The 144,179-nt window shown below is 33.8% G+C and overlaps 1 long non-coding RNA gene across 2 annotated transcripts; it reads right to left on the minus strand.

Annotated features, from left to right (window-relative positions):
* Nucleotides 1–1,600: 1,600 nt before the first annotated feature.
* LOC144367162 (uncharacterized) lies at nucleotides 1,601–81,215 on the minus strand. Of its 2 annotated transcripts, none has more exons than XR_013426460.1 (4): nucleotides 81,012–81,215; nucleotides 46,579–46,734; nucleotides 13,951–14,393; nucleotides 1,601–9,352 (listed from the first exon to the last, which is right to left on the minus strand). It is a non-coding gene; the product is annotated as an uncharacterized LOC144367162 (long non-coding RNA). The 2 variants fall into 2 exon arrangements; XR_013426461.1 differs by lacking the exons at nucleotides 1,601–9,352; nucleotides 13,951–14,393 and adding exons at nucleotides 35,559–40,285; nucleotides 44,290–44,336.
* Nucleotides 81,216–144,179: the final 62,964 nt, after the last annotated feature.

Genomic DNA, 144,179 nt, shown 5'->3' on the forward strand with positions numbered 1-144,179 from the left:
TTTTCCCTGCTTGAGATGCTTTTCATCTCTTTCCTTTACCCTTGATCCTGTGCTTCCAACTTTTTCACCAGTCATCTTTCATATCTGTGAGAAGAAAATTTCTCCACCACAGCAGCACTTCCTGGGAAATCTCAATACTAAATTTCATCACCACTAGTTCTAACTAGTGCATCTCATAAAAGACCATGAACTCTGAATGACCTCGGTACGTCACACCTTAACTGGAACTAATTGATGACTCTTTAATAATCAATAAACTATGTTTTATTTATTTTTTTTAAATGCAACCCTCTATAATCCTTGGACTCATTCATCTGACTCAGAAAGTTAGTATTTGGTCCTTAGCACCTTAATAAGAGCAATCCTTTCTAGGGTCGAAAAGTCTATAACTTTTTCCTATGAGTGAATGACTTAGTGAAATCCTTCACTGGTGTGTGCTCCTTGCTTTCCAAATTAATAGACTCAGCAATGATTTTTTTCTTTCATTTTTTTTAAGTTATGGTAATTTTGTTTTTATTATTATTCTCTAACCCTTTACTTTAGAACCCTCTAATTATATAACTGATTGATATCTTCCTTTGCTGCTAGACTTCAAGTTCCCAGGAGGTAATGACTATGTATGTCCTTACTATGGTATATCCCCCAGCACTTAACCAAATGCAAGTAAATTAAATGAGTTTCTAGCACATACTTGCTGAATGAATTAGTAAATTACTTCATTTTATGGCCTCAGACTCAAAAACAAGAGAGTATGTGTTATAAACTTTATTTCTTTGTTTTCCAAAATTGGTTTTTAGATTTTTTGGGGCAACGTCTCTCCTTTTTTTCCCCTTAATAAATAAAAATCCATCTTAATTGCTATATTAGTTCGTGTTTACCATTTGCAAAAGCCATTTAATGATTTGGAGAAAGGTGATCTTCTCACTCCTTCCTTCTGACATTATAATCACGTGCTTGGCCAACTGTGCAACACTGGTGTGTGCAGAAATTCCTTTCTGAAAAGCACAGGTGATCATGTTACACCCTGAAGCCTGAGATCTGATTACTCTTACTCTAGTAGCCTGAAAAGTTACAAATGTCGTTAGTAGTCGTCGTTACTCTGTTTAGCTTCTTAAAAAAGGAGTGCAACCATCTCTTATGGCTGTAAATTCTATAATTTGAACATGCATTTTCACGAGGCTGCATATTCTTTGACAGATTCTATGTATTATTGTTCTAAAAATGACTCTCAGTAATGAAAACAGAACCCGAGCCTAAGAATTCTAGTGGAAATCCAAGTGTTGGAATTAAGTGTGTGTGTGAATGTCGGCATGCCCAAATCTGCCTTCTTCACCCCACCCACTACTCCTTTCTTTTTTGCTGTGTTCAAGCAATTTAATTCTGCATCTAATTTTAATCTGTAAACCATATCCCTTCTTGCAATTGTAGAGCATGTGTTAGCACTTAACCAGCAGGAGGGGGGTTGCCTAAGGTAAGAGGATTGATAGCACAGACCCGGCATCTTAAAAATGGCTTTGTGTGATTTGGCGCCACTAGCTAAGGCTTTATGTTCACAGGTCCAGGCTGTCTGTCCAGGGCTTAGAGAGACTCAGGAACTGAGCACAGTGAAACCTTTTATTCTTATTACTTGGTGTTGATGTTTCAGGAAAATTTGCATGGCAAGGGGCTGGATAAGAAACTCTGAACATATTCACAGTCTGCCTTCTTAGGGAGCAAGCAGGAAGAATGAGTAAATTTGTCCAAAACGGGCAGGAGAGTGACTTGAAAAATGTGATTAAGATCTATTGAAATTAGATTGTGTCACCACTGGATAAAGTAAGAAAGGATTTGTAGAAACACAAGTTTGACGATACATAAATATCATCTCTTCTTACTAAGTCTTAACTTATAGTCATAGAAATCTTTAACATTCTTGTAAAGTGAAATCATTACAAATTAAATTATTTCCAAAACGTTTCCATAATATTTTTACATGCATCACTTTTTCAGGCTTAATTATCTTTCATGTTTAATATAACAATGCAACCCATAAATGTTGATAAATAAATACTGTATAACATGAATTCTAAGATGCGTCTTTTTCACATGTTAACATTTCTGAAACAGAGATGTGTTTTACAATGAATGACGTTTGAAAATTAGAATGTGCAGCCTTCCTGCTTTCTGTCCCTTCCTTCTTTCTGTCTTTCCTTTTTTTCCTTCCTTTCCCTCCCTCCTTTCCTTTCAATTCTTCCTCACACACAGATGGTTTATTTTACCATTAGTAGTTTCTTATATTTGAAGAAATATGGTGACTAAACTCACATATTATAAAAATATAAATAAATGCTAGGACTCCACAGTCTAAAAATACATGCAACTATTGTAAGTGTAGTTTTCTGAGAAATCCACAATTCACAACATCTGGCCTAAAGCATGGGATTATATAAGGTAGTCACTTTAGATGCTGCTTACTGAACAGATATGTTCAGTATCTGAATTACTCATTCAACTAATATTTATTAAGCTCCTACAATATGTTTAACATTGTTCTTGGTTCTCATTTTAGAAAAGCAAAAGAAACAAAACAAAACAACCACAAAAAGAAATGAGTAAAGTCTCTGACTTGGAGATTATTTTCACTTATAAAAAGAAAAATCAGTCTAAGTCACCTGATTCTAGTGTCATCTTTCCAAACATGGAGCCTGTGAATACAAACCTTATTATTCAGTCATGCCTTCACATTTAACTTAAATCCCAGAGAAAGAAAATTCAGACTGAGCTACTGTTTTAAAAGGAATATATTATAGCTTATTTTTTTTAGAAAAGTTATTCACTAGAAGCTAGGGTCTCAAAATTTGAATATGAACCGCACAGTACAGCTGAAACCACCTTTGTACCAGTTCTGTGACATTGCGCATATTATTACTATCTTGTCCCATTAAACAAATAAATCTTTCTCGAGTGGTTCTTGTGAGGACTAAAAAAGACAATGAACCTGGATTATTGTGTATTTAACAAAGTAAATTAGAATTCCATTTAACTTTCTTTTTCAAATTAACCAAAAGTTAAGCATAACTGGTATTATGATTTTTTTTTTGTAAACAAAGACCTGCATCCTTTTAGGACAGTAAATAAGTGCATTTTATCAATTTAAAACAAAATAAAATAAAATAAAGCACAGGGAAATAGGTGCAAATTAAAAAAAAATTAGAGAGGTAAAATTAGTCAGAAATTAAAGAAAGTTCTTAAGAAGTTTACAAATGACTGATCTTGAAGAAAATGCCAAATAGGCATGAGAGAATCTCCTCTGTCTGAACAAAATGAAGAATGATTATTCATTAAATATCCCATCTATAACAATACTTTCTTTGCATATTTGAATACATTTCAATTTTCCATATACCTTCCTTATATCTTGGTGTTATTGACTTGAGTACCTGAAGCCCAATATTACTTAAGAGCACATTCTGGTATGTGAGTTGTGCCCTAATTCTTCCTTCACATCTTTCATTCAAAAGCTGAGAAAGCTTATAACTGATAAAAGTAATGCGTTATAAAAAATCAAGGGAAACATTCAAAATCAAATGAGCAATAATAAAATTTTTAATGTTTTCTTATCCCACGAATTCAAGTTTATATATATGAAAATTACATTATTAAAAGAAATTTTTAAAAGAAATTTTATCGTATTTTATATAAAGCATGTAGACTCTTTTTTAAAAATATAAGTGATCAGTAAATAACAGACTTAACATTTCAAAGTAGCTTCCTTACATTTACTTTAAGTTTTCGGATTTTAATTTATCATCATATTTAGAATTAAGATGACATTACATAAAACACTTTTGTAGAACTCTCACAGTGTAGTTTGTATGTATGTGTTTATGTGTGTGTGTTTAAATCAGAATAAAGACTTATAACAATTAATATTTTAAATACCGTTGTCAATGCTAGTGAGTTTTGGAATTCCAACAGGCTGTAGGTCTTTTATTTCAGTAAACAAAAGAATTTGAAATTTAATAATGAGGATTTTTTTAAAAAAGACAATCTTTTAATGGCTTTCAATTACATAAAAGGATAAAGGCAACAAATTTTTATATTAGAAATATAGAAGATAAAATAAATATGAGAAGAAAAATGACCAAACGTTAAGTGGTAAACAGGATGCTAAAGTGATCACATGAAATATTTCATTTATCCTGAAAGCAATACTATTAGGTATGGACTATTATACCAGTTACACAGTTGAAAAAAATAGAGTCTTAAGAAAGTGAATTAATTTCCTCATGATTGCTACTCTACTGAACTTGGATTTAAACCTCACTGTGAGTTTTGAAAAATTTTTATTTAATTACAAGCAGACTCTTTTTTCATTAAAACAAATCTAAATCTTTGACTTATTAATTCCTGTTAAATGATATGTCATTATTCACTGCCTCATTCCCCATATTTGGACAGGTAGCTTGCTTCCATTATTAAATTTTTAAAATAATGTACATTGTTGGTGAAGCTGCAAATTAGTACAACCACTTAAGAAAGCAGAATAGAGATTCCTCAGTTAAAAAATAGAATCACCAGATGACTCAGATATTTCATTCTTTGGTATTTATCCTAAAGAACTAAAATCAGCATACTTAGAGTGATACATACAAACAAATGTTTGTAGCAGCCCAATTCATCATAGCCAAGTTATAGAACCAGCTTAGGTGTCTGTCAAAAGATGAATGAAAGAAAACATGGTATATGTACACAATGGAGTTTTACTCAGCCACAAAGAAGAATGAAATTATGTTATTTATTGATGAATAAATGGAACTAGAAAACATGAATAATAAGTGAAATAAGTCAAACTCAGAAAGCCAAGGGTTGAATGTTTTTTCTCATATGTGGAAACTATATACAGAGAAGAAACAAGGGAACAGAAAAGGGACAGGGTCTTATGAAAATGTAAGGGAGACCAATAGAGCAGAGGAAGGAGATTGAGAGGGAGAAAGGACGGGATGGAATAGGGAGGTATGGGGGAATGAAATCTACCAAATTTTGCTATCGCCATATACAGATGTATCACAATGAATCCTGTGTGTGTGTGTGTGTGTGTGTGTGTGTGTGAAAAATTATAGTACATATAGATCATAGCACATATGTAATTATATGTATAATTATAGCACACTAATTAAAGATAATAATAGTGATGGAAGATTAACAGCATAAGGCAAGTGGATTGGGGAGGAAGGAAGGGAATAAAAGGAAGGTAGAAGGAAATGAGATTGATGAAGTTATGTTATATACATTTACAAATATGGGACAATAAATACTACTTCTTATATATAATTATAATGCACCAATAAAAATAATTAAAATGCTGCTTTGAATATCTTCAAACATATGTACATACATGCATTGAAAAAAATCACACTTTCTAAATTTAAAATATAATATAAAGCTATTATAATAAGAACATCATGTTACTGGCATTAAAAATAGACACATCAACCAATGGAACAGAACAGAAAGTTGAGAAACAAACTCAAGTATTTCTGGTTGATTGATTTTTCAGGCAAGTTCCCAAGAACACACAATGGCAAAGGGCAATCACTTCAGTAAATCATGCTGAGAAAATTGATACTCACACAGAATACAATTGGATCCTTATCTCACAGCATAGAAAAAAATCAACTCGAAATGGATAAAAGGCTTAGGTGTGAAACTATAAAACTATCAGAGGAAGCATAAGGGAAAGTTCTGCAACATTGGTCTGGGCAGAGATTTCTTGCCTAGAACTTGAAAAGCACAAACAACAAAAATAGAAATAAAAAATATGGAATTGCATCAAATGAACAATCTGCACTGCAAAAAAAATGAGTTAAGAGACAACCTAGGGTTTGAGAGAAAATATTTGTAAGCCAGACATCTGCTAATGGGTTAATATCCAAAAATTTATAAGAACTCAATCAGTGCATAAATTTATAAACAACACACACACACAAAAAAACCCTTGGGAAGGTGAAGAATGCATATCAGCCACAGCTAACCAAGTAGGGCTTTTTTTCCAAGACATTAAATGTCCTATAGACATCCAAAATGACATCAAGAAGCAGAGCAAAGAGAGCTGAGAAAATGAGCTTCAGATCTGAAATTTTTTGAATGAAATCTGTTTCACTCATCACTTAGGAGTTGCAACACATTTAATGCCTGCCTGTTAATTGCTGTTTTTTCCTGATCTTCTAGGTCTGATACTGACAGGGAAAGAAAGTGAGATGTTCATCTACCCGAGATCCTCATGGCATTATACTTGTGGAACACATCTATTATCTCCTGAAGGATTCAGCATTTTTTAGTTCAAATTCCTAAAAAGGAAAATATGAAAGTCTCAGCCACACCCATGGATAGGTCCCCTTAGGACAGTATTCCTGGTGCGATATGCCACAGCAGGGAAGGTAAGCCACATGTTCAAAACTGAAGACAAATGAAGCTGAGAAGTGAGTATAAGTAGAAGACAATCACACCTAGTTTAGTATGAAAACATTTGTGTCAGCCACACTAGAGGCTCTATCATTTGCTTTATCAGCCCGACGAAAGAAACTTACATCATATTGTTTTAAATCTGGACTCTTGGTTGAGTGAAATAGAAAAAGTTTATGTCATATACACATCACCCATTCACATTTATTCTGTGACTCTGTTGACTTTCATTGTTCGCTTATTTCTTGAGTTGTTAATGTTTTTCTTGTTGCTTTTTATATTAAAGTTTTTTTACATATTCATTATACAAATTGTTGGTCTTACCTATTGCTCATATTCTTTCCAGTTGTCTATTTGCCTTCTCATTTTAGTTACTTTTGATACATTCAAGTTTGGTGTTTAATGTAGTTGAATCCTCCCACTATTCTCTTTTTGCTTTAATTGTCTTAATATTGAAAAAAAATCTTTACAATTTCAAGGTAAATAAATATACCAATTACACCTATTTTAAATATTTTAAAAAATTGCTTGCAATTGATTAATGTCCTGAAATAAATCTTGAGAGATTATGTGATATTCTTTATGTGAAGTCTGATATTTATTTGGCAATACATAAATTTCTTTTTTCTCACTTGGCTAATATTCATAACACTTTTTCTACCAGAATAATCCATCTATTAAACATACTAAGATATTTTATTCAGGTTGCATTATAGTTTCGCAACATGATTAGATTTTTAAAAATATCCCTCTTAAAATAATGTGGGGAAAATAACGAACAGATTGCTTATAGTAGATACAAAGTTGATTAAGGGACTATTAGGACAGTTCACATAAGAGTTCATTAAGGATAACTCACAGAAAAGTCTGATATTTATTTGGCAATACAGAACCCACTGGTGATTCAGTTCATTAAAAAAAAAAAGTAGGTACAAGGGGTAGAAAGGAATCATAGAAGCAACCAAATTATAGATAGTTGAGGTGAAAGGGTACAGGCTGCCACATACAATTTTTAAACCTTTTAAAGAGAAGAAATAAGTAGTGGGAGACTGAAGCAAGTCCAGAGAAGTTTTTTTCCTTAAATGTCTTTAGTTTTCTTCTGAGAAGAGACAAAATTGAACCTTGCTGCATGTTACATGGAAAGAGCCATATGGTGAGAAGAGGGGCATATCACAGAGTAAGCCATGTCATGAGCCAGACGGGAAGAAGTGAGTCAACAAGGGGACAGAAGTGTATGCGTTGGTTGGCTATCGCTGAAGAAGTGGAGGGAGCAATCAGATGGAAAGGCTTCTCAATCAAAAAGAGAGGTCAGTGCATCAGTTGAAATCAGAATGTTGGAGGGGAGCTGTGAGAAAGGAGGTCCACACTTGAGCTACCTACTAGGTAAGTACCAGGACAGAGATGAGGGACCAAGCCATTTGAAGGCCCATGAATATGTCCTAACATTCTTCTTTATGATTGTGTGATGTTTTCCCCCCAGCAACAATGAAGCTTTTGGATAGTTGCTTTGGGGATAAGAGAATGAGAAAATAGAAGGAAGCAATAGGCAGAGTGTGGCAGTTTAGACAGTGGATGAGCTAAAATATCTTAGGGTTCTGATGAAAGCTAGAGCAGGGTTCCAGGAATGGGCTTCTGTTAGGGGAGCTGAAGAGACCAATGTGAGATTGCAAAGGTCAAGGAGCAGGAAGGCTCGTGTATTGGAGAGATCTTTTTTAAATAAACATTGAAGTCAGCTCGGTGCTCCAGACACTCTAGAAGCATTGAGTACTGTAACTATAATCATTATGAATGGTGAACTTAAAACCACTAGGATCAAACATAATACCAAATGCTCTATTTAAAAATAAGGACCCAAACTAGTTAAACAAACAAACAACTAAACAAAACAATGACATACACAGTCTTACCCATGAAAAGTCAGATGAGTGTGACTTCACTGTTGGCCATGGTTGTAGGTTTAACAATGCCGGTTAGGTGTTTGGAAAAAGAAACACAAGGAAATGGGTAAGATTTTATGTTGGAGTTTTGAAATTTAGTCAGGGAAATGAAGCGACTCTATGATGATCATGTGTTCTGAGAGTCACTAAGTTATTTTATACATTTTTTCCCTTCCTTAACAAATACCAGGGTGAGAGGAATTATTTGAGTGAGTCCTCACCCAGAGAAACAGAACATGCAGTTACTTTGTGTTCCTATCCCAATCGGGCCAGGAAATTTAACAGAAGATGTAGAGAATGGGTGCTTTTAAATGTTATAAATGACAGAGGTGCCAGTGGCATGGATCCTGGGGTGCTTCTTGGTTTCTTCCTCTCACCCCATTGTAACAGAAGAAGGTGTGTTAACCCAGATGATGATGTTACTGATCCTGTGGACAAAATGGTTTACCTTTTATAAAAATGTACTCTATTTATAACACACGGAAGTACAGAGAAGCATCACGCTGGTTTGAACTAGTGCCTTTCTCACTGAAATCTGATCACACGGATATAGATTGAATACATCGACCTGAACTCTCAAACAGACCCAAAAGGTGATGGTGAAGAGTGATACCAACACATTCAGGACATCTTTCAAAGGTGGAATGTTGTTGATTGTGACAGTAAAAAGCGGGGCCACAGTTGCATTCATTGTTCAGTGAGCTTGTCCACACAGCTCAACCCACCGACAGCAATGAATGTTGATTGTGACCTTTTGTAAAATAATCTCTGCACGGGGAAGAGAAAGTTCTGGAGTGTCCTGCTTTGGTTTTCTGTCTTCAGCAAATTCTGGGAGCCACGGAGCAGTTGATGGTTAGCCATAGGGTACAATCAACGGTCGATGGTTTTGATTTTAATTCCAAACTCACCGACAGCGTTGAATGTTCACTGAAGCAACCTCTAAGCTCAGAATTCTGCTGACTTTACAGTATCTGTAAGTAAGGAAAGAGGAGGGAGACAGAAAATACAAAGTACCTTTAGTCACACGTTGTATGCATTTTAAGCCTTTTCAAAGAAATAAGGAGGAAGAGACGCAGGGTGATTCTTCCAACCAACACTTTGGCCAGCCTCCACATCACATGTGTGAAAGAAAGGGATTTTGTTTCTTCAAGCTAAAAAAAAAAATGCTGATCTTGGTTTAGTTCCAGAGAGAGAATTATCCCACAGTTACAAAGAGAATTTCTTATTCAAAGTAATTTGAAATATCAAATTGAAACAATATCTTAAAATTTAAATAATGCTATGCTTGAAGAATATATTATGCATATAGAGTATTCAAAAATTAAAAAGAATTCTCTTAGATTTCCTCAAATTAAACTACTGTCAATTACCTTTTTACACATATATGTCTAATGTATGTGATCATAAAATTTGGTTTTAAAATTAGAATATATTCCAAAGCATTCTTAAACTGAACAAATTACAAATGAAGAAATCAGCTCAACACATTTTTCCGTTTATGACACAAAAAATTCATTACTACAGTAAATACAATCTATGCATGCTATGAAGCTATGAATTCCCAACTGTTTTGGATATGAAACTCCTAAAATCTTTTTATGGGTGGATATGTCAGAGATTCTTTTTATAACCTCTTTTCTATGATTGCTTTGTGAATAATGCTTATTTTAAAGCATTTATTATCAACTCTGTTAAATGTATTTATATAATCACGTTGAATAATTTTTGATTATTAATTAAAACAAAAGTTCTCTTACATATATTGAAACCAACCTAGAAAGTCACTATTTGACACACTTTAACTGACATCCAATATGATTATAATTATCTGTGGGTGAGACAACCCACGGTAATTTAGAATACTACTTTGAAGATTTTCAAATCAATGGAATAGTTCCTGAAATATTAGTGAACTATGTATTTCAAATTTTTACATATTCTGACATTTCCTTCACTTACAATACCATATTTTAAAGGCAGTAATTGTTTAATATCTTTGAAAAACAATTTTTACATGGAAATATTCTCTAACATGTTTTGGTGAAATGAGGGCTAGTGATCTACTAAAAGCATGTATTGAGGCAACAAATAGTAATAGAATAAAAAGTGGTGATTAATCTGAATTTTGCAATGTGTAATTCTTTTGAAATAATCACTTTTTTCCTACAGAATACAACTAGTTAAAAAATGCTTTATCAATAGGTATTTCTTGTGCTGGTGTGGAAAGAACATTATCATGGGACTAAGGGCTCATTTGTTTGCATTATCAACTCCACCTGAAGGCATATCACTCCTATTTCTCTGCCTGCACATTGTGGCGTTAGTGTCAGGTCAATATACAACCATTTTTCAATCATGCCTATTCATCTCTCACTACATCTGCTAACATTTGTATAACAGGGATGCTGTGATACAAGACTTCAAACCCTGTATTTTGCCTGAATGCAAAATATGCATTTGACCTACTAATGAGCAAAGCTCCAGGGTTGCTACAATTAATTACAATGCATATCCATGTTATTATTTGTTTTGTAAAACATTCCCCCAGTAATTTTTGCAAAATATCATTAACTTATGCCTCAAATTTTCAAATTATTAAAATAAAACTCTTGAATAAAATTATTGTAAAATTCTTAAAAGTCATAAATGATTCATTTCCAATAGTAAGAGATTGCATTATATATCTTGTCATTTGCACATAGAATAGTGATAGTAAACAGAGTAATTAATTCTTTCTAGTTTCCGTGGATTAAACTGAATGTGTTTCACATACACATAGTTTGTTGAAGAAAAAAAATCTTCTAACAGTTAAATTCTCCATAAGAGTAAATAATTTTTTTTTGTATTCTTGCTGCATTTACTCTAAAGTCAGAGAATATACTTCAGGGTTCTATATACTAAATTATTTTTGAATCATCAGAAAAATTGCTGATTCTATTTTCTGCTTATTCAAGTGGGCTTTTAATCACTATCTTATATTTCCTAATCCTCTCTCTTCTACATCTTTATTTTCACGATCTGGGTCTTTGACTACAAATAATTTATCTTTTAATTATTTAGGTTTCACAGTTTATGTTTTCTATTAGAAAGTATGCAGCGTTACCTTTTTTAACATCATATTCATAATTCCAGAATTCTAAATTAGTTGTAGCAATCTCCAGTCTTATATTTTTTCACCAAATGAAAAGAGCCACAAGAAATAGGTCTTTTATGGGTGAGTATCCCCTTATGCCCCTCTTCCTGATTTTGCGAGGGTTGCGTGGGCAGGATAAGACTGATTTGCATCAAGGTCAGATTTATTTTAGATTTTTGTTTCTCATCCCTGGGCTTGTGGAAACATTAAGTATTTTGGTTTTGCTTAAGGTTAGTAGGTCATAAATAAACCAAAGCAATTTCTTTGCTTTGAGCAAGAGGGTCACAGAATACATGAAATACCACTTTTAAACAAAGCAAACTTTAACATGAATTGACAGAAGAACATGAAGAAGTAGTGCCACGTGCCTCAGTAAAAGGCCATAGGGATTTGGGATGCTGAAGTTGTCTGTTTTAGAAATAGATTATATATCTTGCTTGATGACCTGTATTTAATTTAAGTGACTGCCGCTGCCAGTCCTTCCAGAGGGCAAGTGTGTGAAATAGAGCATTCCAGTGTCAGGCTCCAGCCCGTTCCTCTGCCTGATGCCTTGACCTAAATTGGGCATGTGGGCATTGATCTGGACAAATGAGAGGAGAGGAGATTTTCTACAGTCGCATTTTATCCTTAATTCTAGTTCATTGAAAAATTGGGGGGCGGGGGGGGGGCAGCACCTACCTATGAGTAAATTTTAGTTTAATCAGTTTGATTTTTCTGTTAGGAAAGTGAATCTTTCCAAAATGAAAGACATGAAAATGTCACATTTAAAAGTACATTTTTTTTTTGCTGTTTCCTCCTTCTTCAAAACATTAACACTATCTCTGAAACTCATCATATATGAAATTCCAGCTTAACCAGTGATTTAGGGGTTCCTAGGCCTCTTGCTCAGGCCCATCTCCATTTTCTTAGAAGAATTACTCTTTTGATCAGGATCAGATATCTCTGGGAATGTTTGAGGATTTGCACTTTTACCTTTTCAATAATGCAGTTCCAGTTCCCAATACAGAAATGCTCATTCTGAATAGTTATAATTATTGGGGTTTCTCGTTTCTTCAATAGAAGCAGCAGAAACATCAGAGGTCAAAACTGACTAAATGCAACAGAGAGCCAAATTGAGAACTTGGATATGGTTTTTCACTGAGCAAAAAGGAAAATCAGGGCGTGTCATGCCAAAGCTTGGCTCAGAGTGGACATCTTTTACTACTGAAATGCTGGCTTCCAGAGAGGACTATAATTTTTTTTTTCTAATAGCTTTGTAATTACTGATAGTCCTTCCTCCTGTTGACAGCTAAAGGTCTGAAAGTTTTCTGGTTTCCTTTTCCAGAAAACTGTGGAAATGAATTTACATTACTCACTCCATAAAATGGCTTATGAATTTGCTCTGGAGAAAGGAAGAATTTCCAGCATGACCTTTGTATTATTTGGCATAATTGCCAGGTATTTAAAAAAATTAATTTATATTAAATATCTATATTAACTGGATTTATATGTAAGAAATCCACATTATTTTCTTATTACAGAATAGATATAACTTAAAAGTCTTTGTGATTACTTAAAAACCATAAAAGCTCAAATATTTAAGTTTAATAGAAAAGGTTAAAACATGAACCACCCTAACTCCAACATAAGCATCGCTTTTAATAAGAGCATAGAAATATTGACTTTTTGCTATAATAACTATTTATTATAATAAGCTGGATTAACACTTTTCAATAGTGAACGTCTACACACAAACTATATATATACGCATACACACACATATATACATATATATGTATAAATTTTTTTCTGAGCCTGTGAATGTAGCAATCTAAAAGGCACACTTTTTTAAAACATTTTTTAGTTGTCAATGACATTTATTTTATTGATTGATTAATGGTACTAAGAATTGAACCCCTGGTACCTCCACATATGCTAGGCAAGCGTTCTGCCACTGACCCACAGTCCCAGCCCCTAAAAGGTACACTTTACTGGGCAGCTTAATATAATCACCAAACAAAGCAATAGAATTGCAGCAATGAGTCTGGGATCTGCCACTCACCAGTTTGGTTATATAACTTATGTAAGCTTTAGTTTCCTGGATAAAATCTGCGTCATAAAATAATTATCAGATGTAACAGTTCAAGTTCTGAATAACCCTTTGTTAATGGACATTCTGTAATACATAATGATACTCCTTATTATTGGGACAGAGATTAAATCCAGGTCTACCAAGAATCTAATGCATTCTTCCCTTCAAAAAGAGCTGCTGTCCCAGTTCTAAAACTTACACACACACACACACACACACACACACACACACACACACACACACAAAATCACATAAGGCTTTTTTCTAAGTAGCCTCAAAATATATGATTTTTTTTAAACCAATGGCACAATAACATTCCCAGTAAGATGCAACCGTGTGTTAGTCTTGCTGCTTGACTTTCTTACCTGGTAGGTGGTGGTGACTGACAGGCAAGGAGAGCTCTTCTAAGACAGGGAGTTCTGAAGAGGATTGATGTCTACTTAAAAGTTACAATTAATCTAAAACTCCTCTAAAGTTAGGAGCCCTTGATTAACCTAAAGCATCTCTGTTATTCTTCAACATTCACACAGAGGATGAGGACTAGAGAGAATTCAGGATGACTGCTCTTCTTCACCTTTCAAAGCAGGTTCTTGTCCTTGAGCATATGTCCTAAACTATTTTAAATCAAATCAGGATGCCATCGGATCTACAGAGGATAAGACAACTGTTTAAATATTGCTGTATTTTTAGACATTTATCAAGTTTCCACTTTAAAAAAGATATTTCAAGGTTTGATCTAGGAAAACTGTTTCAGTGCCTTTCTTTTCTTTCATTCTTTTTTTTTTTCCTCTGAAGTTTAGACATCTTCCTGAAGCAAAAAGGAAGAAAGGAAGGAAGGGAGAGAAAGGAAAGAAAGAAGAAAACATTACATCACTACATTTTTACAAAGCACATAAGCTTATATTGGGCTATCAAAAGAAGCTATTTCTTTTTGGGTATTCGATCATTTAGAGAGCCAATTAAGAAACAAACGAATCTTTTTTCATACAAAAACTCTCTCTTTTATAGAGGAAAGCACATGGTAGTGTGAAGTTCAGAGCAAGCTGAGTAGAATTAATGATTATAATAGCAATGGATTCTTTTTCATAATGAAGATCAATTTTGTCGATAGTATAACACTATGCTTTCTACAAACTCTTGCCAATGTCAGCATGAGCAGCATTTATTTTTAGCAAAGAAATGGAGTGTCCTTGATCCAAGACTTTGTACTAATGGTTGATTACTCCCTCAATCTACAAAGGATAGACATGTTAACTTATAAGTGATTTTTCAAATTACTTTCCCGTAAATACTTCCATATTAGTAATAGAGTCTGTCTCCTGTTATAATTAAAATGCAAATTAATCTCTTGAAAATTATTAGCAATATATGTATTAGAGAAAATAAGTTTTTTTAGGGGAAAATACACTGCATCTTTGTAAAGAGGAAGATACCTTGCTTCTCTAAATTGTTAAAAATTACCAAAAAAAGGTCACCTGAAACACATAATCAGAGAAGCACACACTAAGATTTTAAATTTTTTAAATGAAACAATGTGTTATTATTTTATTATTGTACCATGTTACATTATAGGAAAAGTGTTTATAATTATATTTTTAGAGTATTGAAAACATCTTTCAAGTTTTCTATGCTTCATTCAGAATTCAGTCTATAACTTAGGGTCTCCCAAGCTTTTAACAGCATTCTCCACTAACTATGCTATTAGAATACCTTTCTATTTTTAGAAGATATTGTGGATGTATTTCTAAATTCATAAATTATACAAGCATCTGTTCCTTCAATCAACAGGACACCAAATGTTTTTTGCATCAATCCATGTGGAACGATGTATATAATACTATTTTATTCCCCATGAGATTTTAATAAGTACTGAGTTTATAGTCAAAAAAATGTTTAAATGATTAAGACGGTGGAAGAGGGGTAAATAAAATAGTAAACAAAAATGTATTTCAAAGCAAACTCTGTGGGAATTATAAAAAACTAAAACACGAGTAGCTTTTAAACCTTTCTAGGTTTCTTATTCTCCATAGCAATATTTAAATCAACTAGCAGAACCTGACAGATTTTTAAGCACAAAATTGTAACTCTATTAAATAATTAGTTCTTATGTCTTTAACTTTATGTAAAATGCAATATTTGGAGAATATGAAAAAAAAGTTTCTTCACATTGAGTTCTGATACCTATTATATGCATGACAGTTTATTTCATCAAAAATGCCTTTATAAGAATTTATTCTTTAAAATTGATTAATCTAAATAGACATGGGTATGCAAGCTCTTCTAAACCTTCCTTAATGTGACCAGCAGGTGACTGTGTTCTCTCCACAGGTGACTTGTGGGCTGAGAAAGGATTTCAGCCAAAAGTCAAGACTCCATTACAGTTGAGTATTATATTTCTCAATAAATCCTGTGAAAGTGAAATACCTTAGCTCAAGTTATTCATTAAATATATGTCATTATGACATGTTTGGATTAATTGTTAAAAGATTTATGCTTTGATTTTAGAATCCGATAAATGACCTCTTCTGCTACTTAGACGATAATTTTCTAGATCCTGTTCCATTTTGATTTCCCTTAGCCAAAGAGAATAATTCTAGAGGATGTGGTTATGTCCCCCCATTCTACATTTTAAATGAACAAACAGAAAATAAAATGGTGTTAATTTACAGTATTTAGTTAAGTTAGTTAACTGTATTTAGTTAATAATTCACATTATTTTTTATTTTAAAACATATTAATTGAACAGTTTATTCTTTGAGCAATAGGATCATGTGATGGCTTGATTTACTGGAATGGTAGTTGAAAAAAATAACTTTATTCAGGCATTATTCTGTTTTACTCAAATGAGATTATTCTTTATTAAATGCATAACAAAATCCAGATATTTTAGCAATTTAAAACTACTCATTATATTCTTTACAACCTTTTCTCCCCCAAAGAAGTTACTTGAAAATTAGTATATGCCTCCATGGTGGGGAAGGGGGGAGGAGGTGGGGGGGGGGGAGAGAGAGAGAGAGAGAGAGAGAGAGAGAGAGAGAGAGAGAGAGAGAGAGAGAGAGAAAGTTTCTTCATTATACAAAAGGTTCCCTCAAGCAATTTTTCAAATCTTCACTCTCGGGTTATTTTCTCTTTATGTTTACATATCTGCAGAAAATTGAAAATTGAATGACTTAAATTTTCAAAAAGTACCTATGGTAAATGAAGAGATGAAAATAAGCAATCTTTGATATGATTAGTAAAAGTAGAAATCTAGGATTTGACCTAGTGATCTTCATGAATCTTATCACTTCTCTTATCACTTATCACTCTCATCACTTCTCATCCTGCTGGGAGACATCTACTTCCCACCGAAGGCATGATATAAACGCACTATTCTTTTCAGAATTACTCCTTTTTGACTTAATTTACAAGGAACCTCTCTTTGGTATTAATCCTAAATGGTTATTGGAGATCGATGCAGAGAACAACTGACAGAATGATTCATTTGTAGAACTGTTTCAACAATTTATTTACCATCAATACTTTAGTAGCTTTAGAGCTTACTTTAAAAAAAAACAGAGTATTAACTAGATAATTTTGGATCAAAATCAATTTAGGTGTTTTTTTAATATCCCCTCTGCAACTCCAATTAAATACGCTACTCTTCCCAGTTTCCTGTCTTAAAACTAGTTTTTAGTGCTGCCTGGAAACTGTTAAACAGCTGCAGCATTCCAGCCGTGAAGTTTTTAGCCATGAGTGAATTACACAAATGCAAAGACAGTAAAATTGCTTCTGGAAAAACGTCTACAGACACATAGATTTTTGAAAAATGAACCAAATTATCAAAAATGTCAGACATTAACAATATAAATATACACAGGTATGTAATATTTTATAGAATGAATGATGTTTACTATTAAAATAAACAAATGAACATATTATACAGCCATAAAATGAAGACAAAAATACTTTATTCTTAAAAAATCTAATTACATACTCAAATTGGCATAGAGACTCAAAAACACTGAATAATTTTGGGCAAGTTGTCAAATAGTGACAGAATGCTATGTTCACTCCCCCACTGAATGCCCTTTTTATCATTCTATGTACATGTTAACATGTATTTTTAATACTTTTTTTTACTTTGTAGTTATTGACTAAGAATTTTTTAATTAGCACAAGAAGACAATATAGGTACTTTGAGACTTAAAGAACATTTGATAGTTTCAGCTGACCTTTAAAATGAGGGGAATAAGACCACATAACAGATCAAAGACACCAATAGGATATTGAAATCCAGTTTCGATGATATGTGTTTTTCTCTGAAAAATATTTCTAAAAAGTGAAAAATAGTTACAGACCAAGAATTTTATCAAAGTTTCTCTTGCTTGGTCTATCTTTCTCACTAGATGGTGGGATCCTGGGATCAGAGTTTCCTTAGTCATCTATGGAACTTTAGAACATGTTTCCTAGAATACAGCAGGTGTTTAATGTGTGCTTGTTGCCTCTTCCTTGATTCCCTAACACATATCATTATCAGGATGCTCATCTGGATATGGCCTATTTTCCCATTTGCTCCCATTTACCTGACAATATTGAATTATATAACCTCCATGTTGGGTTCCCACATATCTGGGTAAACTGGATTCAAAAGTCAAAGTCCCAAAACCTAGTCACTCACAAAGGTTGAGTCATGGAAAAGGTTTAAACAGATTTAATGCTCACTAGAGATCTAAGCCACTTTCAGAGCTGCTGTTACATAACAAAGCATAGAACGAAAGAATTTTCTTGTCTTTAGAAAAGTGCTTCATTAAATTAAGAATTTTGCTCTTCTCTGCAAATGGACCATATATTTCCTTCTGATGGCATGAACAAAGTTATCACATTTTAAAACCTATATTTTAAAATGTTTATTGCTCTTAGGATGGTTTTTGATACTCTACATGTTTCTTCCAATAACATTTTAATTTTTGAAAACATCTATATTATTTCTGTTGATCAAGAAGGTTGGGCCACTAATGGAAAGAAAGTATCTTAATTGGGGGGCCCATACACAATATCATTAACTGTTTCTCAACTTTTATTTAGTGAAAGGCAAAATAGAAGAGGGCAAAAAAGGCACAGAAGTATTCTGGTTGGCCAAAGTCCTCCTTGCTGGTGAGTTTCATCTCACCCAGGTATCCAGATATTTTAACCACATCCTCCCACCCTTGCGCCCCGCCCCACACTGTGGTAAGTTCTGGTTAAAAAAAAAAATATTTTTTTTTCTTATCTCAGTACATTTTTACTATTTTCCATAGCTGCACCCTCAGGATAGACATCCAGCTAATGTTCTTCTGTTTACTGAAAAGACCTTTCACAGTATTTCGTTTTGCACAGATGAATGCTAGAGATTTCTTTTGAGCCTTGTGGACCAATCCGATCCACTATTTTACACACCAAACTTTACAACATCAGGGTCTTTTTCAGCTATTCTTGAAAACCAGATCCTTTTCAAAGGATGAGAAGTTGTCTTCTTTGAGGATCTTTAGAGTGTGGGGTTAAAAATGTTTTGATCTTTGGCAGATTCCCTGACTTAATGGTGCCATCTTCCAACACATTTAACTCTGAGGGCCAGTGGTGTCCAGATGTATGCACAGGGATGTGTTTATCCAAAAGTCAGTCACATGATCATAGATATTGATCATTACAAAAAATTCTCCACAAATGGAAAATCTGTTTCCCAGCCAAATTAAAGAAACCTGAAGTTTTCTTTACTAAATGGTTATGATGCTGCCAATTGTAATGTTCTTAAGGGAAAATGTTCTAGCATTCATATTTTTTTTATTATTATTATTATTATTATTATTATTATCATTATTATTTTAAAATAGTTCGAGCTAGAAGATATTTTCCCCAAAAGATGCTAGTAGAAAGACTATTTAAACTAATATAAAATAATTTATTTTAGAATCCTCATTATCCATCACTTCTGTTTATATTAAATTTAGTTTCTGTCAATGTCTAAAATGTTGATAAGAATTTCTTTGTTGTGAAATTTTTATCTTTCAGTGCCACTGGCTGGTTTTCTCTTTGAGACACCTTTTTACGTGGTAATGTGTGGTCATCATGTTTTCCCTAAATTGCACTTTTTAATGTTATATTGAATTTCTGTTTATTGATCAAAAGTTCTGAGCAGTAAGGTAACAAACTGAATTATATACTTTGCTTTAAAAGGCTAAGAATGCCCCCAAATAGTTTCAAACATATTGACTGATTTAAACAATTCCAATTAGTTTCTCCCTATACCATGTAGTTAACTACAGGGAAGGCATATTTTACATAATGAGATTTACACAGAAATTCTGTCATCCTGGAGAGAAAGCTATAAAAATATATTATGCTTCAGTCTACTTTTAGTTTCTATTTTATGGCAGAAAAAAAGATAATTTTGGCAATAACATTTCAAAAATCCTCTCTTTTTTATTTTTTAGAGTAACAAAAGTTGTTTACTAAAAATGGAAATTTTTAAACTAAATACTCCTTTATAGCTCTTTTCAAATTCTTCATTCTACATTCTGCCTAGTTTTCTTAAGATCGTGTGAGTGATACAAAAATGTGGTACATAATACGGACTTTTTAAAAATATTTATTTTTTTAGTTGTAGTTGGGCACAATATCTTTATTTTATTTATTTATTTTTATGTGGTACTGAGGATCGAACCCAGGGCTTCGCACATGCTAGGAAAGTGCTCTACCTCTGAGCCACAACCCCAACCCTATAATACAGATTTGAAAGCACCACAAAAGCATATCATTCTATGGACCAACACTACAAGATGGTACTTCTAATTACCAAACTTAGTTTTATGAAATATTTTCAAGCTCACAAAATTTATCATAATTTTCTCATGCAATACTGAAAACATTTGGGGGGGGGGCATTCCAAAGAAATGTTATCATTTCTCTGAGATCAGCAAATTAATACCAAAAAACTAAACATGTCCATTGGAGAGAAAAGATATCAACAAGTAAGCCGTCATTTCTATTATAGGAAATAGCTTGAGGCATATGGCAGAAGTAATGGAAAGGAGCAGAATTTTCCTCTGCCTCTAAATATAACTTTTGACTTTAGTTAAAGATAACATTATATTGAAAGTATGAATCTTGTAAGCCTCTACAGTTACTAAAATATCCTATTGGAACAGACGGTAAAATTTTAAAATTAAATATACATCCATTATTACAAATTTGGAATACTTTGGGAGAAATAAGGGAATTAAAGTATACACAACATACTGGGAAATTCAAAACAGATGTCTGCTAAAATTCAGTATATTTACATGCTTGTAAATAGCATATGTTTCCAAAACATGACATTTGTTCTTTAGGACAGTTGTGTATGTCTGTGAGATGATGGGATGGGACAAGGAGAACATGTTTTATTTAAAGTTTCACATTTGATGAAACTACATAAGACTGAGCTTTTATAATTATTCCAAATGTGACAGAATGTTTCTATTTCAAGAAGAAATGAGAAAATAAAGATTAATTATTTGCTTTAGAACTAACTTAATTTCATGCATTCATACAGGTACTGTATAAAATATTTGCTCAGTCCTCACTTTTTGGTTGTTAGATTTTTTTAAAGGATTTTAGAGACTTATATAGAGGAATTTTCAGCAGGGATGAAGTTGAACTTAGAGGCTGCACCAATAGTCTTACTTACATCCTTACAAGTTTGCTTTAGGATTCCCGGCAGAGGCTGGGCAGGTAGTTGTCACAAAAATCTTGGAAATTTACGGGAAATCTTCAGTAATCTGAATCTTAAATTTCCATACAGGGTCAATCTATCTTTTTAATATTTTTAATTTCAGAAGGAAACATGAAAAATCAAATATTTTTAGTGTGAAATTTAGGAATTTCATATAAATACTCCAAATACAAATAAGTAAAATTTTTTATATCATCCTAATCTCCACATAAGGCTGCCCTTCCTTAACCCAACACACATCCATCCATCCATCCATCTATCTATCTATCTATCTATCTATCTATCTATCTATCTATCTTTTTTTAGTAAAATGGAACAAGAAAGAAAGGAAGACATTAAGAGAGGAAGGAAGGATGGGAGGGAGGGAAAAATAAGAGAGAAGGTTTTGAAGAGGGTATGGTGTCCTTGTGATAGGTGAGCATGGTTACAGGAGCCAGAATTAAGTGTAAGCATCAAGAGATTTGAGGCTGAAGACAAGACTGATTTGGGACCATCTAAGCACTCACCTTTCCTGAGATTCAATTCCTGCATTTGTTGACAGAATGTTATTTCTAATGCATTAAGGTGCAGTTATTGAGTGGACTCCTTCTTTTGTTCCCTAATATTCACAGTGGCCCTTTGAAATTCTATGCCTTGGCTGAATTAGAATCAACTTGCATTATTCTATTCCTATCTAATTTTATATTTGGATAATTGGATAACACATATATATCCCATGAGTGCACATGTTACATTTATAGTCAAGTATACACTATTCAATCATAAGTCTATTTTAAGAAAAGGGGAAACAAAACAAACTTTTCAAACTGCTTTAGTTTGTTTTCCTTTGTGAAACTGAAAATTATACAAGTTTGTGGTTTAATTTCATAGAATGTAAATATGAGAAGTAGATGCCTAATAAAGTCTGTATTATATTTGGATAGATACTACTCGGAATATAGATTATTAGCTGAACATGAATATTAATTTGGATTATTTCCCCTTTAGTTAAAACCACAAATATACACATTCTCTGATGAAAGGAAATATTAAGAAGTAACTCTGAAATTAATAATTATCCCCCCAAGTAATGGTTAAAAGTAATTCAAGCTAGTTCTATTTATTTTACTTGAAAGAATATGTTTTCTAAAATTATATGTTCTATCCAAATAGATCATTTTTTTCCAGTTATTTGGATTTTTGCCATCAAGTCTAATTGAGTCACTTTATTTCATAAAACAGGAAATGGAGACAGAAGATGTAAGTGACTTGCTTAACACCCTGTAAAACTACAAGAGCAGAATCAAAGAACAGTTCATGACCATTTCAGAGAGCCAGTTGCCTGGGGTTCCTGGATCAGTGTCAATGTCTCTTCTACCTTTCAAGTCTACCATTATTGCTTCAGCTCTTACCCTTCTTCGTGATTCATATTCTTAGTTTATTTTTATTGTATTTCAGTTCAGAGATAAGACCTAGAGTTTCCTAATGCTTCATCATAACAATGCACATTAATTTGCCTTTTCTAATCTCTTCATTTTTTACTAAATAAATATGTCTAAGAATCTAAAAGTTTGCAGTTGCTTCGAATCAGCATTATGACTTTGTTGCCACATGGAAAGCCAAATCTCCACCCAGCCCTTCTCTGTCATCTCCCAGAGAGCCACAGGCAAATGCATTTGATCTCAAAATGTCACAAAATATAAATGTCCATTCATTTTTTTTTAAGAGCAAAGATGCTTAATGGGTTTCTTTTTTCATTATTTTTTTTTCTCTGGGACAAAGAGTTGAATGCTTTGTACTTCATGAAAAATAAAAGGCTTCATATCTTAAGTCCCTGCATATTTATATTTTCCCATTCTTCCGCCTCCTCCTCCTCTTCCTTATCTTTCTCCTTCTTCTCAGTTACCTTATTTTTCAATATTTTAAATGCTGGAATATAAGTCAAGACTTGAATATAGAAGTAAGTTTTACCTGGAGATATATAATAACCCTTAAGATTATATTTTTCTCAATATATCTTTCCATTGTTGAATCGATACCCTCCGCTGGACCATATAAGAGATATTTAACATATTGTAAGAGATATTTACCAGCATTTATGATTAATGTAGATCTTTAGGTAATGTTCTATTATACTAGTTTGCATTTGGTTATTTTACAGCTTTCCTTCTTGCCTCCTATAACCCAAACCGTATACATCAGCATATAATTGGACTTTTAAAAAAAATAACACTATTCTGTCTATAGAACAATGGAAAGTGGGAAGTGTGAAATACATACAAAATAAATTTTCTCATTCTTTGCCTCACCATGCAGAGCTCATTTCAGAAGTCAGAATCTCTATAAAGTCTCTGTGCTTTGTCAGACATCAGACCCAGCCTGAGTGCCCATCCTATCTGTGGGAATCTGGCTCTGTTCTCACCACCACAGGCACCAGGAGAATCTTTGAAAAGAACAAGTAGTGGCTTTTCCATATGATGCCTTGATTAGGTCATGTAGGGATTTCCAAGACATAAATGAATTTCTGGGTGACAAGTGTATCCTTGTTTTAAATATACAAGGAATTAGAAAAGGTCAGATAGAATACATATTTTTCTTTTTTTTTTTTTTCATTTTAAGTGAAGAAAAGAGATCAGGCTAAGAATCACTTTCCATTTCTTTGAAACAAGAGGACAGCCATGTTTCATTGTGGTAGCAATGTGTATGAGGGCCACTGCCCACCCTCTCTGCTGCCTTTAATTAGTGAGAAGGCCTGCATTGGCAATGCTCATCCACAGAGTCCCTGTGCTGCAGGCTCATCTGCCTCAGTGATAAAGTGCAGAATCAGGGCTCCTGGGCACAACCCCCTGCACAGTGCTGGAGTTTGAGAAAGCAGATGCTGGAGAGGCCAGTTGTGGGGGGAGTTTTTATTTGTTTTCCCCTTTGGGGGATCTTCCAGGAGCCTCTTAGCTCTACCAGTGCTCAGGTGACAGGTCTTCGAGGATATGGCCCAAGACCAAGGCAAGTCATCTGCCTCAGGCTGTGCACTGTCCCTGCCCAGCATTTCTCTCAAGGAGGACTCAAACCATAAATCAGACAGAAAGTCTGTCCCACAGGACTCAGGGGGTAGAGCTGAGAGCACGAAGGAGCCATTGTCTGCAGCACTTGGCTGTTTGTTGAGTGTGTGATTACAAGCTGGAAAAAATGCAGCTCTTGCAGAGGCTCAGTGTTTGAATTATACAACAGCGATTAATTAGGGCAGCCCAAATTCAAAGTAGTGAAATAATGAACAAGTTTTTAGAATGAATGGAATTAATTTATAATGTATAGTAGGCAGTCTGCCCAATTGCTGTGCCCTTCGGAAAAGTGAAATAATTAAAAGCCTACATATTCTACTCAATCCATGCAATTTTTTTTTCAACTAATTTCTAGAACTTTCTTTTTGGAACTAAATATAGCGCATGCCTTTTAACTTGACAAATAAGATCTGCTCAGTGTATTAAAGTCTCACTGTTACACAAAAAGATGGAATGAAGTAATGAAGTAGAAGCATGCCTTTCATTTTAAAAACCTTCAAAGTCTCACATTTTGAATCTTTTCACAAAGCAGTTTCCTCCATTCTCTGCTAAGAGTTAGAAGAGGACACAGTGGTGTTACATTGAAACTACTGTCACCTTTACACTGGGTTGCTAAGTGACTTGAAAATTTTGTCTTGAGACATGCCATTATATTTATCGAAAACTTAGAAATGGTGCTGAATGTACAAAATAATTAACAGAAAAATCTTAATCAATAAGGCATATAGTAGAGCATAAGATAATTTTCCCATTTACTCTTTGCATTAGGAGGAATATAAAAATATACAAAATTTTGATTGAGGTTACCAATGATAATGGATTATTTCTACCCAAAGAGGACATTTTAAAGAGATGAAATTACCTGACTCATAATGTTCCCCTGTATTTGTGAGATCAAACAGTACCTTAAAATAAACATTTCTGTAGCAGGAAACTATTATTTTTTGATTGACAGATTTTTAAAATATAATTCAACTATGTACCATAAGAAGATAAATGCAGAAGAAGTCAGAACACAGATTAGGGCTCAAATATTTCAGGTTTTATGAGTGTGATACTGCATATGAAGTGCTATTTTCAAAAATTAGACTAGAACTTTTCTTTTACTAATTCTTTCTATACTTTCTTTAGCAAAAATTTTTCTATGGCCCTTTCAATGTTAAATTTCCTTCTCTGTGCATGCATCTGGTTATTAGGGTTGTTGCTATTCATCAAAGAGTTATGAAAGAAAACTTCACTAAATGTACATCACTAAATGTGAGTCCATACATGGTATAAAATTAATAACTTACATTGAATACCTTGCACAATCCCATAGTCTGCAAACTTCTCCACACCTCAATTTGGTAAGCTGTCTTCCTATCAAATCCAAAATCCTCACCCGAACTTACTGAATGGCCTAAATTATTTCTTTCATTTAATCTCCTTACTTTGCTTCAGTCACAAGGACTTCCTTCCCATTAACAGAGCTTGCCAAATATGAGTTAGCCTCGGGAACTTTGTACTTGCTGTTTACTTTGTCTAGAATGCTTGACTATTAGCTAGATAAGTTTTCTTCACTTCATTTTTGTCTATAGTCAAGGGTCTTAACTTTACAAGAGACCTTCCCTTACTCTTATGTATAAAATAGTACCCCAGTTGTTCTTCATATGTACTGCTTTATTTTTTATGAATTTCAAATATCACTATGGATATTATAGTCAACAAATAATATGGTCATTGAGTACATAGGTCACACATACCTGATACAGGCCAGGCACTGTTTTATGATCTTGGGATACAGTCGAGAACAAAAGAGAGTAATGCATCTTCCTTCATGCAGTTTACATTTTAGTGAGAAAGATAAAACATAAAAGATAAGGTATGTTAGACTTTCACAAGGACTAAAGGTTCACAAATTGGAGCAGGAAAGGCAATATGAAGTGCACAGAGGGTGGGGTTGAAATAGCTGGTGAAGCTGACATTTTAATAAGAATTTGAAGGATGGGAGGGAGTTAACCCTTTAGACTCTAGGAAGAAAATTCCAGGAAGAAGAGAGAGCTCACACCAAGAGTTAGGCAGGACAGGGCTGGTATCCTTAGTTTTTCTGCTGATTATCTGTGCCCTAGAACAGAACCTCATTAGAGCATGGATATTTATTTGTGTGATTCCCATAATCCAGGACAGAAATCTCTGCATAAATATGAGCAAAGGTATTAAATAAGAAACATGCACAGCAGTCACAGCACACAACTTGTTCAAAATAACCGGGTTGTTAGTGGTGGACCCAGAATTTGAACCCCCTACAATGTAACACCACAGTCTCTTCTAGCCAAAATCTTCAGCTGTGTAGGAGCTCCCAGCTCTCTTTGGAAGTAGGAACACATGGTGTATAGAAATAATAGCTGAACTGGGAATCCAATGATTATTTAAAAAAAACAAAAACAAACAGAGGGGTGGGGATAGGAACTATTCTGGATTACCTAATTTTATCCTGAATTTTAAATATGGGCTCAGAAAGGTCAACATATTTCCAATGGTTAAATACAGAATTCTCTGAGTCAAAGGTGGATGGACCACTATAGTATAAGATTGGCAACAGATGAATGGTTAGTCTTGGCCCGATTGTTTAGGATTCTATGACTTTGGGCAGTATCTTTTTCTCTGTGCCTCTATTTCTTTAGCTGCAAAATAAAACTGTTGAGATGGAGGATCTCTAGATTTTTTTTTAATGTTTTGGGAACGTTCACATAGATGACTGCTGCAAATATTTCTCAAAATATTAACTCCCTGAAAATTACTCTGGAAAATTGAACAATTCTTATTTTTGAACAAATTTGAACAATCTCAAAACAATTTTTACCCACTAAAGAGATGAATACAAATTATCTATGAAGAGAAACAGACAGAGGCATCCCAAGGCAGTCCAAGAAGAGTGGGTTATTAAAAAAAGGCAACTGGGCTTAGGGATTCATGTGTTAGGGAATAGTGATTACATATCAGAGAGACACTACTGGATAACACAGTGAATAGAGAGGAGAGGAGGATGTTTGAAGTTGCTGTTTTGGAGGATCAAAATACAAAGTGTTTGCAATGCAAGGTAAAGAGTTTAGACCCTACTCTACATGTATTTCTTATGGTCAGCGATATATCTACAGGACAAACTACAGTCAACATTAATCAGTTTCTTATTCTAAGATGCTTTCTTTGACATGAATGTTTACAATGTATGGTGGAGAAGAAACAGACCTGGTTTTAAAAAAGTTATTGTAATAAATTACAGAGATGTAAAAATAACATTGGAAGACCTTCCTTCCTGCCTTCTACTTTGATCCTGTACAGGGACATTGTACACGGCAAAGCATATGGTCCCTGCTCTCACGTGGCTTATCACAGAGTGGAAGATGGCATTAAACACCCACAGAAACTGACTCTCAAAACTACCTGACAGTGGATATGGTATAAGAGTTAAAAGAACAATTCCTAAAATGGTTTATTTTAGAATTTTCAGGAAGCCAGATGGTCATGAGCACGCCGGTTGCAGAAAAGAATTGTAGGGGTTCTTTAAGTGGTTGGTTCAGTGGTCAAGACATTAAGGAACAATAAAAGCTGTTTATAGAGATATCCCACGTACACACTTACTTTCCCCTCCTACTCCCCCTCTTCTTCCTGTTTCCCATTCTTATTTATGCTTTGCAGCAACCTCCTGCGTGCAAATCCCCAAATCTTCTTTTAGAGACGTGATTCACTGGCCATGGCACACTATTGCATTTCTGGTTGACTGACACGTGGGATAACCCAAGTGTGATCTTCATTTCTAACTAAAGATTGTTTTCCCCCACCGAGATTTTGTATATGATTCACACGGTCAATAGCACATTGATACATATACAATATGGATCACACAAAAAAATTAACATATGGTTTCTAGTAATTATATGTAAAATGCAGTAAAAATTTAGTAAAAATTCTTTTCTGAACATATCTGTGAAACAGAAAAAAAAGTATAATGCAGATGCAAAAAAAAGTACAGCTATGTTTGGATTTTGTGTCAGAAAATTGCAGCTAGTTTCAAAGTCAACATTTTATGTTTATTCATACTAAATCAATAAATGTAGTAAAGTTGAAATCTAATTTAATTAAGTCAAACCAAGTTACCACCATAAAGTGACCCAATTCTAGAAATAACCATGATGCTATCAATATACTGTAGTCAAAAATGAAATTTATTGTATATTATGATTATTTCTAAAGACTTAAGAAATTATTGCACTGATGGTTTTTTATGTATACTACACATGCACATGTATATCATGCATCTATAGTTTCAGAACACATATTTATATATATTTTAAATAATATCATTGCCTAAGGCTAAGCAGTGAATTTTTTAGAAGTGAACTGATAGGTCAATTATAAGCTTCATTTTTTCCTTCCCAAGGGGCCTTCATATTTCATGAGCAATGACAACCATGGAATCTCTCATTATTGCCTTACAGTGTTTTTTCCTTTCTCTTTTCCTTTCTAATTGACTACATACATATTTTCTTTCAAACTAAAGTCTACTTTTATTTGTAATCTACCCTTGGGTTATATTATTCAAAAAATAATGTATGAAATATATCTTACAAAAAATTAAATTGCTTGTTTTTAACCCTCTATGTCTCACTTTTTGTGTACCTATGTACAGTAAATATTTGAAAGTTAGAAGGGTATTACTATAAAAGAAGGGCCATTTCACGAATGTTAAAACAATTTGATTAGAGAAATGTTTCCTGATGGTCAGAATGTAGATCTTCCAAAACATATGATTCTATCAGAGGTCAATGGCAGACTTTTCAGCAAAGTTAATGTCTGAGAAATAACTAGTTCTACTTAGTAAAAGTAAAAACTATGCAATTAATTGATCCATCATAAGAGAAACAAATATTTTCATTAAAATGAGAAAAAAGTAAAAACAGCCATCCTCTTTTGGAAATGAAACTGGTATACTAATATTTTACATAGTTTGTATTTTTTAAATTAATGTTCATATCCAAACTATGGACACAGATGTTTTTAGTTTAACTCTATTTTGCTTGCATCTGAAAATACTTTAACACTATTATCAACTACCTTTTACCAACAATATAGCTTGTCCGTTATTTGAGCCTTAAGTAACCATTAAGCTCTGTTCTGTTCTATTCTAATGAAATCAAAATGTGGATGAAATGAAATCAATTGCATAAAAACAAAGCTAATTCATGTTCCAGGAGGCAGGGACTCTGTGAGCCTTCTTGATGGTTTGTTTTAACACAGGTATTCCTGCAGGGGGCAGTATATCGATCTCTCTAGGTGGAACTGAAACTAGCAGTTGCAGGGGTGAAAACACTCTTGTAATAAAGAGGATGCAATATCTATTTTCTTAGTAGAACTCTAGGAAGGTATAGCCCTGGATTTTTTAAAAAAGATCTTTGTACATATTTCGTGAATTATGTATTACATGAATTATTAATTATTACTTAAATTATTTAGAATTTACAGTGCCTTTCCCCTCTTCTCTTTGGAAGGAGATCACAATGAAAGGAATAAGGATATTTTGATGAAGCGACTACGGGTAGAAATTTTTAGATCCTATAAAGAGAAAGGCACATTCATTACATTAGTGATTGTTCATTTGCATATGAGGGTGTGAAAATGATAGTCCAGTTCTTTGACATGAAACTGGATTAATCCAAAGGATAATGAGTAGTTACCTTTGGGGGATTTCTCTCTGTGTGTTAATGCACAAATGACATTTCTATTCACTAAAATTCAAAAGCAGTTAAATTAAAAACAGTTCTGTGATAATTACTGAACTTTCACATGGATAGATAACCAGCACTTTGGAAGATACCAAAGCATGCTATTATGTAGAGCTACTCACAAAGATGATCTTAGGTGGCAACCTCTGCGGGATCCAGATTTAAAACCTCTGTACAGTTCTTACCATATCAGATCCAGACTAGTAGGAATTTTACCTAAGATTTAAAATTTTTTTTAATACTGCAAAAGCATTAATGTTATGACTATGCTTAAGGAAATTTCTTTCAATAATTCTTAAAAGCAATGATATTAAGTTCCAGATATTAAAGAACTATTCTCAAATTCAACAAATCTAAATTGTGAGGCTTATTCTCTTGATAAGAGACGTATGGTACAAGGCAAATTATATGCTTGTTCTAATCTTTTTAATATTCATTTAATGTGCCTAGCTTTGACTTAAGCATCTGAGAAAAATATGGCATATTAGCTTTTCCAAAACCAATGAGAGTCATAAGTTGCATAAGTTATAGGGAAAAGTATAAACAAAGACCTCAATGTTTGTTATACAACTTATCCACTATGGAAAATAAATAATTTAACCTTTCAGAGATTCACTCCTCAAGGAGAAAACAAGCAGGTAACAGCCCTTCAGTCTACTTCATGGTGTTTAGGTAAGGATCAGGTTAGCTGAGGAAGGTCAGAAACTAATGATTAAATGGGTTTGATACCAGGAAGACCTGAGTTTGAACTTTGACTTTGCTGCTTTTTAACTGAAGGATTTTATAACACTTAACCTCTGAAAATCTCAATCTACTCTCTTATAAAATGGGAAAGAAAGAGTTGACCCAGGCTTCCTGACCAACTGTGTACATCTTTAGCTGTAGACTTGTCTATCAAGGAAATATCACATTGTGAGTACTCACAATTACTAACAAAGTAGAATACATCATTTTTCAGATAACTAAGTCATGCATATGTAAGCCATTATTAATGAAGAATAATTGTAAAAGGCAAAAGATTTATACTCTCTGAAGAGAAACCAGAGTATGATGGAGAATAATTGTATCTTCAAAACAAGCTCTTCAAATTAGCAGCTTCATACCAATAGTTAAAGATCTTAATTTTATATTATTGAAGCTAAAGTCAAACAACATGGATACTATATCAATATTAAATTTCACTCATTGAAGAAATAAATACATTCAAGTAACAGAAGAATGTTGTAAAAGAAATATATATATATATATATATATATATATATATATTTGAACACATATATATGAACACACACATATGTGGAGAGAGAGTACATTTTCTCCATCCTTCTTTCTACCAATCTAATAAATGTATTCTTAGGGTTTAACCCCTGAGGTGGCACATGCCCAGTGGAAGTGGGACTAAGAAAGTTATTTGTACACTCATGTTCTTAGCCACATCACTCATAATAGCCTAAGAGTAGACCCAACCCCTGGCTCTCCGTTCATGGAGGGATGAATGGATAAACATAATGTGGTATATACATGCAACTCATTTTCATTTGGTTTTAAAAAAGAAAGGTATTCAGCTACAACATGAATGGAACTGGAAGATATTTTTCTACTTAAAAGAAACCATTTGCAAAAAGAAATACTGTATGATACCACCTATATAAGATAACTAGAGGAGTGGAATTTGTAGATACACAGGAAGTAGGATGGTGGAGGTGTTGAGGCAGGGGAATGGGAGGCGCTGCGCATCCAGTGGGTGTAGAGTTTCAGTTTCGGATTATGAGAAAGTTCTAGAGTGGACAGTGGTGACAGTTGCACAATAATACTTAATGCCTATGAATTGTACATTTTAAATGGTTGAAAGGCTAAATTTTATATTATGTATATTTTACCATGATAAAAATCTTTAATAATTTTCTGTAAATTTCTCTGCTTCTTTAGACTTAGGATTATGATCATATTCTTCATTTGTGTGTGTGTGTGTGTGTGTGTGTGTGTGTGTTCCTATTTGGTATTTCCAAAAATAAATTGAAAGGGATGTGAGACAGCCACTTTGAAATTGACCACTTTTGATTTGGCTTAATCTTTTGATTTTAATTTCTACTATTAGGTATAAATATATTTTAATGAATATTAAGATAACCAAACTAATATCAGCCTTTGCTTTCTCTTCTTGATAATGGGTTTAGATAAAATGATCAACTGGTTTAACAAGGCAAGGTCTTTTATAAAACAATTCAAGGAGCTACCAATAAATAGAATTGATACTTATGCACAAGTAGAACTTGTTTAAATACTGAAAGGACTAAAACCATTTTAGGCCTTATACTCTTCTTAATATCCATTTACAAGAGTTTTTAAGTTTTACTTTTCACCTATTTCCCTACTCTATCCACAAACCTTACATATCAGAAATCTTAATCTGGCATATACCTTAGAGGATTTCTTGCCCTCCTGTAGCAAGAGACACATTTAAGAGTAGTTACACTACAACTCAAAGAAGAGGATGAATAAACAAAAGAGAATATTTACAAACACTATTTAGCAGTAAAAAAAACAAAAACTCAAAACAAACAATACTATCATACATATGAAAAGACAATCCCCAAACTCAGGAAGATAGCAGAGCCATGGCAAAGATCTCTGTAGGTGATGTAGGTACATTTCAAGGAGCATCATTCCTATCAAGCCTGGCTGTAAGGGTAGACATCATTTTAAATTTGTACATTGCACACTCTGCACAACTATATATGAAAGGTTTGAAAATAGTAATTTCTGAAGAAGAGAGTACAGAAGTTGCTTGATCAAATATAGTCTGCTGCTCTAGTTCTCAAATTGGTTAGTAGATTTACAAGTGTTCATTATATTGCATACATTTATTTGCATTTATCAAATAATAGACTCCCTGATGTAATTTCTAGAATACATCTTAGGATGGTGGGACAGAAGAAAGTGAAGATCTAACATCTAGTGTTTTCCATATGTGTAAAAATTTTCCTCCTACTCTATTTTTGCCCCTGAAAATGACTATTATCCCTTTCCCTTTACTTTCAATAAAAGGAAAATATATGTTTTAGTTAAAATATTGCATTGCATGGATTTATTTAGCTGCCTCATATTCTGACAATAAAATACTTGTCATGATAATTTGTCAAATGTCAACTAAATGCAGAGACATCCAAATCCTAATTCAATGAGAAAGTGATACGTCAAATTTTCCCTGCTTTCAATTAATATCTTCTGTGTTCCTCACCTGGCTCCCCAGGTAAGTCAATCATGTCAACAGACCTGTGACATTTTCAGGTTGAGAACAAGGCTTTACTCCTCAAGCCTGCTATGTGCTCAAAGTCCCCTTAATTCTATTCTGCATTAGTATAGAGATGTGATTTTTCTAAACAAAGATAATAAGACTAAAGTTGGTTAAAACAGTTTGGAAATTTGAGAATCAATTTATTTGCAATGTTTGGCTTTTGCCAAAAACAGAAACATATATTATGGTATAAATTCAGTTAAAGCTTGTCTAAGATAGTATTACCTTAATTAAAAAAAAATTCCATAGGTATGTTAAAAATCACTGATCTTCAAAAAACATACTGCACCTGAATCTCAAAATGAATTTGTGATTTTAAAAAGTTGATTATTTTAAAGAATTATTCAAATTGACTTTTGAAAATGCACAAAATCCATGTTATATATTGAAGCATGGGAGCAAAATTATTTACCAGTTACTAATTTAACATATGCTCCTGGAAAGAAAATGAATTTTGCACTTTAAATATCTATAGCTACTTATCAATATACATAATATTGGACAACATGAAGGTCTGAATGATTATGTATTCCTGCTTTTATCAGTCTTTGATAAGAAAAAGCTCATTGTTTTGTAAAAAATGTAACTTTCTTATATATGCAGGAATACTCTGAGTGAAATGTTAATTTGCAGAGTTTTTATTGTTGTCTCTTTAATAAACATTATGTTAAAAGTACATATTCAAATTAAAACTTGTTTCTCTGCTGACATTTGAAATATACCATCTGCATTGTGTGCTATACCAGAATGCAGAAGGCAGTTCCTTCACTTTATATATAATAGTCATCCTATTATAAACTGGTTTAACATTAAAAAAAACTGTTTTGAGGAAAAAAAATTTACCTATGATTCTCTGATGGACACACATTCTTGATTTTAATGTAATGTGTGTCTATAATACACTATGTGCCATGTGAGACATAAAATAGAAAATCTTTAAAAGCAAACAAAAATTTGGAGTCAATGCACAGCAGAAAAAAAGGAAGGAAAAAAATCTATAAATCATTTATGTTAAAATAATATAAATCAGTGGCCCTTTTGTCCATCTTGATTAGGTCAACTCATAAACCTAGTATAAAAGACAATTTGCTCATTTTTTTCCCTAGCAAAAGAGAAAAATGAGGGCCAATATAGTATAGAAGAGTTTTTAAATGAGCCATACTGACAGATTGTAATACGGTGCCCCATCAGATGACGTGGTGTTTTGACTGCATGGCTACAGAGGGCTATAATTTAAATGCCATTAAAGACACATAGGCTCTAGCATGGAGACAGGAACACTGAAATCTTTTGGTCTGTAGTCACAATGCAGATAAAATTGTTCCTTTGATCTTGTGACGATGAGTTCTGTTGTCCAGAAGGGAAACATCTTTGTGCTTCTGTCTTAAACTAAGACAGATTTCGTTTTCCATCTAAGTCATTGTGTTAACACCACATAAAAAGTAAAGCATGTTTTATCAAGAAGAGCTGAGCTTTCTGCCTTTGTTATTTTAGGTTACATCACGATTATGCAGTGCTCACAACAATGTGCCCAGAATACTTGCATCTGGGTTTAAAGTGAGTGGACTCAAATGTCCTGATATTGGCAGCTCAATGCATTTGAATGTTAGGAATTAAGAACATTGAATTTTTTTTCTTCTCTCCTTTATTTTTCTTTTGAAACAATAATCAGATATTTTGCTCATAAGACTAAGCAAAACTTTAATGTTTGACCTCTGTGAGGAAACTCCATAGCTAATAATCTATAATAGAATATGTGCTACATTTGCATAAATCACAACAATAGCTCTCCAGATCAAGTCTCTACTGAAAAACCTGTAAAATTTTAACAAAAATTTTGGCTTTAAATTGTAATTTAAAATGTACACACTATTTTGTTTTTCAGTACTGAGGATGAATCTCAGTCTATCCTGCATTGTCAAGGGGGTGGTACAATATTAGACATTTTGATAATAGATTAATTAGATTGCATTTCTTTGGAAAATCAGACAAGAGGAAGAAAGAATTATTTGCTCATAGTCTTTAATAGAGTTATAGATAAAGAGCCTTTATGTCAAAAACATTATTTTTAGATGGCAGTATGTTGATAATAGTTTCCAGAATCTATTCTATTTTAGGTCTTATTCATTTGTATGGTGATTATCTTTCATATTAAAAAATAAAATGAGCAATATTCTATTTAAAAAGTAGATACTGAGTCAGGAATATTTTTTGCCAAGATTTAGCCAATTATTAAAAATACATCTATCTATTCTATTATTATATATAAGAATGATTTCCAGCTTCTTTTCCAGGTGAAAATCTTGAGATAATTGAAGGAATGTGTTTAATGATCAAAAGTAACATTTTCATTCTGTTGAAATTTATATTTTCTGGTGGGGATATCTTGGTAATAAACTTTGCTAAGTCAGGTTTGAATAGCTTCAGGTCACAATATCTCCTGCATAAATCATCTGTTCTTCTCCCCTACTCTTTGCCTTGATACATTTTATAATATCATGGTATAACAAAATTCTAAAAGTCAACTTTCTAATCAAGATGTCTTTGGAAAGTTAAAAGTGATTTGATTTAAAAAGTGTGAGAGAACAAAGGAAAGAGAAGCTTCATGAATACTTTCTGACACAACTTATGCTCAAAGGAAAACAATTCAAATTCACTGGGCATTTCTGCAAAACACTCATCAACAAGCAAACAAAATCTTATCTAGAGCCTGTAATTGAATTCTTCATTATTCTTGCTTTTTTCTAAATATTGAAAATGGTTTGTATTCAACAGAAACAGAGGCTTCTTTTGCTCTCTGTCCCAAAGTGGGGCAAATGGAGATGATTCTGTTGACAAGTCTTTGCCTACTGTTTATTGTTATCCAGCTGTCGCCTATGATAAGATGCTGGAGTACAGAGTCCCAGGCGTGATATTTTCCCCAGCGCTCAGTGCACAGGCCCAACAATGGAAGCTCTGACTGCAAAAGGGTGTGTCCCTGACACTTTTGTGTGAGTGGATTGCTTAGTAGTGAAGAGGACATCGCTGTCATTGCAAAACAACAATGCCAAAACGACCATCATATAAAGGGAATCCTACTTTACTGATTCTGAAAATAATTTATCTGTCTATGAATGCTCGGGAACAACCCAATATTGATACAGAATTTGCTCTTACTCATTGTGTGCTGATGAAAAGTGAATTACAGTTAAGATTAGAAAGGCAACAGTATTTAAAAAAAAAAAGCCAGTATGAAGGGCAACAAAAACAATCCCAGAGAATATATTGTATATTTTGTATCTGATTTTGAAAAGGCTTTTAAAAATTCTTATCAACATCTTTCTGGAACCCATGATTGTTAATGGTTACCAGTATCAGACCCAGGCAGATTGCCTAGCAAGATTTTCTAGAGCAGTGAAAGTAAACAAACCAAGTACTATATAAACACATATTTATTTTATGGTTATTTAAACTGTCAATATAAAATGAAGGAAAAAAAATGTCAGGAGAATACATCTTCTGGGTATTATAGGAACAGTTGGCTAAAACTGAATGTTTAAACATACACAAAATCAGGATCATAAAATGTATTATAAATACAATATGAAAACAATTTTACTGAGAAAAGGATATTGGAGATTATAGCCACTAAATAAAAAGTATAATCTTTTTTTAATCATTTCAACTTGACTGCTAAATTATGAGAAGAAGAGATTGAGATTTAATCACCATGAATGTAAAATTTTCAGAGAAATAAATAAATAATACATTAAACAGCAAATTGTGACAAATAAAAATAAGCAAAGGAGAATATGGGAAAATTTTGAAGGAAATGTAGGAAAGTGTGAAAAAGATAAATAAAAGATAAAATTTGTAAATTAAATCAAATCAAATCATATATGATTTTATTTATGCCCAGCAGTGCTATGAATCAGAACAACCCTCAATCTGTTCAGGAACAAAACAATTTAGTTTCTAGAAGATCACTGACAATCACGTTGATTAATAAAGTGATTGTAGATTATTACTAAAATCCATTCATTCTTAATTTTATGAACAAAAAACACTAATGCTCTTAAAATCAAGATGATGATTATTTATAGCTCATTTCAAAGATTAATTAACAGCAAATGTATCCAGCAATCATTCTTTTTGGTTATTTTTAAAGAATGCAAACAATTTAAGTAAAGAATTTTTAAATTTTATCAGACCCAAAACACAAAACAAATTCAGACATGTAGTGAAGCCAAAATACACGTGGGTTTGCCCAACACTTAAGAATTCTAAATGTCTTTTGGAGGTCTCTGGATTTCTAGCAAATTTATAAGTATCTTAAAATTTCTCTGTTATTAACTGAGCACAGATACAGAGCTCTACGATCCTCCTTGCTAACTTAAGTAAATTCATTCTCTTCTGGCAATTTGTATTGGAGCTTGCCTCCTATCTTGATCATTTGAAAAATAACAGCAAAGTGAAGTCCTCAATTAAAACATTCAGTATACTCTCAATAGGGGCAGAATGAGGTTTAATTCTCTAACTTGTATCATATTTAAAACAGATGAATTTGGAATATGATCCTAATGTAGTTTTGTCATTCAGAGAAAGATAACATCCATCACCTGTAAATAGTTTAGATTGATGTGTGATAAATTGCTTGTAGTTCGAAACCATGGATGGTACCAGATAACGTAGTGCTCTCTAATATCCGAACTTTTTGAGCTGCCAGAGAATGTCCAAACAATCAGGGCTCTTTGGAATGTGTCTTTAACTTCCTGCTATGGGGCAGGAGCCACAGCTGCCACATTAGCAGTGGGTTCCCAGATGTCAAGGCTGTAAGGATAGTGAGGTAATTGCAGGAAGGAAGGGATACAATTTTGTTATCACAGATTACCCTGCCCATTGAATACAGCCCATAAAGCACTCATGTCAGCACTTTGGCTGTGCACAGTGTGAACAGGAGGTCTTCGCGCTACAGTATGCAAGTTTGTACATTTGCTTTTGTGGCAAATAACAGGCCAGATTTATTAAAATGTGTAGGAAATAAGGAGAGTAAGTATTCTCCAAACTATCTTGTGGACTTAGGAGACATCTGTAAGTATGAAGAGGCGTTGGCAAAAGTTTGTTTTGCAAGATCAAGAACTCAACAATAAAGTTTAATTTTAAGTGTTCTAATACAACAACTGACCAGTGCATTAAGAGAATAGAAAATGTTTGGACATGGATAAATCAATGAGCAGCTTGTGTTTGGACACTAGTGACTGTACAGAGGAGACAGTCTGATGAATTTCCGGTACACAACCAAGAATGATTTCTTTCCCAACTTGCCTTGTTATATGGTGAAAAGACGACAAGTTATTAAAAAAAAATTCAGTAAGATGTCATTCAGAAGCTAGAATCAAGGAGTCATATTTCTTTATGGGAATTTTAAAGAGCACATTATTTTAGCATTTTTCACTATCAAAAGCAATATGTATTGTTCAGAGATTATTGACATTAATTCAATTTGACAATTTCATCTCTCCTGTTTAAAGACCTGTATTGTTATTTTACTAAGTGTAGATATTAGCTTAATATTTAGTGCAACTTAGTAGAATCATCATTGCTTTGGTTTCACCTAAAGCAAGGCAGATTAACTGAGCACACATAGGGAACTCAATGATCCTTCTTGCTAATTTGCAGATTTGAGGATGGCATGCATTATGATTCAACTCTGGATTGTTCTGCCCCTGTAGAGAGGCACTTCACATCTTCCTCCAATCCACCAGCCTGTCCCACTAAACATTAACCTTTTCCTGGCTTTTGTGGGCAGCACCTAATATTATTGTCTCTCACTGAGTTAATAACAGTCAACTAAATAGGTGCAATTGATATGTGCAATTTTTACCCCATATCTCCTTCATTCTGTGTAATTTTTGAATTAGGATTAGAACTTGACACCTGTTTTGTTAAGCCTGGCCTGTAACATCTGACTCAGGAGCATCTGACTGCACAATTCCATAGCACCACACATTTCATTGTCCAAATCAAGGCCACATCCTGAAGTTGTACAGCCCCCAGGACTATTGGTAATGGCCCTGCCTGTCTTTAAAAATGTTTTCATTTATGAGTCCTGGTTAATTTATTCAATATACTAGAGGTCCTATCATTTAGTGATATCTTAATTTTAGTAAGATTTTGACAAAATTGAAATAAAGATTTTTAATAAGTAGGGCCTTGCTGTTCTATTTAAGATATAGAATATATAAAGACAACAGCTATTGGATACTTTGGAGGAAGTGAACACTGAGAAGAGACTAGTTCATTCTTTTGGGGTAGTGAAATGAGCATAATTGAGAAAAATATGTCCAAATTATTGATAAAAAGTTGTTCTGTTAGTTTAGGAAAGCAAACTTTTACTGTGTTGTGGGCAATAATTTTTTCAACTAATTCAAATCTCTGTCAGAAGTTTATCAGTTTTGTTTTTCTTTTAATGTTTCCTGTCTTTCAAAGGCATGTGAAATATTCCTCATTGAAAACAACCCCTCTTGGGACTAGGGATGTAGCTCAGTGGTAAAGTGTTTTCCCATCAAGTGTGAAACCTTGGGTTCCATCCCCAGTACCATTAAAAAAACATTTAAAGTTTAAAATTTTAAAAAGTAAAGTAGAGCAACCTTTCTCAGAAGTCATTCGTCCTCATGGTAAACCTGATTTAGTCTAATACAAGTGAATAAACTGAATTCATATATTTGTTTATTTATTTCATCTGCATGGTCTGTGCCATTTATAACAGAGAAAATCAAATTAAGAAGCTACACATGAACTTTAAGTTCCATAAAAGTGGCTCTCTGTGGTCTGGATCACCTGAGAATGTGTGAGAAATGCAGAATCCCAGGGCTTCATCTTCTGAATTAGATTCTGTGGGCACAAAACCCAACATCTGTATTTTACCAAATCATCCTAGTAGTCAGGATACAACTCAAATTTGTGAAACTGACCTAAAAGATCTATGGTAACTAAACATTGCTTCAGTAACAAAATTGAAAGAAATAGTTTTAGAGCACCTTGTTAAATTAAATTGCAATTTTTTCTCAATGTGAGCTTATTCACTACAAAATAAAAACTGTTTTATTACATTTCAGATACACTAACAACACAAGTTCTCAAAGCTCCTCTACTTTTATTGTATGTAATGCTATTTATTACCAGGAAAAGATTCATGGTAATTGAAAATGCAATATATAGAAACAAAGCATCATTATCCTAAGCTCTTCATAAAGAAAGACAAATTAAACCATAAACGTAATACTATTTTATGATATAGTTACTACAGGTTGGAGATACAAAATGTCCTAAGTTTTAATTCCATAAATTCATACAACAGATTCGTGGTGGTATGTTTAGTGATATCAGAATTAATGCTTGAGCCCATATCTATCCTTAGTGTGCACACTGGGTCTATAAAAGACAAAGCTATTATCTCCCATTCATAGATCCAGAGAACTTATTAAGATTTCAAATCTTAGAAATATAATAAAGAAGAAATTGGAGTACATGTGAATTTTAGTGTCCCCATGCCATCTAGTAAAGGACTTTAAAGTAGGTAAATCTGAGGAGCTTTAGAAAAATCAGTTTAGTTATATGATGTGCTTAATGGGAAAGACACACACACACTCATTAGACAGTTATTAATATTCTGAAACAAAATATTGATTAATTGATAAAATACTTAAGTTTTCCAGGGTGCTCTTCTGTTGAAGTCAACTCAAGCTAAAACATCCTGGCTTAACAATTTTCACAATTTTTGCAAGAACAATGGATCAAGACTATCTGTTTTTCATATGGTCTAATGTTTTAAGATTCTGTACTTCCTAGCTATTTCTCTTTTAGTCATTTATCTCAGAGGTTTCCATAGGATTATCATTATCACACATTCACACACACACACACACACACACACACACACACACACACACACTTACACTCAAAACAGAGGCATGACAATTAATAGTTTCTCTAACATCTCCCTGTAAGCTAAAAAAAAAAAAAATAGTTGATAGTTCATAGTTTGACTACATGATTAACAGTCCATCTCAATCATCTCAAAGCTTCACTTCAGATTTTTTCTTTTACTCTCAATATTTCACATTCCTTCCCAGGAAAACTGTGCTTTAATAAATACAAAAAGCCAACTTTTATGGAAAATCACAATGAGGATCACTTTTCTGCTAAAACAAGTTCCATGTAGAATCATTCTAATGAACTATTATTTTGTTTTCTGCTGTAAAAATATTTTCTCTGAAGATGCATTACTGTATTTAACTATAATATACATGAATTTTTTTCATGTCCAGTTAAAGGTAAACATTTTGCATCAATATACCCTACCAGGCTTACATTCCAAATGTTTAAATGAGGCACAAAAGTATAATTCTACATTTGAGATCCCTTAAAATTATGTTATCCAGCAAACAATTCAAATTGTGAATGCACCACTGAAATTCCAGTTTTATACATCTTATGACTTTTATATCCTGAAGAAATGTTTCCATTATAGAGCTGTTCGTAACTTAGCATGTAAAAGTTCTGTGTATATAGTTTCTATTAATGTGAATACACAGAACCAACATAACTCTTTTTACATATAAATAAAAGAAAAAAATGCCTAGACAAGGTGGTTGTCAGTCATGGGAAGCTTGTGTTCTCTCAAAGGCATTTGGGAACATCTGGATATTGCCATGAAGGAGAGTGGCTCCTGGCATCTAGTGAGTCGAGTCCAAGGATGGTGGTAAACATCCTCCATTGTACAGGACATCTCCCCACACCAAAGAATTTTCTAGTCCAAAATATCAACAGTGCCACTTTCGAAAAACTTTAGAGAAGAAAAAAAGACTCTCTGGTCAATATAAATTGTCCTTAGTTATGTCATTTCCTTTTTATTCACTTGGAAAATGAAAACTTTCCAGCATAGACGTCTAACCCTGAAATATGAATAAAATTCCTTTTCCTTACACTCAAATTCTCCACTTCAACTCGAATTCCCAAGCCCCAGAACGCTTTCCTTTTCAATGTTGAAAACTATTGCTAATGATTATAGCCAGCATTGAATTCCCATTTATAATCTATCATTTCTGTCCTGATGTTGTGAGTTATGTGGTACATTGCCTGTGAATGTCCAAATTTGTCAACTGACTTCTTTTTCTGAAAAGCAAGTAAGTCCTTCCATGTTGTTTACTTTAAATAAGATGACATCTTACAGAGAGCAGTCGCTTCTTTCTCTGTATAATCATTGCTTTTAATATGACTTATTTATATTTCATCTCTAAAGCATAGTCTACTTTCTAACTAAATATATTTTGATCATAAAATTATCTTTCAATATGCCCTTTAAAATTGTAATAGCTCTGAAGTAGTTTCTCATGTTTACGATATAACTTTCTTTTTTCCAATTTTTTTTGTTGTTGTTGTTTTCTTTTATCTAAAGGCTATTTCTAGTTTTTTTTTTTTTTTGGTTAAAGATGCCTTATAAACTTTAGTGTAATTTTGTTACATAAAGTTAACAATAGGTAAATGTTGCTCTACATTTGTAATTCATTTTAAAATTTTTAAATAAATAGCAGACAGAGAATGATGCTTTTTTTTACTCTTATAATCAGATTTGAATTTTCCTTGAGTTGTATCTTTCAGAGATATCTGTAGAATTCAGAACAGGCAGGTGATACACAGCTACACTTCTTGTCCCTAAGATTTTCAGAATGGTGATTTGGTGTGAAGCAATTTTCAATGCAATGTTTGATCATGGACATCTTTATTAAGAATATAAATACCACATGCCTACAAATTCTGATATAAGTCATGGATCTTTTCATACAGCATTAAGACAACAAACATCAAACCCAATTGTTACAAATTAGTCTACTTAAGTAGAAAAGGAAAGAAAATTAAAGAAAATTGTCTTCATTTGTGATTTCCTTGAACAGTTCAGGCTAAAGGGAATGCAACTTTCTATAAGCTCAAATTCATTACTGTAATATTTTATATGTCTAATATTAGACATTTTGATATTATTTAAATTATTACAGTCTTGGAGATGAGGCAGATGTTGGAGAACGCTGAGTTTAGGGACCCTAAAGCACAGATTAAAAACTACAAGCCGATGCAAAATCCTGGTTTAATTATTGTTTTTCAAAATTATAGTATTTCTATTTCAATTACATGCAACCTTGATATTTTGGAACAAATTCCCTGAATCAGGAGTGAAAACTGAGAAGCACTTAAAGATTACTACTTCATAAACATGTTCATCTTTAACTGAAGAGATGATGGATTTTTAAACATGTACGTCAAAACATACTTAGAACTAAGAAGTTATGATTTCTTAAATACATCTTAAGTCACACTGTTAAGTACAGAACCGTGTGGAAAACTTTTTAGTGCTAAGACATTCTTGTCTAATTTGCAGAAATGCTGCTTTCCAGTAATAGCACCACACACATTTTTGTGTGATGTTTCAAATATTAATCTAAGAGAATATTTGTTTTTTAATTGTTTGATTTTCATAGAAAACTAGAAAGTTTATTTGGGATGTAGTTAAATTTTTGAAAGTTTTGATTAACATTAATATTGATCAGTATTTTATACAGCATTAAAAACATTGTCTATCATATCATCAGGAGAAAACCATATTTTCTATAAGATACCGCTAATTGCTTCTAAATATAGATCCAGCTGTTTTGTTTATTTTATTTACAATACATATCCTCCCCATTCCCACTTCTGTCAATTCTTATGAAAATGCATAAATGAGAAAATGAGACTTTTTCCCTATATATATATATATATATATATATATATTTTTTTTTTTTAAGAGTTCAATACTAAAAATGGGGGAAACACATTGTGAAGTTTTGACAATAGCTTACCTTCTTTTCTTCTGGGTAATCTCTTTATTCTGGTTAAACACACAGAACTATGATAAATAATCAGAATATAAAAAAATAAATGAAGATAAGTACTGATACAAAATATGATACTCATTTATGTGCAGAATTTGGGTGTATTTCATACATCTACAAGTGTCAGAACACATATTAACAAATGAAGTAGGTTTTTCTATATGAATAACATCCTCAGGAAATTTAATACATATTCTTATTCATATTGAATGTTATACTACACTGTATGTGTGTTTTGATGATTGGGTTTCTCCTCAAACATTTTTCAGAAATATTTTCCAAGAAAATATTGTCTTTCTCTAAATATATGCAAAACTATAATTAAGTCCATAGCATTTGTAAACAAGCTGAGTGACTTAGAATAGATTATTTTCTGGACTTCATTCTCTTCATCCAAAATACGAGATCTGCATTATATAATTTGTATGCTTCCTATTGGATCTATAATTCTGTTAATTCCAATGAACATATAAGAACAAGGCTAATATAGTGAGTATGCAAGCTAGAGAAGACATTTATAATTTATCATTTTGTTTAACAGTGACATTGTGTTACTATTAAATTTAGGCTAGAAATGATTCCATCTACAAATGTGGTTGCCTGACACCTCTATGTGCACACATCCTCTTTAAAATCATTCCTGGTCAGTGGATTTTTCTAAAATCCTCAAGCATAGCATGTTCAAAGTAAATAAGCCCCCACTGGATTGAGGAGGTCCTTTGAAACACAGTGTCACAGTGTTCCCTTTTAAAACACGTTCTTTGTTTTCTAGAGTCATCCAACATGGAAGAATAGGCAGGAGCCAAGCCACTACTATTTTGCACATGTACGCATGCTCCTTTGTTTAAAGGAAATGAAAGAAAAGTAAAACATGGAACTGTTAAAGACAGGGCTAATCATCGAATAGAAAGAGGGACCCACAGAGAAGGGAGGGATAAAAATTAACTGGGAATGGGATCCAGTGAGGAATCGCGAACAGAGAGAGACATCTTCAGAGCCCGAGGTCTGATTTCCTGCTAGACTCAGAAGGGTCCCCTTTTAGATGCTCAGCTCAAGTGGCCATCTCTTTAATTGGCTGACTCCAACAGCTGATTCAGTTACCACCACAGAAATAGAAATTACAGCTTTCAACCCTTCATTTTATCCTTCTTACCTATAATCCTGTAGTTCCAGTCTGTCTGACCACTTGTCAAAGGTTTTGTTTTGTTTTGGTTTGGTTTGGTTTTTTCTCTTTTTTGTGTGTGTGTCTTTTTAAAAATTTTCTTTAAATGAGTGTAGCTTCAGGGGGACAGTCCCTTAAGCATGCTTTACACAGAAAACAGTAGACAGCCCTGGAAATGCTTGAGGAAAAAAAAAAGTCCTTTGGGAACATGAAATGGCACACAGGGCACACAGTAACGATTCTCATAATTGAGATTGTCATGTGTCTTATTAAAAGCTATCATTTACCTGAAGGTCTTTCTTGGAAAAAAAAATGCTAAGATGCTTTACAGATTTTACATAAGAATGTTTTTCAAAGCCTTAGTGATCTATTTTCATATGTATGTTGTTTGGTGAGGTCCTTCAAAGGGCTTCAAGGTTTACTTTTATATTTAAAAAAGAGTGAAGATGAAAGCTATTATTTGAATACAGCAGTGCATTCAGTGGCACCAAGATGCTTATTATAACTGCCCTGATGAGACAGTCGAAGCGTCTCATGGATGCCATTCCCCTCTAATGTGTGTTTAGGTGCCCTGGCTGCTGGTTTGCCTAAGTGATGTGGCACACATTTGATGAAAGGAGAGTGAACAGCAACAATTATAAAAGACATCTGCTAATGAGAGGAGGAAAAGGAAGAGAGAGAGAAGGAGAGAGAGAGAGAGAGAGAGAGAGAGAGAGAGAGAGAGAGAGAGAGAGAAGGGGGAAGAGAGAGGGGGGGAGAGAGAGAGAGAAAGAGAAGGGGGGAAAGAGAGAGAGAGAGAGAGAGAGAGAGGGAGGGGGGGAGAGAGAGAGAGAGAGAAGGGGGGAAAGAGAGAGAGAGAGAGAGGGAGAGGGAGGGGGGAGAGAGAGAGAGAGAGAGAGAGAGAGAGAGAGAGAGAGAGAGAGAGAGAAGGGGGGAAAGAGAGAGAGAGAGAGAGAGAGAGAGAGGGGGAGAGGGAGAGGGAGAGGGAGAGGGAAAGGGAGGAGAGAGAAGGGGAGAGGCTGGAGAAGAAAGGAAGAAATTCTCTAACATGGAAAGAACAAAGCATTTCCATTGAGCTCAGAGAAATGACATACCTTAATCACATTCTAATTTTAGGGTACAACTAACGAAGCTCTCTACTCTCCTTTGGAGACATTCACGTTTCTTCAGTCTCTGTGGAACTGTCATGGGAGATGTAGATCAAACTGCCTTCGGTTCTGTTCTTAAATTTGTTGGTCATTTTAAGATGCCTATGCAAAAGAACAACAAAAGGATTATGTATCACTCAGCCCAAGTTAAGCAAATTAGTTAAAATCGAGTTTTATCCTTTTGTAAGGATGTTTTCCAATCTAACAATCCATAAGAATCAGCCAACATTTAGCATCCTAAATCTTTCTTTTTATATAGGGCTATTGATTTGGCCACAGAAATCATTGTTTGTGTGTGTGTGTGTTTTATTCCATAAATGAACCACATGAAATAACAACTAGAGATCCCTGAAAAAATAAGTCAATAATTTTGGATACCTAAAGCATGCTAATTAAGTAAAAGGATTAATTTTACTTTTGCTTTGAAAGCATTTCCCATAGGTAAATAAAATAAAATAAAATACTAAATGATATTAGCTCAATTATTAACAAAATCTATATTTTATTCTCAAACATCTTAAATATATTAGTCTTGTTTTTATCATCTAATTAAAAGAAACTAACTTATCTATTACTATTATGTTATCTTTATATCATTCTTCATAATAATAATTGAATTTTTAAATATTGAAATAAGGAAATATTGACTAGGATTAAGCAATGTATTTTTTTCTCCTTTCAATCAGGCAAAATGAAGGCAAGCTAATGTGTTGCTTTTCTTTTCAACGTTGAATTAGAGAATCCTGATATATTGTAAAAAGGAAAAAAAAAGAAGAAGACCATAAGAAACATTGTTTAGAATGCATAGTTGGTGGTTTTCTTCAGCTAGTTATTATATATTCTGTCTTCAGGAATGTATTTCTATTCTTTCATTTAAAAAGACTGTCCATATTTTCTTGACTATATTTCACAGTGCAGCATGGTTTCTTCCCAGGAAATTCTGTGATTACTGGCACCTGGAGCGAGGCTCCCAAGTCTGCTGAGGAGGCACAACTAAAGAGGCGTGAATGACCCTGAAACTGCAAAGAAGCCACTGGACAACTTCACATCTTCCTGGGCAAGACTCCTCTTTGGAGGCTGAGGCAGAGGGCGTGGCAATGTGGGCTCAACAGTAGAGAAGCTGTGTTCTGGCTGAGTTCCTTGTCACTCTTGTTCACTCTCTAGCTATTCTGTGCACATCCCCTTAGTCGTCAAATGGCTAACGGGAAGAAGAGTTTAATACGTATAAGTAAATACGTCAGCTATTCTTTAAGAAATTTTTAATCACAGAGTATCAGATTTAATGTTACAGAATGTTCAAACATCCTGAAAAATCAACAAATACACCAAGCAACTGGTCCGTTTGGTGGTGACAACATAGCTTTGGACTGATTTATGTTACTGAATTCAACAGGGACTTCTTATCCATATTAATGAGAGGGAACTGCTTTGCATATTCAACTTTAATGTTTGAAAGGCAGCAAAAATTTACACCCTTTCTTCTCACTCTACAGTGAGCATTTTGGAGTTAATGCTGATTTTAGAGATTGATCCCCAAACAATTTCTTACAACTGGCAAAATTCTTTGTGTTACACATAAAGAAACTGAGGATCAGAGACTCACTAAGACTCCAGCAGAGCCGAACAGCATTAAAAACGTAGGCTGCCAAACCACCAAACTGGTATTGTTCTCTTTTGATAAGCAAATGAATAAATGCTTGGAGCATTTTAATACCAATTTCATTAGTTAATATTATATTAAATTAATTAATATTACAATTTTAATATCAATTTCATTAGTTAATATTATAAATATTTCATTTAATTGCTCTATAGCATCCTCCTTAGACTGGAAATGATAGCTAGAATATATTCTGACATGAGCATCATGGGAATAAAGCATTAGTTTATTGGTCATAATAATCCTTAGTATCTTCCAAGATATCTCTTATTGATTCTGGAGTAATTTGTCACCTCTGTCTCTGTCTCTCTCTTTTCCTCTCTAATGTTCATGTTGGCTAAAGATATTTAAGGATCTCAGGAACTTGGAAGAGGGGAGGAAAGTAAAAAAAAAAAAAAAGTGTTCTTGATTTCTTAAAAAAACTTTGTTACAAACTTTGTTTTTTTAATTAAAATGTCCCTGGTGTAATTTCTTGGTCTATTAACCCTGACAGCTACCATCAATTATATTTTAACCTGTTAATGACTTTCTAAAAGATAAAGCCAAGTTTTGTGCAAGGATCAAGCCCATCTATTAGAGCACAAAGCTCTCCAGTGGGTCGGTGGGCATGCAGGCAGCCAAGGCTGACCTTCCTCAGTAGCTGATCTTTCTTTGTCTCCCAGTCCTAGCCTCTGCACCTACCCACTGCCTGGTACCGGTGGGCGGCCAACCAGACGGCCCTGACTGCTAGATGCCAGAAGAAGGGACTGTGGCAGCCAAGGCCCTGGGCACACAAGCTGAAACTTGCATGCTTGGCAAGTCTCAGATGCCAAGGTTTGCATGTCTAATAAACCACTCTCTGCCTCTCCAGTAATGATACCCTGGGGCAGCTGGGAGGGGATTCTTTTTATAGGAAACATACTCATAAGGATTTAATATTATCTTTCTGAACCCTTTGATTCAATAGGTTAAAAAAAAAAAAAAAACAGAAACAACTTTCTTTCTTATTTTCTAGACCCCATGATGTGAGCCAGTGTTAATGCTTTATGTAACAGTAGTATGTAATCAGCTTCCCTCTACTGAGCTCAAGATTCTTTTTCCTTTTCAACCACGTGCTTTCAAATAAAATAAAATAAAATAAAATATCTTGCCACTGAATGTCTTTTTTTACAGACTGAAAAGACTTTTAGGTTAAACAACATTTGTTAGGCTTTGATGCAATCAAATGTAATTTCAATCTTCTTGAAATATTCAGCCCTGCCTCTCTGAAATTGCACATATGTGTCAGCTTTCAATTTTTCTCACTAGTGTTCTACACATGAAATCTATTTTCACTGAGAAAATGGAATCTTTGTGTCTTTGTCTCTAGGCGCGCGGCTTTCAGGCGTGTTCTGGCAGGGGCTCTGACTGTCGAGGCACTGGGGGAGGGGCCTGGTAGTCATTTGTCAGCTTTCTTGCATCTGTAATTTCTGGCTACTCTGCACTATTAGAGGGTCTAAGAAAGAGGGTAAGGAAGGTGGTGGGGGGAGCTTGTCATTGATGAAAGCCAAACCGGGAATAACTGCCCCATGTTAATGACCAAAGAGAGAAGGGAGAGTCTGAAAAACTTTTATTGTGCTTTAATGAAAAAGATTTTTTTTTTTTTTTGAAATGGCTGATTTACAAAACTGCACATGGTAACATTCTCAGATCTCGGTTTAGAAAGCCCCTGTCCATATTGTGTTATGGATTTCATTGCTTTTAGCTTGGCAAGGGCTCATTGAAACTATTTTAATTTTCCACCAGTGGCTTCTGGTTATTTCTGCTCTTATTTCCTTGTAACAAAACTGACAGCCCAATTAAACATCTGCATTTTAAAATCTGGATTTCCCCCATAACTGTTTTGCTTTTCTCCTTAAACTTCCAGATGTTTTGACTTCTTTATGATTTTAATGCATGCAAGTATATTTGCTCCTATTTCAAAGACATAGAGAAAGCAAGCTAGATGAACTGACCAGATGTTTCTATAAGAAAGGCTCTGTAAAACACCAATAATCAGGTCAGCATTTTTGTCTTTCTATGGATAGATTTAAATTAGAATGCACCTTATTGTCTTTTAGTACTTAATAGAGTTGATCTTTGCAACTTATTTCTGTGGGCTATTAGAGGTCAGAATTCACACTGTGATCTGTTCATTAATCGCAGCAGATGAACAAAGTATCCAACTTTGTTATCTCAGTGTCTAGAAACCAGGAGAGAAACTGCTGTGATTTGGTTTTTATATTTATGCCTTTCTCTTTTTTTTTTTTCTGTGAGAGATAAGAAGTTGTAAGCTATGTAAAGAAACAATGTATGTTCACTCAGTTTCCTGCTTTGTACAAACATTAAAGGAATCATCAATATCTTGCCTTGAAGTGTCTAGCCAAGAGTTGAAAGAGTCTCTCGTATATTTCAAGAAAACCTGTTTCCCATAATTAATAACAGGAAGCTGGGTAAACAGACTTATGCTGACAAATGAAATCGAAACAGTGACATATATACAGAAACATGGAAAAGAAACAATGAAGCATTGTACAGTTGTGCCATCAGAGTTATTTCGAATGTACTTATGCAGGAGGTACTCACATAAAACTCCAGAATAAAAGATTAGTAATTTTATATTCTCTGTCCATTTAAACACATACTTACAGAGAGCAATAATTTTTCCCACCCTTCATTCGTATTTACAAGTGATATCAGGCTACTTATATATGTGAAATCATTGTTTGCTAGAATATTGATTTTCAAACAAGCAAAAATGAAGAAAGAGAATACTTTTTAAATATATTATGAAAATTTTTAAAATCCATTTTCCAGGCACACTTTGGGAAAAGTGAACACCTAGCAGGAAAATTTTGATGTAAGAGTTTTTGTGTTTTGTTGTTGCTTTTTGGAGGTGAGTGTGTATTTGTGAGTTCTGAGGGAAACAGAATGAGGCAGTCATTAATTAGACACATCACTGGGCAAATGGACCCACAGGTTTAATCTGTGGATGAAGATTCCCCTGGATCTAATATATCTTCATCTTCTAACGTATCAAGTATAGAGTGTCCATCTCAGTACTGACCTCAAAAGCAGCAGAATGAGGTGATATGTAGTATCTCTGTATTTTAGAAAGACTGGGCTCAATCTAACTTTTTGAATTTTTAAAAATAGAATCAGTGCTCAGTTTACAGTTAATGTTAAGCAATGAACTGTTTGACCTTTTTTAAAAAAATTTACATGTTAAAGGTGATTAGCCAAGAAGTGTTAAGTGTAAAATTAAGCTTTTACATATTTTTATTTCTGGTTGGTTAGGATGAGTAAGAGAATGAATTGAATGATGAAAAAATTAAGGAAAAACTTTTGTTTTATGATGTGTTGCACTGTAAATTAAGGAATGCTTTTTGACTATACTAACACTATAAAAACAAACTTAAATGAGTTATATAGCTGGAATTATGCACTTATTTTGGTAGGTTCTCAGTAAATCATACCTTAACACTAGAAGATGAGAATTGAAAGTGACCTATGTGACCATGTGCAATATATATCCACATAACTGACATATGAATTGAAAACCAAATTTATTTATTTGTTTATGTATTCATTCATTCATTCATTCATTATTAACCAAATCTTCAGTGGCTACAAATTTAAGACAGGGAGGTTATAGTCAGAATTTACTGGGCCCAATTACAAATAAATAGCAATTATTTAATATTTTATGTATAGATGAATGAAAAGAAGTTACTGTGACACACATTATATTCCATACCTTGCATTTATTGTGGAAATTGAATGCAACCAGATGAATATTTTGAATTTAAGTGAACAGTTGAATTGGAAAAACTATCAGAGTGGAGCTTTGTTAATTGCAAATAAAAGTAAATAATTTGCTGAACTGTAAAAACTTTAAAAAAAAAGCAAAAATTTAAATCTAAAGTACACTTTATTTGGATTTTTAAAGTCTAGAATCAGCAATATATGCTGTATTGATTATTATCAGTACAGCAGTTATTATGAGAAATATTTTAAGCATGTTAATGAATTCTAAATTACAAGAAATTTCAACATAATTGTTTTCTCTTAGATTTCCACTAAAAGAAAAGTAAAAGTCACCAGATTTGTCATTAGATTTATGTGATTTCTCAAGTTGATGCTTTGAAAACATGGAATATTTTTCCTAAAATTATAGGTAAAATTCTTCTTGGAAAACTCTTAAGTATAAGCTATAAACTTTTAACTGTTAACTATAAATTTAATGGGAAAACAGATCACTGAGAAAAGAAGCATTTTCATAGGAAGAAGTAGTATATTGTAAACTTTCTTCAAGATATTTAAAGTTGTCTTTGGAGATGATTTGTCATAAAGATTTTATAGGTGATATGAGTTGCATTGTCCAGTAGAATAAACGCAGAGCCACCAAGGTCAGATAGGTTAGGGTCATAGAATCATCCAGTGCCTGGCAGAAAAGAACACTTTCCCTTCCTATGGCTCCATCAAAGCACAATGTGCTAGTCTTTAGATGAAACCAATAGGGGGAAATTTGGTGTATTTATTAAGAAAACAACAATGAATTCTGTGCATAATTGCCACAGAGTCAATAAGTCATCTTGCTTTTCTAAGAAAGAACTACAATTTCATTTCCTGAAAATGAGATCTGAAAGCAAAAATATTGTAGAGATAAGAATTTCAGTAGTATTATACATGGCAATGGACTTGGACCAATATTTAGGTCAAAAGGGACTGGGGGCATAGCTCAGTAATAAGGTATTTGATTAGCATGCATGAGGCCCTGGATTCAACCCTTTTATTTGTACCACAATAAAAGAAAAAGAAAGAATAAAAGAAGAATTTGTGTTCAAATCAAATAATTATATAGACATAAATCCAAATAAATAGAATTTTCAAATTAGACTGATATAAATATTCTCATACTAATGTCCTTTGGTGTCAGTTGTCTGTATATAGTCGTTTGTGAATATCACTCTTTGCTCAACCTTTGAGTATATGTTTAATGGTTTCTCTGTCACACTGTCCTCTAATTTCTTTTACTTTTTAGTAACCTGATTTAGGAAAAACTGAAAATCTGTTTCCTGGCTTCTGTCTTTCCTATTTATTTATTTAGGTCTGTCGTTTGTAAATTTTCTCCAACAGCTAGCCTAAAGAGACAAAATACATGAATATGAATGCAACCTTACAAAGCTATTTCTTGACTCCTGGTGAAACCTGCCTTCTAATACTTTAGCAGCCCCTGTACTCTGTCTGGTTCCTACTGAACTTCCAATACAAGCTCAGAGATTTCTGTCAGGACTGTCAAGACATATATGGGACAAACCCTATTAACAAGGGTTTATAGGAGGAGCCTGAAAACCATCAGAGTATTGATACAGTTCTCCCATAGAGAATTTAGCTGTTTCAACCCCCACGCCCCACCTCTGATTTTTCTTAAGATTCCTTGCTATCCTCAAACAAAATGGTAAGTCTGTTGCACAGTTTCCAAAACAAGAACATTCTTTCTAGCTCCATCCAGGTTCCTGGAGATCTTTTTGTCTTGCATTTCATGTGTGCTTTCTTTAGCATATCCCAATGTATTTCCTGTCATTGTCATCTCTCTAAACACTGCAACCTGTAATACACACTGAGCCCACAGGAGGAAAACATGTTATTTTGATAATAATGTGCTAGCAGCAGAAATTATTAAGATTGAAGAGTAGTTATTAAAGTCTATTCAAACGTGAAAAGATGATGGTTGTGATGGACCTACATTGAAGTAACAATTAAATTTCTATTTGTAGCATAAACATAGGTCAGGAGTGGACATGTATAATGTCTCTAAATATCTAGGGAGGCTTATTCTTCTGTAACAAACAACAGAACATACCCAATATATAAGAATCATTTTATTTTGCCTAACAATCAGAGATAAATAAATAGTGAACTGTTACTGCCCTGCAATTAGCAATCTTCTTTCTTCTATCTCCTTTCCCACCACTTACAAAGAGAAATCAAATATGCTTTGCTAGAGGGAAAATTATGTTCATAAATTCTAATTTTAGAAAGTAAAAGCAGAACATTTGTCTTGGTGGTTTAACAAGTATACATGATATATCCCATCCATGATATATGCAGAAACTGAGTCCTGTTTTACGAAATTGGTGGGATAGTCAAGAATAAAAATGTTTTAAAGTATGTTACATTTTTATTTAAATGAAAAACTTGAATGATGTAGCTTGAGAAAAATTCCTGACTTTTAAAGAACCTATGGATTTACTCACAGATTGCTTAGAAAACTCCACATATGCATCATGAATTTTGTTAAATTTTACTTGCTGCCATATGAACGATTTATGGAAACATTGAATATGGAACATAAATTCTCTATGGAATAAAACTAGAGCAATGTACATGTAACTTTGGGAATGGATGCAGCTCAATTCTGCATTTCTGTTCAGTAGGGGATACTGAAGTCTTGAGCTCACCTTTATTGAAGTGTGATAAACTGGCATGTCACATCATACATAGAGAATGGGACACAAAACAGCTCTGCCTATTTCTGTTGTTTCTTCTTTCCCTAAATAAATCTCCATTGCTCATATAAACAGGATACATGCCCTCTATTTAGCAGATCCTATTTCTTCATTGGTGTCCACATTTCATGGGATGAGAATCGAAATGAATAGCCATTTATATATCTGAGAAGAAAGTTTTATTGAATAAGAAAAGCACAGATTTTCTTTTCTAGTTGATATATTTTGCACTTTCTCTTGAAAATTCTTGGGCAGAAAAGAGTGATCAAGCCAAACGTACTGTGTGAGTTGAAATTCTATCATTTCAGATAATAAAAGCTATCACCTTAACAATATTTATTAAGCAAAACCACTTAACATGTATTTATTTTTCTTTCAGCACAATAATCAAATTTCATTACACATCAGATAACAATATCTTTTAAAAGTAATTAGCTCTTACACAGTTAATGCTGTAGATTGTGAAATTTATTGACAATATAGTATTTTTAAAAAGAAAATTCTTCATGTGTATATTATTTTACTAGATTTCCATCTGTAATTTTAAGAAAAATTATCTGGCTGTGGTCTTGAAGCTCTAGGAGGAAATATTTCTTATGCTAATTATAAGCTCAGTAAACTTAAATATTTGAGATATTTGTGGTTCTGAGAGTTTTTTTCTTCTTTTGCTAATGAGATTAGAAAATCCTGAACCCTGAAATCTAACAAAAAAACTAAATAACCATTTCATTGTATTCTCTCATATTTAGTATTATTCACTGGAAGCATAACAGAACAATACTAAAAAGAATACAGAGGGTAAAACACTGTAATTTCTACTCTTATATAATCTTTTGAAATCATCTAAAATTTGCAACCCAGGGTTTAAACATGTATGACTTTTATTCAATCTCATTTTCAAAAAGATAGAATTAAACGTCAATAATTCTGACAATGACTGTATTCTGTTTTAGTAAATCTATGTGCAATCATTATAACATCTTCTGTAGCAAGGAAAATCACTTGTTTCCCATCACTTTTCTATGGGAACATATAAGATCTATGTTTTCACTGAAAGGGGACTAAGATAGCATTAATCAATGAGACTATTCCCAACAAAATTTCAGTACCATCTTTATTGCCCTTGGTGACTGTACATTTTTGTTGTTTTCTTTTTGGTACTGGGGATTGAACCTAGGGACAATTAATTGCTGAGCCACATCCCTAGTCCCTTTTATTTATTTACTTACTTTTAAAAGTCAGGGTCTCTCTAAATTGCCTAGGGCCTCAAAAAGTTGCTGAGGCTGGCTTTAAACTTGCAATCTTCCTGTCTCAGCTTCACAAAGCTCCTGATATTACAGGCATGTGACACTGCACCTGGCAGTAACTGTACCTTCTTAAAAAGAGATGGTTCTTTTCTGTATTTTAATGCAGTGTGTCCCTGATGGAATAAACATGAATGATTCTGGATAGAAAATTCATTTTTTCTATTTCTTACAGTCTTCCAACTCTCATACTTAGGTTTAAAAATTCTTTTAAGATCAAGGATTAACACAACACTGAAATAAAAAATAAGGATCTAACAAAAATATCTTGAAAGAGATGACAGAATGTAGCTTTGATAGGACAAATAAAGAGTTAAAACTTATTTCTGGATACTTTAAAGGCCCTGTAATTGTTTTTTTTTTCTGTAAGAAGCACTTGGTAGGAGTCATTAATTTATCAATTATTTAGTCTCTCCACACTAATGGCAGTTTTTTCATTAGTTATATTTAACTTAAATTACTTGGAAGTCACCTCCTCAGAAAGCAGAGGCTGTGTTTAATTCCCTGTTTTACTTCTTGCCACCTGACCAGAATATCAAGCACCTGAGGGACTGTCTATAAATGTACAATGACTTAAATTTTCCTTGAGTTTCCAGAGGAAGAGGGTAAGGAAAAGAACACAATGAATGCTTGACTCCAGAGGCTGAGATTCTATTTGAGTCAGGTGTGGATAAAGAGGAAATATGCAGAAAAGAATCTTATATAGGAAAAATGACTCATAAATGTGTGAGGAGGAAGACTTTACTGTCAATGTCCACATTTCCTGATTAAAATATGGGCGTTCGCATCATGTTCTAGCATCCTAAATATAAAAGTAGCTAAGAAATCTCTAAGAATCCTCCAATTCTTATTCAAGAAGAGTAAGAAAAGAGGTTAGAACTCTAACATGCTAATAATAAATGTTCTCCAGCATAATATCATCATTGTAATAAAATGTGTTAGCTGATTTGTGTGTTAAATTAAATGCACAGCTGATGGAGAAATATTTTGGAATTTGAAAAATAGGCTATTAATGTTTCAAAATAAACACATAGGCCATTGGTCAGACTAGCAATACATTTACATTTTGCCACTTAGAAATAATTTGTTAAATTATCTCTTTAGGCATACTTTTCAGAATATTTACATTTTAAACACACATTTAAAAGTAAGGCAACAGGAAATACTACTATAAAATGTAACCATCCCCCATATAGCTTGCTTGCTAAAAGCCATTGCCACAAAAATGACTCACTGTGTGTTTGTTTTCAGCTTACAAAATTCATATTCCTGAAAATACCTACACTAATCTTTGAAAATAATGTTAGCAATTTTTTTGTGAAGCTATCTATTTAGTCAATATTCAGATTTTTTTAATGCTAAAAATGCTTTATATATTTTAAGTCAAATTTCCTCTAAGACATACAGATGGAAACTGAGAAAACGTGAACTTCAGTGAAGGGAATAGCAGGCTAGGAGCTCTGGGATTCATCTTGCAAAGCAAAGCCTATCACCCAGGTCTCTCTGAGAGCCAGGTTTAATCATAGCAGACGAGCTTCTCTAGAGAATATGTGTGATGGTAATTACTCTATAGATACGAGATAATGGAATCCCCACCAGAAAAAAAAAAAGACCCTTCTTTAATCTACATTCAGAATCTTCCTTAGTAAAATCTTAATGAACAATATGACCTTGATTCTGAATCAAACCACATCCAGAATCCAACCATTTCTCATCATCTCCAGAACCTCTGACCTACAAGGCACCTGTATCTCCTGCCTAGATCATTGCCATCCTTCCTAAGTTGTCTCCATGCTTCACCTTTGCTAAGTACCATGACTTCAGCCTAACCTGCTCCTCACACAGAAGCAGGACATTTTAAAGAGGACAGTTTTAAAGCTATGTCCACCGCAAAAGCTCTCCAATAACTTCAGATCCCACAACAAAATCCCATATCTTAACCATGACCTGTCAGGGCTCCCCATGAACACCCTCACTGTATCCCCACTGTCTTTGTTTGCCTAATCTTTTCACTATAAGAGCCTATCATTCTTCCTCAATTACCCTAATAAGATTCCACACATTTTCTCATTGCTATGCACCTGGTTTGGAAAACTCTTTGGTGGTTCATGTTCCTCCCATTACCCTTTTATTCAAAGCTCAGCTTAAATACTTTCTTGCAGAGTATTTAAGCCTTGCAAAAATTGTCATATCCAACTTCCAACATTCTTTGACTTATCTTTGTAGTATATGGCCACCTGACTGATTATATATGTGTTTACTGTGAGCATAGAATTTGTCCCTTTACTTTTGTCTCCTTGGCATTTGTAAAAGTCCCAGACTTAAAACAAGTACTCAATAAATATTTCTTGAGTAAAAGAATAAGTGGATATTAATGATTCTCAGAAATATGTAAGTCATAAGATCTCTCAGGATTATACCTATTTCTTATACACCATGATTATTTCTCCTCCTAGTGTTATAGTGATACTTCTATTTTATGAAATTCATTTGTTTCTCGAGGTTTATTCTTTGATAGGCTCACTATTTATACTTTTAAATTATTAATATTTAGGACATAGTTCCATTAAAATAAGTAAAAGTAACCCATTGTCATTTATTAAGCATAGCTTTGTAAAGTCATAGGAATCAAAGAAAAAGCTATTATATAATAAAAATTGAACAATTGCTCTTGGATTTCCCTTGATTGATCAGGCTTTTGTATTCAGCTTATCAAAATATATAGAACTAAAATTATTTCTTGAATTTCTAGGAATATTTTAGTTCTAGAACCAGCTCTTGGATTTTTTGCATATTTTTTCCAAGTCTTTGTCCACTAATTCAATATTTAAACAAACATACATTTTTTACTATTACATCAAGAGTGTTGTGTTGAGGGGCTGGTGTTATGGCTCAGTGGTAGAGTGCTTGCCTCGCTTGCAAGGCCCTGGGTTCAATCCTCAGCACCACATATAAATAAATAAAATAAAGTTATTAGGTCAAACTACTATATATATAGTAGTTTGATTATATATATATATATATATATATATATATATATATATATATATATATTTAAGAGTGTTCTGTTGAATGATTGCCTACTCCTACCTTGAAGGAGTAGTCTCCTAAGGATGAAAAAAGCTGTGTAGAATAGAGTTGAAAAGTTGTTGGAATTTAAAGAATTTAAGTGCAGCAATAGCAGATAGGGGAGATGCACTGGAAAAGGTGGCCTTTGAGTTAAACTGCATTTGAACATCCAGAAAGAATAAGGAAAAATAATTTCAACAGGAGGAAATAGCATAAGCAAACTGACTGGAGAGGTATATGTAACAAAACAATAGGTTCACATAATAATAGGAAACTTGAGTTATGATTGTTTATACATTTAAATTCTCTGTATAAGAATGCACTAAGATACAATGTGGCCTAGTGTTAAATGCATTTCTATATATAGTTGAGCAACATGCTTAAAAATAAAAACTGGTTTTCTCTATTTTTTTACAAGTTAAGATGAAAATAAATTTTCAGTGATAAAGGTAGATTATGAAAGCCATTTAAATATAATGGCATGCTATTGTAAGCCATGTATTCACATCTATCATTGAGCACTGCAGAAAACAAATTACACAAATTTTACAACATTCTTTATATTCAATGTAATCAGGATACGTGGCATATTTCAGTGTTTTAATATTACATGGTGAGATGTATGCCTGCAGGTGCCCATTGAGATGCCTCACATATTTTGTATGCCCAGTGAGAGAAAACCTGGGGACTTTGCTAATAAAGAACCTTAAAGTAAAACTACTCTTCCTCCCCCTCGCCTTAATTTCTGGTGAGAATCAAGGTTTTTATCTTACCATATAAAATTTGTGACTTCACTATAACTCTTTTGCTCCATTCAAGTACATGGCAAAGGAAGAAATATTTCCTTTTATATGGTTTCTTTTTTTAAATGAAAAATGCCAACATTTCCATGCAAAGTGGATTTGAGCAGGACAGAACATTTAACGTGGGTTGTTGGGGGACCAAAGCAACGTCAGACCCTGAATGACCCAGCATAGATTCAACAAGTTGAGGATTGTCAACTGAGAATTCTTCCTCTGTGGGCTCCTTTTGTTTTTTTATATATTCAAATAATAAAATTAGATCTTGCCTGAAACGATACTGACTTAATAAGTAAACGAGAACAAAGATGAAGAAGAAAGAAAATGGCTGTTTATTTTTTTTTCAGTCTTTGTTTAGAGAATAAACAGTTTGGGAAAAACACAAGTTTTTCACACTTGAACCCCATATTTAATTTTGACAATCACAATGTTCCCTCTTCTGAATTAACGCTTGAGTTATCTTTCTAGAATATAAATTTAATTCTGTCATATTTCTGTTTGTAATCCTCAGATCACTGCCATTTTCCTGATAGCTAGCAAGTGCTACATGAATGTGGTTGTGTCAATAAGCCATGGGCTCACAAAGGAATTAGATGGCATTCCCAGAATAGACTAACCCACATAGTTGTGGAGTTTCTCCCTAAGAATGGGATGCTGTGGACATGAATCTGTAAACTCGTGATTTTTGTGAGAATTCTTCAACAAGCTCCCTTCCGACTTGAATGCAGCTTTTCCTCCGAGGTCCTTGCCAGCCTTCACAATTGCATGAGCCCATTCTTTAAAACAAAACAAAACAAAAACTCTCTTTTGTGAATGTGCATGCATATGTGTATGCATATCCTAGTGGTTACTTCTCTAGAAAATCCTAATACCAAGACGGTCCTATGTCTAGAAGATGACTATCTGAATACTGACCAGCCTTTTCAGGTATATTTTGCTAGAGCAAGCATTGGTACACCCTGACACTGATCCCTCTTAAAACTTGTTTTAAAACTAGGTCAAAAGAACTCTACTGGATGTGTCAATTTTGCTTTTACACTAATGTTATTTTTGTGTGTGTGTGTTAGAATTATTCCCACGTGAAGGCTTTTCAGTGCTCAGTACAGCTCTAGAATATGCTGAGAGACAGCCATATTGAAAGCTCTTTCCACTCTGACCTACCTGTTGGCAATGACCCTGGATGGTAAAGGACTGATATCAATGAAAAGTACAGAAAATGATGAAGAAAACACATGAAAAAATTTCCTGCCCCACCAATATTTTGAGCAAAATTGTTTCTATTTTCTGCAAAAATTAATACTATATGATGAAATGATGTGGATAGAAATGTTCTACTTTTGTGATTCGATGATGAATAATTTTTAAAGGGTAGTAAAAAGGTTTTATCCTATATGACTCTTAGGCTATTTATATATATATATATATATATATATATATATATATATATATATAAATGCTTTTATAGGTAGTTATCATCTCCCATTATTTTAGTTATTTATGAGTTAGGCAGTTTTAGTAGGTGTCTCTGCAGAAATGTTGAATGAAAACCTTTATTTAAAAGGATATGCCAAATTTAATGGTGAAACCAGCGTTGAGTACTTGGTGTGGGGTTGAAAGTAGTTTGGGCAGAAATTTTCTTATGGCTTGTTTTGATGGAGGATCAACTTGTTCTGCCTTATGTAATTTGGAGTCTTACTCCCTAGGAGAATAAGGGGCATATGGCTGTAGTGTGAATTCCCAGTATCCCTTTACTCATGCTCTTAAATGGAGATTTCTGGTAATCACTTTAATCTCTGGTAACTCTTTTTTTTTCCCTGAAAAACTCACTCTTAATTATATGATAATGTATAGGAGATTTGTTAGTTGTCCTTGTGAATATTAATTTAGATGAAAAATTTAGTTAAATATTTATTTATTTATTTATTATATTAAAGCCATCTCTTACCTCTTTTACTTCTTTTCTTATTTTGTATGCTGCCTTTGATTTCTTTCATGTCTGTTTCTTTGGGGAAAAGTTTCTTACTCTGCTTTTGACTCTTCTTCAAATAATGAACTCCACTAACACAACACTCAGAACCCACTACCCGATCCCATTCATTCTGCACCAGAGAGTATTTAATTGGAATATTTGGAAGGAACCACTAGGCATGTGATCTCCACATCTCCTTTCTCTCTTCTGTTTTCTTTCCTTTACTCTTTCTCTCTCCTCTGTCTCCCTCCATCTCATTTTCTCTGTTCCTCTCCCTGGGGAGCTGTTCTGCCTGTAGAATGTTTGTTCTCCAGATGGTCTCTGGGCTCTGAATGTTTAGCTTACATGCTTTAAGGTGTGAGCCATACTGTACAAAATGATCAGTTATAACAGTAATAGTGGTACTTTCTATCACCCGTTGTTTTGCTTTTTGATTCATTTCAGGACTTGTGTGGGGAAGAAGGGTGCTATTTATTGACTTCTTAAAAACACAAAGTGTTTAATGTGTTTCTTAAAACGTATGATCATTTTCTGCACAGGAACATGTATATTTACATATATTTCATACTATTATTTTGATACCCCATTTTATTTCTTTTAATCATAATTTAGAAATATGTACTAAGGCTTAGTTTAACACATTATTAATTTTCCTTTGAAGAACCTAAATATATTTCTTTAATTAACTGTGCTGATATTTCATTTCTCTGAGGCACAATGATAATATGTACAAAATTAGAAAAATAAGTCAAAAAGAATATAGATGAAGATTTTTGATGAATGAACACCTGTATTCAACCTTCCCTTGATCTACTAGGAAATATAAAACTGGCCAGAAACAAAACAAGGAGCTTTAACAACTTCTTTTTAAAATATATTTTATCAGATTGCACAATTTTAAAGAATTGACATTATGCTACCATTATGAAATATTTTAATTTTTTAATTACTTTAAAACACATAAGGAGTAAAGGGTAATGATGTTGTCCTGGTCCTATATAATGATTTTTTTCATTCCTTCCTTGAGTATTTCCATTAATTCAGATATCACACATTGATCCAATAAGAAAAAAAAACAAACAAACATATAAACTAAGAGCAAAATAAAATTCTCCCATCCTGGACTGGGAATGTAGAACACTGGTAACACACTTGCCTGGCATGCATGAGACCCTGGGTTCAGTCACTAGCACCAGGAGTGAAACAAAACAAACAAGAAAACAATCTTCTTACTTATTCTCTCAGTAACTGAAATAGCCATAGCTTGTTAGCATCTAATATTTAACAACATAAAAGCTATGACAATGCAGTCAAAAGTCCTGAAACTAATTCTATTGAGAGACAAAGAGATTCAAGAGCCCACTAAAGAACATGGTCTGAGAAGATACATATGTCACAGTCAAAGCTTGAGTGGTATCCCATAAAGAACCATATTGATACTGAAAGGCTCATTAGGGACACTCAACTATTAACGGGAAGGGATGGCCCATCCCAGGGGGAGCATCAACCTGGTTGTTGTAATATCTACTGGGAATCCCACTGAAGGGTTATTTCCACAAAAATGAAAGAACAGCACACACTGACCGAGGCTGCTTTTCAGGGCACTTGAAATCTCTCAAGGTCAGCATGGCACATCTGAGTCTATATGACCAAATGAGAAAAGTGGCCTTCCTCTCAATGCCTTACCAGCTTTATCCAGATTCCCAGGTCACCGTGCCCCATCGGGGCCTCCATTTAGTTCTCACAATGTGTTCCTTTGCCACCTCCTTGGAATTTCATTTTCTTTTTTTTTTTTTTTTAAAAAAACAATTCCATCTATGTTGTCTTGGAAACTATCTCAGTTAAAATCATTTCAGCAGTTTTATTTGCCAAATCTCCTTCTGGGTCCATTCTCAGAAATCATCAAAACCCCTGACATTGATAAGAGCAATTTCCAGGAAGTATGATTGTGTCATCTGGCTCAAATATCCTTAAAGTTAATTGAGGCTGAGTTGAAGACTATATAAACCAATTCTCATACATCCGGCATATAGAAGGGAAGTAGAAAAACAGCAATGATGATATTGATGAAATTAATATGAGACTTTAATGGCAAGAGGAAGGAACAAAGAATCGTAGGCCCAAGTTCAAGGTTACGAGAGGCAAGATCTCATTTGTCAATTGCAGGTGGTCAGATGGCCAATTTTCTAAAATCACTGGTTCCACGAGCTACTATTACTATGAGAATCCAATCCATTCCAGAAATTACAGTCTGATGAGGGTATTCTGTCTCCATCTGTCTGCCTCCATAAAAATATGACATCTAACCTCTTCTACTCCTTGGTATGATTCTGAGACCACTACTCTTTTAGGCTCAGGTCTGCTGGAAAAGGTGTGTGGCAGCAGGGATTCAAGCCACAAGAAGAGGCCAGGCCTAATCTTGAAGATTCTTGTGGCAATCACAGGTAGTACTTAAATTGACCCAGGACACATGATCACTACTTATGCGAATTGCACTTATTCTAACTGGGCACATTCGGGGCCCATCTAAACTCTCAATAACAATCGTGGCTGTGAGGAGGATGGATCCTAAGATACAGAATGATAGGCATTAATTTTAAGATCCTCTTTATGTTTTGGAGTATATCTGAGTTCTTCCAAAAAAATGCCTGTTGATTTATTAGGACAAATACCCTACAGCAGAAACGACCTGTTTGGCCACATACACGATATTCCTGCTTAGTTCTTTCTCTCTTATCTTGGTATGTGCATGATTGAAGAATTGGGAAAAGTATAATTTAGTTAATTAAAAATTATCCCATTGTATTCCCTACCAAATCAAGAAGTAATTGCCTGATTTAAAAGAATATCCCTACACATTACATAAAACAAAAGAAAATATTAATACAGGAATGCCTATTTTTTTCTGAAAATTAATTGAAGTATTTGACTAATTTCCTGGTTCTCATTTCCAAAACCTTTAGGAATCAATGCATAGATTTTATCCCCTAATTTTTAAATATAATTCAGTATTTGGTTTTATAATTTAAAGACTTCAGAATATTTTTTCCTCCAGTCATCATTATAAATATCAATTAACTTTGCAAATGTTGAATAAAAACCATCTTGAGAATGTAGTTTCATGGAACTTCTACTCATTTAAGATTGTGCTGGAATTGAAGGTGCTATTTTCAAATCTAAGTTTTTTACAATATATGTTTTATAAAATATGGAAAATAGTTTTCTCTTAAAATTTAAGCTTATATTTTGAACCAAAGGAATCCATAACCTGGAGTAATTTAAAATTTTGTTTTGAATCAACTGGACTGTGAACACTGAAGGGTAGAGAATAAGTTTTTCTCAAGTTCCTAATATACTTCCCCCTGTGTATCAATCCTTAGCATCAAGAAAGGCCCAAATAGGTATGGAAATCAAGTAGCACAGTGATCCAGTCTCTGTTATTTTACCTTGACAATAAGCTATGCAATTTTGTTAGCAACTCTTTCTTCACTTCCTACTCTGTAAGAACACAATGGTAGGTTTAATCTTTATTTAGATGGTAAAAAATAAAAATCATGATAGCACATGAATATGTCAATGAATGACTTGAAAATCCTCATAAATATTAAGATTGAAGAGAAAACTGAATGAAAATTATGAACAAGAATTCGAATTTAAAACTTTCTACTAAGAGTTTAAAGACTTTTGCCATGACTACCCAATACTTGTTTGAAAGATTGATTAGAGTACTTATTTTTCAGGGATAAATAATGGCAATTCTTCAACATGGCTTTGAAAGACAATTTCAGATTTATGGTATAATTTCTTAGAATTAAGAGCAATACAACAGACAGGTCATTTGGTCACAATACTTTCCAGTTCCCTGTTGTGATATTGCCCTTTATCTGTAATAAAAGTTCTACCACATTAGGCTGAAATTGCACATAGACACACTAGAAAAATGTTTTTAAAAAAGAAGACATCTTCAAAAATATTTTTAAGTAGATGAAAATACATGTAATAGGAATTTTTTCAGACCTGCTTTATAATGAAAAATGCTGTACTGTTTTCATAAAAAAAAATGAGTTTCTGTAGTGAGTTTCACTACCTGACATAAAAACAAGAAGTATTTTTTAGAAAGCTGAGAATCAACAAGAAAAATTTCGGGCAATGACTTACATTTCTTCTCCAAGAGAGAAGTTGATTTGAGTCACAGTTTCACATCTAGAAACATTCAGTTGATGCTTAACTAGTCACAAGAGAGATCAGGTGAGTCCAACCAAACAAGTCTCTAACTAAACCAAAATTTAGTTCCCTAGGGAGATTTTTTCAATGCAAAAAAAAAAAAAAATCATTGTTAGTTTTTGTATTCCTAAGTATATATTTTTAATCCTTGACAAACTCCATAACCTCATTATCTCTCAGTGAAGATGAAGATTTTCTACAGATTTTATTTTTTTAAACCATGAGAACTTGAATGTATTGATGCTCGATGTCTTCCCCAGAGCTAGCAATCAATAAGCATTTGACATTGATTATGAGATGTCTACATTGTAACACATTGCTAGCATTATGTTTGGATTCGATGTAGTCCTTTTTTAGGATTACTGGTGGCTACATGCATTTAAATAGAAGCCATTACAGACTGGTCTCCTGAGCTACTATGAATGACTTATAGCCAAGATCAGTAAATGCTGTGAGTTAACTTTTATATCTCAAACATTATTGATTTTTTTTTTTTTTTAGGGACTCCTTCTATTTAAAAGGAACAGGCCAGGGTGCTGGCACACGCCTATAATCCCAGTGGCTCGGGAGGCTGAGGTGGAAGGATCTCAAGTTCAAAGCTAGCCTCAGCAAAAGTGAGGTGCTGGAGCAACTCAGTGAGACCCTGTCTCTAAATAAAATACAAAATAAGGCTGGGGCTACAGCTCAGTGATAGAGAGCTCTCGCCTGGCACATGTGAGGCACTGGGTTTGATTCTCAGCACCACATAAAAATAAAATAAAGGTGTTGTGTCCACCTATAACTAAAAAAACACATTTAAAAAATATATGTAAAATAGGGCAGGGGATGTGGCTCAGTGGTCGAGTGCCCCTGAGTTCAGTCCCTGGTTTCTCCCCATCCACCCCACACGAAAAAAGGAACAGAAGAATATAACGGGTTGAATATGTAAAGGAGATAGAAAAAGAAAACTGAGGAACCACAAGGGAAATATAACTGAAAACCAAATGGTTTAATAAAGCAAACATAATTGCTCTGGAAATAAAATGGACATTATCCATACAGGTCAAATATGATTGGGGTTAATTTCAAGAGAGTTGAGTATACAGAAATTTTAAATAAGTAAGTAAAATAAATGGGCTTTCCCATGGTGATTATATATGTTCTATCTCAATCTTCCTCATAATGAAGCTCATTAGAGAGGTTTGACCTGCATATCCAAGTATTGATTAGTTGTGATAATGTGAGACAGGCCAGCATCCTTTCTAAAATTAATACTATGTTGCATTTTGAAAAGTGCTGTATTACTTTGACTGTCCCTTGCTTATTATCCCATATTGTAAGACAAAAATTAAGAAAGTCATGGAGCAGAGCAGTCAGACACATGGAGGAGGAGACTCTATGGCCTCCAGGTTCGAATCCTAGTCCTACTCCACAGGCATGATACCATCCTGTGCTTGTTATTTAGTTACTCTGCTTCTAAGTATCCCATTTCCAAAATAAGATGATAATGAGACTTACCAAAGAGAAATTTTGATGAATTAGATGAGACATACATAGTCCTATGACTTACTACAAATTTTAACAAATGTCTCTGGTGTGAAATATATACAGTATGTGCTGTGAAGACTTTTTTCCCACCTCTGGGGATTGAACTTGGGCACTTGACCACTGAGCCAAATTCCCAGCACTATTTTGTATTTTATTTAGAGTCAGAATATCACTGAGCTGCTTAGCACCTTGCTTTTGCTGAGGCTCGCTTTGAACTCCTTATCCTCCTGCCTCAGCCTCCCAAACCCCTGGATTACACGCATGCACCCACGGCCAGCTGTGATGACTCTTTATAGGAGGACTGCTTACAGAAGAGGTAACTGGAGGACAAAGGGTTCAGATGCTTCTGTGGGAAGTTTCAGGCTCCTTATTAATATAAACTGCTCAACTTTATCCTCAGCAAGACTTTCGTCTGAGCTAGAGTTTTCTACCAAATGGGTCCATTGTGCCTTTTGTTTCCCTTTATCTAATCTTTTTTAAGGAGACACCCAAGAAATTGAATTATACTTATCACTCAAGATAATTTACTCTGGGAATTTGGTGTACTTGCTTCTCTTCTAAAACCTGTTTCTTTTTCTTCTATTGTTATATTATTTCATAAACTAGATCATTGAACTCTTGAACTCTTAAGATTATACTCTAATAAATAAATTGCCTTAAAGTAAAAGAAACCTACATTCTATTCATAGAAATGTCACTATGCTTTATTTAATGCACATTTAGTAGGCATTGATATTTTCTAGGTTCATGCTTCATTTTGTTTTAACATCCACTTGACAAGTTGTTGGAAGAAGATTCAGGTCTACAAAGTCAACATTGGCTGCTATTATGGAATTAAAATTTTCCCTATCAAGTTCAAATCCAATCATTAATAGCATATTATATATTAACATGTATAAATAGTATAGACATATCAAAGTCTCACAGAATTATATAAGTAAATATTATTTAATATCTTCATGATTCTCATTAAATTGTTTCACATTTTCAACTTAAAAACTACTTTCTATATTTAATATGTTCTTTCATTTTTTACTTTTTTCTTCATTTTAATATGACTAAAGATCAGGCTTATGTAACTATTTCAATAAACTGATACATTATTTTAAATAATAAAGAAAATCACACACATTTTTGCAACATGAATATTATGGATAAATCAATGACACCTTGATTTTATATGCTGTGGATATCTACAAAATTAATTTAATTTGGATCAATTCTGTGTTTATAGAATATTCCAAAAGCAGAGATCATTTTATTGAGCAAGGAGATTTTAGAAATTTGTATATGACTGCTTCTTGATATGTTCTGAGTAACTGTTGTTTATAATTTCCTATGTGAATAATTAAATCTTTTGTGTAGACTTTAGTAGAAAAATGTTCTGAATATATTTTATAATCTTTATATGTTAAGTGATTTCCTGTAATTATTTTACTCTCACTATTTAACTCACTAGTGATATTATCCTCCATAGACTACCATTACTCATGCTGTACTCTTTATTTTTGGATTTTTAATATTATCGCTATTTCTGACTTCTGAAACTATGAATTCAATTCCTTATGTTCATTCCCAGTGTAAGTTTAGTATGTGCACATCACAGTTATAAACTAGCTTTGTCTGAATTAGCAAGAGAATTTGTAACTTAACTTGCTCATAAAAAAAAGAAATCTCAGTAAGTTTGCATTGATAAAATTCAAGAAAAACGGTTGGCAAATTTCCTCAACAGTTACTCATGGATCAACTTCCTTATTGTAAATTTAGTGGCATTGCTAACTTTAAGCATAATAAGTTTGGAAATACTTTGAGAACATCATTTTGTAGTTCTTGCTACTAATGTCTAAATCAGCACTTAGGAAACCCCCATGGTCATATCATGTGGTAATATCATGGTACATATCATGTGTAAGATCTATCTTGCAATGAACTCCTTCTTTTGTTGTGCTACCCAAATAGCTCCAGATTATTACAGAATTTGTGCACAAAATGATTCCTACACAAAATAATTCTTAAAATAAAGGACTGCATTGTTTCCTGACTTAACTCAGCTTATCAGTAAAATGCATTACCATAATTATCTAAGATTCCCTTCAGCTATGTGATTCTATAAATGATATTTAATGTAGAAAACCAGCAGATGCAGATGAAGAACACCCTTCAGAAGGAACACATAGAAATGAAAGTTAATGTACAAAAGATTTACAAAGGGGAAATTAAATTATTAAAGGGAATAGTCTTGATTAAGTGTGAGACTACATTTTAATTAGAATGAACCACTTGGAATGTGTAATTTTGATAGCTCAGAATTCACCAACCACCTACTGGTTTCATTTTAGGTAATCCTATACACAAATGTTCTAGGACCTTGGAGGACCACTAGCCTCACTTCTCTAAAAGGGAAAAGAGGGCCAAAATAGAGTCTCCCTGCTATTCCAAAATAAGTCTTCTGACTCTTTATCCTGAGCTTCTTTATATTTGCTGTGTGACTATAATGAGAAACAGACATAAGAATTTTGAAAGGTTGTTAATGACTTAACCAGAGTTTAACAAAAACAATAAAAAGGACTCACATGAGCGACATTGACTGTATAATTACATAGAAGGGAAAGAATATTGGTAGCTTAAACTAATGAAGATGATAATGATTGAGAAAACAAAGAAAGCAAGAAAGAGAGTTCAATAAAATTCAGGGAATATATTTTAGTTATTTCATCAAATTTTAAAAGAGACTTCACACATAATTTTCTTTCATTCTTTCTTTCTTGCTTGCTTGCTTTCTTGCTTTCTTTCTTAGCATTGAAGAAAGAATCCAGAGCCTTACATATGCCAGGCAAGTACACTACCACTGAGACACACCCCAGCCCCAAACAGAACTTTTAAAAAGCAGTTTTCCAAACTCTTGAATTTCCTTTACAATAAAAATATGATGTGTTTGAATAAATGATTTGGAATAGAAAACTTATAAATTATTATATATATATATATATATTGTATATACATTATACAGCAATATGTTCTTTTAAGAAATAGTGTGGTTGTCTGAAGTCATTGTATTAGATTTTTTTTTAATATACATCAAGCTTAGAAGATCAAGAGTCACAATTGTGGAGTATGATATACTCTGATTAGAACCTAAAAAAAAAAAAAAAAAGGAGAGAGAAGTCTTTCAAACTCATCTGTCTTCATCCGCTGACTATGTTAGACCAAATGTTGCCTTGAGTAAATATTTTACTTTTGGATACTAATCATCCAATCTTGAAATAACACGCAGTTCACAAACTCAAGTTGGAAATAGTTCAGGAGGATAGCAATCTGAGATATCTAACCAAGGTATGTTAGTTCTTTTTCCTCAGGCATTAATATTTTGACTTAAGTTTTAAATTGACTCTAGGTATCTCTTGATATAGTGCTACCCTAATCATTTAATAAGTAAGGAAACTAAAGGAGGGAAGACCCATTTAAACTTACCTGCATATATTGAAGTTTTCTCTCCTATAGAAAACGTTTTAAGATAACAGGTGACAATAAAGGCACTGGTGGAGATTTACACTGAGATACTCAGAAACAGGGGTGTTGAGGAAAGAAGTCTGTAGGAGCATGCATCAGCACTTCGTTTATGCAAATATGTAGTAATACTGTATGCAAATAAGAACCTCAGATTCAGGACACGTTTTTAAAAAAGGCATTTGCTTCTTTTAATGATACTGCTAATATTTTCTTAGTACACCAAACTGAAGACAATTTTTGTATTTCCCTAAAATATTTCAAAATTAGCATTCTTATAATAAACAATGAGAGTCAGGAATAAGAAAACAGATATCCATGCATGAAGCTAACCATAATACATAGTTATTTGTAAGAGAATAAAATGGGGAAAACAGAGCATATGCTAAACTATAATGTTTTAACCTTATTATCAATTCCTTTATGTAACATGAAAACAGTTAAATTTTAAAAGGCTCAATTATAAAGAACAGAGATGAAAGGGAGACAGGGGCATATTTTCTCAATATTTGCAGCCATGAAAATTAGTTGAGGCAAGGAGAAAAATTGTTTAAGTGAAATCCTTGTAGTTAATCTACATCATGGTTTTTCAAATTAAAAATATAGAAGGACATATATTTCCATTTCCAATAATTTTAAGATAAATTTTAAAACAGCTAGTTAGGAATTGAAGCATAAAAATAGAAATACAAAAAATGATCTACCCCGCCCCCTGCAAAAAAAAAAAAAAAAAAAAGAAGAAGAAAGAAAGATGACCTAACCATTCTGAAATAGGAATTACTTCTATAGCCAGAAGGAAATCAGAATATGGGAAGGGAACTGGGAATGAAGTTTATTCTGCTTAGCTTTTATCCTAGCTAAAAGTAATATTTGTATATAACTAGTCCAGTGAAATTGTAAAATCATTTTTTTGGTCAAAAGTTAGAGATTTAATTTTCTTCAGAATTCAAAAACATATTTAAAATGAATGAATTTATGTTATTTAGAAAATTATGTGCTAAGCAAAACATTTAGCAGAAAAACTAAACAAAATCCTAAATCTTTTTAATGTAGTTTCATACTTGCATAACTTTATTTCTTCCTTTTATGTTTATATGGCTAATTTTGAGTCATTTAATGCTTTATGTATATTAGATGTCATTGCATTTCAGAGGCATAAGCATGACTATTTTATTCAAATATAAATTAATATGTATAAATAAATTTTGTTTTTATTTATCAAATTTGTAAATAGATAAATTTAGTTTTAGAATGCTGTAGTTAAAACCTTTAGTAAAGTTTTACTAAGAAGGCAGAGTATTGAGGTTTTTTTAGTTACTTAATGCAATTTTAAAACTACAATTAGTCCATTAAAATATACACCTGTAGCATTAGAGCGTCATGGATTGCTATAAGTGAATATTTAAAGAAAGCACTCGTTTTCTATATCCAGTGCAAAGAGATTAGTGTAGATAGAAATCACCTATTTAGATATATTCTTAGAAAATGTACCTATCTGTGTTAGCTGTAAGTTATACTTGAATAGCCTAAAGAAGAGGTCTAGTCACTGTTATTAATTATAAAGAAAGTTGGCATAAGTTTACAGATTTTGCTAAAATGGGAGCATCATAACTACAGGGTTACTTTCTATGCTTTACATACTGGGTTCATTCACACTTGGAAACTTGCACATATTGTCCAATCAGGGTAAAGCACTTGCAAAATGTTGCACCTGGAACAGGGAGGAGCGAGGAGGGCAAAGGTCAAAACCAGGCCTTAATAAGCATAGACTAAACAGATTTTAGACTCAGTGAAAAGTCCAGACGACCCCTGCAGCGTCATCTTACAGCTCTGATTTTCCTCTTTTCAACGTGGAGTATAATCCATAAATACAACCAAGTCACTAGCCGCTTAGTCTCTCTGGCTTGGTTTTTATCTTCCAGATTTTTCCCGCCCTCCTCTTCACAAAGATTCTAAAAATTAACCCCTTTCTATCCTCAGACTGACCAAGAATGAATTTCTTCTTCATAGTCATTGTTGTTAGTCTTAAATTTCTAACTCCTAGTCTAAGAGGCACTTGGCAAAATGGCTCATAAAAACCAGAGTAGTGGTTGAGTGTTTCATTTTTCTCCCAATATATTTGCAATAATATCCTGGGAGATGACTAATAGTAACAGGGAAATCCAACTATTATACAAATCAGTGAAGTAGGCCTCTTTTAGGAATGCTTCTACAAAAATGGACTTAATTTTCAAAACCTTAAAAGGAAATTTTGCTCATTTCTGGTGTTCTGTCACAAATGGGTTACATTTATATATGGGTTTCTAGATACTTCACATGCATGATGAAAATGTGCAGAGCATTTTTGTTGTATTCCCTTAATTTTGGATTATCTGATACATTTACACTCTCATATTTTTATGGACATAATCCCTTTTTCATGCTTTTGCTTTCTTGTTCTACTCCAACGTTTGCTGAAAGAGACGTCAGTCCCTTTTAACTTAAAACACTAATTTTCCTGAAGGAAATAAATCAAGTATGAACTGCAAGAGTAAATCCAGTTCAGCCCAACTGTGTTGGTTGAGGGAAGCCTTCCCCACTCAAGTGGGCTCCCTTCACTGCTCCAAGTGAGAGCTGCCCAGTCAAATTCAATGTCATCATATTATTCTGTTTACAACACTGCGGATTTTCAGAATGCCAAAGACATCTGCATCTGTCCCTACATTTATCCTCAGGCTACCCTGTGAGCCCCACTTCCTTTTGCAGTTAAAAATACAAAATTAGAAAACAACAACAACAGAAAAAGCACCAGCTCTGCGTGTGAATCACAAGCTGCACAATTAAGGATGAGGCAAAATCCTAACTAAGCAGAAAATGGCAGAGAGCAGAGCACACTGGGTGGGGAGGCTTCAACTCTCAAGAAGGTGCTAAGGTTTGGGAAAGGTCCTTTTGAAGAAGCATGAAAACAGACAAAAATAGAGCTCAAGGGGGCCTAAGTTTCTCAAAGACTCTGATCACCACAGCCTTACAGAGCAGGAAAGGGGAGATGGCAAGGGCACACACTTTGCACAGCTGCGAAACTTCCATAACTGAGCATAATTTCTCCTGTGCTGTTCACCTAAAGAAAATCAGGAAGCATGAAGACAAACAGAGTAGGAAACCTCACTCATGACCCCACACAAATGGAAAGACCAAAACTCATTTCAGTGATAAAGAAAAAATGAGTTGTTCATTTTTATTTAACACATGTGATTATCCATGATCCTAGAGAATCAAGGCCTGTCCATTTTCAAGAGTAACAGAAAAGAAAAAACAGAAGTAACCTAGAGTTTTATTTCTTATTTAAATCTGTTCTGAACAACCTAGCCTCAATCATCTGAAATTACAATACTAATGTAATCTCAAATCATTTTCCCCAAGATCCTACTATCCATCATCTCCTGTGTACAGGTTTAGATTCATTAGTAATTAAAATATGCTGCTTTAAAAATAAATCTAATTTAGAAGTATTTATAATTTAATACCTTAGATGCTACATTATTATTGGATTTTTTTGATGTTATTATTTATACTTTTTGATCTCTTAGGTTTCTAGACATCTTACTCATTGGGGGAAGGAGAACAAGAATTGGTTAAGTCACTGCCATATATTTGTTTTTCAAATTGATTTTTATCATTCATAAATCAGTGGGAAAATCATCTAATATGAGAAGTATTGAACAATATAGATAATTAAAGGCATGATGATTATTCTTACATGTGGCATTACAGGTAGAAATTTAAATTACACAAAGTTCATAAAGAATTGATTTCATAGTTGGCGGCTTGGAAAATGATTTCAGAATTGTGAATTCTATAGACAATCAAGATCAACTTTTGTATATTCTTTATCCAAAGGAATTCTAATTAGTTTTACCATTTATAAGACTTGCAGTTTTCAAATAACTGTAGTAGTGTGGCTTTTGATAAAGAAACGCTTCTTTTTGACAACTAATAGATTTGCTTAAAAAGTTACCTGAATAATGTATGGCAAAGAATTACAAATGAAAAGCAGTGTTACTATGAGACCACTTTAATATTTTCAATGACATTGATAATTGACTTGGAATTTAAATTATTTCTGTTATACATTTTAAAATATGAACCTTTGGATCATGTTTTCTCCTAATGTTATTGTTCACACTAATGTATTACAATCAGTTAATTTCATCTTTCACTTGTACAATTATAAAATTAAATTTTTATGAGAACATTGTTAACTGTAGTGATAAATAAAAAGTAATCAATTGAGTCAAGGATTTGTCAAAGAAGGATTGCAGGTGTAACTCAGTGGTAATAGCATGTACCTATCATGCGAAAGCACCTAGGTTTGATCCTCAGCACTTCCCAAAAATATAATAATAATAATAACAATTTGGCAAAAAGAAAAGTACCTGGAAAGTTTGGTGCCAGTTTTAAATTGTACATAATTCACTGAATTATATGCCATATGCAGATCACCTTCTATTTTTGATATGTTTTAGTAGTTCAAATTGAAATAAAATCTCTAGAAAAAAAACATTTTCTTCATATAAATTATACACACAGTGGACCAAGAAGCTTAGATAGTGAGTATTTTCATGGTGAATTTAAAATGCATACATATTTTCCAATAATGTTAGTTCAGTGACAAGGAAAATAAATTTGGCATCATCATTCTTTCATCTTAAGTCACCATTATGCTAATGTTTTAATATATTTTTAACCTGTAAATTTCTCATGAGCAAGTTGAAGCTGTGTAAGGCATGATAACATTTTTAAATTTTGTGACACCATAACAGAAAGAGCTCATTCAATTTCCATTGAAGATGAATCCTGCATCTATAGTAATATTACTAAAAATTAAATATTTTCAACTAGTTTATGTTGGCTATTAAGAGTAAAGCACAAAGACAAAACTGAGGCAGTGAGCCTCACAATGCCTCCACTGATTTCTCCACTGGCCCTTCCTCTGCACATGGTCAATTAGAATTGAAAATCCTGTGCTGATTTCATTCGCTGGAATTTTTAAGCAGGTCAGGAAGAAAGATGTTATTGAAAGGAAAAGTCTCATCTAAATAAGAAAGGAGCACGTGGCCATCTGGTCTTAGCTATACATATAAAAAGTTATTTCAGCTGAACTGCAGGCTTGCTGTTTTAAAAGATGTGCCAAAAATCAACCCTAAATCTGTTTACGGTAAAATATCCCAAATGTTTCTTTTTAAACCTCTAAATATGCAATATACAGTTCATTTCCTATCTGTGATTCATGAGCCCATTTGACCCCAGTGCCTCACTGAGTTTGCCTGGGTTTCAGGCAGTGGGACATTCAATCACTTTCTGACCTCTTTTCCTCCGTGGGGTACCTATAGGACCGTGGTTCTTTTGAAAATTGTGAAAATAACTGTGATCATTTTCACTCAGATTAATTTTGAGTGTTGTCTACATGTTGGCTTGGAGGAGTAAAATTTGAAGCATGAAGCAGCTAGACCAGTTTCCCTTCTTTTCTTATTGCAACTTGAGGTTCCTGTGTATGCTTCTCTGCATAGTGCACAGGCATCTGTCCACAATAATATCAGGCTCTATATCTCAAGGCTGAGCTTTAAAAAACAAAAAAATTCTCTTCTCATAAAGGACTATGACTATTGAGTCTACTTCTAGAAATCATCATCAGAGTAAGAAACAAGAGAGATGTTTTTTATAATGACATTTTGTATTGTTTGCCAAAGCAGAGGCATACCTTTGGATATGATCAAAACATTTTTGATGTGAGGCATCTGGAATAGTTACAACATCAGTACGTTAATTTACCCAATATCAGGGCATATCCCTCTGTTAGTAGAAACATAGCTTTTTGATATTACTACTCACATTTCATTGTATTAAAATATGTTAATATTCTAAAATATTTTGGAAACTCTTGTCATAATATAGTGCCAACAATTACTTTGGGTGATAAAGTTATATTCAAATTAATTATATATTATAAGCAGAATACATGCATGTGTAAAACAAACATGATCACAACTCAGCATATGCTAAAGAGTACAGGTTCTAGCTAAGTCTTCAGTTAAATAATTAGATTAAGAATATTCTATGAAAACACAGAATCTTGGTTTATTACTTAAATAAGATATCCATTGGTTGTGTTGGTACATCTCCTGTTTGTTCTGCCATTTCAAATAAATCATTACCATTGTGTAAGAAGAATCAACTGTACTATAGTAAATTGTTCTTTCTCTGTTATGCTCTGAAAAACCATTTGTTCTTGAATTGGCCTTACGTATTTGAACTATTTCAATCAAGTCCATTATCTTCTTGTCTTTGAAAGATGCCTTTTTAGTAACCTGTATCCCCACTGGGTAGTGTCATGCATTGTTTTTTAGAAAGTAGGTGAAATTCAAACCCAAATATTTATTCATTTTTTATCTTTGATAAAAAAAATTACATAATTCATCATCAGGGCCAAAACTGCACTGTATGTTTGCAAGAACTGTTTGTGTAAAAATTAGTCAGGTCTAAGAATTTCTCAAAAAAGTTATTTATTAGTTCAAAGTGCTGTATTTCCCTATAGAATGTCACCTAACTTGTGTTACTTGTTTTTTTCTACGTATAAAATATGTCAGTTCTTGAAGTTTTGTACTTTTACCAACAATAGTAATATGAAAGCAAAATATTTTTAAACTTGTTTTAAAACAATGAAATAATACACAATGAATCTCATTAGGTTTTGTGTTGACAAGGAAATAGTGTTGTTCATAGAAATAGACTTTGAAACTCTTTCCAATAAATTCTTTTTTAGTATGCAAAAATGAAAAGCATTGATAGCAAATTCTTAAACTTGAAAAATTGAGTGTACAATACTTGGTATATAAGAAACAATACTACCAGTCATTCTGTCTTAATGAAGATTAACTTAAATTACATTTCAGAACTTGGCAGTTAAGAGGCAGTATGGATATAAAATTGTTCTATATTTAGAACTCAAATTCAGCAATATGTTGTGGTTAAAGTATTAAACTTTCTTCTATTTGATTTAAGAAAAATGGAAAAAAATGTACTTAAACATGTACAAGAATAAAAATCTGACCTCTTGTCTGGTGAGTGATTATTTAATGTAAGACCCGTAAAATAGGCTTAAGAAATTATACGCTGTACAAGTGCACAAAATTTTAATCTAACTATCATCAGATCCAGAGATATACCCCTGGAACAGCACAAGAAATTAGCATTACTTCTCAATCATTTGTATAAAATCATTCTTTCCTCAAAAACCAATAGTAAATATGATTTAATGGTTTCAAAAAATTTTAACAGCAAAGAAGAAATACCAAGTCATAATAAAAATCAGTTATTGTATCCTTTTTATCCAAATGATTTTACAATGCTCACCCTTTCCACATTCTATTCATATTAAAATTCAGCCACCTCTGAAATGTTCAACCAGCATATTAATAAGACCTCCTAAAACCAGGAAACTCTGTCCGACTACATATATCTCGATAAACATACCCATTTTGCCCCATGAACACATCTTCAAGAGACAGAGGGCTACAAATAAAACAGTCCTTTCCTGTGGGTGTCGGTTAACCCCACAAACACATGAACTTCCTATGGGTCCACACCCAACAGGCGCTGGTGATTAGGTGATTGAAAATGTTGCCCACAAAAGCAAAATTTTATATGTGATGACATCATCCAGCCAACATGGGTTTCTCTGTGATATAATGATACACTTGCCTGGCTGGTGCTTATGTCTTGAGTGTATGTGTGAGAAAGAAGGAGAGAGAGACAGAGAGAGAGAGAGCTCTTGGCAGAACAGCATCATCAAAAATGGTATAGAGCCTGCTGCAAGCTCTGCAGGAACCTTTGCACAGACCTTTGACTCTTCCTAGATTTAACACTGCTTAAGTTCCTTCAAAAATGCATTACCCATACAAGCAAATTATGTTCTGTTTAGTAAACACACTGTTAATCCTAAAATACCCTGATGGGATCTGTAGAGAGAGGAAATTTCTACACGACATGAGGCATATGTCTCTGTATAATATGGTGCAGGAGTTGCAGGATCCCCTGAGACCTGCCTTTGAGTGCATAAGACATCTTGGTCTTAAAGGTAATGAAAGGGTTAAAAACTGAGTCTGTCTAGGGTAAGAGAAAGGGGATATTGTTGTCTTTAATCTTTCCGCAGTATGTGTAAGACTTCCATCCCGGATCTGCACATAGCAGTGGAAGAGGCTCGGCATGCATTGCGTGCAAGCTCCTTGATTGTAGAAGAGGGAAAAAAAACCTGGCTGGAGTCCAGACAGGCTGGAGCTCTGTTGATCATTATGTCTAGCCTTCAGGTGTCTCAGCACACAGTGGGCGGCGATGGGGGAGGTGTAGATAGCATGAGAGCAGACAAAGAAAAAAAAAATGGTGTATTTTTAAAAAGATTATATGAAAATTTGTGTCCAAGTTCTCCTTAAAAAAGGATTCCTAACGTCCTGGACTTTTATAATTAGAACACAAGCTCTGCTCTGGCAGCTCCCTAAGCCATAATTAGTTATGTCTGGAGCCTTTGAATAATTCCTTTCAATAATTGATGGAGTTAATATTCTCTTTTAAAAATGGGGAGGGCAATGGGCTCTTATAAACTCTTTTTGTTGGAAGCTTTGTCGTTCAAAGTCTTCATCAGTCACAATCACATTGATTGCATTTGCCTTTTAATTTCTTATGAGACTTGACTTATAACTTTTTAAGGATTTGGATGATTCTAGAAGTAAAAGCATAATGCATTGCTAGATTACCCCAGCCGAATATAAAGAGAAAGCAGGAATACAGGAACATTCACCCCCCATTTGTTTCCAATTATTGTATTTTTTTTTCCAAAAAAAAAAAAAAATCTGCTTTGTATGTTGCTTCTGTTTGAAACTCCATCAAAAAAAAATCTTACCATGAATGCAACTTAGATGCTAACTGTATCTTTTGCCTGCTAGCATGAAGAAATCCCAAATTATTTTAGTCTTCAAGCATTCTTCTATAAAGAAGCTTCCGCATGCTTCCTCCCCACCCCCACATCCTCACTCCACCCTATTAGGAATTAAAAAAAAAAAAAAAATCTTTATACATGGAAGGATGGATCCGAAGACAGAAAGCTGTCTTTTCTATCTATCTTTACACTGGCCACTTTCAGTCTCCTTCACTTGGTGCGGAGACTTCTTTTCACATTTTGTGGACAGAAACACTGAAACCAGTTGAGTTCCTATCATGATTATAAAATTAAAAGTGGTGGTTCAAAAAAACAAAATCAAAAGAAAGCCCTGGCTTGAAGCCATTGTTCAGAATTTAAGAGCGATTTGCCTCCAAGTGTCTTAGCAGTCTTTCATAGCTAATTATAATAACTGTCAGATGTCCGGAAAGTCCACCGGTGCCCTTGTCAGTGGAGTCAGCAAAGTTTGTCTTTTATTTTTCCTGGGGACAGATCAAATCTGATTAGACATAAAGAGCGAAAAAGAAGTGAACTAAGTACATATGTGTGTGCCTTCATTTTTTCTTTTGAACAAAGCAGCACACTGGAGCAATGTTCCGGTGTGCAGCCTCCTGCAGCTACTCTTTGGAATGCCTGACTTTTATTTTTCATTCTTTCTCTCTAACATAATAATAATAATAAAAAAAAACATGCAACAATTGCCCCCTCGAATATTTTCTTGCCCGTCGGATGCCTCGCGATCCACACAGGAAAGAGGACCCTCACAAATCTTCGAATATCAGATGCATATGACAGAAAACTATTTTAACCAGTCCACTTGACAGAAAGAAATGTATACTTACAATTTCAAAATGGTTATTTGCTCTAGTTCCTTGTCCCCGGAGGCAGAGCAGAGCCTTTGACCAGACTGTCCCTGATGCAGGTGCAGAATCCCTGTTTTTTTCATGCCGGGGGAAGGGCAGAGAAGCGCTTCATAAAGTCCCTCGAACTCAGCCACTTCTGCTCAGGCATCCTTTGCTCCTGTGGAAGCCGTACTATCTGCAGTTCTGAATTGAACTAAATTACAGCCCATGTGAAAGACAGGGGCAGGGAGTCATGTGAGAGATACTCAGCCATCCTATTGGCCACAAAGACATAGCTTAGGCATTCTGCCTTTTCCACTATTGGTGAATAGTTAAAACTGAAAGCATCTAGATCCTCCTCTTGAGCTTATTTGTCCTTTATGTGTGGAAGAATGACTGTAGGATTTTACAGTGACAGAATTAGTTAAGAAAGGGACTGAAGTCATCCTTCACTGAGACTAGTGGGAGGAGATTGGAAATTCAGCTATTTCAAGATTTTTTTTTCCTCTTTTTATCCCCTGCCCTGCAGTTTTGTCTGTGAATTGCCTGTCTGCTTGTCAGAAAAAAAAAAAAAATGTTGATTTTTTTTTCTTAACCCCTCAGTTAACTTTGGAAGTGACAGAAAATAAATGATCATTGTCTTCCTTTGCAGAACTTAGTCATGTTTTGAAGCCCCAAATCAATTTTTTTCTTACTGATGAGTTTTCAAAATTTAATTCCATATTTAAAGAGGCTTTATTGCAGTTGTAAATAGAACTGGAAACAGAATCAATAATTACTACATTTTAGAGAAAGCAGGGAAAAAGAATAAACTCTGGATAATATTAAAAGACAAAATATCAAATCAAAGAAGGGACTTTCACTAAGAGGGGCTACAGAGGAAATAAAAAATTTACAAAATCATCCTTTAATTTACTTATTTTGATAATGCAAAATGTCCATAAAATTATGAGACGGTAGGTATTTTTTATATCTCTGATATGTTTGTTAAGGACTTAGAGGTTAAGTTACCTTAAAGGTTGTCAAATCTTACCCTCCCAATCTTAAAGGTGAGAAAGTGGGGTCTGACCAATAAGGATTCTCTTCATAACAATGATCCAAAGGGATGCAAAAGAAATATTAAAATGTTCTTATATACCCCTGAGAGCCTGCCATTCTCATTTAATTATCATTGTCACATCCATACAATTGGTTACATACTTTCATTTTTCTGTGGCATAAACAGACTCATATGTTTGACTATGGCGGTACTACTTGGATTTGAACCCATGTGTGGCTCCTGCCTTCTTCTTCAACTAGCTATACTGTCTTCTAGAGTAACGATGGTTATCATTCATAAGGCCCTTCCTTGCTAGGTACCAGGTAATGTGCAGAGTACTTCACATCACCTCATTCAATCCCCACGCCTGGTAATGAGTTCATTATTCTGTTATCCCCATTTCACAGATGAAAAAATGGGACTTATAGCCATCAAGGCCATGTACTTGGTAGCTGGTGGCATGTGACTCACATCCACTGTACACATTGTATCCAATCCTTTTATAGTGTTGAATAAATTTGCTTTCTGGTGCAACATATCTGGATAAGCATGTATGTAGAATATTCACTCTGGTCACCAAGTATGTTTAGTCTAGACCCAGATCATACTAAAAAGAGATCCATATAGGATTGGAAATAGGCATTAAGGGGCAGTCATGGGACTGAATTTACTTTGGGCCCCCCAAAAGGCCTCAATAGGGTCTTGCAACTATAGGAGCCTCCATATCTTTCGAAGGAAATCCCCCCAGGAAAAGGCAGGTTAAATGATGATTTTTAGTCTCCTTTTTGAATCCCCCCCCCAATAAATGGTGCTCAGTTTCCTATATTATCCAGTTGCCTCAAGCTTTATAAAGTGATAATATTTTGTTATCATTATTTTTATAAGTATGCTTTTTTACTATAATGCAAATGTTTTAAGGGCTGGGCTATTAAAAAAAAAGTCCTTCATAATGCCTAACACAGTGAAGATGAGATTTTTGATTTCTTGATGCTTTTGTTCTTACAGTAACCCATTCACTAATATCCATTAAATCAGAAATTAATCTATTAAGATAATGCCAATCTATTCAAAAATGTATTTTTTTAAAAAAAAAGTTGAAGTAAATAAATCATACACTGGAAAACAAGAAGGACAATTATTGTGAGACCACACATTCTCCACAGTGTTTTTCTAAGTCAGTTCCATTACAATGATAACACTTGTACTAACTAATCTCATGGTCACAGCATTGGCACCTGGTCACCTCATCCTCTCTTTTGTCATCTACCAACTTCTGTTCAGTCTTGCTCATTTGTTGGAGGTGAGGCAACTGGTTCTCAGATTTCCTCTTCCTCTCTAGGCACCACTGTGTTCCTAGGGGCAATCCAGTCAATACTCTGTCATCTCAATTTTCCTCCTTAGTTCCAATGATGTTTACTTCCACTCCCACTAAAATTACTCACAGCCTTAGAATTTGGAAAACTTTGGAACTTGTAACATCAAGATACCTGCACTATGATCATCATCAATCTTCACAACTCCAGCCTCTTGGATGCCTCCCATCCTTGAGTCCCTCCATTTTCTCTGTTTCCAGCATCTTCTTACTTTTTGTTTCCTCCCAACTTTCCTACTCCATTCTCTGTTCAAGCCCTTGGTTCATGGTTATATCCAGGAATTGGCTCAAATCCTCAACTTTCTGGCCCTGCTTTTTTTTTTCCCATTCCTTTTCCCCTATCCATTCCACCAGTCAAGAGCTAATTTGAGTGATTCAACTGGACATCTTTAGGCTACTCTGGGCTTTCTAAGAGCCAATGGATAAAATTCTCACCAGTCTATGACGAATGTTGCTGTAAACCCATAATCTCCAGACTTGACCAATTTCTCAGTGCTGTATTAAAAGCCCATTTCCTTGCTTAAATCTTCTTATCATTTTCCACATGGCCACTCAATCTTGTTTTTTTTCCCCCCTCCATCCCCTTGTTCCCACCTGACCATGCTGCTTTTAGACAAGACCACCAATACCTCTGTGCTGTTAAATTCTGCAAGTAATGTTCAGTCTTTTAATTATTTAGCTTCTCTAAAACATTTGTGCAGTTGACCACTCCATTTTTCTTGAAGCTTCTTGTCTTTGGGCGTCATGTATTACTGATTTTCTTCCTATCTTTCCTGTCCCTTTTGGAGCTCTGCTGTCTTCTTTTGTTTCTTTATGTATTTGTATTTTTCAGCATCTTCTAGAAGGCTTATTTTCTTATCACTCTACAGACTCTTGGTGAACTCCTTCATCTCCATGGGTTTAATTATAACTCTACGTTGATGATTCCCATGTTTCTATCTGCAGCCTGGATCTTTCTCCTGAGCACCACAACTCTAGATCCCACATCTTTCCCCTTGCATTTCTCAATCCCAATACCCAAAAACCCAACAAATCCAACACCAAATTCATCATCTCTTCCTCAAGCTGAGTAACTCTGAGTGTTCCCCATCACAGTGAACAGTACCACCATCCAACAGAAACCAAAGACAAACACCTGGAACTAATATTTAAATGTTCCTTTCCTGAACACAGGCTTTCATATCTAAATAATAAGCGTGCCCCCTAGGTGTCCTCTTTGTTTACAATCTTACTTAACCTCACTCCATCATCTTCTGGTAAGAAACAAAATGAAATAAAATAAAACTGATACCAATAAATTTATTTTATGATCATGGACATCCTAAATAGATATTATTAAATGAACACAGAATACACGCCATATTATAAATTCCAAAGTATCTTTAAGAAAATGTATCTGCCAATAGCAATCTTTTTAAATGCACACAGCACTTGATATATCCCAAATCTTTTTAACCCCCACTGCTATATATGATATTCACAATAATACAATGAAGAAGGTGCCCTAAATACTGTTACTCTGTTTATATATATATAGATAGATAATGTATATATTTTATTTTTATTTCTGCAAAATTATTGGACATCTGGAAACTCAATGCAACTGAAGAACAGCATCAACTTTCTGCGTCCCCAGAATGTAAAACTAGGGTGGCTGTAAAGTGTTCAGCATATTGGACATGAAAATAAATCATCAGCTTAAGATTCTAACTTGGCCTCCAACTTGCATCCTAACAGAGAAGATGCATAGAAATTTCTGCCTTTCACACATTTGTGTACAAACTGTTTCCATTACAAAATTAGCTCTGCTTAGTAATTTTGTTTGTCATGGGTGGTCTGAGTGTTTGGTGGGAAAATTGGGATCAGATGAAAATGAGAGCTATCTGAGCAGGAAGTTTCTCAATTGTTCTGAATTTACAATAGGAACATCCTGGGACTTGTAGCCAGATGAGAGGGAGAGGAGGCAGAGGTGCTGGAAAGGTAGACTCTTTTTGTTGAACTCTGCAAGGAATAAACTTTTGTATAAGCTTAGTTTGTTAACTTTAAATGGTTGACTGATTAGATTTTTTCTTGTTTTATTATTCTTGAATGTGATGACCTCAGTTCTTACAAATAAGTAAAAATTAAACAATTCAGACACAGGATGTTTCCCAAATATGCATATTATTTATGTAGAACAAAGACATAACTCAATATTTTGGTCTTTCATTTTTATATGGCTATTTTGGCATTATGTAGAAAAGGAAAGAGAAATTGGATGACTTGCTGTTGCATTCATCTCCCAAACTCCAATGCCTCAATTATTTAAAGGCAAAGTATATTTCCTGTTTTTGTCTGCTCTGATTGGTAGATAGCATGAAATCATCAACAGATACTCTAATTTTCAGAATTAAATTGACCCCAAAAAGGAACATTATTACCTAACCTTAGATTAAAATAGTACTAGTATGCTTACATTAAAAAGCAATGATTTTACTAGTTTGAATGGCACCTGTGGATACATTGAACTTATCTATCTGAATATCTCATAACAGAATTTTGCATCTTCAAAATTAATGTGTACAAGAAACACTAGCGACTTATTGATATGTAGACAGATTTCGTAGTTTGAAACAGAGTCTTAGACTCTGGATGTCTAACTGCCTCCTGGGTGACGTGGATGCTACTGAGCTAAACACTTATAGATGTCATTCAGAAGTCCTAGGTTAAGACACAGCAATGGAGGACAAGGAATGAATGGTGGCTTAACCATCCCAACCAGACAGCTCTTCCCGTCCTGCCCCTTTTGGTTTCCTCTGCCCCTCTTTGTCAATTCTCCCTCTTGCCCTCCTATTCTTGTCATCCTATATGTGACAGCCCGTGCAGTTGCTGAACTCTGGGCGACAACTTTAAGAAGTACGACAGCAACCTTTATCTCTTCATCAGCCACATACCCGCAAAACTGAATCTATGAAAACTCAGCAATCCACTCCACAACCACTGGTCAAATCCCACCTCACTCCTCACGTGTCTGTCTTCAAGGTACAGCATTTGTCTTTCATTCACAACTTTAACTCTGGTGCACTTTTACTTGCCTCTTAAATTTATTTATTTATTATGCTCAGAAACATGAAGAATAATTTTGGCTTTGACTTTTGTTTTTGTTTGATTTTATTTATTTATTTATTTATTTATTTATTTATTTATTTATTTATTTTGTGTGTGTGTGTGTGTGTGTGTGTGTGTGTGTGGCTTTGTTTTTTTTTTGCCAACATGAATTTGAAAAGAACCTGCTGTTTTCTTAAAATGTTTGCTGGATATTCTTGCTAGACTAGTTTTGTTAAAGATCATTTCTCAGTAGTGTTGTTCGAATAGACAGCACACATGTGAATAAGTATAATTAGATAAGACATTTATCCTTTTGGGTACCCAGTGGTGAAAATTTTAAGCAATGTGACTACTTGGAGAGAAAATGTTTGATAAAAGGTAAGATTATTTTATAATCCTCAAATAACACTACTAAATGCCTATTTACTTCATTCTGGTTTGGGTATTTATGCTTCCTTTTTTTTCTGGTATCACACATATGATTAACATAAGCTGATCTAGCTTTCTTAGAAGAGATTGAGCGCTTCTGTGGTGACGACACAGTGAAAATGTCAAGGTTGGAATGAGTTTAACTCTATTTGGGGAATTGTATATATTTATGAAAACTTCAGCTGAACATTCTTTTAGTCTTTCTGGGTCTTCTTCTTACAAAGTTTTCTTTTACACTCTTTATTTCTTTTATATTTATTATTTCTTTTAAAAATATTTCTCAGTCTATAACAATGACTATCTCGACACTCTATTTAATGATAACAAATATCCTACAATTAACCTTAAGTAAATAGTTTATTGACTATGGAAAAATAAAATAGTGTACAAGGCACAAGAAATGAGAAGGGAAATTGCATGGTAAAGGAAGGAGACCCTCATTGTTATATAAAATTACATATAAGAGGAAGTGAGGGGAAAGGGGAAAAAAAAACAAGAGAGAGAAATGAATTACAATAGATGGGGAAGAGAGAGAAAATGGGAGGGGTGGGAAAGGGAGGGGAGGGGGGATAGTAGAGGATAGGAAGGGCAGCAGAATACAACAGACACGAGTATGGCAGTATGTAAAAAAGTGGATGTGTAACCCATGTGAATCTGCAATATGTATACGGGGTAAAAATGGGAGTTCATAATCTGCTTGGATTAAATGTATGAAATATGATATGTCAAGAGCTTTGTAATGCTTTGAACAACTAATAATAAAAAAAGAAAGAGAAAAAAAAAGAAAAGAAATAATACTTTATTCCACAAACCTGGCTTCTTAACCTAGGTGAATATGATGTGGAGTTCAAAGACACCAAATTATCTATTAAAGCTTTCAATGAGAAAAATCATTAGGCCTATCAGACATCATATTAGTTTTGAGCTGTATCTGTATATTCAATTCCAACTCCACTTGCAACTCTTGGGTGGTCTAAAACTGAGATAATTAATTAAACTCTCTGAAAAGCATCTGCCATCCACATTTTGTCTTGGATGAAAGAAATTATTTCATGCTTTACTTAAGGAAAGTTAATACCCAAAGGCTGCACATTAGCACTGTCTTGAATTAGAACTTGCCAAATCTGAAAATTGGCTACTCACATGCAATCTTCTTTAATAACTTATGAAAATTTAAATTAAATTGGATTAATAATTTAAGTAGAAATTTCTACCAGCGAGGCTTAAAATTTTAAAGCTTTTGAATAAGTAGTGAAAATATCAGAAGATGTGTTGTTGGATGTAGTGTTTTTAAAGATTATCTTAGAAGATATTAAAATGGGGAAAATCCTTCTTAAGAACTTGTAAGAGTAACACGTAATGGGCCCAATAAAAATCTTGAAGCACAGATTTAAAAGAAAATGGTGTCTTCTCCCCCTACTCCCAAACAATTTTTTTTCCCCCAATTTGTACATCTTAGTCATCCGCTGAGTCAATTTATGCTAAAAAGTAGTGGAGGTGGGAATGAGTGATACTACCATTGGGTGGCTGTTTTAATAGATAATTGTTATTTTGAAAATTTCCTGTTTAAACTTTGGCATTAGAGGTAGACTCAGGGAATGAAAAGCAAATTATAAAAAGATACTTCTTAGCCAGTGGGAATGCAAACAGCTATATAGATAGGCACAGTCATGAGTGCAGCATGTTGGAACCTGAGCTTCAGGTGTAGGTGGGAGAAAAAACAAAAGCAGGAATGGATTGAGCTAAACCTTGAATACTAAAATGATTGTAGAGTTGTCCTTAGGTTGAAATGTACAAGATCAAATAAAAATCCACTGCTTACTCTAGCCAAGGGCAGCGGGGAGGGCAGCAAGGAGAAAAGCATTGAAGTAGTACTGGAAGGTATTTATTCCATCTCTATAGAGCAGAACTCACGCCCGCCGTAGGCTCAAGTTACATAAATGTGGGGGCTGCCCATTATATACTCTGCCTGGAACTCTCTTCTTGGAACTGACATTGTGGTTTTCCTTTCACATATTTGCCACTGGAGAAAGCACTTTCCGGTCATCTATCCCACAACGTATTGATCTAATTTGGGGGCTTGATATAAACTCAGTTGATTCTATGCCTTTCCTTAGGAATTTCCAGTTGTGACTAAGACATGGCGTTATCCAATAGACTAAGAAGGAAAGTCCTTTTGCAACAAGAATAGGGGAGTAGGAAAGAAAGAAATGTAATTTCCTGCAAGAACAAACCGTGATGCAGAGTCTAGAGACGTGGATGGTATAATTCTTGAGGTTTTACAATGCCATACTCAGATCCAGCTTTCATGAAAAGTTATGTTCTTGGGCTTCCTGACATCTTTCCTTCATTTCTCCAAGACATAGGTCCCATGGATTGACACCTGACGTGGGCTGGTTACAGAGACATCCAGATTAGACAGGTTTTGATGCAACTCCTAATCATCATTGTCATATTGGTTGCACTTTCCCTCTGACTTATTTAATACATTGCACTTTAATAGAAAAAGACACAATCTCTTTCCTTTGAGTCACTCACTGCTGCCTGGAACAACTGATTAGTTTTTTTAATGTTTGCCTGAGGTACCATATGAAGCCTATTTTTTTTTCATTTTTATTATGTATGTTAAGATTAAATCGGTCAGTCACTAATTATTAATTGAGAACGAACTATTTCTTAGCACCATCATCAAATGGGTAAGTGAAAATCAGGATAATACTCTTACATTAGGAGAAGATATGTAAGGTGCCACTAAACTTACTGTAAACCTTTATGGAATAATTAAAATGCATCTAAAAATAACAAATATAAAATCAATTTTAAGGTCTCTTTTACTATATGGGGTAATATATACTGTAGTAGATAAGTGATATATTATACTATATAATATACTATGTATATAAAAGTTATAAAATAAAATAATCTTTAACATTAAGGCACTAAAAGTCCAGTCATTCACACAAAAGCTGTCAAGATCATTGTTCTGGAAGTGTTTCATACGGCTGTTACCCTTTGAAAGTTTCATGTTCTCTAGTGCCTATAATTGTCCTGATTTTCATTAAGTTCTTTAGGTCGTCTTTTTCTCAATGTTTTTAGTTCCTCTACACCATTTCGTATCCACTGGGCCTCTCTTTGGGCTAAATAGACTCCCCCAGGAGCCAGGCAAACTCAAATGACGGCAATATGCTTCATCCGCTTCTGACTTCCAACTCCAAATTAAGGGTTTGTCTGAATATCCAGGGTTTTACAAATAAACACTTTTCTTATTGGCTCCTCTTCACAAAAGCAGAAGTGAGATCAAGCTTCTCATCCCCCAAAAGAATCTCAGTTGCAAGAACTTTTCTCCTTGCACCCTCCACTCCCCAAAGCCATGTCTTTGGCAACTCTTACCAGTTGCAGATCCCTGCAAAACTTGATCCCTCACATCCTATCATGAAGTTCACCAAGTCTCTCCCTCTTGAGTTTTCACCTGCTGGTGCTGCTGTGCCTATTGTGCTTTGCAGAGTTAGAGGAGTGGGGGTTTGCCAAGACCCCTGCGTATTCATGAACAGCAGTGATGTGATCACGGGGCAGCCTGTAAGGAGAACACACCATGTGTCTATGGTGCCTCTAAAATTCAGAGCTGCTAAACATATTTGAGCTGCCCTTTCATGCCATTTTTCTGAATATTAGAGCATCTAATTAAATTATGCATGCTGTCTTGACCAAATAAGGCTTTCACTTCATTTTAATGGGGAGTGACATCTATTTTCTAATCGTAAAAAATGTTTCACAGTTTTTTTTCCCTATAATAAAGGCTAATTTTTATCTAATACAGTAAATATATAGATAGAACTGCACTATTTCTGTTTTTTCAACTTTATTTCTTGAAAAAAGGTAAATTTTCCTTACCTACATCTTAAAATTAACAATAGGCTTGATAACTAACTTCAACTTTTCATCTTGTTTTTATGGAATATGTTCTTGTCATATCCCCAAACTGTGAACTGAACATATCATTTGAATGCACAATTTAGAATCAACATAATTATTTTAAATGGGATCCTTTGATGTTTCAGATGACTATTGAAATTTATACAATGGGGTCAAATTGCAATTTACAAACTTTTGTGCATATTGAAAGTGATTTCTTTGGCAGTGATAAGTTTTCAACAGATGATGATGATGGCAGTTATCTTCTGCTGGTCTGAATTTAATTTTAGTCATTTTTATTCATGATATTCTAACCCATGGCATATTAAAGAATACATAACTTCTGAAAGTGCTGAATTCTCTTTGAGATGCAGTTTATCACACTGTTAAATACTATACATCATAAGCAAACAATTCATGTAGAAATCTGTGCCTGTTCTTTTGGGGAGGTAAATAGATAAGCTCTCCAAGGTACAAGGAAATAGAGCATAGATAATGCAGGTCTGAGATATTCTCTTGCTTAAGTGATGCATTAAATCAATATTCTGCAAAGTCTTTTTCTTGTTATATTATTTACTTGGATACTGTCACAATTTTCCATTAAATTGTCTGTTTCGGAAGATATATTTTTCTCAGTTCCCAATTTCATTTGATTAGTATTCTTTAAACTGTTTCACTATATATGCAAATCATCAACGACAATTTTCATCATATCAGTCTTCTGTTCAAAGACCGTCAGTGGTTCCCTATCTCCTGTCACATTGCATGTAAGCATTTGTACCTGATTTTCAACATTTACAGTTCCTGGGCCTTCCTCTAACTATACAACATTATTTTCCAGCATTATCTAATAGTCTCTCTAATGGAGTTATGTCATCGAATAATCATATCATTACAGTCTCACCCACTGTATCTTTTTTCCCCCAATTCTTCCTCTTATCCCTTGCTTCTCTTTCGTGTGTGTATGTGTGTGTGTGTGTGTGTGTGTGTGTGTGTGAGAGAGAGAGAGAGAGATGACCTTTCCCGTCAATCTTCTTTCTTCAATATCAAAAGCTGAACATCTTTCTCTCTGAAGACTTCTTTAAGTCCCTCAAAAATAATTGATTGTCACTCCTAAAAGTTCCTGCACACCAACAAGAAGAATGAGAAGTTATACTACATTTCTGTAAGATGTGTCAAATGCATTCTACTGTCATGTATAACTATTTAGAACATCAACAACAAAAAACTCCTGCACACGTGAAGCATGCACAGTCTCTAACCACATAATATCACCCTTCCTTTAAATTTCTTACTTATACTCTCCTAATAATAACAACTATTATCATATACTTTTAGGCTTCCTCTATGGTCATGATATAAGTGAATAAGGAAGGTAAATGACTGTTCTTTCTGCCCCATGTACCGGAGTCAAATAACCAACCCTTGTTTATTATACCTCAACTCATGCCGACTCACCCTGCCAGACAGCCTACTTCATGTGGGTGATTTTCCCATTGAAGGTTCACTTCTATATGTTAAATGAGGGAGTAAATATGAAACCCTGGCAGGATACGATAACACCAAGCAGAGTGCATGCTGTGTTAACCAGAGGTCTGTGTTGACCTGAGCTAGATCACTTCTCTGGTTTCCTTAAAGCCCTGCAATTCCTTGTCAATAGTTTCTGCTTTCTTATTTTTTTTCAGAGAAAGCCCGAAAACAGGGGGTACACACTTTAAAATATTTTCAATGTGAAAATTCAAGCCATGACTGTAAGAAAGTTTGGTAAGTCAACTTGATTCATTTATATTGAAATTTATGAACAAATACGTAAGTGGTAACATTTGTCATAAAGTCTTCAGATAATCTTTTAAGTGCTTAATGTATAATGGGTGCAGAGAAAATATTTGTTCCATGCGTGCATAGTCCACCTCTTAAAAACAAACAGGGGACTGTATCTGTAGTTATGAAAAGAAAAAGGTATTTTGAATATATCAAATTTTAAAATGACAAATGCATAAGGTGAAATTCAAACATAATCAAAACAATCCATAAATATTAATGAGTTAGTTGCTTTGTAGCTTCTTTTTAGCTACATCTGTGTGTTGCTTAGCAATACTGAGTAACCTCTTCTGGTCTCTGAAAGGTGGCCAAAATGTCCAGTTTCTCTTAAGATAGGTTTCACAAATATTTAGGTTATTTTTTAAGGTGCCATGGATTGATATGGAGTTCTAACAACCAGAAACCTGTGAATATTACCCTATGTGGTAAAAGATGTGATTAAGGCTTTTGTGATAAGGAGATTATCCTGGATTTTCCAAGTGGGTCCAATGTAATCACAAGTTGTCCTTATAAGTGAGGGGCACAGTGGCATATGACAGAGACAGGAGACAAGACACATACAGAAGCAGGAGATGGGACGATGGAAGTAGAGACTGGAGTGACGGAGTGACATGTCAGGGACCTCAAGGACAGTCACCACCAGACACAGAGGAGGGGAGCAGGCTGCATGAGCCTCTGTAAGGAGCATGGCCCTCTGACACTTTGGGTTTTGGCCAATAATATTGATACTTCAGATCTGTGCAATGATAGGTTGTTTCAAGCTATCAAGTTTATGGTAATTTATTTCAGCAACTATAGAAAACTAAAATCTTTAAAACTGACACTATATATAGAAAATTTAAAACTTCAACAACAACAAAAGTTTAAACTAATAAGAAAGCAGAGCAGCAAGATAAAAAAATCACTATATGAAAATCAGTTGCATTTTTAAACACTAATAATGAATTATCCAAAAATAAGAAGAACAATTTCATTTGTAATAATAGCATTACAAAAAAACCATCAGAAATAAGTTTAACTAAAACCAAAAAATTGGAAGGTTTGTATACTGAATATTCTAAAATCCTGATGAAAAACATTAAAGAAAATCTAAATAAATAGGGAGATAATCCATGATCATGAATGGTAGAATCAAGATTAAAAAAATCCCATACTACCCATAGTAACCTCAAAGTTAACCATCAAAATTCTAATGCCATTTTTCACAGTAATAGAAAAAAAATTCTAAAGTTGATATGGAAACACACACACACACACACACAGGCACACACACACAATACACTGCTGAATACCTAAAGTAATTTGGAGAAATAAGAAAAAATCTGGAGGCATCACACTTCTTTGTTTCCATGACACTGTTATAATAATCAAAACTGCACAAAAAGCATAAAAACTGTCATTTAGGCTAATAGGACAGAATAGAGAAAGCACAGAAATAAACTCATGAAAACACTGTTAACTAATTTTTGGACAAGGCCACCAAGAGGACACAATGGGGAAAAAGAGTCTCTTCCGTAGATTTCAATGGGAAAATTGAATTTCCACAGGCAGAAGAATGAAACTGGATTTTTATACATCACAGGAAAAAAAATCGAATCAAAATGGATTAAAGACTTAAATGTAAGATTTGAAACTGTAAAAATCCTAGATTAAAACATAGGCAAAAACTTCCTTGCATTGGTCTTGACAGTGTTTTTTTTTTTTTTTTTTTGGATATGCCAACAAGCATAAGCAATGATCACAATAATAAATAAGTGAGCCTATATAAAATTATAAAGTTTATGAAACAATCAACAAAATGAAAAGACAACTTAAGGAATGGAAGAAAATATTCATAAGGGCTATATCTGATAAGTTGTTAATATTCAAAATATATAAAGAACTCATAAAACTTGCAAAATGCAAACAACTTGAGTTAAAAGTTGTCACCTGACTTGAACACACATTTTCCCAAAGATGCACAATTTTTCTGGTCTTTGTAGAAATGCAAACTAAAACCGTATTGACATATCACTTCATCCTGTTAGGATGCTATGATCAAAAAGACAAAAGATAACAAGTTTTGTCAAGAATGTGAAAAAAAAAGAGAGAAATCTTATTATGCTTTCTTGGAGGGAATGTAAATTGGCATAGCCATATTGGAAAACATATGGAAGTTCCTCAAAAAAGTAAAAATAGAACTACCATAGGATTCAGTAATCTCTCTTCTGGGTATATACCTAATCACCATGAAATTAATACCTCAAATATATTGTTGCATTTTCATGTTCATTGAAGTACAATTTACAGGAATACATTCACAATACATCACATACACATAGTGAAATATTATTCAGCCTTAAAAAAAAGGAAGACATCTTGCCATTTAGAATAAAAAAGGATAAAGCTGGAGGACAGTGTACTAAGTAAAATAAGGCAGGCACAAAAAGATAAATATGCATGATATTACTAATATATGGAATCTAGAAAAAATTGGAGTCATAGGAACAGTGAGTAAAAGAGTTTTAGGGATATGAGTTGGGGAGACAAGAGTATAAACTTGTTATTATAGATGGATGAGTTATGGAGACCTAATGTACAGCACATTCACTGTATTGAACAATAATGTAGTATATGCTTAAATTTTGCTAAGAGTAGGTCTTAAGTATTTCTCAGTATACACACACACACATACAAAGAGAGAGAGAGAGAGAGAGAGAGAGAGAGAGAGAGAGAGAGAGAGAGAGAAAGCCATGTGAGCATAGCTCAGTTGTGTTATTTTATAATGTATACTTACATCAAACATCATGTTGTAGACTTTAAATTTGGACAGTTTTCCATCAATTAAACCTTAAAAAAGCTAAGGGTGGGGGAGAAATAATATTGTAATATTCTCCAATTATTTATATGAAATTTTAGTCACAATGACAGCTGTGGGGACAATCTGGTTGTAGATTTTCAGGGTTGATTTAGCTGAAATTGAACGGCTAAATGGAGTCCCCTTTCTCTCTCACTGTCTCACGCAGCCTTCTGCCCCATGCAAGTTTTACCAAAGAGTATTGAATTGGTTCCATACCCAGAAAAGTCCTTCTCTGTACAACATTGTTTAAGTTAATCTAAAGAATCTCAACTGAGTTTAATTTTCTAAGGACATATCCTGACTTCAAATTTATGTGAATCCCCCCAGAGAATACACAAAAAATCATTTTTTGTTTGTAAGCAAATATATTCATCTTTTCTAACTTCTGTTGGACGTATTCCTGGTTAGGCTAGTGTTGGGTGAGAATTCTATTTGACATTTGCATTCATTCTAAGAAGATTCTGTATTCAAGCAATTTGGTGGATCTGGCTATGGTCATTCACTTATCATGAGAGGTATTTTGAACAGATTTGAAAATGAAACTGAATACCTCTTGATTTCCTTATAAGAAATGTTTACAGTGAAATAATTTGAATGTAGTAGGTTTTATGGTACTTCCTGATATTATTTATAGTACTCTCTCTCTCTCTCTCTCTCACTCGCTATATATATATATATATATATATATATATATATATATAACACAAAATCAGCACTCCATGTTGTTTAAAAAAACTCAAATATCCACTTGCTACTGTTTTATCCATTTGTATCCAAAATTCTGAGGAATATCTTTGAAATGTCAATGATAATAAAAGGTGATATAAACTGTGTTATATAAAGAATATAACTTGTGCCTTATTGGGACTTTTGTGAAGTAACATTTTAACAGTTTGTGTTCGAAATAATACATTTCATATATATTATCTGTAAAACCAAAATATAAATAATGCTCAGTTTCTGCTCCTCCAAATGAAAACATATTAGTACCTAGGTAGTTCGAGGTATACCATTTCCTGCTCAGAAATTGTTGGTTTCTCAGAACAATACATGATTTTTGTCTTTAAAGTCTATGATCTCAGGTTGTTGAACAATTTATATGATATCCTAGCTCTCTGTCAGATTAGTAATAGTAATTTCAAACAAACACATATTTTAAACATAAGTGCGAAGCCAGAAAGCATCCTCAATTATTTTCAAATAAATAATTCAATTATACTGTTTCCCAAATGTACACTTCTATAGCAATTTAAATAAGAATCACACTAGGAAATATCTAGTCTGAAAAGGCTTTTTTTTTTAATAGCAGGAATTATTTCTCTTTCTAAGAATTCTAGTCATTTAGAATCTATGTCTGATGAGTGGATACTTTAATCATAATTTTAGTGACATACATATATTAAATTATCTTGAAAAAAAGTGAACATTTTCATGCTTCTTAATGTGTAGTCACGTGATCACTTTAGTACAGCTTTCAGTTTGCCCAAGAGTACTGCTCTGGTTTTTCCTATAATTGGATCTCATCCAGTTAATGTATGACCCCTTTTAGCCCTTGTAATATCTGTTCCGTAATGAGCAAGGGGAAGAAAAAAAAAGCTGTTGAAACTCGATCACGAGTAACTGTACCAAGAAGATGAGGTGGTTAAATTTAATATGTAGCATTACTAACTAGTGACATGAAACAGTCACTGTGAGCCTGCCCTTCCCAGGTACCGCCGCCCTTACCTCTTGCAAGCATGGACGAAAATAAATCTTGGGTTCTCATTATGTGGGGGATGGGAAGAAGGCACAAACTAGAGATCAGAATGTATCCTATAGTCCTTCCTTTTTCTGTTAAGGAGATACCATTCAGGCGATGAAAATACAGATTTATTTAAGCTACCTGAAAAATCTGTTTATGCATTTTTTTTGAAATCAGTTATTTGTGTGCAGAGAAAAAGCAATACACAATAATGGGATCAGCTTTACTTGGGGTACTTTACCATTCTCCTATAATTTTCATGCAGGACAAATTAGCAAAACATCTTATAAAATTATAGAAAAAGAAGATCATTTGTATATTTTACACTTCAGCTGGGGAAAAAAGGCACTTTGACAGTGATTTTGATGAAAAGCTTATTTGGGTTTTGCTTTTGCTTTTCTGCAAGCTTTCTGATGCTCATCCATATTGGTTGATCTTCAATCTGAAAAGGGCTGATGAATATCATTAAAAGAAAATTGGAACTCACATTGTATTATGACCCCCCCAAAAAAAAGGGAAGAAATTTCTTTTTGTTTTAAACAAGTTCAAATTTTTTTTTCATAGAGGTACTGAAATAAATTGCAAATATGACTCCAGAAACTTTGGGGAAAATTAAGGAAAGAAGAAATATTTTCATAGAAATTAAAAAAACAAAATCATATAGATTTTTGTGAACAGTAAATAATGCAAAGATTCTGGAAACTACAGAGTTGCAAATTTGATGTGAATTCCAAAGAATAGCCAAGAATGAAAGACCAGAAAAAGTTGAACAGTGATGAAGAATTACAGGAGGAAGATAGAAAAGAATGACTATGACAGGTTGAAATAATAAAGTTGTACAATAGGATGTTGGGAAAGGGTTTTCCTGCAACATTTAAAGAGTTTAGGTGGAATGAGAACTGTTTGAAATGTCGCATTCCTAGGAGCACATCGTGGACCAGAATCCTTGGCCAAAAAACAGGAATAGAATTTCTAATGGCTTAGGCTATTTGTATGAGTAATGAGCTATAAAAGTCATGTGTACCAGTCACTTGGAGTTTAAGGCATAACTTGCACACTATTAATTAAATTTATAAATAATAACAAAAACAACTTCTACAACCCACCTCCCTACGAACTTCCTGAGTTGTTTGTCTCTGATGAGGAAGTCTTCTGAAGTTATTTTAGTTCAACTCATGTCAGTGTCTTTTATCTCCATAAAATTCTTCCTTTTAGCCCTTTTTTTAACCAAATATAATTTGTCCTTTAAAAATGTATTTATAGCAATTTGACTTTGATAACTTGTTATGGTAATTTAGCTTTGGTAATGAGATTTTAAATGTATTAAGTCTAGATTATAGTTTAGCAACTAAGGAATAAGTAATTGGGTTTTCATATCTTTGCATAAACTGCCTCAAGACAGCATGGGTTTTTGTTTTGTTTGGTTTGTTTTTTTGTTTTTTTTTTTTTTGGTCACTGGTTATTTATATAAGCATTCTTATTCCATCACACCAACTAGAAACTTAAAAAATACTCAAATTCATTATTGTTCCTGAAACACAGTACATGATAAGGATAAAAGAGATAAAATGTAATAAGTATAATTTTTTTATTATTTGGTTTAAAGCTGTTTCAAGAAGTACTGGATAATCTCAAGGAAAAACATAAAGGAGTAAAACTGTATTCACAGGACCACAGGATGCCTGTCTTCTTGGCTGAAATTTCAACCTTTTGCTAACTTCCTCCCTGAATTAATTGTGACATTGAATACATTTTGAATCAGCTAAAGGGAAATGCTATATGTAAATAGAAATCCTGCTGTGTTTGATTGCTTGTGCCTCTGGAGAAAAGGAAGCATGTGTACACTCTTTGGCATGAAGTGGAGGGAAATAATGGAGTAATGAGGTAAATCAATTTGTAAGTTATCATAGTGGCAAAGTAATAAGCAAGGTAGGGTGTGAGGAAAGCAGTAGAAACCGAGTAAATTCTAGATAATTTCTGAAGATACTATCAAAATATTTTTTAAGAAGATACCTTAGTCCCCTTTCTGTGACTATTATACACCACCTGAGACTGTATGATTTATAAAGGAAAGAAGTTTTCTCAGTTCACATTTCTGGAGCATGGGAAGGCCACGATTTGATGGCAACGTCTGGTGACAGTCATGTGCTATTTAAAAACATGGAGAAATTCAGAAAGGGGAAAAGTGCAAGAGAGAGAGAGCAGGAGAGAGAACTGAACACCCTCAGTAACTAACCCACTCTTATGAGAAAGGCATTAATCCACTCACAACAGTTCTGCCATTAGGACCTAAATACCTCCTTCTAGGCCCCACAGGCCTATTGAGGAACTTTGAGAGCACACACTCAAATCACCACAGTTGATCTGGAAGCAAAGGGGTCAGAAGAGATTGTCACAGAGCTAAGCTAAGCTAAGCTAAGCTAAAAGACCACAATTTTCTGAAACAGAATATTCAGAGAAGACAACTTGCTGCTTTTTTAGTTGGAGGCTGGAGGAAAAGCAAGATCAAATACGAACATGTGAATTTTTAGATGCTTATGAGGCATTTATGAGGATATGTCAAGCAAGATACATGAGTCTGGCACTGAGAGGAAATATCTTGGCTAGAAACAAAATTGAGAAATCTTTATGTTTGTGTGGTATTTAAAGCTACAGAAAAGAGTAAGATCATCTAGCAGAGTTTAGAAAGACAGGAACGAAGGCCGACCTATGAAAAGATAGGAAAACCAGGTTTAACCTGAAGAGGGGCATGAAATTTGCCCAAGAGTTCAATGCTATACTTCTTACCCAGTCACTTCCTGAACAAGAGAATTCTAATATTAAGGACATAGCTTGGCAAGATGACAGATGGAAGAGGGAAGGAGATTAAGACTAGAACAAAGTACAGCCCATGGGATGGGCTTAGCCCTGGGAGTCACTGACTCAGCTGTAAGAAGGAAGAATGAGAGTCTGATAGCCACCTGTATCCACACACAGACCCAACAGGCAAACCTCAACCACCAACCCCTTCCGGGAGATGCAATGCATAGGTGTCGGTAACAGAGGGTCATTGGCGGAACACAGTAAGAAATGTTAAATTTGACAACTCCTTGACAGCCACAGATGTATGCACAGGAAGTATGTATGTGGCTAGGAAGCAACTGTACCCAGAAAATCAGCAAGTCGCAGACTCACCATAACCAGCTTGGCGTTTCATTCAATGACTGGACTTTCCTTCCAAAGTCAGAACTTTAAATGAGAATCAGTTCATGCCATTCTCTGTAGGAAACCCCTCGAAGGGCTTCCATTTGCACTTGCAATAAAATCTGTGACTTCCAGGGCTCTTCATGTTCAGTTCAGTGACCTAATTTCCCTCCTCATATGATGCCACGTTACCCTGTAGCCAGCTGGCCTTTCATACTGCTATATTCACGTTGGTTTATTCATTTATTTATTTTTTACTCAGGATCCTTGTACAGATTGTTCCTTACCCTATTCTTAAGGTGGGGTCCTCGTCTTCCTTCGGATTCAGTACACTGGTTACCTGCTCAGAAGGGTCTCTCTGAATAACTTAGTTAAAATAGTTTCCCTTTTTTACTCTGTAAGCCTACATTGTTCCTTTTGCATGTTAGTAATGATATATTTCTTTGCGCATGTTTTCTTGCTAAGTGTCGGCCTGTTTGTTAGATTATGAACTCCATTCCCAAGGGCAAAAGTTCTGGTTTTCTGTTTCATCATTATGCCTGTGGCATTTAGAACAGGACATACTAACAATAAAATATTTACTAATGGAATGAAAGAACACAAGGATGGATGGATGGATGGATGGATGAATGGATGGATGAATGGACAAATGAGGAAATAAAATTAATTAGTATATAAAGGGAGATGACCTCTTGTTAACATCTGGCTTTTCAATGCATGAACATAGGCCATCAGGGGCTATAGGAGGGTTCATGAGATCAGCATCTTTCTGTACCACATGAAAATACAAAGTGTTGTAATATCCTTACCCCAGTGAGCAAGCTGTCATGACAGCGTTTCTCTTTGGATTTTGATGCCTGAGACACTTCTTTTAGAGCTTTCGCAGGTATTGTTTGTTGTAGATTTTAAATTGTTTGTCACTGTAGCAAATGCATTTATACCTATGTTGATCTAGAAATTGAACAATTATTTTACACACTGTATGCCCAAACAATAAAGAATACACAATTCATTTATCTAAGACAAAAATGTGATTTTAATTTTACAATTTATTGAATATTTTCTTTTTTAATATATTCTTTAAAGTTTTTAATATTTATTTTTTAATTATAACTGGACACAACATCTTTATTTTATTTGTTTTTTTATGTGGTGCTGAGGATTGAACCCAGGGCTTCGCACGTGCTGTACCACTGAGCCACAACCCCAGCCCTGAATATTTTCTACTACATTCAGAACTTAGATAATTTAATTGTTTTTATTATAGCAAATTACTCGGGGGTTCTACCTTTAGTTTGAGTTTGCTGTTAATAAGCAGAATTAGTTATATTTGGATAGCAATTTCCAAACATACAGTTTTTAAATCTAGTTTTCACATAACATGTATATTAATGCCTGAAAGAAGAGATTGAAAAACATGAGGCCAATATTGTGTTCTGTTATGAAGAGTATTTGTTGGAATCGGTGTAAATTCTGCTAAAATCTATGCTGTAAAAAAGAACAAAAACTAGTTTCAATATGAATTTTCTTTGAAAATCACAAATCATCATAAGTTTTATACATGCCAAGATTTGTCTGACATATCATAAAGACTTAGACAATTTTAAATAATGAAAAAGGTCTCCATGTATCAAAATTCAAGCCGCTTTCCAAGTAGTCCTTACTGTGCACAGTTTTAATGTGCACTAATTTTGGTTACCAGAGTTTAGACACCAGTCCCCAAGAGATAGGGTTGGAGATTCAGTTATCTTAGCAAATGAACTGTGAATAATAACACAAATTACCAAATTTGATCTGCAGTGCACAAATCCTATGTGAATTACAGACACAAATGCTACTCAGGAACCAATGGTGTTGCTTCTTCTGAGTCTTCAGGTGTTTGGTCGATAATGCTGCCTCCTTGCCTGCTGGTGACAAGCCCATGGGACATGTTATAAAAGGTAAAAAAGGAATGAAGAGCAAAGATGAAATTTCAGCAAAGAAATGAAAACTGATAACAGTAGAAATCAAATTTGGATAAATAAGTATAGGAGGAAGAGTTGACCATGGAAGAGACTGCCTTTGCAGGTAGAGGACCATACAGATGGGAACTTATTAGCATCAGAGAAAAGGAGGAGGATGAAAATGGTGAAGACATCTCCAAGGCAGTGACCCAACAAAACATTTGGTATCTATGAAAGGGATTCTCTTCAATTAACATTTTGATATTAAAATTTCATATTAGGGTTGGGCTGTCACTCAGTGAGACCCAAGGGTCCATCCCTAATCCTGGGGAAAAAAGTACTTTTTTAAAATTAAGGGATACAATATTAGAAACCTATCTAAATTCAGAAAGGAGCATGTCAGTCACTAAGGCCCTCACTCTGCATCTTCACATGACTAGAAGGTGGGAAGAGCTCTTCAAACTTCTCTTGATAAGATTTTTACAATGAAATAAAACAATCATTGTCAATGTTTCTAAGTGTGTGAAAGACAGTGTTCTAAACTCATACTAACATTACTACTTGTTTTCATTTCCTCTATACTTGTTACCAATTAGAAGAGAGTTTTTACTATTTTAGGGGAAAAAAATCACTTTAGAAACCCCAGGAAAACCATGATTTTTCTGTTGGTTCACAAGAACCACATTGCATTGTGGAGCTCCAGCTTACGTCTTTACAACTCTGAACTGTTCTTTAAAGCAAAGACAACATTACTAAACTCTTCACTTCCTCTGAGTGATTGGGAATCAAGTTCAGTACAATTTCTCAGTTAACAGGTATTGTGTGATTTTCAAATGGTCAGTAATTATTCTTAAGCATAATGAAAACATTTAAAATTTTAATGTGCTTTAGAACCTATAAATGCCCAAAACTAAAAGACAATTTTTGTTATAAATGTTTGAATGTGAACATTCATTGACTGTGTTACCAATCCGCAGTGCAAGATAACCAAAGCACGTGGCGTGCTTGCTGACACATGTAATAGATTATGATTCAACACTTAAAAGTAATGTAGGAAACAAAATTTAAGCTTAGAAGATATCTGCTAGTGTTTTGATTTATTATTTTGAAAAGGAAAATAACTCATCTATATTTTTGCTTGTGCCAAGAAAGGTATCATGGTTGGGGGTGGAGGAAAAACTGTAAAATACAATAATTTCTCCACAGTTCATAAATAAATGAGTTAATTAAGATTTGTGTCCATTATAGGAGCTGGGTGATAAATTACTCATGCATCTTGATGTGATAGAGGTGCACATAAAACTTCAGATGAACTACAAACCCTAGGCCGACTAGAAGCATTGTAGAAACAATGAAACCAAACACAACTAAAAGAGTTTAAGAGACACAGGGAAAGGGTGTGAAGGGAATCAAAGCAGGAAGAGAGGACAAGAAAGAGTCCAACAGCCCCCTCCTCCCATCCCCTGTCTGGTGGACCCCAGATCTGCCCTCTGAGGATTTTATTAGCCGAAACTCCCTGGGAGCAGCCAACAAGGAAATTTCTGATGTCATCCATCAGTATCAACTTCTTTAGGCACTAGAGAGAAGGACATTGGAAAAGTTTGGTTATGAGTAACCACGCTAATAATAATACCTCAGTAGCCTACCTGTATCACACGGCATTCTGCTTTCAAATCAAAAGTAAAACACAGCCTAGGATTTGAAAATAAGGAGAAGTTTAACAAACTCTACTTGGATTCTTAAAAAGAAATATTAATGTAAACTATCAAAGAGGGTTTAATCTTCCAGCTTGATCTTCATTTCCCCATCTATTGTTTTATATTCCTATGTTTAATAAACTTCACAACCACTAACATGTGCATTGCAAAGATACAAGCAGATTTATTGAATGTGGCATGGGATCACGTACAGGAGTCGACGATCAAGGCGACCTGCCTGTTAGTGAGTGGTCTAGGAATGCCAGGAAGTGAGATAATAAAAAGTGAACAGATAGCCACAGATACAACGAGTGAAGCACCATATATGTTGTAGTTGTTAAAAGCCCCCCTCTCCCCCCAGAGGGATTGAAGGCTTGGTCTCCATCATAGTACTATTGGGAGGTGGTGGAGCCTCTAAGAGGCAGGGCTTAGTGGGAGATCTTTAGGTTACTGGGAGGGTGTGTCCTCAAAGGGAATTGTCAGACTCTGGGTTTCTTCCTCTTTCTTTCTTTGCTTCCTGGACCTGAGGTGAATGGTTTTGCTCCACCTTGAAATCCCACTTCGATGTGTTCTCTTGCCACAGGACGGAAAGCAATGGAGACAACCAATCATGAACTGAAACCTCCAAAACTCTGAGCCCAAATAAATCTTTTCTAAGTTTCAGACATTTGTTATAGTAATGAGAAGCTAAAACAATAAACAAAGGTAAGGAAGCAGGACGTGCCAGGTGCTTTATAAAAGCAGCAAGTGACTCTGTACCAGAATACAGGGTACAGATATGATGTGATACAGATTGAGAGACAGACAACCTTCTCCAAGAAAAGTGCCCTCATGTGTATTGAAAATAATCTTGAATTGTATACTTTAGAGTAAGAAATAGAGAAACATTAAAGAGTAGCCGTGAGGAAAGAACTAATTATTTTTAAAGCTTGCTCTGCTGATCAAATAGACTTTGCCTTCTAAGTAAGAAAACGTTGGAGAAACTTAATTCAAGGTTAAATTGATTTTTACTCTAGGGGAAATAAAACATGAAAAAAAATTAGAAAGCATTATTATATCATTTACACGATAAACAATAGCTCCTAAAGTATGTTGCAATGATGAGGTCAAATATTTAATAGCTAAAAAGATAAAGCAATAAATACGGTATCAGAACACATATCCAACAGTAATATGTGTTGATTTCTTGGGCATCCAGAGGGAGCACATAACAGTGAAAAAAAAACCCATGGTTTCCATTTATAATTACATATTTGTGTAAATCTAAGACACATTGTGACTTTAAGACATAGAAGAGAAATTTTGTGATTGCTTGTAAAAAGATCTGTAGCTCTTCTTAGAAAAGAAATGCAATAATTTGCTGAATTATATAGACAAATCTCTGGGGAATGCATGTGAGAATTAATTCTGAATAAGGAAGACAGAAATAATTTTAAATCAGACTGAATTTATCAACTTTGATGAGTTACCAGGGGATCCAGCCACATACACCTATGAGTACTCTGAATTATATGCTAGTTTGGTTTGATTCAAAAATGGCTCATACTCAATACACTTGACTTGGCATATTTATTGGTATATAATAGAGGAAGAATCCAAAGATTATAGAAGTTATGCCATCTTAAAAGACCTTTTCTCTTTCTTTGGAACTGTACTCACATTGTAGTAAACACAGTCCATTTTCAAATTCATCTAATTGCTCCATACTTAATTCCTGAGTATAGAGTTGAAATAGATAGGTAGATAAATTAAGAACTATTATTTCAGGCAAGACCAAGAAAAACCTCCTGGAATGCCTGCTTTTCAAAATACTAAATCAAATGTCAGTCTGTGTACCTAGAGATATCACAGTGATTAGTGTCCCGTCAAAGACAAAAACAAAACAAAACAAAAAAACGCACTGGTGAAGATTCCTATAATATTGCCACAGAATTTTCTAGCTTAACTAGGGCAAAAGACAAATGAGTTTCAGAGAGTAACAATAGACTATGGAACATTGTATTTTAAGTTTATTCAAATGCCAAATGCAGTTTCAATTGCTATTCCAGATGTTGCACTTAAAACATATTAAAGAGGAGTTGAATACAAATTATAAAGAGAGCCAAAGTCAAAGAACTGGTGGGAAGAAATGAAAGAGAAAATAAGAGAAGGAAAATAAATAACTATTTCATTATCTGGAGATATTTTACTTAAATAACTAGATAGAAAGCTTTATATTGGAGGGAAATTATGATTAAACTCCAAAAACTGATACAAGAAAGAAACTGGTAAATGACTTTTATTGCAACTTCTATTCCAAATGGGAACATTTCAAATATTTTCTTCCCAAATTTATCACTCATCTGCTATTTTAGCATTTTTCATCACTGAATTTCAATTTAAATAATCACTACTGTTGCACACTAAGTAGTGTGATATTTTCTTTTGCAGTGTTAATCTTCTATTAAACACAGTGAATTTTTATTTCAGTTATTATGGTTTTCAGTTCTAGAATTTGCATTTGGTTCACTTTTATCATTTCTGTAGCTCTACTTAAAGAATCTTCATCTTTTCACTTGTCATTTTCATCTTTATATTTTAAGCATATTTTAATGTTCTTGCCTGTTAGAGGCTCACATTTTACCCATTCTGATCATTTGCAACAGTTTTTAATCTTTAAAAAAAATTTTTAGAATTTCTACTTGTATGTGGACACAATATCTTTTTTTTTTCATTTTTTTGGTGGTTTTGAGAATTGAATCCAGTGATTCACACATGCTAAGTGAGCACTCTATCACTGAGACACAACCCCAGGATTTCTAGTGACCCACTAAACAACACAGGTAATTAACCCCATTCCTCAATATAGTTACATATTAGAAATAAGATTGTTTTAGCCCTAGAACTAGAAATCTACTTTAGAAAACAAATGACAAGCTGCCAAAAGATTCAGTTGATCTGCCTAAACAGTAATGACTTTCAAGACCTAAATCCAACACTCATTTGAAAGGAAACCAGTAACAGACTTCTGCAATGTAGCCACAATACCAGCAAAAAGTTAAAACCTGGGGCTTGGGTTGTTGCTCAATGCTAGAGCGTTCACCTGGCAGACTCACTAGATGAGTTTAATTAATTAAATCTGTAAATGAAAAACACACTGTTCTAGGCTCTCCTTAAAGTTATGCAAAATTATCTAGATTTATAAATAAAATAAAATTGAAAAACTGAACATAAAAAGCCCTGGCTTAACTAATATCAAATTATATTCTAAGAAAAGCATCAAGTTAACTAATTTGTACAGAGAATCTGCCATCAAAGACATTTAAAATCTGACTAACAATGCTTCTATAGTATTGTTCATTCCCCTCATGTAATCACGAACATTTAATTTTACATTTGTTTGATTAATTTTATCCCCTCTGTTGACTATAAGCTTCATGAGGGCAAAGAGCATGTTAGTCTGTGCTCTTTACTTAATCCCCAGAGAAGTTCTGAGAGGAGACACTCAAAACATATTTTAGAAAAAAAAACAAATAAATTCTAACAAATGAATTCTATCTAAAAAGAAAGGTGTGAATCGTATTTATAGGTGATTTTCATTGTACATACATATGTACAATGAAAATGTTCATTTATTTCTCAGGTAAAACATAAAGCATGACAACTTTCAGGTTACAGGAAGACAGCTAATTTATATATATATATATATAAATTACTGTTAGTGGCATTGACACAAATGAAACACTAATGGAGAGCACATGCAGTGCCTGTCCATATTGCACTGATGTTCATAAAGTTTCTGCTCCATTCCTGCAACAAGATAACAGTGGCTTGACAGTTTGGGGAGTGAGATAAGAAGACAGTGAATATGTAAAGAGTGTGGAGTTAAGGTGCACAGTAAAGAGTAATGCATAAAAAAATGAAGAGTAGACATGTACAAAGAAGGAGCAAAAGATAGAAACACACAAAGACAATCTCAGTTTTACCTATACTCCACAACAATCCCTAAGAACTTGTAACAAGTGCTCCATCCAATCTACAAATTATTCTTACCTCCCAAGTTAAAGTTCCAGAATGGAGCCAGTTACTCTGGCAGTGATGATCACCTGAGTTTCCATTTTGCTTTCAGCCATTGATTCACGCTGTCTCCCCCAGGACACCAAGATATTTCTAGGCAAACCACAGCCAACATTTGACTACTTTATTGATCATTAGTCTTCCATTTTAAGTATAAAGATCTGTAAGTAAATACTAATCACCGGTTCCTGGAAAGATTAAAATGTTAAAGATTCACATGGAAGGGGCAAGAATGATAGCAAGAAAAAACTATAGATTAAAATGATTCTCAGGATCCAAAGATTCCAGACTTTGATCTTCTTTTCATAAGACTTATGTTCTATATTCTGCTTTTATCCAAGTGTATCATTGCCACTAATAGATATGCATATTCCTAGCTTTTTCCCTTTTGTAAATAAACATATGTTAACATAATTTTATAAGGAATATTCAAATTATGAGAAAGAAGAATGATAAAATATTGTATTTGAGAACTGGAATGATTTTCATTTTCCAAAGTTCAATGGAAATAGAAGGTTTTTGTCTTATTCACAGGTTTATCTTTAGCATCTAGCATAATACCTGGCTCAAGATAAATGGTCAAGGGCTGGGGATGTGGCTCAAGCGGTAGCGCACACACACCTGGCATGCATGCGGCCTGGGTTCAATCCTCAGCACCACATACAAACAAAGATGTTGTGTCCGCCGAAAAACTGAAAAATAAATATTAAAAAAAAAATTCTCTCTCTCTCTTAAAAAAAGATAAATGGTCAATAAATATTTAATGAATAAATGAGTAAGCTATTTTCATAAAAGCTAATCAGTCAACACCATAAACAATCAACTATGTCAATCACTAAAAGAATTTTTTTTTTAAATGAGCATCTCATCAACTTTATGGGTTACTAGGATGAACATTCTTATAGAAGTGTGAGTTAAGAAGTTAGAGACTCTGGCATTTATCAAGCCACTTAACAGTTAGGAATGAGTTCCTTGATCTGTTATGTGGAGACCAATAATGGTGAGTCTCATTGGCTCCTTAGGAATATAAAGAGATTTATAAACCTCTGTATGGATCCATGGCAGTATGTTTTCCAATTCTTCACTAGCACTGGTTCCTTATAAGAGGATTCTATAACTCTTTCTCACTTATGGGTGGTGACTTGTTGGGGCAATAGCTTGGGAATGAGTATGAGAGTCTCCTCCTCACTCACTGGCACTTGACAGGAGCAGCTGGGAAAATAGCATGTCTCTGCTGCAGCTCTGCTTGTGGGTCTTCTACCCTGTCCCAGGCCAGGGCTACCCCTGCAACCTCATTCTTAATAATAAAAAGGCAGAGGAAGCAGACCTGGAGGTGACTCACAGCCAGAGGAAAAGGCAGAAGCCGAGCTGTAGCTGCCAGATTCTGTGAACAATTTATTTATGTGAATAATAAATAGTTGTAAAGCAATGAGTCCCCATCCCCCCTCCACTGGCTTGTTTGTAATGCGCTGTAATCTCAAGAAATCTGACTAATGCAGTCCCTTAGCCACAAAGGCTATAAATATATCCCTCCCCAGCCAGTCATACCTTAAACTGGATCATCAAAAGCCTGAAAGTTCTTTAAAGTCTGGTGCTATCAAAACATATATTAATTTTGCACTCTTGTCCCCAGCACTGTGCATGTTCTGTAACGTCTTTAGCCAGGTGCAGTGGCACATGCCTGTAATCCCAGCGGCTCAGGTGATTGAAGCGGGAGGATCATAAGTTCAAAGCCAGCCTCAGAAAAAACACTAAGCAACTCAGTGAGACCCTGTCTCTAAATAAAATACAAAATAGGCCTGGGGATATGGCTCCATGGTCGAGTGCCCCAGTATCCCCCCAAAATAATTTCCAGGGAGGTGGTGTTCCCCTCAGGAAGTTTTCAGTGTACATGGGGCGTATTACAGTACCTGTGAGAATCGCAGTATTGAGAAACTGTTATACAAAATGGGTTTTGGGGTTTATTTTGTTTGTTTTATCCTGTGGTAGAATAATTCTACCACTCAGAACTTTTAAAAAAATTCAAAGTGTGACATGTAAATTTTTCACAAATAGCTCAATTTTGAAATATATGCATACTGAAAAAAACATGTACATACACATAGAGCTCAGCAGGGCTGGTATACATATGTATGTAGGCATGTTTATATGCATGCTTATTAATCTTATTTGGTGGGATTTTATTGGTATGTTTTTGTTGAATTTGTCATCATACCATTTCCACATGCAAAAAGTTTCAACATCCCTTCAGTGGAAATGAACTCAGGTTTACACAATCTTCTCAGGCATGCCTACAGCTTGGAATTAGCTGGGCTGTGAATGCCAGTTCTGATTTTTATGGTTTTATTTTGTTTCTTAGTATTTGACTATGCACAGTTTCCTTTTCTAAGCATTGTTTTTCTCATCTACAAAATGAAAAAAATTAAATCATACTCTATAGTATTACTTGGAAGATGGAAAATTTAGTCTAAGTCACCTAAGACAATTTCTTGTATAACAGGAACGAATGCTGGTTTATGTTTTTCTTGACACATAAAGGAAAGTGAATTTTGTGGCTCTTGTATCCTTATCTAGGTGTTTTCATGTTTTGTCCTATTTCATCTTCACAAAAACATTGCAGGTGTAAGAAATCACTCTAGATTTAGAGATGAGAGAATTGAGACACAAAACAATAAAAGTAGTTTTAGCTTCTAAAGAATGTGAGAAAATCTAGAATCTGAGGGTCCTTGATGAGTAAAATGCCTAATACTTTAAAAATGGCTACTGTGAATCCCACTCATTCTAAGGAATTCCATTTGAGAATTGTGAAAATTTGCATTAATGAAGAAAGATTGACACTTTTCACCTGCCCAGTGATTTCAGAAGGTTTCTTCAATATGCTAACCCTCATATTTTTTCATTTATAAAACAAGAAAAATTAAGAACAGCTCTTTTGTGAATGAACTGTAAGGATTAAGTGGGAAAATATTTGTGGACATTTTAGCCAAATGCCTGCTTATAAGCCTTTAATAAAGTTGCCTCATTTTATAAGTATTGGCTATTTAACATGGACAATATGAAGATTTTTAATTTAAAATTGTTTTTCCTTTGCTCTTTTCACAAATCTGCTAGGCTTGCATGAACATACATTGATCAATTTGAAATCTTCTCATTTTTGTGAAGTGAATTTTAAGTTTATGTGTGAGGACATATAATGTGAAGACAATAGTGTTTAATGAAAGTTATCTGTATACAATGAAATCAGCTTTTCAGATTTTCTACTTGTTTATCAATATTTTATATTTCCTGGAAATTGTATTTACTTTTTAATAAGAAGACATATATTAGACTTTCAATGAAAAAGGTTTATAGAATTTAATACAGTGTTATGAGAATGCAAGGACATTTCAAAACGTTCATATAATTTCAATATATCATAAAGAAAGCAAATCCATATTTAAAATAGTCCTCTTGATAATTCTAAATGCCCTTGACCTCCTTTTAGGACCTATTAGATCATTATTACTTCTACTTCTTAACATGACTAATGAATAAGCTGTAAATTGTAAAGGAGTTAATTCTGGTTTTTTTCCTATTGCTTATTTTACTTCTCTTTGTGTAGTATCTTTAATCTATATTTGATTGCAAAAATATTTTTTAGTCATTTGTCCATATTTTGAGTATTTATTTTTTAAAATTTGAAAATATAATCCATAAATCTACAATCAGACACACAAATCTGTCACAATCTTCTTAAATGAACCAAGTATGTATGGAAACTCTTGTGGTCACTTTCCATTACAAATGTTCAGTCACCTGAGCATGTTGCTAACCCTAGAAGGCATAGGGCTATCTGACAAAGTGTGATTTAACCCTAACAATGCTTATTGTCTAACTTTAATAATTAATATGTATATGTATAAATCATATCTATGATATATAAATTATATATATTCTTCTTAATGGAACTCCATAGAAAATTCTGTTTATGCTTTCAGACATGAGCTATTATTCTCTTAGGAAAAACTGTAATAAATAATTATTGAGCATTTGCTATGTGCTGGACACACTACTAGACACTGGGATACATGGGTTGAATAATAATAATATACAGTTGTTCATATATACTCATAAAGTCAGATGAGGAAGGCAGATGATGAACAATTCAGAAGGAAATAACCAATCTTAATGCATTTAATGAGGAAATTAATTTAGACATGGTAGGCTTAAAAGCTCTCAAAGAAGAATTGATGTTAAGACTCTTCTAAATGATCAGGTGCCGTGAGTCAGAGGAACAGTAAGAGTAAAGATTTTGAATTGGAAAAGAGGAAGATCTTTTGTAAAGAACCATCAAATGCAATGTGACTGGTATAATGAAATAGGGGAATATTCAAAGAGAAAGGGTAAAAGAGGGATAAAAGCATGATAAATGGCTCTGTGGGTCATTGAATGAGACTTGAGTTTACTCTTTATGCAGTGGCAATGTTTTACATTGGCTGAGAGGGGGATGGATTAGATGAGTGGAAAGTAGAAATCAGAGAATGTAGTCCATTGCTGCAGAGCATGGAGGAAATGATGATTGCTTAGATGGAGGGAAAAGAGTGGGGAGATTTGAAGTACATTGTGAGGATAGAACATTCAGGATTTGCTGATGGAGTTGGTAGGTAATATAAGGAAAAGGAAAGTAGCAAGTATGATTTCAAATCTTTTAGCCTGAGCAATCAGGTGAATGGTCAAAGCATTTACATTAAGTAAATTCAAAAAGAAGTATTCAAGGGAGAAAAAATCAAGTGTACCCTTTCAGCCAGATTAGAACAGTGCCTTTGTGATGATTTCAACGTAGTGTTCAAAGAGAAATCTGTTTCTGTCTTTTGTAATTGCATGGATAGTGTTATCATTTGCTGAGAATGGGGAATAAGAAAGAAACAGATTTAGATTGTTCATAAATTGTGGAATATCAGACCTCTATTTTCAGGGTGTGTCTATGTGACATTTAAGAGGAAATAGTGAATATGTACTAGGTTACAAGTTTGGCATGCAAGGAAGATATCTCAGCTGAACATATTCATTTGGAATAAAAATATATCCTTGTTTTTTAAAGCAAGGAAATGGAATAAGGAACCCATGAAAAGAATATAGAGATAGAAGAAAAGCTGGTAGCAAGATAGTAGCAAATCCTGTGGTTCCAAAAAAAGATTAAAAAAAATCCTTTGTAGTATTCATGCCTCATAGAAAAATCTTAAAACAAACTGCAGAGGTTTTATATAAGCCTCACCTTGCTTGAAGAACTTAATAGTGTGTGAAACATGAACTCTTCAAGTCACACATCATTTTGAAAACTTTTTGGCTATTTTTCAGAGTCTAGGTCATTGAAGTTGACTGTTCTTGGAACACTATTTCTACCTTTCTTACTAAGAACATAATTTAAATATTTAAATTTTTAAAAATTTTATTCATTGTCTACCTCGATCTTTGCTAGATGTGGTTGATTAGAACCTCCTATATAGTCTACTCTCCTTTTGTGTGCATCTCTTTTCTGCAAAATGTAAAATAGTTAAAAACTATATTTCCCAGTCTTCCTTGCAACCATGATTAGCAATGCAAATTCAGTTCCTCCAGTTAGATGTACCAAGGAGCTGAAGCCAACTTAATGCTTTTGCCATTTGGCATTGGCAGATAAAGGAGATTGTAGGGTCTGCTTTATGGAAGTTAAAAGAACCTGGTGATGGTTTCAAGTTGCTGACCATAAAAGGCCTAGAGCTAACTGACAAATTATGATTTTGCCATAGCAGAGTCTAGTCTCTCTATTATCTTGAATATTAATGGCATTTTAGCTCCAGTGACCAGACTGTTTCCAGAGGATAAGTGGTTGTGATGCAGAAGTCCTGATTCTGGCTTCCCAATCCCTGGATTATAATCAAGATCACATATTCTCAGACTGAACAATTGCTTCCTCACCTTCTTGGTAAATCAGTGAGACAATTTTCTTTCAGCCATCCTGGGAAGATCATCATGAAGACATTGCCCTAGTAGATGGTAAGAATCCTCATAGAAATTAACAGTTCTAAATCTCTGACTGCATAAAATACTTTTAAAGATATTTCTGCTTACTTCATTGAAACAAGATCCATGGACTATTTCAATTCTAGTGGTAAACAGAGTATCAGTTAGAATTAATCATTGTAAAGCTGGCGTAGAGGAAATCCTTAGAATCATCGATTTCTATCATTTAATTTAATATAATATGTTGACTTATCATGGTTTTTACAGTAAGAAATACAGCCAAATTTCATGGCCAGTACCCAATTTCAAAATTTATGAGATAATTCCTGGGTAAAAATAAGTGACTTGCAGTCATGATTAACAGTTCACAGTATTGTGCTTAATGTCCTCATCCATTACACACAAATTGAAGTAATTTATTTCTAAAAGCACTTTATTAGCAGAAAAAGGAAAAGAAGATTCACTTATGTAACAAAACTCCTAATAAAATTGTCAAATCATTCTATTAGAAGAAACAAGATCCCTCCTTAAACGCACAAATATATCCCTTTTTATGGCTAAAATATTTGATATAATTGTGTTTATGACATATCAATTGAATAATCTAGGAATGTAAAATGTACTTTTTCCAGACTTTGTGATAAATATTCAGAGAGTCTTCAGATGATATCCATTATATTTTATTGCTATACTGCAGAATGTATTGAAAGAATAGGAGTTTGGGGTCTCTAAATGTTAAGCTTAGTAGTCTTTTTATGGAAGAATTAAATAAAGAAGATAATTTTCAATCCAGAGGAATAAGTGAAGCACAGTGTCTAATATATGTCAGATAATAAATCATTTTATGTTCAAGAAGGAAATGAATGAGTTAAGAGACTCTAAAATTTAAATAGGTGACTTGGAAAATCACCACCACTGAGGTTAGTCCCCCACCCCAGTTTAGTAGTTATTAAGCAGACTTTATGTCAAAGAGGATCCAAGCCAGGCACTGAAGCCAGTTAACCCAGCGGAGGTTCCTGAGATGCCCTGTATTTAACAAAATTAAACTTTAAAATCTCCACCTGAGTGTCCTCATCTTTAAAATAGGGATGTGGAAGCTTCCATTGCACAGAGGAGATAAGGATCACGTGAGAGGTGCTTGGGATGCAATAAACTGTATGTTTTTTTCAATGTAAAAGTCTATTTTGAACAGAAAATATTTCAATACAGAAAGTTTTTATATCTTCCTTTTCTTGCTTTAAAAAAAAAAATAAAGCGAAGTGTCCCAGTAGCTTGTAAAATATGCTAGGTGCCTCAGACTCAAATTCCGTGTGCCTCCATGATCACCGTCACTGCTACTGCTTCTCCTGGAAGAAAATTAAATTCTACACTAATGGGAATCCTCTGTGCAATAATTTTCTAGCACGAAGATTCTTCTCCTGTTGATGGAAAATTAAGTATTATTATAAATAAAGCCATGTCTGTTTTAAATTCAACCTTACAGAAACTTTTTTTGTAAATTTAAAAACTGTGTTAATGAACGTTATGTTCCAAATGTGTTTTTATATATACATGCGAATATTCATATCAAATGTGTTCATATACTTGTGAATATATATATTAGGTAATATACATATATATTAGGTAAGCTGGAGAATCAGCAGACAGGAAATGGTTGCATCTATGTCTCAAAACATCTAGAAAGGACTGGGTGTGTCCAATGTGTGTGTGGTGATGTGCACAGCTGGAAAAGAAGAGACTGGAGTTGGTGTAATTCTTAACATGAAGTTGGCATAATTCTTTTTTTTCTTTTTTAGTTGTAGATGGACACAATACCTTCATTTTATCTATCTATCTGTCTATGTATCTATCTATCTATTTATTTATTTATTTATTTAATGTGGTGCTGAGGATTGAACCTAGTGCCACACACATGGTAGGCAAGTGTTCTACCACCGAGCCACAAACCCAGTCAGCCCAAAGTTAGCATAATTCTTAATATGATTTTGATACCAAATTTTCAGTTTAAAACTAGAAATCCCTAGAAATGCTACGCAAAGTTTAAAATTTTTCCTTAATTCATTAATTACCTAAATTAACACAAGTTTGTATCTTCTGAAAGTGTCTATTTGTCATCACATAATCCAATCAATAGCACACCAACGACAAAGAAGCAAATATACTTTAATGTTGAATTCAATTAAAAAAGTCCCATTAAAATAGAAATATTTACTGTATGGGCAGCTTAATAGACTAGTAAAAAGTTAATTTACTCATACTTATTTTCTAAAGGCATTTAATTTAATATACAAGATATGCCTGCCAATTCTTTCTTGCAAAAACATCAGGGTTTTTGTTTTCCTGAATCTAAGCTTCACCACTTGTTTAAGATTATATTTAAGAAATTTTGCTGATGGCATGATCACATTTGGCATGGAAAACAGAAACTCAAAAAAGAAGAAATAAAATGTATCTGGGGCCCATGATGCTCAGTGGGTTTTTTTTTAATTGATTTTATTTTTTAAATACATGTCAGCAGAATACATTACAATTCTTATTACACATTATAGAGCACATTTTTTCATATCTCTGTTTGTATATAATGTATGTTCACACCAATTTATGTCTTCATACATGTACTTTGGATAATGTTGTCCATCACATTCCACCATCATTGCTAACCCTCTTTCTTCCCCTCCCACTCCTCTGACCTGTCTAGAATTTGTCTACTCCTCCCATGTTCCCACTCCCTATCCCATTATGAGTCAGTCACCTTATATCAGAGGAAACATTTGGCATTTGTTTTTTTGGGATTGGCTAACATTATCATTAGCATTATCGTCTCCAACTCTATCCATTTACCTGCAAATGCCATTATTTTGTTCTCTTTTATTGCTGAGTAACGGAACCAACATAGAAGAATGGATTAAAAAATTTTGGCATATATACACAATGAAATATACTCAGCAATATTGCTCAGGGTATTTTTAATGAACTATTAAAAAGCCATAAGAAATGATTAAAACACATTTTCTCGATATATAAGTAATTTGTTTAAAAAGTGAAATCAGCAATTAAATGGATAATCATTTTGTACACTTGTGCCTGAGTTTTCTATAGAGAGCTTTGTTGCTCTGGAAATAAATAAAATTTGGGATGATAAACCCATTAGATAATTCAGTGAATGATTAGAGTAAAAAAAATGAGTCACACTTTCTCAAAGAATTCCAGAAATCAGAAACAATGCAAAAATATTCATTCTATTGAGGATATTCAAAATTTACACTAAAAGTTTTATGTTATCTAAGGTGACAGATTAAGGGGAAAAAATGGGGAAGAGAGATATTTGTACTTAGTAGGGACTCAATTTAAGGAAGAAAATATTGAAAAAGTATTAACTAATGCAAATAAACTTTTTCAAAGAAAGAATTAATGAACTCTAAAGCTTAAGGCCCAGTGGTAACCTCAGTTGATACCAATGAGATCTTAATTATGAGATTAATGATCCTTAAGTGTAACAGTGAGCTCTAGCCAATCAAGAGAAAATACATTGTGTTGATGTAGGAACTTATTATAATACTGATATGACCAGATATTAAAAAAAGTCATGCATAATTTATAGTGAGATTTATATTGTGTTGCTTTGATTATCAGATAAGACCAAATATGACAGGAAAAAAATGACAAATCTCTTGACTCTGGGGGGAATAAAATAAAATATTTAATCCACTTACATCTTTTTTTGTAACAAGTATCAGATTTGCTCAGTTATTCATTTTAAAATTATATACCTGGTTAAGTTGTAAATGTGAGTAGTCAAAGTAGAAAGATACATCTGATAACATTAGAGATCAGGAGGAAGTTTACTCCTAAGACTTTTGCCATTAACTTCATTGCTTCCATAATATAGTCAAATAGAATATTGGGTAAAGTTCAGAAAACCTGCTAGTATATTTCATAAATATATATCCATATGTGTATATATACACACACATACATATGTGTGTGTGTGTATATATATATATATATATATATATATATATAAAATTGTCATTTAGCAAAAATAATTTTAATTGAAGCTTAGCTTTTTTCTTGTGATTAAAACAAACTTACCAAGTGTGACATTTTTACAATGCTAGTGAATGTGAGGATTATAAACTACAATAAAATGATTTTTTTAAAAAACCACCATTTAACACTCCATTTTCTTTTATTACACTGATATAATGTCACACAGATGCTAACTTTGCATGTAAGTTTTATAGTTGCATTGTTAGTTATGCTATTATGAACTATGGCCCTTGAAAATTCTGACATTGAGTTTCCTGGGAACTGGCAAATTGGCTGAATAGAGGTGACCAGCACTTACCTCCTCCTTCACAAAGAAAAACCCAAACAACAAATAAAAAGCTCCGTTCCTTAATGAGTGGCACTGGACCTCAGCAATGGAGACATAGAACCCTCTAAGACATGGAGATCTGGGATTGCAGCATAGAGAGCTCACTGGCAATAGCAACCTTGGTTCCCCAGCTGGGAGAATTCTCCATTGCAGGAGAAAGGATGAACAAGAGAGTAAGAGAAGGCCCCATCACTATGGTTACAAGCAACCTTAATGACCCAAGAGTTGCAGTCGTCACAGGCTTAAAGCCCAGATAGGAGAGCTACTTCTAATATGTACCATACCTTTGATATAAGAGAAGGACCTTCTGTTTTTTACTATGCCAATCCTTGTGGTCATACTATAGCATCATGGTAACATACTTGGGGAGAAGACTTGCTGTTCCATCATCAACACCATTCCTGCCACTGGGCCCAAGGGCAATGCATTTTATACTATATGCCTTCCCATGGCCTCTGTTTTGGCCAGTACACAATTGACCTGTCACTCCACCAAGTTTTAAAACATATCATCACACCCCTGACCACCACTGATGCTGAAAAAATACCTAAAATTGCTTCATGTCCACATTATCACCACCCCCTTTCTTGGAGTGGCCACAATGTGGGCTTGCCACCACTCTTGTTGTGTGCACTATACCTACCTTACTATAGAACCCCTTTTTCCACATGGTTCTAAAATTAGAAGGGCTTTCTAACCAGGCACAAAGCCATCAATTACAGATATAAAATGTCTGGGGAGAATACATTGCACTGTGGTGCCCATGTGGAACCAAAGTCAACATAGCTCACCAAAACAACACCCTAAGACACCTTTTGGAGAAATTAATTTTCTACAAAATCCATGCTATAAAATTGGTAGAGACAACAGATCCACCATATTCATAGATCTCAGAATAAGGACACAGAAGTATGTAAAGGGAAGAACATGATACTTTCAAAAGAACACAATAACTTTATACCAATAGACCCAAGAGAAGCAAATTGAGAAAATACCTGTTAAGAAATTCAAAAGAATGATAAGGAAACACAATGAGATTGAAAGACAATTCAAAGAAATTAGGAAAACAATTCATGACATGAATGTAAAATTCAGAAAAGAGCTATAGATTATTAAGCAAAATCAAAAAGAAATCTTGGAAAATTTGAATTCCATAAGGCTAACAACAATATAGTTGAAAGCCTTAACAAACTAGATCAAACAGGAGAAAGACTATCTGAACTTGAAGACATATTATATATATATATTTTTTTTCTTTAAATATTCCAAGTAAGACCAAAACAAAACAAACAACTATTAAAAAAAGAGTGAAGACAGACTTATGGGCACTCTTGAACACTCCTATATAAACAAATATTTAAATCTTAGGAATGTCAAAGGAAAAGAGAAGTATAAACCTACTCAATAAAATAATAGCTTACAACTTCCCCAATTTTGTAAACAAATATGGACATCTAGGTCTGGGAGGTCCAGAGGACTCCAAATAAATATGCCCAGAAAACACCCTCATGGTAGTATACTATAGTCAAATTGCCAATAGTATAAGACAAAGAGAGAATCCTCAAAACAGCAAAAGTACCAAGGCATATTTGGAGAGAACACCATTAGACTAACAGCATATTTGTTAACATAATCCTTACAAGTCAGGAGACAATGGAATGACATATTCTAAGTTCTGAAAGAAAAAAAAATTGCCAACCAAGAGTACAATACCCAGAAAAAATTATCCTTCAAAAATAAAAGGAAATGACTTCCCAAGAGAAACAGGTGATGGAATACCTCATAAGATCAACATTGCAAAAAATGCTAAGGGAAACCTTCATCCAAAAAATGAAAGAAAGATAGCTCTCATCATGAAAGCATATGGAAGTATCAATTTCGCTGGAAGATACACAAAAGAAAAATAGAGAAAAATCAAACCTTATTAATACCTTAAACCATCAAAATCACAAGATGTATAAGAGGAGGAACTAACAACAATTCTCAAAGAACTGCAAAAAATTTGAAAGGGAGGAAATTCTTCCAAATCCATTATATGTGGGCAGAATTATCCTAAAACCCTAACCAGACAATGACACAACAAGAAAACTATAGGCCAATATCTTTGATAAACATAGATGCAAAAATTCTCAACAATGTATTACCAAATCAAATCCAACAATATCCAAAACACATCAAATACATCATTTACCATGATCAAGTGGGATTTATCCTGAGATGCAAAGATGGTCAGCATATACAAATCAATAAAAGTAATAGATCACATTAACAGAATGAAAGATAAAAACTCACCACCATCTCAACAGAAATAGGAAAACATTCAATAAAATGTGATGTTGTTTCATGATAAAAGAAAAAAGAGAAGAATGTTCCTCAGTTGGGTGTGATGGCACACACCTTTAATGCCAATGGCTTGGAAAGCTGAGACAGGAGGATCACAAGTTCAAAGCCAGCCTCAGCAATTTAGGTAAGCCCCAAGCACCTTAGTGAGACCCTGTCTCAAAATTAAAAATTAAAAAAGGATGGGGATGTGGCTCTGTGGTTATGTAACCAGGGTTCAGTCAATCCCTGACCCTAAAAAAAAAAAAAGAAAAAAAGTTGTACTTCAACATCATAAAGATTATACTTGACAAAACTAAAGCCAATATCACACTGAATGGAGACAACCTGAACGTTGTTCCTATAAGATCAGGGAGGAGACACAGATGTCCACTCTCACCTCTCTTATCCAGAAATTTCAGTCAGAATAATTAGGCAAGAAAAATAATAAAGGTATACAGATAAGAAAGGAGGAAGTCAAATTATCCCTGTTTTCAGATGATATGGGTCAATTATATAGAAGTAACAAAGATTCCACCCAAAGACTTGACAAGTAAAGACTATAACTGATAAAAGAATTCAGTAAAGCTGCAGGACACAAATTCAACAGGCAAAAATCAGTGCCATTTTTATACACTAATAACATACTTGCTGAGAAAGAATTGTCATGGTTTGAATCTTAATTGTCTCCCAAAGGCCATGTGCTAAAGGCATGGTTCTGAACCGATGGCAATGTTGGGAGGTGGTGGAAATTTTGGGACTTGGGCCTTAACTGGAAGAAGATGGCCATTGGGATTATACCTTTAAAGAATATATTGAAATGCCAGTCTTTTCCCTACTCTCTTTCTCTTTTTGCTTCCTGGTTTCCATGAGTTGTACATCTTTCCTCAACCACGCTCTTCCACCACAGGCCTAAAAGCAGCAGGTCCAAGTGACTATGGACTGAAACCTCTGAAACTGACCTAAAATAGATATTTCTTCCTTTGAGATAATTTTCTCATGTATGTTATCACAGCAATGGAAAGTTAACATAGAAATCATGAAAGCAGTCCCATTCATAATATCTACTCCCCCACAAAAGATCTAGGAATACATTTTACCAAAGAAATGAAAGACCCTACAGTGTAAATTATAAAAAAAACTGATGAAAGACATTTGAAAACACAATAAAACAAATAGACCTCCTATGTTCGTGGATTGGAAGAATTAATCTACTCAAATATTTATATCATCCAAAGTTATCTACAGATTCAATGCAATCCCAATGCAATACTCCCCAAATACCAACATTTGTACACCAAAAACAAATAAAAATATAAAAATGTTTTCATAAAAATCTATGTTTATACCAAAAAAATGCCCAAATCACAGAACTAGAAAAGATAATCATAAAATTCATTTTGGAACCACTAAAAGGACATAAAGAAATTCGGAGCAAAAGAATACAGCTGAAGACCTCACAATTCCTGTTTCAAGACATACTACAGAACTATAATTACCAAAACAGCATGGTATGTGTATAAAAACAGACACTTAGACTCATAGAGTAGAATTAGGGATCTAAGAGGTAAATCCATAGGGATCCAAAAGGTAAATCCATTAGTTAAAGACAATTGATTCTGTGCAAAAGTCACAAAGACATGTATTTGAGAAAGGACAGTTTCTTCAATAAATGGTGCTGGGAAAATTGCATATTCAGATGCAGAAGATTGAAACTTGACTACTACCTTTTACCAGAAGCAAAAATGCACTCAAAAATTGATAAAAGACCTAAATGTAAGATCTGAATCTATGGAACTACTAGAAAAAAGATTAGGAAAAACAGTTTTAAGACATTGACACAGCATGTGACTGTATGGTTAAGAGCCCACAAGCACAGACAACAAAACCAAAAATGGACAAATGGCACCATGAAGGCAAGAATCAGCAGAGTTAAAAGGAAATTTAAAGAAAGAGAGAAAACATCTACAAACTATTCATCTGAAAAAGGATTAATATTCAGAATATTTAGGTAATAAAAATGTAACAACAACCAAAACAGATAGTCCAATTGAAAAATAGGAAAATGATATAAACAGATATTTCTCAAAATAAGAAATAAAAGTATACAATAAATATATGAAAAAGAATGCTTAATATCATTAAAGAATGCTTAATATCATTAGCCATAAATATATCAAAACTATAATACAATATGATATTATCTTACTCCATTTATAATTGCTAACAGCAAAAGATAAAAACATAATAATCTTGGTTAAAATATGGAGAATAAGGAACTCTTATACACTGTTGGTAGTAATATAAATTAGTGTAGCTATTACGAAGAACAGTATAATGTTTTCTCAAAAAATTAAAAATAGATGCACTATACCAACCAGCTCTACTTCTGGGTATATGTCCAAAAGGAGATTTTGAAATCAGTATATCAAAGAGATACCTATAGGTCCTCATTTGTTGTAGCTGTATTCATAATATTTGAAATCAACCTATACATCCATAAACCGATGAACAGATAATAAAAATGTGATGTAGATAACAATAGAATATTTTTCAGCCACAAGGAAAAATGAAATCCTGTTCTTTGCACCAAAATGGTTGGACATTATATTAAGTAACAGAGGACATTATATTAGGTAACATAATACAGACACAGAAAGACAATTGTCATATGTTCTTTATCATACATGGAAGCTTAAAAAAAAAGATAATCTGAATGTAGGATTGTGATTATTTGTTGTAGAGAAGGTTATGGGAGGGTGGATAACATGGGCCAAAACACAGAAGAGTTATGTTCCACTTTAGAGTCGAGTGATGATATGATCATAATTTAATATATAGTTTGGGAAGAACAGGAGGAGAGGAGGACTATATATTAACCATTTTTCTCTTTTCTCTTATTACTGATATCTAAGGTCTTCACTTTCTCTTTCATCTGTAAAAATCTAGATGCTAATCCGTTTGAAACTGTCCTAAATATTGCCCTGCATTGTAATGGCCAATCATGAGAGTTCTTTGTAATGTGTGGTTTTATTTACATTTACTTACAAAAGACATACCATGAACTCTGTGCCAAAAATTAAGAAAAATTCTCTAAATGTCCTTAATCAAATTTAAACTTTATCAACATTTCTACATTCTTTACACTTTTATATCCTAAAGTAGTATTATCAAACCACAGATAGCATCTACTTAAAAACTAGAATTATATAATAACTATTTATGTAATAATTATATAACAATTAACTATATAATAATTAACAATATGTATACAGTTTTACATATTTCTTATGAGAAATAATCTCATCTCAAAGTAACTCATCAATCTGTGAAACTGTTGGTCTGATTATGCTGTGTTATAATACACAGTAAATGCAGAGAAAAGAATACAGAAAACATTGCTAGATAAATAAATTACAATTAGAATAATTTAATTTTTGAATAAAATTGCCTTATTACAGTTTTGCTTCCAGTTTATCCCCTACTGATCCAAAGGTGAAAAGATATAAAATTTAAACTGCCTTTTACTAATCCTGCACCCACCCAACCAGTGGGATACTGAATTTTTATATATTTGAAAAGAATGTAAGCCATGTACAAAAATCTGGATCCTCTATGCCTTTCTTTGTTTGGTTCTAAAGAATTTACATTATGACCTATTTATTAAGAGCTCTGAAGTGGGTCATTGTGAGTTCAAGTGCAAAAGAGGATCTCTATTTGCATTTGAATTGCCACTATACTCAAATAACCAATCAAGAAATGTCTCAGTTTGAAGGGCAGGTGGGTGGGAAGAAAGATTAGCAAATATAATTTAGATTCCACATGTTGTGCCAAATCTTCCCTCACATACTATTTTTCAAACTGGGGAAAGAAGGAATTAAGTCATTATTATTGACCCTGTATTTGAAAGAAGATAAGGGAATAACCAGGCCAATCATCTTTCCCACCTCATTTCCCCAAAGGGAAAGATAAATTAGTATGGTTATTTTCTTTAGTGTATATAATTTTATAAAAAGTATTAGTGATTCTTGCCATTTGCTTAAACATGTATCCCATATTTTTCTGTAAGATTTGATAGTTCTATGTACCATTAAAACTACACAATTTCTCTTAATAAAAAGTGATAAGAAAATAAAACACCAAATTTTATTTCCCATGATTCCCTAACATTTCGAACATCTACAATAGATTAACATTTAATCATATTCCATGTGTTAAAATTAAAGGTAAAAATAAATATTTATAAGACTCAATAAACCCTTTTTTCTTTAATGTTTAAAAAATTGCACATAGTGGAAACCAATAGAAGAATTTTACAAAATTTCACAATTTTCATGATACAAATTATACTGTAGCATGCATTAAAATTATATTAGCATGCATTATGTAATTTATATGCATTAAAAGGTTTCCACTCACACTAATAACCATATCAGCATTTAATTAATAGACTAATTGTATTCACATTAGTTATACTGAAAAGGAGAATAAAATTGAGATCAATCACTGGTTTCTTTTAAAAGATTGCATAGCTGAAGCATAGTTTCTATGATTTACCCAAATATGGTTATGTTTATGTGATTATAATGACTCCTCAATGAGCAGTCAATAAGTGCGATTGGATTACCACATGGCCATACTAGTTTATGTATTTTAAATGGTCAGAACCATGGAAACAGCCACTTCTCCATTTTTTTTTTATTTTGTTAAAGCCCTGAATACAAATCAGATCAATAATGTAATCAATTGGATATGGAACCTCAAGTTTGGGAACTTACAATAAATCTGTTTCTGATAAAAACACTAAATCTAGATGTTAAAAATGTTCAGCTTATTTCTTCCAAGAGCATAATATGGTTACATTTCACACTTGAGTGACCAATTTGTTTTCTGTGTGTTGTGGGATTAAAGTGCATCCAAATAAAATCATGTGCTTAAAATATAGAGAGGTCTACGAAGAACCTAAAGGCATTCTTCTGTAGCTTTAAAAATGAATGTGGATTTTTCAATCAGAGAACTACAAGGCAGAAGAAAATTTTGAGCATCTGTCTATATCTAGACACCAAATGAAGAGGCATGTTTACCACACTCACCTCTTTAATCACGATTGTGTAAATCTGCATTGAACGCAATGTCAATGATGAAGCTGAGAATTACACCCAACACTTTCGCCATCAGTGCAAATATATGGTATAGGTGGCTACTTATATTTCTGACCATCTGTCAAAATGGTAAAAGGCCCAATTAAAAGTTTCTACATCCTTTAGAGTAGTTTTCAGATGGTTCTGGGTTTCCAAGGATAATCTAAGTAACAACATTTGTCACCTTAAGAACTTCTGACATTTCAATTAAAAAAAGAAATGGTATTGCACTGCTTATGCTAAACTAAATATGCAGATATGCTAAACTAAGTATGTAGATAAATATCACATTTTCTAGCAAGTGAAATAAATAATTGGAAATATCTTGAAATAATGTCCAAAAATATAACTTCTTGGTTTTTCTTGAATCATTGTCGCCTTTAAATACAGATGTGATTTTAAGTGTTTTCCTAGTTGGTAATGGCTTGTATTATTGACACTTGGGTTAAGTGGTCTGATTTGGGCACATACATAGAATTTGAGAGGAGAAAACACTGATTCAAAAAAAGAACCCTTGGGTGAAATTGAAAATACAATGACCTGGAAATCAGGACTCCTGGATTTTATTCCTCTTTGCCTTTTACTTTTGTTACTTTTAGTAAATTACTTATGTCTAAGTTTCATTTTCTTTATGTTTAGTATTAGACAGTTGAGCCAAACAAAGGGTAAAGTCTTCTGGCAGTAATCTTTCCTTCTTCTAGAACATTCCATTCCTGATTGCTCACATCAAAGAATATTCATTCTTTTAGGGGGTTGGTGATATCAGGAATTGAACTCAGAGTCACTCAACCACTGAACCATATCCCCAGTCTTATTTTGTATTTTATTTAGAGACGGGGTCTCACTGAGCTACTTAGCTCCTCACTTTTGCTCAGGCTGGCTTTGAACTCGAGATCCTCTTGCCTCAGCCTCTCAAGCCACTGGCATTACGGGCATGCATCACCATGCCTGGCTGATATGCATATTTTTAAAAACTGTGTCCTTTCTTGTCCAATCAGAATTATCCCATTTGTTTCTACAGCACTTTTAATAGAAACATATTATAGTACCTATTACATTATAGTATAAATATATGTGGGTTTAGGATCTGCCTGCACCAAATGTGTTGTAAACTTTTCAAGGGTAGACTCTAGTATTTCAATTTCCTTACTATGTAACCCGGTGCTTGAAGTACAATTTCTACTGCATAGTTATTTTTTACACTAAGTATAGATAGACATAATTATGTGAAATACTAAAACAATAGTAAGTAAGTCCCTTTAGAAAAATAAAATAAACCACACACATTACATTTTTTTTTTGGTGAGGGTATTCCTAATACCCAGAAGTGAGCATGTCTTGCCCTAAGGCACAGGGAACAACTTTATTCTATAATTTAATTTTAATTCATGTGTGCATAATAGCTCCAAACATTTGCCCATGCTTACATTCAATTCAATAAGGAGAGAAGTCTTATACTGTTTTAGTTGTAACCTCCAATTTCTGCCTTTCAGGTGCTTTCTTCTCAAGGGTTTTTATATCTGTCCATCTTCTTTGCAGACACCTGTAAGATTTGACCAGCTTCCATTTCAAGAAAAGTCTTGGTACTTTCTCATTATCTACTGTCATCTCCATTCTCAACTCTGGTTCATTCAGGATCACTCACTGTGTTTACTTCTCACCCTCTGCATGGCACACAGACCAAAGGACTCATTAGCTCTACCTTCAAACAGGGCTGGTCATCTGCCTCCGTTGGCTTCCTCTTTTTACAAACAGTAAGGATAAAGTTACTCTTGGTTTAGTCTCTAATTTTGTCTTTTTTTTTTTTGTTTTACTCTAGTATACCAATTTTAAAAGGAAGACAATTCCTAATTATCTGTAATATTGGTAGAGCTTGGTTTAGAACCCAGGTAATGTCTGTCAACGTCACAGGTTTCCTCGTGTTGGTTCTTCTGCCAACAGACACTTTGATCTGTTTAGAGTTTTGTGCAGTTTGACAACCAGCTCCCATGGGTAGCAATGCCTCAGTTTCCTCATATGCGATCTGGCAACATTAAGTCCCAAGATGAAGAATCTGATGTCTAAGTTCTGGGCAGATCATGCTTTGAGAAGGAGCCTTGTGAGATGGCAGCATCCAGGGCAAACCTGTGGTTCCTGGGGGTATGATTTAAGATGTGAAATCAAAGAAGAGTTTAGGTGTATGACAAAATAATAAAAACGAAATATTTCCAAATGATTTACTTGAAAATTGTAATTAATAAATGGAACTAGGCTTCCATTTCCTAAATAAATATTTCACAAAATGATCACATAAGCCTTTCTTTGTATTTTGTGCTCCTGAAGGTTGGTCAAACATGTTGAATATTCAGCAATAATGGGAGCTGTCAGGCAAAATAGTAATTTCGCTTTAAGTCATTATTTTTAGTTCTTCTTTATTTAAATAAACTCACTTATCTTCATATTAGCCTTGCTTCACTCTGTTCTTACTTTGGGTTTTAAAGTGGTAATAATGTAAAGAGAATTTTGTAGGCTAAATTCTGAGGTTTATATGCAACATATCTTTTTAGTCTTTCTAACTTTCTTCTAAACATACATAATAATATATAACCCTATAGAGTTTGTGGGACTCCTTTTTTTTTCAGAAAAGAACAGAAAATATGGATCTCGTTTGAACTTGGCTTAACATCTGAAATAAAATGTGGAAAACCCAGAAGTGTACAGCTCAAACTAAAACCTGAACTTTAGCTAAGAAATTTGTAGATTTCTTAAAAAAGGAAATACATGGAAATACAAAAATACATGTAAGCAGACATAATTTGATCTAAAAATGTTTCACTTAAAAATGTCATTTAAAAAAGTTAAAGATTAAGAAAGAAAGAAAGAAAAAACTAAGAAACAGAAAAGGCAAGTAAGTACCTTTCCAGCGATTGTCCTTATCCTGGAAGATGGCCCTTGTCTTCATACACATGCAATTAACATCATGACATTGCACAACTCTTTATGAAGGAGAAAAATATGCTTCATGGCCTGTGCTGTATAATTTTCCAGATAAAATGGAATGTGGGCTATAGGCCAACACATTAACTTATTTCCTAAAATAGTAACATTCTAAAATCTCTACAATGAACTTCAGATGATTTCCAAACAAGGGTTATAGTCAGAATAATTTAGTAGAAAAAATTCCTTGAGTCTTTTATCAGAAACTGTATTGAGGATATTAAATGCTTGGCATACAAATAGGTAAATGCACATATAGAGTTGACCTTTATCCAGATATTAATATTTTTATTATGCAAATGTGAGAAGAAGCTCGCACAGGGTTTCTTCTTTTAATAAAATCTGGCAAAGGCAAATTATATATAAATGTACTTGAGTGTCTCTAAAGTAAAAAATAATTGTGTAGCTCAACAATGCATCCATTTAATCAGTTCCAAGGCATTTCATGAGCTTGTAGAGTGATGTTTAGAATTTGGCTGAAATTGGGTTTCTACAAAACCCTTGTTAGCTTTTCTCAATTTTTTTTAGTGCATTTTCAAAGACATTTAATCAACATGAGTCTGATTAATTTACTTTCCTCTCATCAGAATGCTATTTTGCAAAAGAGTTAGATATTTGATAGCCAGTTATCTATTCTGGATCTTTTTCTTTGTATGGATAAATGCAAATTTTGCCAAAAGCAAATAGGAATCAAATAGCAAGAATATTTCAGTTTGGTATGAGATTTAGTGAATTTGAAAGTTATTACTAAAATACAGTTGTAGTCTGAAATTCATTCCTATTCCTCATTCTCTGTGCATCAAGAAAGAGTTTCATTGTAATACATACTGAGGGCAGAGCTAAATTAGACTCCAGAAAAAATGACGAGGCACCTGCTGGTCTGATTCAACTGTGTAATTCCATGTTACCTTTTTTCATACATGAATTTTAAAAGTACTTAGAGAATTTTTACAATAGCCCAGATATCGCTGTAAACATTCTACGCATGCTAACTTGCTTTTCATACTATGGTATCTTGGACATCACACTGCATGACCCATTATACATATGAGGAAGTGTTAAGTAACTTGTCATGACCACATAAACGTTCAGTGACAAAGCTGAGTTTCAATCCCAGGCACAGAGCTCCAGAAGTCATGCTTCCAGTCACTTTGCTGTACTTTGCTAGCTCAAGTCCTTAGAAGAAGTTGGTGATACCCAAATGTACCTCTTCAGTGCTAAGCTATAATGGGAGGCTCACAGGCTCTGCTCAGCAGTGTGTAGGTTGCTCATTTGACTGAGACATAAGTAGATGGTAATTTTGAGGAAAACCTATAGTATGGATTCAATATAATCAAAACTCATGAGCCCCATCTGGACCTGCTTAACCCTGGCACTGACACCTTACCATGTGAGTGCCTATTGCCAGTATAATCTTTGATAGTGCTTCCCACAATTTAGAATGTATGGCAATCATCCCAGTTCACACAAAATTTTGCTCACTTTAGGAATTCAGACAATTCTAGACCTGCTCGCTGAGAGTGGGTTATGCAATTTGCATAATATTTAAGGCTATAAACATCCCAGGTGGTTTTGGCCAAGACACTCAAGTTTGCTAAGCTTCATTCAACCATAGTTAAAATGGGGATAATGGGAGCATTTACTTCATCAGCTTGTTTGTGGATCACATAAGAAACCATATGTGTAAGCACCTCACCCACAATAAGCATACAATCCTATTTACAGGAGGACATTTGCATAAGGGGGAAATATTTGCACAGAGCTGCCCAGCAGAGAAAAAAAAATGAAGGTAATAACAGGTGGTCTATTCTGTGAGCTATAGAAAGAACTTGTGTCTTGGAATGAAAGAAAGAAATCAATTCCAGAAGGTGTTTTGTAAGAAGACAGGGCTTACTTGGTCTTCTTTTAAGCAATGACTGACATGGAGGGCAAGAAAGAGAAATTTCTCCGTTGTTCTTGAACAGAGAGAGTGGTAAGAAGCTCAGAATCCCTTGGAATCTCAATGCTGTACATTCTGGGGAGCATGGAGAGATCATTCCATTAGTGTTGACATTGGATTATCTCTATGAATGCAGATGCTGTTGGTAACAGGGAGATCCACCTTCCAGACTCTTTTCTGCCAAAAAGAAAAGGAAGGGCAGGAATGCAGACATTAAAAGACTGTGTTGAGGCACACAGAAGACTTGCCTCTGAAATTTCTAGAAATATTAAGAAGAAACCTTGGGGGCAGCAAGCTGACATGCCATTTGTAAATTTGTAAATATAATGTGTTTATTCGTATGCACACATACACACACAGTAGGTACTGACTCTAATACCTACTTTGAGATCAATGATGGAAAATCAGGTTTTTATTAGCTCAACTTTGTCACTTTAACCCCCTGGTAATGTCTTCTGAGGGAAACCTATTTTATGAAAAACCTCTAGTGTTTGACTCAATATGTGGATAATTGATAGTGATTTCCCCTAATTTACATACTCTTCATAAAAAGCAATTCTAGAACCACCTCAGTGCTTAGAGAAATCTCCCAGTGACGCATGATCATTTGGGGCTCTATGAGGACTGGTTTGGAACTTTGTTCATTTTGCATGCCTGTCATCAAATTTGGGAGAACAAATGTTTTTCAGGGTCTTCGTCAATTTCTCCCCTTTGGCCTGTTTCTGTTTGTTTATCAATCAGGAAGCTCTTCTTTTGATGTATTTTGTAATCTTACCAAGTTTTATCCTCTATGATATAATATATGGTCTAACATAAGATTCTTTATCACTGTACAAAACATCTCTGAAAACAGTGATGATTTGAAACACAAATATGGTAAGATCTGTTTGGATTAATTCTATTTTATTTTTTATTAAGCCGATATTCTAAAATCAAATTTTTGAACTGAATGTAATCAAAGAAGGACCAACATAACTAATAATTTTTGGCTTTTCTTATGTGAAAGAATAGTATAATAGAAACTCTATTGAAACACTTCGGGAAACTTATACTGAGATGGAAAAGGAACGTGACAATTAGAAACAATTATCTTCCATAACTTTATCTTGAAATGCTGGGAAAATTATAATATAAATTTAAACTATAATGAAGTCTGTAAGAAGAATAAAATTTTTAAAGAGGACAAGGAAGAAGAGGAGGAATAAAAGGAAGAAAAAAATAGAGGCTTCAATATATGAAAGCTGTTTTAAATTGATGTATATTTTACTCATTTCTGTATGCTATAACAGTTGTTTTGTAAAAGCTCATATTGCCAAGGGAATAAACTTGCCTTATTGTTTTTTTTTAAATGTTAAATTGGTATCTGTTTTTTCTTTCTTTGCTGGGATTTTCAGATGGTGGAAAATACTAAAACTCTTTTCTCATTTGGAGCACTACAGGCCAATCTATTTTTCTATGTCCTTTCTTCTTGCATTTCTAAGTGGATGGCACCAAACCAGAAAATGCACCACAACACACGCAAGAAATAAAATGAATAGTGATAATGCAGGTTAGTCCTTGCCATTAGTTACTTCCTTTGCCTTAGTTTTCAGTTGGCGAATAGATCAATTTGAAGTGTCTGCTTTATTTCTCACAAGCATGTGTAAGCATTTACTTACGGGCTCCCTCTTAATACATTCCATATTAGAAAAGGCCAAGAGTATAACATTTCTCTAAAAATTCAAATTTCTTGAGAAACATGGAGGAGGCGAGGAAGAGGGAGTGTTAACTTGGCAGATTGTGTTTAAAATATTTTGCAAAAGGAGACCCCTAAGGAGCTGTCCATTAAACTCCCACCATTTTTCTGTGAGAAGAAAATATTTTTTCTGGCTCGGAATTTATGTGATTCTTAAGTGTTCTCACAGATTGAAAGAGAAAAGAAATTCCTGTTTGAATATATGCTTGGCTATCCATAACTGAGTTGTCTCTATTAATTACAAGAAAAATTTGGTTTTGCTTGAACTTCATACTTCCCTTTTTCTTCTTACAAAATGCAAAATATGTGGATAAGTTTTATCACTATTCTTCTAAGAATATCAAAGAAGGAACCTTAGATTTATGCAACAAAATTTTTTCCCCATCATGTCTGTGTTCGTCTGATTTTGGAGTGCAATTCACAATTGCAGGAAAGCAGTTATGTCTTTGAAAAGCACTAAATAAATTTCATTCACTGAATGGGTAATTGTTCAAGGTCATCCATTCGTTGTCTTTGTCTTGGTTGTTTGAATTAGTAGCTAATAACGGTGCTGAAATGTGAATGAATTATTAGCAATGGGGCATATTTGGGGGAGTGTCAGGAAATATTACAGGGCAATTATGGTTATCCAATAGCAGAGCTGTGTTCCCAGCAGATGTCTTATAATTACTGTGTTTAAAGAGTGTAAGGCTTAAACTAAGATTATAGCTTTTATATTGTCTGCCTTAAGAAGTCATATTTGGAATTTATTCAGTTTATTCTCCTGCCCTTTCCCTTTTGTTCTGATTCTGTCGCTTACATTTTGATTTAAACATAGTCTTTTTTTATGAATTAAAATAAGCATCAGCAGATGGTATGTAGTATGGGTGTTTATAAAATAAGAAAATGGCTGCAGAGATATTTAAAAATGACGATTGACAAATAACTTGTATTGATGTTATTTATTTCTTCCTCATTTTAAAATTTATGTAGTTCAAATATTTTAAATCTCAAAGAGTTCACAATCTGGTATTCGTGAAAGTGTTGCTCCAATATATTCATATTCAGCAGCCTGATAAAAATCATTCAGGAAATGTTAAGTTACCAGTAGTTTCAGAACTCCTCAGTTTTAACAGCTAAACTTAGTTCAGGACTAATTTTCTCCTTTCAGAATTGACCTCTCATTTTAAAATGAGAGGGGTAAAAATCCTCCCTTGTCCTCAGAATTTTCGATTTGCAGCTGGGGCTTCAGGAAACCAGTACACTGCATGCAGTGATCGCATCTGTTGTGAGCTTACATGACACAGCAAGTGGAGGAGAGAAGTATTTCACAAACCCATTGCAAAATATACTTGGTTTCCTTGTGTTGACATATTTGGTATTACAACCAGGGAGACTATTTTTCAGAAGTGCTCATATTCAAATCTAAAAGTCAATTTGTTTGACCAACAAATAAGTATGGGAAGGATAAAGAATGAGTATGAGGGGTGGGGGTGGGGACACGCAGTTTCCTTACTTGTAGAAATGTATCCTTCCTGAGCTGTACAGAAAGTTTAATAAAGTTGAAATGAAAAGGAAATTTAAAAAGAAAATTTTAAACTAACTTTAAAACTTTCAAGCATTAAATCTAAAGATCTCTGTCTTACATTATGAAGATTTGCTTACTTTTGGATGCCCAACAGAATCCAATAGATCACTTTCTTATAAAAATGTTTGTCAGTACTACTAATCAGACAGTGGATTTTCGTATTACATTTGATTTTTCATTCTAACATATTTGGGCAATTCTAATTGGGCTTTCTTAATATTTTTAAATAAATAATTTCAAATATAAATTTTACAGAACTTTTGAAACAATTTACCAGTAATTTGAAACCTTCATCAAGTGGTTTCTTGGTCTTGCCTTTCTCCTTACAATAGTAGTTAGAACATGTGGCCACATCCTTTGATAGACTCATCATGAATAGTAATTGTGAAAAGGCATATGTATTTTTTCAATATATTTAAATAGTTTTAAAATTCAACAAGCAATTCTTGCATACTTATTCTGCGTATGCACTGTGATAATTGTTTACAGAAGTACCCCTCTGAATAAGAAATGAATTCTCTACCAAAGGAAAACTAGGGATGCTCTCTTGTAGGTCAGGTATGCAAAATGTCCACGTGGTGATCCATAACAGAATAACTGTTCTCATAGAAGCACAATGCACAATATGAACATGGAAGGAATAAAAAGGGGGAAAAAGATACATCAAGTGACTGGAGCCATTTTTCTGGGCCTATCAGGTCTTTATGTATGGGAAATAGGAAATCAGGTAGTCTGGATAAGAAAGAGTACAAGAATGAGACTGACCCAGAAGCAAGCATGGAAATGGATGGCAATGTGAATAGATGGTCTGATTAGAAATGAGAAAAATAATTTTTTATACATAGTATATAGATTTCTGACAATGATTAAGAAGAGATAAGCCTGAGAAGTTTTGTTGGAGTTTGACTAGTTAAGAACTTAACTCACACAGAGGAATAGTTGTTTGGGGCTTTTGAACAAGGAAAATGACCAGATCTGTGATTAGGAGATAATCCTGGAAATGATGTGAAAGATGGGATTAAAGGGAAAGATTGGTGACAGAGAAGTCCACAGGGGCAGTATTGTAATAGCTGAATTGAGTGATGAAGGAGCCTTAAAAAACAGTAATTGTGTATGGTAGCATTTCTTTGTATGTGCTCATGTTGACTTTTCAGATAGAAAACCCCTTCTTCTCACTTCATTGCTTACACACACACACACACACACACACATACACACACACACACAAACACATACTTAATAAATTCATTAAAAAATTAAACTTTCATATGTTAGTTTAAAAAGTATCATTAACTCAGGATTTTAACAAAAATAGTGGTACTTGCAGGCAAAAGGGGAAAGGATGCTGAGGTAAAATTTAAATAAAAATTACAAATAAATTTTCTTGAGAGGAGAGTGAGAAGAAAGCACTTAATATGGTGCAAAAGTACTCATTTTAGTGTTATATAATAGAAAGTTATTGACAGTAGTAATGTATGCATTTAGTAATGAGGCTGAAGGAATAATAGAAACTATTTTTTTACTTTACTGTGATATGTATCCTTTCAACAAAATCAGAATTTTTATTTAAATTACATCTCAGTTTTTCACTTTCTTTTAAAAAGTATATTATATTGCTTACTTCTGTACCAAATAGTTTACTAAGCCCTGTACCCTTATTTAAATAGCTTTTTGTTTTTCCTGGACTTTTCTTTCTCTTTTCTGTTTCCTGAATTGCTATACCATAATCATTATAACATCTGTGAACAATGTTTTGCTAATTTTTTTATTGTCAGTCTCACCAGGTAATACTTTATCATAAATTTAGTCGTTCTTTTTTTTTTCTTAGAGACATTCATGCCTTAGTATTCATAGTCTTGGGCATAGCTATTCTCTTAAGAATTCCCTTTACCATTATTCCAGGAATCATTTTCATCCCCTCCCAGTGTTGAAACCATTTTTTCTTGAACCTATGTCTTCTTTGTCTACTTAATTCAATTTTTTTTTTGGTGAAGTATAACTTCCCATGGAAGAGCAAATTACAAATATGTATTATAAGATATAATGTATCCAAATTGCTTTAATGTTTCTCCTCTGATTGATTTTTTTAAATGGAGCATATAATTTTAGATTGGAATTAACTTAATTTAGAAGTCTAAATGTTATAGTCTAGTTCCCATATGTTATCCCATTTATGCATCTGGAAGGTTTTTAGTATCACATTTTCGTATCTGATACCCTAAAATTTCACTATGAAGTACTTTATGATGTCTTTTTTTGGTCATTACTTTGTTGGGTCTTCAGAGTGAATTTTCATGTATTTATTCAACAATCTTATTGATTGTTGCTAACATGCTAGGCAGTCTTCTAGATTTTGGTAAACTAGTGATTTTTGATTAGATTCTAACTGATACACTGGATAAATAAAAATCAAATTATAATCAAGTATAAGACTACACACTCTAAATCATATTAATGTTAATTATCTTTGAATATGCTATCATAATTTCACCTATCAGTATATTCTAAGCCTTTACAGAGAACATATATACTTTTGATAAGAAAAAGATCAATGTACTTTTAATCCTAAAATAATTTTTGAAAAAATTCACTTGTAGACAGTGAAGAATAATGTTCAGTTATCTCTGATTACTTGGTATGATTTAAGTTAGGCTCTTTGTACTTTGTTCAAATACTTTATAAAAAAAACTTAGAGATGAATAATCTCCAGAAAACACAGACTTAATACTGTTTCAAATACAAATTCATGATTCAAAATCAATTTTTTGATACATTAATGTATATGGCACATTATAACAAATTATTTCAGATATAAGGCAGATAATAGAAATAGACAATAGAAATGCTAGCTTTCTCATTCAAGGAATACCACTAATCTTTTGGCCTAAAATTTTATTGGTTTCAACATTTAGTGTTTACTTAGGGAAGGTCTAGGAGTTTTTAACCTTTCAGACATATAAATTTGAATTTTTTGTCATGTTACAAAAATGTGAAGTTGTACTCATTAAAAGTAATCTAATTTGGAAAAGGTTCATCATTTCAAATTTTAGCTTCTACTAATATATTAGTTCTTGTGTAACAGAGCACAGGAACTCTAAAATAAAAAAAAAAGTTCTGACTTCAATAGAGTATCTTAGGAAAGTGGATCTGTTGTATTGAATGGCTGTGTAAGGGTTAGGGAATACACAAAGAAACTAGAGTTCTTAAAGGTTGGTACAAGTGGTTTTAAAAAATGGCAATTGATTCTAAATTAACTGACCATGGTACCTTCCAAATTAATAAAATCCTATACTGCTATAATTTTTAAAGCCCCATCACTTCTGTTGCAAAAACTTAATGGATACCACATTCTGCATTGTCCTTTGTAATAAAACTGAAAATTACATTATATGCATTTATGTGCCTCTCTATTTCTTAAAAAAATAATTAGATTATAGTAATTTTAAAGGGCAACCTCAGAATATTAAAAATCAACCTTACCTTTCCTGAAATTTCTGCCCTGGAAAAAATAAGTCATCCCCCCCCCCAGCATACTCAATATGCACCATTATGAATGCAGCAAAGGAGTGTTCTAGGAATAAAACAAAAACTAAAAAAACATGCTTAAGAATTGAAAATTTCATATTAAAATAATATAAAATCAGAAATTGACTAAATCAATTTTAAAAACACTGTACTACATATAAAATGTGCAGACTTGATACGGGGAACCAGGAGGACAATTCAGTTTTATATTATGAACTGTATCAAACATCAACTGTTCTTGCTAATTTTAAAATTCAGGCTGAAAGCAGGGACATAGACACCATACACTTGAGAGGAATAGTTTTCTTTTACCCCCATCATTTTGATCAGTATTTTTTATATTTTCTGCTTCACAAACTATTAGAAAAAAATCATTCAAAATTTTGATGAGAAAAAAAAATTCTGTATTCCAGAATATCAACACATTTGTTTTATATTTCAGTCTTAATTCACTCATCTTTAGGTGCTGGTTTGATTTTCCTACATTTGAGAAACATCATTTTGTCCCTTCTGCTATCAAAATAGAAAAGATCATTTTATATACAATTTTGGTTAGCTTCTCGTTTTCTCTGTCAAATTTAGAACCACTTGAACACTGTGGTTTCTAAATTTAGTCAAACCCTTTGAGCTTTAAGTTCCGTTTGGCTCTAGCTGAACATGAACCGCTGCTTTGAAAAAAAAAAAAAATTCCCCTTGGCACTATCAGAATCTAGATGTGTGCACAGCACAGACCTCCTCTTATTTAAAAGAAATACATTCATTTTTATTTGAAAGTTGGGAGCTCCAAGGGAATAAATAATAAAATATGAAACTTTAAAGAAATGGGTCATATTTTTAAGACAGTTTTCAAGCAGAATTGGGACTTTGAGTTTAGGGCATGATATTCTTAATAAATAAATAAATAAATAAATAAAAGGTCTATTTTATTATTTAAAAATGTATTTTCTTTGACTTAGCAAATTAAAGCAAAATCTATTCATTATGTTACCAATGGTAGGTTTAATGCTATCGAGAAAAACCTTGTTGGACTTTTATTTTTTTCTTTAATGGTAAATTATTCTCCGCACTGTTGGAAAGAATCAGAGTATGCATTCCTGTAAGTCAGATTGTCAATCTTTTCGCTTTTCAAGCTTAGGCTACAAATTTAACCTGTAATGATAATAAAAGTAACATTTAAATAGGAGACATGTCAGGATATGTTCTAAGCTCCTTACATATATTAATTCATTCCACACCACCACTCTTGAAGACAAGTACAGGTCTTATCTCTGGTTAACAGATGAGGGAACTGAGGCTCCATGTGATGAACCCAACTCCCAAGCATCACGTCGCTTACTAATGGTGGGGCTGGGGTCAGAACCAGAAGTGTCCGTCCCTAGAGTTTTCCCTTGTGACTCCTGTGCAGTATCCCAGAGTCTGGACTAAATTTAAAAACCACAATGTTCAGGGATCCAAGTTTCTCCCTCAGTCTGCCCACATCAAGCAAGTTAGCCTGTGTTTGCGTAGCCAACTGTTTTTCCAATGTGCGCACTCAGTCTTTAGGCACCCAGGCTGAAAACTTACTTAAAGCCCACACACCTAATGTTCTGATTGTGATTTAACACAAGGTTGTAAAGTACAGGAAGTTTTCCAAGTGTAGATGTTACTTGTCTCTGAAACTGCATATTGTGTTTGCTTGCTTGGAGCTTATTCCCTGGGAAAACACACACACAAACACACACACACACACACACACACACACACACACACACACACACACACAGACATATTCTTCCTATTGTTCCTCGCACTTCCAGTCTCAGCAGCCTTCCTCTTCCTGACTGCTTGAGTGTGGGTTGTGCATTCTTCATTCATGTGTTCATTCTTCTAGCATCCATTTCCGTATTTCCCTGTATACCTCCTTGACTTCTCCTATAGGCTTCATGCATAGCTTGTTTTGAAAAATGCTGGTTTTAAATAAGTTAACAAGTGGATAAAGGAATTCCTGTAACCTAGAGAGCTGTTCTTTTTGAAATGTTACACTTTAAACCAAAAGAGGGGTGAGAAAATATTTTTTTGTGCACATTTTTAAAGTCTTCCCTCTGCCTGAGATGAACCAAAAAAGTTAAGGAGGGGAGGCAGACAAAGTCTTTTCTCTGTGCCTACTGCCCCATGCATGAAAGATTCAGAGTAGTCTCCAGAGAAATGGGAGGATCAAGCTGCAATGTCACTGAGATCACTTCTGAAAACACTTTGGGATAAAATCTCCAGCTTTTATGAGCCTCTCCACTGGCAGTATATAAAACAAAACATTTAGATATGTTTATTGTTTCACTGTGGACCTTATGGGTACAATTTCTTAAACCATATTTTCCTTTGTCATTTTAGTCTTAGTTTATTACTCATATGTCTCCTTCCTAAGGAGGAGAAGGAGCTCAGATATTTGTAAGCCCTATGGAAAAAGAATTGTTCAACACCAACAATCTTTGCCCTGCTCTGCAAAGAGGTAGTTTCTTTTCAATTTTTGTATTTAATACCAGACCTTATTTACCAGACCTTCTTGTATATAATCATAATTTTTGGTACTCAATAAACGTGTGTGTATTGGATTTGAATGAGTATTTAAGCACAAACCTTTGATGATCTTGGAACATCTTTCTTATAGCAACAAACTGAGTAAGAAGTGCACAATTTTTCTCCATTTTATGTTGGACTATATATAAAATTTTTAGGAAGTGAAAAATTTAGAAAATTGCTGGGGCAATAATTTGCTGAGTGTTGGGGATAGAAACATCAGCAAGATGATGTACTCCTAGCTCATCTACTATTTAACTCTGGATAGCCAACTTCTGTTTCTTTATATTATTGTCCCTGCCCTATCATAAATCATAGTGACAAGCACTGTAGCTATTTCTAACATTCTTCTGAAGCAGTATATGCAAAATCACCAATGTCACAGTCTCTACAGTTTACTGTAGGTGGGAAGTTTAAAAAATAATGGAACTTTGAATGAGGAAAAAAAAGGGAGAAAAGACTTTAACAACCAACATTAACAAACTTGCAAAACTCTATCATTCAACATGCATTTAATTTTCATGCACTCTAATGAATAAATCCTTTTCCTTTCCACAGAAGGAACTGACAGAGAGGTCAAATGCTTATATACCTTTAAGAAGTCATGATTCTAATATGTGAGAAGAATAAAGTGAAAAGTTAGTATGAAACTGTAGCCACGAAGAAATCAAGAAATCTGCTTACCCATCCTCCAAATCAGCTGAAATTTCCTCTTCCCATCTTTCCATTTTCCCTTTCTGAATTATAATTCTAACCTGAAGCATACTGGTTATGCGAAAGTATTTACTATTAGTTCTTCCCTACAGGTTTTGTTTGTTCCTGAAAAATTAGGTTTTCATGGCAATTTGCTTTGGTGAGTAAACAGTACTTAGAACATCATTTACTCAAAGTAGGCACTCAAAATCTATTGACTGGATAAATTAATGAATGTGTTTTATGTCATGTAAATGCACCTATTCAATTATACAGCATTGAATAAGAGGATTTCAAGGAGAGATTGTAAAGAGGGAGATCCTGTTTGAAATCTGTTCTAGCTCCAAGCTCCTTCCCTTCCATCCCGTTTAGATTGTCTTGCCTAAAATTGCAAAATTCGTCTCTGAATATAGCATGATGTAACTGCAATCTCTACTTCGCAAAAAGGAAAAATTGGGGATTAGAATTTTAGCCCAGTTGAGGAGCATTTGCTTACATGTGCATGGTCCTGGGTTCTATCCCTAGCATTGCAAAAAAGAAAAAACCTAATCTCAAAATGAGATAATCTATACAAAGATATGAAATTGGAAAATTAATACATGGAATATACACAAAATTATGAAATATTTAACCAGAGGAAGGGTATTCTGGGGGATCTGAGGGAAATTTAATTTCTTCCACTAGATTGTAAATTTTATGGAACAATGTCTATTTTGTTGACTATTATGGTCCTACCTGCTAGTACAGAGCTTTACATGAGATACATGCTCAAGCAATTCTCGCTAATTAGAAGACATTGAATTTGTCTTTCTTTTGTACAGGTTTTTATACAGAGAAAACATTTTTCTAGTCTGAAAAATAAACAATAAGGACCTTCATAAATATTTGTTGAGTGACTGAACCCAAGCAAAGAACATAAAACCAGTCATGCAAATTGTGAAATGTGAGTCACTGTTCTTCAGGAGGATGAGAAAGACACGTTTTTCACCAACATGAAAACCTAACATGGGCATGCACAAGTCACCAGTGATCCTGCCCTTCCCCACATTCTATGTGATTATGCTGCTGCTGCTGCTGCTGAAACTAGAACTTGGCAGTGATAGCTGGTTCTATCTAACCTCTGTTCTAATTTAAATGTACCTTTATCTCTGTGAATTTTGTTTTTCTTACTCTGCGGAGGTAGAGGAACAAGTACCATTTTCATCTCAAAAGCGATGCCCACATCTGTGTCTCCTGTTGCTTTCTCTCCTTCCTGCTCCAGGATCAAATTCCATCAAGCACCCCTTTCTTTCTGGAATACAACTCCTGACAATGACTGTTGCCTTTTAGCCCACAGCTGTGCACAATTCATGTCTTCTGCAAATAAAACCCCAAGTGCCCAACACCTGAATACCCAATCAAGCCACTGTTCTTTTAGTAACTTTCCTCCACCTTTCAGTGGTAAGCTATTTGCTGAAAACCTGAGGGATATTAAATCAGAAAATTAATATATGGAATATACACATATATTATGTGTATGGGGAGACAGGCACCACAGCAACGAAAAGTAACCTAAAAAAATAGCAAGATGCCCAAATAGGTTTGGCCAAACTTCTGCTCCGTTGGCAACCACTGCTGGTTCCTTATTTGAGTTTCCAATTCACAACTCTGATTGTTGCCCTTGCCTCAGGTAGTGTGGCCTCTAATTGGGACGTGATATTTAGCTCTGCCATGCCCTGTTGTCACTAACCAGATACAGCCTTCCCATGGCCCTCCTCAAGACTACATGGGATGGTTTGCTTAAGTCTTATAGTACTGATAAAATCAGATAGGTTTGCTGTTTCCTGACCCCCACTTTCTCCTTATTTCCTAATTTTGGTTTCTGGCTCCACCACTTAAACAATTCTCTCAAAGATTAATATTAACCCAGGTGCGATGTCACATGCCTGTCACCTGAACAACTCTGGAGGTTGAGGCAGGAGGATGACAAATTCAAAGCCAGTCTCAGCAATTTAGCAAGATCCTGTCTCAAAGTAAAAAAGGGCTGGGGAGGTATCTCAGTGGTTAAACACCCCTGGGTTCAATCCCTAGTACAAAAAAAAAAAAAAAAAAGATTATCAATAACCTCTTATTTGAAAAATCAATGGCTTTCTTCCATTTTATCCTACTTCATTTGTTATTATAGAGATAACAGACTAAAATGCTATGGACCAAATTGAGGTAAAAAGTGAATTTTCTATTTGAGCAGTCTTTTAAAAAAATGTATTTCTTTTAAATCAGTTACTTTAAAGGTGTGTGGGAGGGGAGCACGTGAATTTCATTTTGCTTTTGTCCCATCCCTTCTTATTACTTTCAACTTGGCTTGCTTCTTTGACATTTTCCTGACCACTCAAGAGACTTGGGTTCAAACTATTTACAGTGTCCTCTCCTTGGTTGTACTATTTTACTTTGGTTTATACTCTTATCTTTTTTAATTAGCTTCACCATCACTCTCTCTCTCTGTACTTTCTATCTGAAGTTCTTACAATGCTGTTTGCTTCTTGTGTCTTTGAGATACAAATACTTTATAAAGATGTGTTTACAGTCGTCAGTTCTGTTACCATCTTCACCACGTTGACAACTACACTTTTATTCTTCAACTGCTACCTTTGCTTGGAGACTCCTCAAGTCTATGTGTCTGCAATTGACTACCTCTTGTAGGGACAGCTGTCCATCGCTGCATTTCTAAGTGTGCATTGACATCATCAAGCAACAATTCTCAAAAACATTTAAATTTAAATTCAATATTTAGAAACTAAAATTTTTCTTCTTATCTCTAATTCCTATTCTTTTTCCAACACTTTATTTGTTTCAGTTATTACTAATCTCCTAATCATGTAGACTCAAAATATCAAATTTTTTCTTTCTCTGATATCTCTATATTGTCAAGCTCTGCATACTTTTATTTATTTCCTTCTGTCATTTTTTATTCCTATTTTTACTTCTCTTGTATAAATGCTCATGAAAACACAGACTTTTCTTGAGTTTGATGGTGCTACTGATCAAGAGTTAGAAACAGGAGTCTAAAATCTTTGTAAAATGATGCAAAATTCACTCTTTTTTTAGAAAAATGGCCATTAATCTTTTTTGATTCGTGTAGCCTCTCGAAGATGCTAGATTATGTTTAAAAACTCCACCTTCTTCTTCTTGTTGAGCATCATGAGGTCTCAGATCCCACACCTGTGTCTCATAGCTTTACTTCTCCTTACAGAGGCTCCTTTAA

This window comes from Ictidomys tridecemlineatus, chromosome 10 (assembly GCF_052094955.1).
Source record: "Ictidomys tridecemlineatus isolate mIctTri1 chromosome 10, mIctTri1.hap1, whole genome shotgun sequence".
In the NCBI taxonomy this organism is placed as follows: Eukaryota; Metazoa; Chordata; class Mammalia; order Rodentia; family Sciuridae; genus Ictidomys; species Ictidomys tridecemlineatus.